General features: G+C 38.9%; 1 protein-coding gene across 2 annotated transcripts; it reads right to left on the bottom strand.

The window, feature by feature from the left end:
* Positions 1–86,109: 86,109 nt before the first annotated feature.
* Positions 86,110–128,117, bottom strand: ppargc1a (peroxisome proliferator-activated receptor gamma, coactivator 1 alpha). 2 transcript variants are annotated; one of them, XM_053628985.1, is made up of 13 exons: positions 127,738–128,117; positions 124,810–124,989; positions 107,291–107,485; positions 106,280–106,402; positions 104,382–105,570; positions 103,482–103,527; positions 103,221–103,294; positions 96,365–97,388; positions 95,477–95,566; positions 94,946–95,066; positions 93,020–93,141; positions 92,182–92,333; positions 86,110–89,935 (listed from the first exon to the last, which is right to left on the bottom strand). In XM_053628985.1, the coding sequence occupies exons 1-13, from the start codon at positions 127,783–127,785 to the stop codon at positions 89,832–89,834; spliced, it is 3,468 nt and encodes a 1,155-aa protein (XP_053484960.1). In that variant the 5' UTR covers positions 127,786–128,117; the 3' UTR covers positions 86,110–89,831. The 2 variants fall into 2 exon arrangements, with proteins under 2 accessions (XP_053484960.1, XP_053484961.1); XM_053628986.1 differs by having other exon boundaries at positions 105,219–105,570.
* Positions 128,118–144,179: the final 16,062 nt, after the last annotated feature.

Here is a 144,179-nt window from a genome sequence, read left to right as displayed (position 1 = left end):
CCAATTCACCTATGTGAATGCATGTTTTGGTGAGCTTGAAAGAACCCAGAGTAAATCCACACAGGCAGTAACCAAAGTTCAAGATTGAACTAGGGACCCTGAATCTGCAAGATGGCAACTCTACCCACTAATCCTGGTTAAGGTCGTGGTGATTCCAGGGTCTATCCCAGGAACACTGGGCAGTAGGCTGGAGAATTCCCCCCAAAAATAACACCAGTCCATCTCAATGCACCATGCATGTTCATACACCATTAACAACTAGGGGCAATTTAGCACAAGCAATCTGTCTATTTGCATGTTTTTGGACAATGGGAGGAACTAGAGAACCAGGAGGAAACCCAGACAAACATGGGGAGATAATCTGAGCTCAGGACTGAACCAGGGACCTTGGAGCTGTGAGGTGGTAACACTATATTTAGGAAGTTCAGGGATTTTAAAATCATGGTCAACTGAACTAATTCTACCAGCTTTACCTACATCATAACATGTGTGTACGAAAGTTACCATGTAAAAAAGACTAGAATTTATTACACCTGCCTTTACAGAACATCTAACAGCTGAGATGAAAATGGGTTTAATGCAAAACAATACATAACAGAGAATATGTTTCAATGTATAATACTTGATTTATATTTACAATACCTCACAGAACCCTCAGTCTTTTCCACACGCCTGCATTCACACAGTCGGTCAGGCATGCGGAAAATGGGCTTAGGGAATCCATTCGTGTGTCGCCTGCTTCCTCAGCCTGTTCAGACAGAGCCTGTCGATAACTAATCCTAACCTTTTCCCATCCGCAAAATTGAAAATAAGAATAAAATAAAATAGATGGCGGGTGTTATCAAGGGCAATGCGGATAGGGTGGAGGAAATTGTGTCACTAATGGATTTAGCGCTGGAAAGGTGGAAATAAATATGATAGTCCTTCCTGGGGTAGCCCTTTCAGTCTTGGGAGAAATTCTTCCACCCACAAGGTGTCATTCTTTCTGCTGGCATCACACACACATACACACACACACACACACACACCCACACCCACACCCACACATGAGGGATAACATACCAGGAGCATTCTTGTGAGCCTTGGAGGAAGGTGTAGATGAGAAGATGCAATAGTATGTATGCTGGAAAGGACGACCTAAGCTGAAGCTAATGTTTATCTACCCAGGACTACTCTTCCAACTCACTGGTTCGTTCAGGGTTTGCAGGAACTGAGTTGATATCGGAGTGCTGGTTTACCTGTGGCCTTTCCTCTCTCCGCTTCACAGCAGTCATACCTGTTAGAGCTGTAAATTACCTTCTCCCAGGATCTCCACGCATCAGAAACATGCTGCATATATTTGGATACCATTAGGCACCAGGTTTCACTGGATAAAATCCTGCATCGGCATCAAACAAAACTGGCTCAGGAGTCAGATTCTATGTAGGTTAATAAAGAGATGATAAAACTAAACTGATTTTTTTTTTTTAAATCCAAACAGCCTGAGTTAATTTATTCAATCTGAAATTTTCTCCTACCTCAGGCTAGAGAGAGCTGCTCTTCTGGTAAACACACCACTCTCCATTCCTGCACAATTCCCTTGAAGTTTATTTATGCACCACAACAGCACACCAATATTATAATCATGCCAGCTGATAGGAAAATATTTGCATTTCCTAGAAAAAGCAAGACTTTCTCTGAAATGAATGTGAAAAGAATACATTTTAAAAATGCTCTAGATTATATTTTAACAAGAGTTACAGTGCCTGATGATACAAAACTGTCAATCGAAAATCTAATTAAATGATCAATGACCAGTGACAGTTAGAAATAGAAACAATATATCTGAAATTCCACTGAATTGAAATAAAACTGTTTAGAGTATGCAAGAACTGTGAGATCTTTCAAGGGCCCAACTTTCAAGTGCCCTCAGTTCAATATTGAGCTTGGGTTACTGTCTGTATGGAGTTTCGCAAGTTCTCCCCGTATCTGTGTAGGTTTCCTCTGGGTTCTCTGGCTTGATCCACCTCACAAAAACATGCAGCTAGATGAACTGGCTAGGCTATATTGCTCCTAGTTGTGAATGATTATGTGAATGTGTGAGCCCATCTAGGGTGTATTCCTTCCTCATGCCTAGTATTTGCAGGATGGGCTTTGGCTGACCCTAACCAGAAAAGCAGTTACTGAAGATAAACGCATGAATGAATGAGTTATATACTTGATATTCCATTGTATTATAGTAAAACCATGTGATTATTATATATTCCAGGCAATAGAATTGCTTTAAAAATGTAATTATAGACATAATGTCCCAATACTGCTATACAGTCCCTACGGGATTTTGTGACTGAAGAAAAAATCAGTCAAGGAAACTCCGCAATATTTGGAGGAGCTTGCGATTTTTCAAAATTACCACAGATTTTGGTTAAGACTTCATCACAACGTGTATTCAGCCAAAGCCTTCTTCAATTCACATTCGTCAAACAAGAGTACAGCTAAAAGGTCTTGTTTACCAACAAACATCAACGCGAAAGACAATTCAAGTAGTTTTCCACAAAAAACTCAGTAAGTTGCATAGCGAGCATTTATGGGCGCAACAATCACAAAAAAACTCTGCAAAATCTAAGGCCAATTTGCCCTGGCCTATATATAGAGGTACTAATGCTACAGTATATCAGACGGGAATGAATATGAAGGGGAACCATCCGTAGTGCAAGCTACAGATGAAATGCTCAAAAAATGATCTGTTAAATGCAGAGTTCATAGATAGTGAATCAGCTTGTAGATATGAAGTGTGACAGGGTCATCTGATCTCTCTCAGCAGCAAAAGACTCAGAGCAGCTTCCTAGATCAATCATCTCACAGATCATATGAAGCTGTATTTCCACCCATCTAAAAAAAAAAAATACTTCCATCTAAAATGAGTCTTATTTAAAATGGCAGGCAGTTGTTCATTGTTGTCCTCCTATGTTTTAACAAATAAATGAAAAATAAAATAGAGTCTGAACTGAGACATGAGAATGGTCAGGGAATTTAGGGCGGATGTAGTGGATGTCCTGCCAGATGCCACTAGAGGGGGTTTTTGTATACAGCTGGTAAGGCTGAGTCCAGCTCTAATCCTTTAGAAGAGTGTTTTTGGGGGTGTGACTGTAAGCTCAGAACTATAATCATCCTCCCCTGCTCAATTCTTGATTTGATTACACTGCAGGCTCTTAGTGGTGTATGTGGGAGAAAGATAGAAAGACAGTTGGTAAAGCCCAGTTTTTAAATCTATCTATCTATCTATCTATCTATCTATCTATACACACACACACACACACACACACACATATATATATATATCTATATATATATATATATATATATATATATATATATATATATATATATATATATATATATATAATGTATATGTTTCTCATACACTGTTTTCAATTCTCTCAACAATGCCTCTTCAGTGTGGAGTGTGCACACACACACACGCACACAGCCACACATATGCATGCACATATTTTGCAAACACACATTGTCACAAGCCATTAGTTACTCAGTGTGTGATGAGACTACACCAGCTTAGAAAACCAACAAGCCAGCATGCTAGGCTTTTAAAAGATGCATTCAGGCTCCATGCTGCAAACTCTGAAACCAACCATCCTACTCCAAAGCACACTGGCAGTTCTCACAGGACCTGACAATCTTTATTTTCTCCACTCTGGGTCATTTGGCATTGCCCTCTAGTGGTTATCTGTCCTTTATGCAGCCACTTTCCAACGTCAGACAGAAATTGTGCCTCCAGGCATCCACAGCTTGCTTAATTAATTTGAGTAATTATTTGCTTATGCAGACAGAGTAGACGTTTTGTCCACAATCGGCACTTTTAAAAGGAACAGCTTGTCCCAATGGATGGCAAGGAAAGTAAAAAAAAAAAAAAAAAAAAGATGTAGAGAAGGGTGGGGGGTGAGACTCTGAACAAAATATTTTCAAATATCAAGTATGCATGTCACAAACATAGACCATAAAATCATAAGTGGAGAGTGACCTGATTTAATTGAGTATATGGTTCTGACCCTCTAGTTTACAGCCTACATGATCTTTGCCCCACCTTTGGTTATCTTATCATAAATGTAATTCAGTTAATTGACTGTTGTTAGTGTATAGCAATAAATTTACACATACAGGAAATTGGCAAGGACCGCAGAAAACAGGTTGGTGTATGTAAGGAAGAAAGCACAATATGGTGTGCTGATATAGGAAAATAATCAATGATAGGGTGATATGACACCATAGTTATGTTGATTTTAATGTTGTGGAATGTTCACATAACAGACTACTTCCTTTTATCACTTTATAGCAGCTATTAAGTCTTTAAAACAGCAGCCTCTCTTATATATATATATATATATATATATATATCTCTTTAAGTTAGTAAGATCTAAAAGCTTGTCATGATACAAATAACTACAAGGCCCCCCTTCCTGAACTTAAAGTATAATTGAAATGGCTTTACCTCCAGCTTTACTCCACTGACCCTAGAGACTCCTTCCAAAAAAATGCTAAATAAACATCTTATCACAGAATAAAGTCACCATATGAACAATATCAACAATTTGGTTATTTCTGACCTGATCAGAATCAGGAAATAAATTGCACTGTGGTATAAATTAAAATAACAGTTTATATATTATATCGATATACTAATTAATTATTGTTACTGTCATATTTTTACAATTATTTTTATTCAAATGAGCTGCTTTTGTGGTAGAAGAATTTGTGTGTTTGTATCCACATGTTTTATTAAAATAGCAGTAGGCATCTCATGTGTGCACACACAGCACAATACAGGAGTGTGTGATGGAATACAGCACTTAAGATATTTAAATGAGAAAGCAGGGGTAAATATTCTGAGGAGTGTATATGTCTAAATCTTATAAAGGTAGGCATAGATCACTGCTCTAACAATATTTAAATATATTTCCTATAAAAGAGCTTTATGTCTTATGTACTTGACAGTGTAGTCAAGATGTGCCTCCCTCCCACACACACCCATAGCAACTCTGCCACAAATACAATGAAAAATGTTTTCCATTTTGCCACCTGCATCAAGGATGAAGTCTCCAAAATACCTCAAATCTGTCCATCTGTCAAAGTGTCACTGCCTATGAATCATCAGTTGTCTTTAGAGCAGTGGAGTAAGACAACTAACCCTCTCGAAAATGCAAAAGCAGACCTCAAAAAATGGAATTTGATAGAAGGCACACTGAGAACAGCACACAGCAAGGCATCCTGGCAGAACTGCTTGGGTGAATATACAGACTAAAGTTATCTTCAGAGGCGCAGACTATCAACACTGAGAGGAAGATTTACCACAGTTGTGATTCTTAACCCCTTAAAGTCCAAGCATTTTATGCACTAACCACAGTATGTCCCAAAAGTCTCCATACATAAGGGCAATTAACACTTTTTCACAAAATGTCTTCCAAAATGTGTCATACTTAGTTTATATATATATTTTATTATTATTTTTTTTTTCCAGATAACCTTTAAGAATACTTTTGACGAAAGAAGAACCTATTGAAATCATTCTCATGGCTGGATCAGGAAGCCGTCGCAAGGTTGCGATGGTCTTTAACAGGAAACATAGCAAGCACATCACATGACAAATTTATTAACAAATTTAAAAACACTGGAAGTGTTGCAGACCAACAAAGAAGTGGACGTCAACGAACATCCACCAACGAAGGCACAACTGATATAGTGCTGGCAAACAGGGTCCCATATGTATGGAGACTTTTCGGATGCCTTGTACTATGAATTATTCAGTACTTTACAGTAAAACGTATGTAGTCAAGAGAATGAGAATATATACTTAACAGTCACTTCAGTAGGAACAACTGTACTCCTGCTCATTCATGCAATTATCCAATCAGCCAATCCAATCAGCAGTGCAGTGTATAAAATCAGTAGATCAAGGTCAAGAACTTCAGTTAATGTTCACATCAAACATCAGAATGGGGGAAAATATTATCACAGTGACTTTGTTGGTGCCAGATGGGCTAATTTGATAATTTCGGAAACTGCTAAACTCCGAGAATTTTCCATGCACAACCGTTCAGAGTTTTCACAGAATAATGCAAAATAAAACAAACAAACAAACAAAAAACTCCAGTGAGCAGCAGTTATATGGGCAGAAATGCCTTGTTGATGAGAGAGGAGATCAGAGGAGAAATGGTTCGCGCTAACAGGGAGGCTATGGTACATCAAATAACCACCCAATAACCATCCTATACCACTGTGTTGAGCAGAAAAGCATTTCAGAATGCACAGCAGCATTCTGGGCAGATGAGCTACAATAGCGAAAGACCATATGGGGTTACACACTTGTAAGCTAACAGGTGTTCCTCATAAAGTGATCAGTTAGTGTATGTCTGGATCTTCAAGAGTCTTGGGAGTGTTTTCACTCCCATTTTCAAAAATCTTAAAAATTATTTAATATTTTCTACGTTATGCTTTCTAGTATTTCTCAAATTTGTAGGTAACGAAATCCTCTATGAAAATCTTGCATTTATGCATTTCACTATCTGTAGATCTCTGCTATGCTCTCTCAGCATGCTGCTAAGCTAAAGTGTCAAAGTTGTTTACACTGAGTTCTTTGCTGTGAACAGTTTGAACTATGCAAAGTAAGAATGATAATGTACCCAAATTCCCAGTAGGCCGTTACCTACTGGTGACTGACTCACCCGCTGAACTGAAGTTGGAACAGCTCTTATAGGCTTGGTTGTTTGAAATTGTTCCATTGTGAAATAATGATGTCAAAACAGAATTTTGGGCTTATAGATCCAAATATGAACAATATTTTCACCTAATTCTTGTCAACGTTTTTCCCATTATTATGTGCATAAATTCATATTTTATCTAATCTATATGGCACCCATGTTTTTTTCTACTGCTTTTGTATCTTGTCTGTATGTAAACTCAGTCTTGTCACGTTGCAAGACGTAAGGGAGATTAGGACGGATGCAAGTGCAGTTAACAGTTTTATTAAAGGAGACAACGGCAGACAAATCCAAATCGTAATCCAAAAACGTAGTCCAAAAACATGCAAAAGGTCAGGCGATCGTCAAACAGGCATAAATAGGGCGAAGCAATAATCAGAGTCGAGAAACTATAAACGAGGTCAGAGATCATGAAACAAAATGAGAACAAAGGACAACCACTTGGTAAGTGAGTTAAACTCATCTGTCACACTTCAAGGTTGATGAGGAAACAATCACAGATTTTCAAACAGTTTAATAAACGAACAAACAACAAAACAAATCCACTAAGACAACTTGGCAAAATACTGTGGCAAAAACTAAACATGGAAGCGTAGACAAAAGCATAGAAGACAATTACGTGAGACCAGGAAGCAGTACAAACAATGGCTATATATAGGAGAGCTCGTTAACAGAAACGTGATTCAGGTGCAGGTGGTCATGTGACATATTGTAGTACAGTGCAGTGGCTGATGGGAACTGAAGTCCAGAGTTACCTCCTTGATATATGACAAGTTTGCATATTATCATACTCCACTTACACTTCTGTCTGTACTGTCCTCACTTCCTGCTGATACTAGCTCTAATAGCTCTAATAATGCAGTTGTTAATGCATTATAATGTTGTAACCATCTTTATTTGGTGTGAAATCTATGCTGGAATTTATTATTGACTTCAACACAACTCCTTTTTCTCTTTTTGAACATTTTTTCTTTCTTTTAAAATGCGAAATAAAGAGAAGATTCTTAGAATTTTTAGCTATTTAAAACAAAGAAAGTAAATGTTCATTATCTTGAATTTGAATGTAAGCAAATTTGTGATATTGACCATGTTAACTGCTAACCATGTTAAACCTGTTAAATCTAACCATGTTAAATGTCAAATTTTCCTCACGGCTAATCTCTTCTATTGAAGCATATGTGCTCAATGGATTTGAACCATTGAAAATTAATCATAATGTTTTTCACAAACTTGTGGAGCCCATGCCTGCTTGAGTCATTAAACACACTGCAAATACTAAGAAACCCTTAGTATGAAGTTCACTGAAGTAGTATCAGACTTTTGGACCTCACTTTAAAAAAATAATAAATAAATAAATAAAACCCCTAAATTTCACTGTTGTCTGATCAGTGTGACAGTAATTATATATGGCAAACTCATTGGTTCTGTAGACTTTGAACACATGAGCAGAGAATATTTAAGTCTCCTCTATATACTGTAATCTGGATAGGATCACTATCCTGCTACTCTCTCTCTCTCTCTGTATCTCTCTCTTACACGCACATACACACACAGACACACACACACACACACATTATATTGACCCTCACCAAACCTGCTATAAATGGCAGCATAAATGGCCCCTGGGTAAGACTGCAAACAAGTTTTTATTGATATTCATGTCCACTGGCACAGTCAGCAGGCAGGAACGTAAAACTTAAACAAACAAAAGAAGTGAAACTTTTCAGCACAATTGTAGTTTAACCTGCTCAGCTACAGCTATGCTCTGCTCATAGAAACACAAGCTAACTCACTGCTTAGAGCGAGCGAGAGAGAGAGAGAGAGAGAGAGAGAGAGAGAGAGAGAAATATCAATCCCACATTTTTGACTTGTTAAAGTTAATTTATCAAGCTAAATGAAGACCATGATTGGTTTTGATATATCACAGAATCTTGGCTACATGCATAAATAAAGTAGAGCTATGAGGAACTTGAACAGTTGGATGAATTCATTACATTTCTTATGATTATATACATAAAAACTTCTTAGTCAGTATATTTTTATATTGGAAATGCACACTGGATATTCTTTCTAACTTCTCACAAAACATGTCTCCTCCAATTTTCCATAAGCTCATAAGGTCCTGTTAACACAACTGCACTTTTTTGTCTATAGTATTCAGTTATAGAAGGGAATTATTTATAATCTCACTATCCGGTGTCACCCAGATGAGGATGGGTTCCCTTTTGAGTTTGGTTCCTCTGAAGGTTTTCTTCCTCATGTTGTCTCAGGGAGTTTTGTTTTTTGTCATTAGGGATAAATTTTTAATTCAGAATGTATATCCAGAATTTATATATTTCTGTAAAGCTGCTTTGTGACAATATCCATTGCTAAAAGCACTATACAAATAAAATTGAATTGAATAAAACATTAGTACGAAGTGCAAAAGCAAACAGCTGGTTTGAAAGCTAAAAGACATTCCAGCAGTTATGGTTTTGTGACTTGTAAGGTGAACTACTGAAAGTCACCTTTCCTCAGATTGGCTCACTTGAATTAGTGTATGACAGCAATATAATGAGCCAAAAGATTTACATGTACAGACCTTTCAAAAAGGGGAGGACCCAGGTCTTGCAAATGCAGTTTCATTCAAAAACCTTTGAGCACTTTAATTAATGTATGACACTGACAATTATGTCACAAAGCTGAAATAATTGTTGCGGGGAAAAAAATGTGTGCACATTGACCTTGAGCTAAAATGTACTTTTTTTAAGATCAAAAGCCATATTCTTTCCTATCACTAAACTATAAAGGTAAAATTACTTTATTCTTTCATATAGCAACTTGAAGGGGAAAGTATATCTTTTTTATGTAACTGTATATTTACAAATGAGTGCTTTTAATTCAAACAAATGACCCAATTCGACAGCAGTGTCAAAGACATGATGACTAATGCTTTGCCTGGCGTTGTGCCGCAAGTGATTGCTTTTCTATTGCATCAAAATCATAGATTCATAGATCATGATAAAACTCAGTAGCCTGAACACCTTTTCATTAATGACTGTGAGAAGGGAGCTGAGAATTGGCTCTAGAGAAGACTGATTTGTTGAATGTTAAGCCTACAATGCTCTTGTTAATCTTAACTGTTTTAAGCTAGACACAGTTTTGGTATGTTTGGCATCTATGATGCTTGTTTTCATATTAATATTCATGCAGAATGAATATTAGACTTCAGATCATGATACATGATGCTTGTTTTTGTTGGGTTCTCTGCAGCAATAGCCATATAATGGTAAGGAAACATAAATTTTGATCCTATCATTTTACTGCAACAGAAAGCAAACCCTGTCTTTAAATCAGTCACTAAAATATTATGAGAATGTATCTCACATTCGTAAGCTCTGAAAAGTCATTTTATTGTAGAGAAAACTAGCAGTGAATACAAAACCATATATATTTAATATTATTTAATATATATTTGATTATGGCTTACAGCTCAAAATCCAGTATCTCAAAATAATAGAATAAAGAATTTATAATACAAAAGTATGTTAATTTATGCACTCAATACTTGGTCCTTTTGCACGAATTACTGCACGAATGTGGTGTGGCATGGAGGAAATCACCCTGTGGCACTGTTGAGGTGTTCTGGAAGCCCAGGTTGCTTTGATAGCAGCCTTCAGCTCGTCTGTATTGTTGGGCCTGGTGTCTTTCACAGGTTTTCTGTGGGGTTCAGGTCGAGTTGGCTGTCGAGTCAAGCACAGTAATACCATGGTCAGCATGAAGTTCACTTAAAAGTAAACTAGAAGTTTTGGCACTGTGGGCAGGTGCCAAGTCCTGCTGGAAAAAGAAATCAGCATCTCCATAAAGCTTATCAGGAGATGGAAACATGAAGTGATCTAAAATCTCTTGGTAGATGCTGCATTGACTCTCAACTTGAGAAAACATAGTAGACCAACACCAGCAGATGACATGGCCCCCCAAATCATCACTGACTGTGGAAACTTCACACTGAACTTCAAGCAACTTGGATTCTGTGCCTCTCTACGCTTCCTCCAGACTCTGGGACCTTGATTTCCAAATGAAATGCAACATTTACTTTCATCTGAAAACTGATTGTGGTTGTGTGTACTGAATCAGACTGAAAGTTTAAAGGCTCAGGAACCTTTCACTTTATTTGTAATTAATCTAGAATATATGAAAGTTCCACTTTTTTAATTAAATTACTGGAATAAAATAACTATTCAAAGTTTTTGAAATGCACCTGTATATACACTACTAGTGAAAAGTTTAGACACACTCATTCTTTATTATTATTTTTTTCTCTCCACATTTTATAATAATAATAAAGTCATGAAATCTCTGGAATAATTCAAATGGTACTATGGGAATTATGTTGTGATAAAAAAAAATCAAAATAATGTAATATATTAGCATCATCAAAGTAGACACCCTTTTTGCCCTTTTCAGAAATGTATTCTTGACATTTTCTCAACCAATTTCTTGAGGAATCTCCCTGAGATGCTTTTTAAACAGTATTAAAGGAGTTCCCACCTACACTGAACACTTACTGGCTGCTTTTCAGAATATTTCACTCCAAGTCATCCATTTAAAAAAAATATTTTTTTCTTAAATAAAATATTAGTTTTCTAATTAAAGAAATTAAAATGTAGTGTGTAACATAGCATTAATTAGCTCCATTAGGTCCATAAGTATTTGCACAATTTTGTCTCTGTACGCCACCACAATGGAATTTAAATGAACCAATCAAGAAGTGATTGATTGTAGACTTTCCGCTGTAATTCAAAAGGCTTAAGATAAATATAGCATTAACTGGAGTCCTTCCATTTTCACAGGCTCTAAAGTAATTTTACAAACTAACAATCATAAATGTTAGGATTATTTTTAATACTTGGACGCAAATCCTTTGCAGTCAATGACTGCCTGAAGTCTGGAACCAATGGACATCATCAAATGCTGAGTTTCCTGCCTTGAGATGCTTTGCCTGGGCTTTACTGCAGTCGCTGCTTGTTTGTGGGTCTTTCTGCCTTCAGTTTTGTCTTCAGTACATGAAAAGCATGCTCAATTGGTTTGAGGTCATCAGACCTTTAAGAACATTTAATTTCTTTGCCTTAAGAAGCTCTTGGGTTGTTTTTATGGTACGTTTTGGGTCATTATCCATCTGTACTGTGAAGTGCTGTCTTATCAGTTTTGCAGCATTTGACAGAATCTGAGCAGAAAGTACAGATCTTCACTTCAGAATGCATCCTGTTACTTCTATTAGCAGTCCCATCATCAATAAACACCAGTGACCCGTACATGCCCATGCCATAACACTTCCTCCATATGTTTTACAAATAGTGTGGTATGCTTTGGATCATGAGCCCTTCCTTTCCTTCTCCATTCTCTTCTCTTCCCGTCATTCTGCTACAAGTTAAACTTGCATCAGAATTGGTCAAGATTTTTTTTTTTTAGTTTTTTTTTCTTTAGCAAAATCTAATCTGCTCTTTCTGTTCTTGAGTGTTAATGGTGGTTTGCATCTTGATGTAAGTTATTTACATTCATGAAGGTGTCTTTTGATTGTAGACTTTTAAAATGATACACCTACCTCCTCCAGAGGGTTCTTGACTTGGCGAGATGTTGTGAAGGGGTTTTTCTTCAGCAAGGAAAGTATTTTACGATCATCCACTTTAGTTGTCTTCCATGGCCTTCTAGGCCTTTTGGTGTTGCTGAACTCGCCAATACATTTCTTCTTTTTAAGAATGTGCCAAATTGTTGGTCACTCCTAAAGTTTTTGCTATCTCTCAGAGAGGTCTGTTTTGTTTTTTCAGCTTAATGATGGTCTCCTTCACTTCGAATCAACACCTCTTTGGACCACATATTGAGACTTCCCATGAAGAGCTACCAGATGCAAATTCAATGCTTGGAATCAACTCCAGACCTTTTATCTCCTTCATTTGTCATGAAATAATGAGGAAACAGGCCCCATCTGGCCATGAAACTGCGTATCAATCGATTGTCCAATTACTTTTGAGCCTGTGAAAATGGAGGGACTGGAGGGTCTTTTTTGTCAAACCCCTTGAATTAAAGCTGAAATTCTACACTTCAATCACATCTTGATTGCAAATCCACTGTGGTGATGTACAGAGGCAAAATGACCAAAATTTTGTCAATGTCCAAATACTTATGGACCTGATTTTATTTCCGTGGAAGGACCTCACAAGGTTAGTAAAACAAATGTACGTGTGTGTGTGTGTGTGTGTGTGTGTGTGTGTGTTGGAAAAATAATGCACAAGGATCCTCCATTTTATGCCCCCGCTTAAGGAGGGAGCCATTACCCTCAAGGGCTGCTGAGTTTATAGTCTCCATTTTGGTGTTCATACAAGCGGTTAGGCTAAAGCTTTGCCTTGATGGTTTTACCTAAAAGACTGTAAAGGCCAGATAAAATAGGGAATGACAGAGTGCTCCACTGCACTGGAAGAGCAATGAAAGAAGATCTTCAGTAATAAAAGTATTACTAGCAGATTCTACAGCTTAGAAAATGTTTTTCTACAATTCTGGAATGGAAGCAGTGTCAGTGTCAATGAACTTACTACCACACCGTACTTTGAAGTCGAATGAAATGTCAGTATTCATTTACCATATAAGATATGAGATTGAAGCCTCGTTTTTTGAATTCCAGAACATGCATTCAACATAGCACGACCACAAAAATTATCAAAGAGCCAAAAACAAGACTTATCTATAAATCTTTAAAATAAAAATGTCATGGTGTCTTGGGCCAGGTCCAAAACCACATTAAGCTTTTGAAATGTTTAGTTTCTGATTAACACTCTGAAGCTAGTGTGTCCTTTACTTCATAAACTGGCATGCTATGTAATGGAACAGGCCAAAGTCAACAGCACAGCAGTTATAGATAAACTCTGTGATAACTAAAGCTAATGTGGACCAACATGCCAGTGGTCACACGATCACCAGATTCAATCTGGTGAAAAGGAGTAAGCCAAGATCTGGGCTGACTCATGTATTGGTTGTCTTCTAAGTTATACTAAAAGGAATATAAAAACTGTTGGTTTAAAATAATAAATAATTGACTCCAGTATGCAATCTGAAACAAACTCACCAGGACTAATAAGCAGAATGTTTGTGTGTAGTGTATTTATTTACAAAAAAAAAAAAAGAGCAAGCAAGAGTGAAATCAAAATGCATAGTAAATAGGTGTATAAAGTCAAGTCAAGAACCATAGTCAGAAAAGAACTCCCCTGTCACACCAATAATCTGACATGGAGAGCATGTTATCATACACTGTGTGTTATAGAATTCAGCTAAGATTTTATTGGGATCATCTCATACAGTGTGAATCATCAAAAAAAACAAACAAACTGTCATACAACTGACAGAAGCCTCGAACAAATAGAAGTAAAGCTGTGATAGGCCAGTGTAGAAGCAGCTGGGGATATAACAACTAGCAGAAGTTAGAACCTGAGGAGCAGGAAAGAAGATAGAGAGAATAGTCTCGTCTGTGGACCTGGTCTGGCAGATGGTGAAGGTCTCCGTTGACTAGACTTGATTTGAGAACACTTTACCAGACTTATCAAAGTCTATGAACACAAATGTGCAAACACACACACTAATTCTACTTGACTCCACCAGGTGTCAAAATGACAGCAGGGTGATTCTTCAGCCCATGCTAACACCTTCACCAAACTTAATTAGTTTGCTCGTACTGTGCACATATGCTCTTCCATGTAGACCAAGTATGATGCTTATAACTGATCTAGGATTGTCTCCTTTGAAAACAAACCAAATTACATCATCATGTAGATGCAATGTAAGGGTGGGTGCAATCTTGCACATCTGGAACTGATGTTTATGCACCTTTTGTGGTGATAATGCTTATGCAGTTACATATGCTTCTTTTTTGTTGCTGCATGTACTTTGAATTACAATGTAGAAATACCGCAAATAATGTAAACTCAACATCAAAAAAAATGGATGCTGTATTGGAGAAAAAATACTATGACTTAAAAAATATTAGCAGCAAATTTTCCCTTGATCACAATAAAAATAAAATGCATCATGAATATATGATATACTGTATAAATATCTTAATATAAACTGCACATCATACTAGACTAATATACATTAACAACAAAATGTATTATTATTATTATTATTATTATTATTATTATAAACATTGAGCCTCATTTACCAATTTTTTAGTACAGTTGTATGTAAATATTTTCCTAAGTCAACCCTAACTACAAATGACAAGAAAACACATTCATGGCACAGTTGATCTGCATGTAGTGACGTCCACAAAATTCCATGAGAGCTTCACCAAGAGCTAAAAACAACATAATGACAACTAATGGATGAGCAAGAACCTCTTACATGCATCATGTTTAAATCTTCCAGTAATGCAGCTCAGTCGTTGCAGCGTGTCAGCTATCAAAGGTGCACACTAGTTCTTCTTCTGTTTATAAGGCACCATTTCTTTTGTCCTAATTGAATTGCTAGACTTATTTGTCCTAATTTTTGGATTTCTTTTGGACTGCTTTCTTTCAAGTCATTAATGTGACTAAGTTTCACATAATTTTCAGTAAATGTGTGCCTGCAATTGAAATAAATAAGTGATTTAAACTTGAGAAAATAAAGTGTTTATAAATTTGCAGTATTTCAGGCAAAATAGGATTTGAAGCGTTTACATTAGTGAGCCTCCTTACAGTATATGCAAATTTAGACAAACTTAGTAGCTCTCTTAGTATACAGACATTTTTTTCCAAACTTACTAGATTTTGATGAACACTACATAGCTTGTGTAAATGCTCCTGTGAAATGAATTACGAATAAATTTGTTCATTTCAGACTGATAAATGAGGCCCAGTGTTTGCAAACTTTTAAATGGTGGTGTACATGATAACAGGTGTGACATCCCTCCAGTGCAGTGACATTGAGTGATTATAAAGCATGGGCCACAGTTCTGCAATAGGATGTGTTGACTGGATTTACGTTGCTACTTTAGTAGAAATGTCTGAATCTTTAAAGAATGGAAGGCAACGTGCTTATCATACTGCATGTATTTACTGCAAATTAGATATACAACAAACATTTATTCCAAAAATCAAGACAGCAGTCATTGACAACACAAACATTCACTGAAAACAGGTATATGTGTGTCTGTGTGTCTGTGTGTGTGGGTGTGTGTGTGTGTGTGTGTGTGTGTGGTGTCAGGAGGGATAAGAGAATGTACTCCAGGACATAACAATACATTAGTAAATGCCTCAGACTGTATTAGGGTTGGCAAGACTTCACAAAGTCACAAGAGAAATACAAGGACTACAGAGCCATGTTGACTGAGTAACAAACAAGAGCGCATGTGTCGAATGACAAGTACTAGTTGATTGGATTAGAGATCCAATCAGGTGATGCAGATGTAAGAGCAGCAAGGGGCATGATGGTTACACTACTAAATAATGAGATTCACCAGCTTTTCATATCCAAATTATTAGCAAGAATTAAATATTAGTAAATATCACATATTATATCATATCATATTACACATAGAGGGAAGATGAGGAGATATAAGGTGCTTTTATATGAGTCTATATATCAGTCAAGGCTTCTTTTCTCAGTGAGAGAGACTCAAAGGGTACCACAGCTGTCAATCTCAAGGTAAATTGCTCCCATTTCCAGGGATGTGTCAGGCTTGACTTTTAGCATCAGGCTAGAGTTTATCTGCCTCTTTTATCCAATTAGAATGAGGGTTCACTTTAGAAAGTCCACACAGTACTGAGGAATACCAACACACACAGACGGCCCAATCACTAGTACTGAGTCCCCATTTAGATCCCAGCTGGGATAGCACATGAACACACTCTCCATGTTCACTTATCTGCTTCTATTCCACATCTACCCTTCATTGCAAGATGGCGCACACACACACACACACACACACAGAGCACTTGCAGTGGTGTGGGCCCAGCGTGTGAGATAAGCAGCAAACATGGGGTGACAGGCTCGGTTGGGCCATTATTGAATTGCAGTGAGGACTATATTACTTTAGAGGGAGATAAAAGACTACATACAAGACAGATGGGAGGGGGACATCAAACAAGACTGTGTCCGTATTGTGCCAAGACCAATCCTGCTGAAGGCAGCTTTGATTTCCCCTTAGGCCAGGTGCCATTTCTCCTTGAATAATTCTTATTAGCAGTCCAGCTTGTTCTGCTTTAGCCTTTATTCTTCTTCCCTTTACTGGCCTCCCTTGCTTTTCTCTCTGTCTGCTTTTACCCATCACCAGTGAACAAATGCTCTACTCTGATGTAATGATTGGAATTCTTCAAAACCATTTAATTTCACCATGTGTGCTGAGGCTCTTGGGGGAGCACCTTGGCATAGGAAGCAGGACGGCCTATGGGAAATCCACAATGCGCTTGCCAGGAATCGCCTCCGAAAGCAACAAGCACCATCGTCAAAGCAGTCTACCGCCAACACACTATTCACTAGCCGAGGTGTTTACTGAGTATGTTCCACTCCGTTGAGCTTCACACTCTCCCTTCAATGAGAAATACACCGTGTTGTGCATAGATAAAACGAGCTCATTGTTGTTGGTCACCATTAAAGTAGGGTTTGTACAACTGAATGATTCTTAAAATTTGAATTGTTACACACTGATTGTTTCAATTATAGACTTCATACATCCATTTCATTTTTTATTATATCATAGTAAAACCCTAACCATAATTAACCATAATTCTAAGATTAAAACAACAACTTTATAGTCTAGATGGGCTGTGCATCAATTGCAATTGATGCACAGCCCATCTAGTGTGCATGGGCACGCAAAACTAGTCTGTGTGTCTTTTCTGTCTCAGTGCTGCCTCCTTTCTCTACTCTTAACAGTCTGAGAGCCTCTGAAGGAAAATTCAATATGATTATAAGAGGTGGTAAAAGTACCACAGGCCACACCTGTGATTTCTTAGAATTTTACAAACAGAAGCAGCCTGCACAAACTCATGCCAACAGTCAAATGTAGAGATAGGTGGACACAAATGTACAGATTTCCGTATTTTTTTCTAGAAGAAATAATGTATAATGTTAGATAAATACTACTGGTTTCATTGATTTTCATTACATGGCACAAAAGGGGGTTATCACAAATATTTCCTGTTGTTTTTTTGTTTTTTTCAAACAAACATGGAGAAGTTACTATACAGAATATACCATCTATTTTAATCAGATTCCTGTACACCTGCTAATTTAAGCAGTTATTCAATGTCAATCATGTAGCAGCAACACAAGAGGTCAATTAATTTTCACATCAGATATCAGAATGGGGTAAAAATGTGATCTCCGTAACTTTAACCATGGTATGGTCTCCTAAGCCTTTCACTTCCTTGTTTTGATTAATAATAACTTGGTTCACATTAAGGAACTGAATTAAAATGAGAAAGGAAAGGACAGAGATTCAGCAGGTAGCTTTAATCCATACATTTCTGATGGTTCCAAATGTTGCTTACTTAAACCATGCGAATAGGCATTAACTAATATCAGCAGTCTGAGACTGTGTATGTACGGATGGCTTTTTCAGCTTACAGTGCACATGCTGTTGGCCAGTATCACCTAGCAGGAGTGAGTGATGATGACCTGCTTCTGAACCAGCAGACAGGAACTTCATAAATGTGCAATATTTGCTCAGGTATCAGGTAGGAAAATGTTAAACACTATAGTATTCTGCAGGAAGGTACGGGTGTGCTGTATTTGTTGTGTAAATTACAATTCAGATGTACTGTAAGGTTATGCAACTAATGAAAGTGAATATGATTCACTTTCTGATCAAATAGCATGACATATTTATTGATGAAGAAATGGCATTGACGATGAAAACGGGTATTTTAATTGAGAGTAGTTCAATTGGATTTCCAATATTTAAAGATATTTCTTAATATTGTTGTTAGCATGCTAACGGTATTTTAACATCCTATACAGTATAAACAAGGACTGGGAGTATCTGGAGTTTCTCTTGATTGCTGTGTTTAGATATGATAGTCACCAGTGTTGCCAACTCCTTTTAGGAGAAAGTAGTTAATGCATGCTCAAAAGGTCACTAGACGTCACCAGATGATGCCATAGACTAATCTGCATAGTCGTTGAATCAACATTGGTCATTTGCATAACATGTTACATGAAGAAGGAAGATTTTCTCAGACACATAGAGAGATTATGTCCTGATTTTACCAAGATGCTGCTGCCTTGTAGTTGGGAAACAGAAATATAACAGTGAAGAGTTTTTTGTTTTTTTTAAAAAAAGAACAAAGAATTCCATAGGTGCGCCAAATAGCGGAGATGATTCCCTGATGTTCGACAAACAGTGGAGATAATGAGATAATGTCACAGGAGCATGGCCCTAAGCACGTCGTGTTCCCCCGAGAACGCTGCAGGAATGTTCCCATGAGCATTTCTGTGTGGGGAATATTCCCACAAAGTTCTCAAGAAAACTATGGGAACGTTCCCCCAAGAACGTTAATTTGTAGTTTTGTGTCAAAAACATTAGTTTGTAGTTACAAAAAAATACCCAGAAGCAACCTTTGGCAAAAGTTCGTTGTCAAATGTCATATAACCAAAAGAGATTTCCCAAAACATTTTGATAACGGCACTTCGATAGACCAAAACCAAAATAGAACTCACCCTGAACACTAAAGATTGTATATTTATTTATTTATTTATTTATTTTTTAATCGAATTCCCCTTTGGGTTTGTTGGGTTTATATGTCTTATTTGCTATTAGACTAAATAAAATGGATGAAACATTATGTTTACAGGAACTTACTCAATGCCAAAAAGTTTTTTTTTAATGAACTATTAACATATGAATGATTAGACAGTAAACATTTGCAACAAACCATAGTTATCAGAGGCTACACTAGAAGTTCATTTTGGCTGTTGATCTTTAATCAAGCCAGGCTGTAGAGAAAATGTGTCCATCATACTGATAATACCAGAGCCATTGAAAACATCTTTATTTGAACTTGGATTTTTGTTCAGAGCAGATCTTTATTGTTACTTCTCACTTTTATATGGAATGCATAACAAAAAATATCTTCCTGAATGATGGAGATAATTTGTTGATCAGGGCTAGTATCTGTTAAAGACTCAGCAGTTGGTTTGATTTGAAAATAGCCACCACACCATACCAAGCTAAAGTAGTTTGCATGAGCTTGTATTTTATTGGATAATCCATGGTGAGGACGTGTGCAACTGTGTGCCAACTGCATTAACTGTCTGGATTAAGAAGTGCAGGGAAAATCCTACATTTGTAGAATTCATACTTTAAAAGACTTTGGGAAAGGTATATGACGTTGTATGCTATAAGGTGATAGGTTTCCACAAGATAATAGGTTTTGGTTAATAAGAATGGTCTGTTATTTGGTTATCGTAGCACTATATCTTTTTTCGCTCCATATCCACTTGCTGCTTCTCACTGCATTAGCTGACCATGCCACGTTTTCTTCTGAGCTTTGTACCTCCTTCTGGGGTTAGCAAGAGGTCAAGGACGTTATAGCAATCCTTGTTCAAACTGTCTGATGAATGACCAAAGAAAGCACTTTAGATTAGGTCTCAAATACACAGAATATACGTATATAGTTCTGAAAGTTGTTTGTTTCTCTTTTGAATGTGCCTTGACCATAAGTAAAGTATGAATGAAAGAGACTGAAAAGAGAGAAAATTGCATTTAAAGATTTCTCTACAACTCCTGTGGCACAGGAGCATTGTGGGTTCTTTGGCAGCATCTGATTACAAACTGAATTGATAGGCCTATGTCCATTTCTCTATGGCACACAGCTATCCAATGGTTTGATCAATTTCACATTGTGAGCTAGCAAGGTTTTAGACATCTTGACTATTTTATCACCACAATGACTGTTTTTGCCAATGTGTTTGTTAAACTGACTTCTTAATCAATACATTCTTAGCAGGAAGCTAAAAAGTAAAAAAAAAAAAAAAATTCCACATTGTATTGTTTTGGTGAAATACTGTATATACTATGATATCTTAAAGTAATCGTATCAAAGTATAAGCGGAAAAAATATTTAATAATATATTTTGGCCCAAATCTGATTTTTAGTTTGTCTTTTTTGGTTGACCTTAGCAAGTTTTCCCAGAATGCTGTATAATATAATAATGTATATACAGCTAGATCTATAAGCAATCTTTGAGATTACATTTGAAACAAGCTCTTTAGAGAGAGGTTTGCAAAAGAGCAAGAATGGTATAAAATAAGGTCCGATGTCTCAGTATAAGAAACTTTTCTCTGATGGTTCAAAAACAAAGGACCATTGTGTTAATGTTTGGAATATCATCTGACATATGGAGTTTGTGTGTTTGTGGTATGAGGACTGTACTAGGAAGTGTGCTGATGGAGTTTTCAGATTAATTAGTTTGTGGAATGTTTACCTTGAAGGTACCAGGAATACTTACTCAGCAAAAGGAATTTACTGGATCTGAAAAAAAAAAGAAAAAAAAAAAAAAGATCCGAACCCATATTTATTAAACAGTAAAGCATAAGACCAGATTGCTATAATAACTGGTGGACTGTGGTGCAGATGTGGATCCAACAAAGTATTACACCAGACTGAGCCAAAAACATGAAAAATACTGTAGCAGAGCTGATAAATGAAAAGAAAAACCCACCTGCAGTTTAGTGACATTAGTTTTCTAAACATTTTTTTTAAACATAAATCAGTGCAGCATCTATTCAGCTGAAGGAAGCTCACTGAACCACATATTAACTACAGGACTAGAGACATTAGGTCAGAGAAGCCAGTTTTTTCGACAACTTTTCAACCTTCTCTGCTCTGACGACATGGCTTGTTTAAAGTAGATGAAGACACATTGTTTACAGACAAATGGAAACTGTGTTTGTTCTCTCTTTGTCAGATTCAGAACAGATGTCTTTCAGCTTTTAACAGTTTATGTTAAAAACTAACGTTTGTCACCACTCAGTCACATTAGTTGCTAATCTGGACATTTGAATGCAAGGAATTTTTTCACCTGATCCTTAAATATTTTAATTGCATACACCTACTACAGTGGTGCTTGAAAGTTAGAATTTTCTATATTTCTTCATCAGATTTTCCTAAAAGTCCTAAAAGTAGATGAAGAGAACCCAATTAAACAAATGAGGCAAAAATATTATATTTGTTCATTTATTTTTTTTTTAAGGAAAAATGATCCCACTATTACATATCTGTGAGTGGTATATGAAGTAGATGAACTTTTGCTTTCAGTATCTGGTGTGACCCACTTGTGCAGCAATAACTACATCTAAACATTTCTGGTAACTGTTGATTAGTCCTGCACATCAGCTTGGAGGAATTTTAGAATACAGAATAGCTTCAACTCTTCGATGTTGGTGGGTTTCCTCACATGAACTGCTTGCTTCAGGTCCTTCCACAACATTTCTACTGGATTAAGGTCAGGACTTTCACTTGGCCAGTCCAAAACATTAACTTTATTCTTCTTTAACCATTCCATTGTAGAAGACTTGTGTACTTACAGTCATTGTCTTGCTACATGACCCACTTTCTTCTTGGGATTCAGTTCACAGACAGATGTCCTGACATTTTCCTTTACAATTCACTGGTATAATTCAGAATTCATTGTTCCATCAATAATGGCAAGTCGTCCTGGCCCAGATTGAGCAAAACAGGCCCAAACCATGATACTACCACCACCATGTTTCACAGATGGGAAAAGGTTCTTATGCTGGAATGTAGTGTTTTCATTTCTCCAAACATAATGCAAACAAGCATAATTTAAACCAAAACATTTTCCATTAGCCATCTGGCTTGTCCACATGATCTTTAGCAAACTGCAGAGAGACAGTTCTTTTTGGAGAGAAGTGACCCTGCCATGCACACCATTGTTGTTCAATGTTCTGCTGATAGTCTTTCTGTCACCAATCTGTCTGGCTGTGAATTGGTGGAGTCTAAACTCTGTAGAGATGGTTTTGTAACCTTCTCCAGCTTGATGAGCATCAACAACTCTTTTTCGAGGTCCTCAAAAATCTCCTGTGTTCATGCCATGATACACTTCCACAAACATGCGTTGTGAAGCTCAGACTTTGATTGATCCCTGTTCTTTAAATAAAACAGGATCACACCTGATCAGCATCCCACTGATTCAAATCACCTGACTTTAATTTCACCTTCACATTAACTGCTACATACTTTTGCCACTCATAGATATGTAATATTGGATCATTTTCCTCAATGAATAAATAACCAAGTATAATATTTTTGTCTCATTTGTTTGACTGGGTTCTCTTTGTTTACTTTTAGGACTAATGTGAAAATCTTATTATGTTTTAGATCATATTTACGCAGAAATAGAGAAAATTCTAAAGGGTTCACAAACATTCAGCCACCACTGGACCTTGATTTTGAATGTTTTACCTGTAAATCATAAATATTACATACATTATCAGTCTCTCTTTAATTGTAGGAGAATAATGTGAACACACTAGCTAGTATAATGCTGCCAAATGAAGTCATGCCTCACAAACTGAGTGTCTCATGAGTGGCACCAAATTAGAAACACTCAACACTAGGTGAGTTACTACATATGCTAATGCACACCGCCAATTGCATGTCTTTCTAATCATGACATGCATTGACAGCATAGCACAATCTGATTGTGACTCACAGGCAATTTGCAAAGTGTCCCGACATCTTTAAGAGGTTGGCTCAATCGCCGGTTCACATGTGAGGCTTTGAAAGGGACTAATTAAGCTAATGAGAGGGTGGAAACCAGATACCCAGGTCTCTAGTTAGATTTCATTCCACACATAACACACAAACCTGCCAGTATCATAATGCTAGTACTAAAGACATTATGTCTACTAAAGAAATGCTGTGTGCTAGCAACGTAAACCATCACTAGTGCTGTTCTAGCACTGAAATACCCCACTAGTACTGTGCTAGCACCTGGAAGAGGCAATGAAAAGTAGCATTTAGCGCTCTCCATTTCATAGCCAGACACACGCAGGTGTCAAATTAACCTCGGTAGAGAACTGAAAATGTAGCAGATGGAGTGCTGAAGTTCTTTTCCTGCTGTCCTTTGGGTGTGTTTATGGTGGAAAAATAGAAAGAACACATCAAGGTAAAGAGCTACATAAATATCTCGTTTATTTTCTCACCCCCTAAGATTAGCCTAATGATTCACAGCAGTGCTGTTTGGTAGCATGCCAAGATGTGGAGTGATAAGGCTCAGTATAGTATTCAAAAGACTAATGGGTATATTTGTAAAAGGCATGAATGTAAAAGGCACACTCCACACCCTAAAAATAAGTTTCATTTTGTCCTGGAATACAGTGTGAGGTAACCGGTGAGGTATTAAAATTTAGAAGTAGTAAGAAAAATTAAATTAATCTGCTCCAGAAGGATGCTGATATTGAATGGTAAACAAAATTAAACGGAGTTTATATTGTGCACAAAGGGCTTTCTAAATCCACTTCCTTTCACTTCCCTTTTCACTGCTCAAATATACGGATAACAACAAAAAGTAATTATACATACTAATGCTCACTGCCAATTTATTTTCCAAAAACACAGTTCTCAAAAACGTCTTTTGTTTAAAAATAAAAAAAAGTCCCTGTTTAGAATTTGAATTAATTTGGAATTGCTATGCCTGGTGCTTTGGAGACGAGCTATAATTCTGTACAAAACGTCGGCTATCTGTATAAATGATTAAAGAAAGCTTCCCGACTCATAAATTGTTTTCATTAAAAGAGATATCTGTGACGAGTACCAGTCAGTTATTTCACATTCTGCATTTTATATATATATAATATATATATATATATATATATATATATATATATATATATATATATATATATATATATATATATATGTACGTACGTACGTACGTACGTGTGTGTGTGTATGTATGTATGTATGTATGTGTGTGTGTGTGTGTGTGTGTGTGTGTGTGTGTGTGTACATCAAGGCCTTCTATACTAAAAAAGCCTAAGAACTGTGTGAGCATGCTGCTGTGACCTACATTCCTTCAGCCCCGTTCCCTGTGCACTTCAGAAATCCTTTTGTTATGTCAGGTAGTTGCTGGACGTCTCCCAAAGCCCCTCAGGCTTATTGGTACTGCATGTCTGCAGAACTAATAGAGGACGACCAAAGGTAACAAGGCATTTTGGAACAATGCTGAGCATTAAAATCACAGCAGCAGGGCTAGAGGGTACTGAGCAAGCTTAAAGTGAAATACTACACCTTCAGAAGGCTAGGAGATCTCTCTGTTACCACCAAATGGACATTTGTACTGTACTTCTCCTCTTGACATTGCTAATGTATTGTGATGAATATTGCCTATAAGAAGGACCTTGCTTAATCAGTAAAAAGGTACACAGTGTTCTACAGAGTCCTGATTAGGCATTAATTAGCCATAGTTTGGACATACAATAATGTACAATAACATTATTGTTGTACTAGCAAATTTATAAGTATCTGTATATGTACAGTTTTTTGTTTAGTCAAGCTTTTGACTTTTATTCACTATATTAAAAAAAGTTTTTGAGAGTTTTTGAAGAGAGTCTGGCAGCAGACACGCACTGTCAGCCACAGTGATGTCTCATACACGCTCTGCCCGACAATTTGTGTAAGGAATGTGTGTACTACTTCTGGTTTCTTTTTCCAAACTTTGGCATTGTTGTGCAATTCCTAGAACTTCTGAATATTTTTTTCCATGAGTATAACCACTGCGACTGCCAATAAGTTTGCAGCACACTACTCTACAAATTACAGCACACTACAGATTACAATGAGCAGTTTGCAAAACAAACACGTGGCACTGCTGTAGGTTCTGCAGCTTTATGAGCTACACTCAACCTTCAAAAACTGTAAAAGCACCATTACAACCCAGCAATGTTCATTTCACATGCATCAGCTGAGATTCCTCCTCTGCCCTTCCATCTCTCCATCTCTCTCTCTCTCTCTCTCTCTCTCTCTCTCTCTCTCTTTTACACATACATGCATATACACACAGAAATCATTCTGAGAGAAAATCTATTATGCACTTCATCAATCTTTTGGGGTTTTTGGCATTTGTACCAGCCGAACAAATTGTCAGTTATCAAAATTCAATTTCAGGAATGACGTGGCTAAATTTGAGCGGCAGAGTTTGCTATATGTGCCGTATGCCATCCTGCATTATCAAAGGAGTTCATGTCATTCAATTCTCTCCATGGCTGCTACTAAAGCAGCTCAGTGAGTGCAGTTACATTTTTATTTTGCTTAATCATCCCAGAGAAGTATGTTCCTTTCTGATGACAGCATTACTGGTAAAACGACTGGGCATGAATCTTTGACAGGAGCAGACAAAAGTACCTCTTTAGCACAGCACCTTAGTATGGGAGGAGAGATTGGAGCCATGTTAATGTGTAAACAGGCGAAAAAAAAGTTTGCTAATAAACAATTAGAAATAATGCAAGTTTAATTCATATTCTTTCTTATAGAGCACATTTGATTTAGTTTACCCCTAAGCGTTAATTAATACATTAACAAACAAACATGAACTAACATGAATTCATAAGACTCGCATCATAGTTAAGGTTAGCCCTTCATGTTAGTTTGTGATTATTACATGCCTTAACTCATAATTACTTCATATTTAAGTAATTATTAATTCAGATATTAGTTCAGGATTATTTATGTACTGGTATTGTACAGCGTTACCGTTAATTCCAACAAAAAAGTATATTAGTTGTTTTGTCTTTTTACAATATTCTCAAATGTATTGACTAATACCCATTATTTGCATGCATGTGATATACCCAGCAACGCCTTTAAGGGAGCATCAAGCCAGAGGGGTGAACTTTACACTCAGTGGCTCTCAAACGCCCATGACGCAGCCCTGGTATCAAATTCAATTTACATTGCCATATAACCTTGACTGAAGTTTTGAATCACTTGATTAGTTTTCCACTAAACCTGCTCGATCAGTTTAATAGGATTGTGCTGCTTCTAAAATATGCCTCCTCCTCACAGTAGGAAGCTGTCTCGCTGCCTGGCTATACGTCGTGGCATATTTCACCCTGTCTTGTTTGGTCCTAGAATTAGTGTTGATGTTTAATAAGGCAGCTTTAGCCAATGTTGTGCCTTTTCTTGTTCTTGTTCACCTTAGTATTTGTTCTGTTCGTGTATGCTCTGATAGGACATAATGTTGTTATTCATAGAAATACAGTTATGTTGAGAAAGTAAGTCTACTCCTGCAATGAGCAACATGCTTATCACTATCAGTGCAATGAAAGCAGCACGCAGGCTTTGTGATATATGAAGTCATGAGACATGTAAGTCTGTTGGTGTGCCTTGGGGACTCTATGTTAAAGCCCAGAGGTGCTAAAGAAGATGGAGTGAGGTGGGAGAAACACCAAAACATTGACTAAGCAGAAAGAAAAGCCTCAATTATCATAAACATCCGGGCCCACACTCTCCGCCTCAGTAAATCCCTGCGGTCTGCTCATCAACATTCCAGGGGACCTGCCAGATTACTCAAGGCACTCTGTAATTTGCAGTAAAGAATAAAGATGACGCCAAAACAAAAACAAATCCGAGATGCTACAAATTAGGAGTGTGCTCAGTTAGTCTGTCGACGCTGTAAATTTCCAGCGTATAAAAATGTCGTTCCGGGTGCGGGAGTGTGAAGGAATTAATGAGCTGTCCATTTGCGTTACTTTATTCCCTCATGTGGCTGGCATTTCCGAAACGACGGTGAATGAATCTGCCTTTATGGTAATGAAGCTTCAATGCTGGAAATTATTACATTAAATGGATTGCACTGGTTTGGAGTGCAGGAAGGCCTGCACCAGCTTGTCTCTCTCACTTCTGAACCTCATCCACACAAGACAAGGTTTCAGATGGCCTTGTCTTTCCGGCACTTCACACCACATCTGTCTCCCTTTGAAATACTACTCTGGAGTAAATATGCTTTAAAGATGACATAATGTAAAACATCTTATGATGAAGCAAGTGAGCACTGAAAGCATCGTATGGTTATCCTGAATAACTTGTAAGAACACTTCTAAGATGGCAGTCTCAGGTGTAGTATGTCATGACTCATGGGCTTACATTCAACTCCAGAATGGGGAAAAATTATAAACAAAATTATTAATAGAACAAATTATTTAATGCAATGATTAACATTTTCTAATCAGCAATTGAAGAAAATGCTTACATTCAGTCCATTGCAGGGCACCATGCATGCACACACACACACACACACACACACACACACCTAGGGGCAATTTGTCTTAGACAGTCTACATTACTGGGATGTTTTTGGAAGGTGGGAGAAAACCAGAGAACCCAGAGGTAACTCACATGGACATCGACAGAACATGCACAACTCCACACAGACAGTAACCCTGGATCAAACTTTAGACCTTGGAGCTGTGAGGTACCAATGCTACCCTCATCACCATATTGCTCCACCCTTCCATTCATCTTCTAGAAATAATAGAATTTATTTCCAATAAATAATAAATAACACCCATAAAAAGTATTTTAAATAGTTGTAAAAGAAAATAAAACGGTCAATTCTTGCAACAAAAAAAAACAAATATTTGTTCTCAGTATCCAGTATGGATTTACTGAATACAAATAAATTATTATTATTATTATTATTATTATTATTATTATTATTGTTGTTGTTCTTGTTGTTAATCAATCAATCAATCTATCTATTTATTTATTTATTTTTAGAAAACTTACCACAAAGGTCACAGGACATCTGGTTGAAACTAGAGGTGTGTATTATGATTGGGATCCCACAACATGAAATGAAAAAGTTTTTTTTACTTCCACACTCAAGTGATTAGGTTGAGAAAGAGCATCACAGAGGAGCAAGCACCAAATACCCAGTCTAACATACAGTGATGGATCATTCATACTTTAAAGTTGTTTTGCGGCTAGTGGTCCAGGGGCTCTTGTGAAGATTTATGCCATCATAAATTCTAGTAGCAGGACATTCAGCCCAAAATCAGCAAGATAATGACCCAAAACATACATCAATATTAACACAGACATGGTTGTAGGAACACAAAATCAATGTTTTGCAATGGTTGATAATGTTGAAATCAGAAAAACTGCATAACATAAGAAAACCTTTTATGAAAATAAAACTGTACAGTGTACCCTATATTTAAGTTTGAAACATCAATCACTGCGTTATTATACTCATTGCCATGAAGGGTGTCATATGTATGAAATTGACTGTGCTATCAGTCTGCTTGAATCTGTATCTGATGGTTGAAGAACAGATCTTCTGAATGCTCAGTCATCAGGAAATCATGCACAACTTGTGCATGCAAATGCTTCCAGATTGCAACAAAGAAGCTGAGTTTTACGTTGTGGAATTTTTTTTTTTTTGCTTTGCTTTTTCTAATACTCATTCATAATACATTATTGCATCAATAGTGTTTTTTAGTTTGTAGATATTCTCTACTTAATAACACGTAACAGAAAAGGATTCTTGATAACCATTAGATATACCACATCACCAGGCTGTGGCACAAAGTTTACAAACAAAAAGTACTGCTTAGGGATGGGATGAAGAGCTGCAGTAATACAAAAGTTTTATCTTTTTTTTTTTGCCATAATTTGCTCTCTGAGTCATTATAATCAATATAAAAAGCTCATTCACTAAATCATTTCAGTAAGGGTCGCAGTGGATCCAGAGCCTATCCCTGCAACGGCAGACCAATGCATGGCACCGTGTACACACATTCACACCTAGGAGCAATTTATCTTAGCCAATCCACCTACAGCCATGTTTTTAGGAAGTGGGAGGAAACTACAGAACCCAGAAGAAACCCACACAGACAGAAGGAGAACCCAGAGAAAACCCACACAGACAGAAGGAGAACCCAGAGAAAACCCACACAGACAGAAGGAGAACATAGAAACTCCACACAGACAGAAGGAGAACATAGAAACTCCACATAGACAGAAGGAGAACATAGAAACTCCACACAGACAGAAGGAGAACATAGAAACTACACACTCCAAATTCCACACACTATCCTGAGCTCAGGCTCTAACCCTACACAATGGAGCTGTGTGACGGTAGCTCTACCCACTGTGATACTGTGCTGCTGCCCCACCACCACCACCACCACCACTGTGATACTGCACCCCCGGTTAAAACAAATCACTGATATTCTTTTTAGTTTACAGGTATGATTCATTCACTCATTTCACAAAGAAATGCTGAAAACACTTAAAATTATTCAAACTTGAAATAGCAAAGCACCAGGTGTCACCTTGACAAAAAGACCATGCCAGAGCTCTCTTCAGATAAAGCGCTGATTCAAGAGGGGAAAAAAACTGCTGAAATAAACCAAATCTGTATTTATAACTCAGGTGCTAAATATAAATATATACATTTGTGTTTTCCAATTCACCATGGGTGAGATGCATGGCTGGAGACAGTAGGCCCAAATAATTCATCATGTCACCATGAGCAGCGGCAGCAGCAGCAGAAATGCTAGCTGTCCCCTCAGTGGACCTTAGCGCTGATGTTAGAGGTGATTTGGGCAGCACTTCCACTTGTCCCAGGGGCCCTCACTTGTTGAAGAGGGGGCTTACGAGAAGCAGAACATAAAAATATCCCATCCCTTGCCTATACCCAGGGGTTCCCTCAGCCGTTGTGTATCCATTACGATTGCTTTTTGCAGCTCATACATCGATACAGTCCAGCACAAGCAGGCCAGAGGGAGTGTGTGCAGCAGAGCGCGTTGCTACAAAAACCTGTCTCCATGGATCAATAGCTTATTAATACAGGACAATGGGGCATGAGCGCTAGCAGAGACCAGGGTGGATGGGGCAAGTTTTTCACTGACAGACAGACAGTCTGGCAGTGGCGACGAGTGTTTGGTTGGACCTTTGGGATTATGACCTTTCAGGTTCAACCACAACAAGGTTGTTAGTCACCAGAGCTGGCATATCAACCAATGTCTAGTGCTAGAGACTGTGAGTGAGTGGATAATTTATCAAACAATAGTTTCTTAAACACATTGAAAAATGTCAAATGTCCTTTTTATTGGGATGATGTTATTAATTTGAAAAACACCACAATTTCTTAGTTTATAAAAAGAACCAAACTTTATACCTATAAGCCATGTACCCACAGAACCATGTGAAATATATCCTATACTGATGCTTGTTAAAAAACATGTGATATCTCTTAGACCAGGGTTTTTCCTATACTCATAGTCCTACACCGTTTTACATTTTCCCTACTCCAAACACACCAACACAATAGGCTTAATAGTTCTGTATTAGCATATGAGCTAACCCTGCACTAGATATTTATATGAAGATTTATATTAAGTGTATATAAACAGCTTTCATATGCTTCACATGTTCTTCCTGTGTTTGTATGGGTTTCCACTGGGTTGTCTAGTTCCTCACAGCTTCCACAAACATGCTGGTAGATGGATTCGCTACACTAGGTATGGAGACTTTTATCTGCAGTGCTTGAGAAAATATTACACAGATTTATCTCTCAATTGTCACCATTTACAGTGCTGTGAAAAAGTATCCTGATTTCTTCTGGTTCTGTGTAAATCTCATACTAAGTTGTTTCAGAAATTAAAACAAAATCTAAAATAAAACAAAGGCAACCTGAGTAAACACAAAATACAGTTTTTAAATGATAATGCTGTTTATTGAAACAAAAAAAAGTTATCCAATACCAACTGGGCATGTGTGAAAATGTATTTGCCCCCATAGTTACTAATTCCCCACATCTATGAAACTGCATTCATAATGGGGTTCAGCTGGACTAGACACAACCAGGCCTGATTACTGCAAACCCTGTTCAATCAAATCAACACTTAAATAGAACTTTTTCAACAGCAAGTTGAAAGTAATTCCAGAAATGAGGAGGAAGAAGGTGATTGAAATACATCAGTCTGGGAAGGGTTACAAAACTGTTTCAATGGCTCAGGGACCCTAATGGACCACAGCGAGAGCCATTATCTCCAAATGTAAAAACTCGGCACAGTAGTGAACCTTCCCAGAAGTGGCCGATCTTCCAAAATCCCTCCAAGAGCACTGTAACTACTCATTCAGCAAGTCACAAAAGAGCCAAGGACAACATCTACAGGCCTCTCTTGCATCAATAAAGGTTTATGACTACACTATCAAAAAGACACTGGGCAGAAACAGCATCCATGGTATGATGAGGCGAAAACCACTGCTAACCCAGAACAACATTAAGGCTCGTCTGAATTTTGCCAAAACACACCTTGATGATCCTCAAACCTTTTGGGAGAATGTTCTGTGGATTGATGAGTTGAAAGTGGAACTGTTTGAAAGACAGGGGTCCTGTTACATCTGGCATAAACCAAACACAGAATTCCACAAAAAGAACATCATACCTACAGTCAAGCATGGTGGTGGAAGTGTGATGGTGTGGGGATGCTTTGCTGCTTCAGGGCCTGGGCAACGCAATAATTGAGTGAAACATGAATTCTGCTCTCTACCAGAAAATCCTAAAGGAGAATGTCTGGTCTTCAGTGTGTAAGTTGAAACTCAAGCGCAACTGGATTATGCAGCAAGACAATGATCCAAAGCATAGGAGTAAGTCCTAGTCCTAGAAGTAAGTGAAAGACTGATCTTCAGTTATCAGACATGTTTGGTTGCAGTTATTGCTGATAACAGTGACACAACCAGATTTTATGTTTAAGGGGCAATTTGCATTTCACAATGGTAATGCGTGTTGGATTTTTTTTTTTTTTTTTTGCTTCAACAAAAAAAAAAAAAAAAAGAAACCGTATGGTGTGTTTACTCCAGGTGCCTTTGTTTTATATTGTATTTTGTTTGATGATCTAAAACTATTTAGTATGAGGTATACACAAAAACAGAAGAAATCAGAAAATACTTTTTTACATCACTGTGTCTTGTAATTACTGCATAATATCAAGCAACTGAGTTAATATCACTCAGTTGCAACTTTTTTTAAAACCTTGTTCTAAATTCGAATTATTTCACAATGTTGCAATTATTATCACTCAGTTGCAACTTTTTTTTAAACCTTGTACTAAATTCGAATTATTTTCCCCCAAACAGCAGCTTTTTTTTTTTTTTAAATATATATCTAAATTATGAGTTAATATCATACAGTTGTGACTTCACATCTCACAACTTCACATTAGTTTTTCACAATTTCAACTTTTTGTCTCACCATTATTTATCAGTATCAAACAATTATGACTTCTGTATCCAGCAATCATATACCACAACAAACCCAGCAGTGTGTAAACAAGCAATATAACCAAGTATTCATTTCAGTGGGAACTGGCCATTCTGGGAGAAAGTCTTAGGCTGAACAGGATAGCATGCCTGGGGTGTTGGTGTGGCTTATTAGCCTCGAAATAGCCTAATAAGCAGAAGCATGAAGTCGCACTAAATCACAATTAAGAAATAAAAAAGTTGCAATTGCAAGAGAAAGCTGTGTAATATCTTCTCATACATGGTGGAAACCAGTTTCCATACCTAGGTGTGAATGAGTGTGCGCATGTACAGTATGTGTGCCTGGTGTCCTATAATAGACTGGCATCCCATCCAGGATGTACTCCTGGAATAGGCTCCAGATCCACTACAGCCGCCTTACAGATATATTAATGACAAGAAAAAAGGCACAATCAAAATCTTACTAAACAAACTTACATTTATGATCCAGTTTATGTGCTACTTATTTACAATTATCAGTGTGCATCTTCAAGTGCTTGTTACCTAAATATCTATTCAAATTTTTAATAATAACAAAAATTAACAAATATGCACATTTAGGTCTTTTACCTTCATCTGTGTGGGATTTATTTATGACCGGCATATATTAACAGGCATATATTAACTATGCCTGAACCAGAAGGTCCGATAACAACAGTAATCAATCAACTGCCAAGGGCTTTGTTTTGTCTACACACACAACAACATGGCCACTGTTTTGTAGTGATGCACCGAAAGGAAACATCTGGGCCAAAATTGAATTCAGGATGCACTTGGTGGAAACCAAAACCGAAATAATTTTTTTTAAACCCATTTTAATTTTTTTTTTATAACTGTGTTAATATTTGACTTTTTAATTCATTACATGAATTGAATGAATCTGAATTGAAAAACTATTGAAAAATGATCACACTTTTATTGAAATGAACACACCAAAACAAAAACAATATTAAATATATTATTCTTCATTCAGTTCTGTAACAATCAAATTTAACAGAATTTTTATCCAATTATCCAAATAATGTAACGTTAACCATTATGATCTGCAAAACAGCAGTCAAGTAATGAACTTAGCAGCTCTAGGCTAGCATCTTGCAAATACAAAAAGTTTAAATATGCTACACAATTATTTTAATAAAAACAACAGGCAGAATGGCAGAGGGCCTCTGTTCTGTTGTTGTTTTGCTGTACTCTGCATTTTGAACTGGATGTCGTGTTTACACGTGGTGTATCAAACCTCTTGAGGAAAAGTGCTTCATCACCGGACCCCCTCTTGAAATTTCTGCTAAACAAACACTGCAGATGGCAAATTTGATGTCGTTATCAGAAACTTTTAAGTATTTCCAAACTGCTGACATGATTGCCCTTTGCCGGGTAGCGCCGTGATAACCGTAGGTTAGATTGAGAGTGAAATCTGAGCACTGAGGGGCAGGGCAGAATATGTTTCCGGCTCATGTTTTCAGCCTTTTTTCTCTTTCAGCGGACGAAATTTCCCTACTTTTGAGATGTCATGTCAGTTGGGCACATGTTCATTTTGCTAAAAAGTAACAGATAAATCAATTCTTTGTCTGACACACAGCTAGGACACAGGTTCTGCAAGTGTGTATTGCACAAGGCAAGTAATATCTCATTTTGTCAGAGTAAAGGAGGGTAGAGTCCTACTGTATACCCACACATGCACAGACACACACACACAGACAGAGGGATGTGTGCCAGTTCTTGGAGGAGGTGTTTTCCATTCAGCAGCCCTGCAGGGAACCTGTTTACAGTTTTTATTACAGCGGCATGGAGGTCCACGGCACACACTGCACTCCTCAATGAATAAATCACTCCCCTGCTGTGCTTGGGGTAGAGGGATCATGCCACAGGATGGAGAAAAGAACTTGCAGCTTCAGTCTGTCTTCAACCATTTATTACATGTGAAAGGAAGTGGCTCATCTATGGCCTGGTGGCCAGGGATTGTTTATCACTCTAGCTCCTTTGGTTGGATGTAGCATTCCTCCACTAAAAAGATTGTTAGTGCATTTCTCCTGCATTTCCTAAAAGATTAAACATTTTTACCCAATAAAAGCACAAAGATCACATAATGCTTTATATCCATCCAAATTTGATCCAATTAGATTTACATACAGTTTCATTTAGAGCTCTACTTCACACAGATTCTTATATAATAGAATAATTTCTCATAGATTGGTAAATCAAATATCCATTCAGTGATGAAACAGTATCTACATTCCCATGCAGTCATAACAAGGTGATAGGGATTGTTCTGTGTCCTGTATGAATGATCACCTTCTTTAACAAAATCACTACTCCTAAATTATTAACATAACCACTGTAATAATTTTACTTATTTTACTATTTACCAAATGTGCAGCATTGTGTTGTTGTCTGCAGTGGGATGTGTGTGTGTGTGTGTGTGTGTGTGTGTGTGTGTGTGTGTGTGTGTGTGTGTGTGTGTGTGTGAAACAGTGATGTGAGTGATTTGGAGAACTGAAGTGATTCAGGAGGCTAGGGACCTAGCTGCCAGTTCATTATCAAAGTTCATGCATCGTATTTACCCCAGTGTGATTACCTTAACAAGGGACATAAATCATATCATTAATTCAGACGATTACCATCAAAAATCTATAAAACTGTAGCATGTTTCTCTGCCCAGTCACCATTCATTTTGTATCCCTGATTAAAAAAAAGTGAGAGGAATGAGAGAGAAAGAGTTATATATCCAATTATGTTGCCATCTACTCTATGCAGAGTTTAGTGTAGGGGTTTATAGCATTTCACTGCTAGTGCTCCAGCTTGCATATTGAAGATTTGGTTACTAAATAGAATACAAACACGGTCATGGACTAGATATTATCTATAACCATATATGTCAGTAAATGTTCCTAACCCCATAAACTATTAGGTTATTTCTGGGGTGTTCATTTGGATGCATATTATTCAGTAACTACACTGAAACTAGGTGGCCCATTGGCACAGCGAGTGCCTCACCATTCCAGAACCTGGAGTTCGATCCTGAGCTCAGATTACTGTCTGTACAGAATTGTACATGTTTGCCCTGTGTCTGTTTGGGTTTCCTCTGGTACCCTAAGGTGTATTCTTTATTGTACCCAGGGGAGGCTCAGGTTCCAAAACCAGGATAAGGTGCTAACTGAAATCAGGACAAGCAGGATAATGCAGTTACTGTAAATGAATGAATGAATAAATAAATACACTATAACTAATAGGAAAGGTATGCAGTTATGAGCTTGATTAATGTCTTGACCCGGATACAAGGGGTTAACTCTTGAGTGAGGTAACCATTTGGAACAGACTAAACACCCTGGGACAGATATCTTCCTTAATTCATACTCTGAAAAGTTACATTCCAGGAACTGGTTAGTGAGATAAACTGTTTTCAGAATAGGAACCAGTGCAGAACAACTGACATCATGGTGCCCACAGCCTGGCATGACTGAATGAGCCAGCTCTCTCGGTTTCTCCCCCTGCTGAATTCAGATAGATGTGGTGCAGTCCAGATGAGTTAGGCTAACGCGGACCCCACCTGCTCCTCTCACCAATGGTACACCCCCTCCCCTCCTCAACCCCTCCGCAGATCCATTTAATTTAACCTTCCTTCTCCATCCTCCAAGTGGCCACCTTTCAAACAGTGCCCACAACCCTGCCAGCCCTGGTAAGAGGGGGACAGGGAAAAACATAAGAAGAAGGGGCTTAAGTGATTGTCAGTGTTTACTCACTGTTCTCTGGACAGGGCCCCCTGACAAACATCTATCAGTGGAGACAGACTGTTTTCACCAGGGCCTCGGCCCCCAGGAGCGTGTGGAGTCTGGCCATCTTATCGGCCCATCTGGCCCACAGTGCTCTGTCCCAGACTGCTGTCCCTCTGCTACAATCTCATCTCCTCACATCAATCAAAGCTGCTTTTGGGGGGTCTGTGCTTTTTTCCAGGACACATTCTCCCTCAGCTGTTGTCTTCCCCCTCATCCTATTGCTTTTTTTTGCCTTCCATTTTCTCGGTGGTGTATGCCTTCCTCTTCTTGCCTTCACATTCATGGATAGCTGTGAATATATACTCTGATACTCTTCACCACTTCCTATATGATACATATAATATAATATACTGTACTTCATAACAAAGTAGCTGTGGTCAATAAACATTATGTACACATATTCTAGTTCAGGTAATCAATAACATAATGTACAAAAATAAAATGTAAAACCGTAATATGGATACATAAGCAATTCCTGCTTGGAATAATTTGCTTCAATATTTCTGACATATTTTCTGTTTCTTTTAATGAGCTTTACTGTACCCTCTTATGCTACCTATCATACCTTAATACAAAAGTGCTGTTGGATTCTCAAATCTTATTGGTTGTAAGGTAATGATTAATTTTCTAGAACAGCACAGCTCTAACAATGCCATTTGTAATTCAAATGACAGATTTAATATTAATGCATTCATTCTAATGTTATTGTTTCTGTAGTAACAACTCATTCACAGGGACTTATATGGTGAATGGTCTACATAATCTTAGGCTAATAATAAATGGATTAAAATGTGTTGTAATTTAATAAAGAAGAACATACACCGGCCACTTTATTAGGCACACCTATGCACATGATCAATTATCCAAAATCAGGTAATCATGTGGGAGTAGCACAATGCACTTAAATAAAGCAGATACAGGTACAGAGCTTCAGTTAAACATCAAACATCAAGATGGGGGAAAATGTGACTGTGGCATGGTTGTCGGTGCCAGACAGGCTTGTGTGATTATTTCAGAAACTGCTGATCTCCTGAGATTTTCACACATAGCACTGTCTCTAGAGTTTACACAGAATAATGTGAAAAACCACAAAAAAAATTCCAATAAGAGGCAATTCTATGGGCAGAAACACCCTTTTGATGACAGATGTCAGATGAGAATGGACAGATGGGTTTGAGCTGACAGAAAGGCTACACTGATTAAAATTATCACTCTTTACAACTGATGTTAGCAGAAAAGTAACTCAGAACACACAACATGGCAAACCTTAAGTTGGATGGGCTACAACAGCAGAAGACCACTTCAGATTCCAGTTCAGTCAGCCAAGGACAGGAATCTGAAGCTACAGTGGTCACAGGCTCACCAAAACTGGGCAGATAAGATTTGAAAAACATCACCTGGTCAGACGAATCATGATTTCTGCTGGGACATGCAAATGGAAGATCAGAATTTGGCATCAACAGCATGAATCCGTAGAGCCAGCCTGCCTTGTGTCAACAGTTCAGGGTGCTGGTGGTGGTCTACTGGTGTGTATATAAATCTAATGGTGTGGTGTTATGGCCAGAAATTTCCATTTTATAATGGATACTTTCTGGCATGGTATTGTGCCATGTCACAAAACGCAAGTTATCTTAAACTTGTTCCATGAACATGACAATAAGTTCAGTGTACTTCAATAGATCCAATAGAGCACCTTTACAATGTGGTAGAACAAGAGACTTGAAGCATGAACGTGTAGCTGACAAATCTGCAGAAAATTAATGTGATGGAATAATCTCAACATGGACCAGAATCTCAAAGGAATGTTTCCAACATCTTGTGGAATCCATGAAAAACTGAAGATGTTATGAAAGCAAATGGGAGTCCTACCCTGTTTTAGTATGTTGTTCCTAATAAAGCGGCTGGTGAGTGCATAATGATTGTTATGGTGAAGTTTCCATTAACAAGACATTTATTTAAGATTATTTAACGCATCACACCACCCCATTGTTGATTGTGTTCCACCCCTTTGTGTTTTATTCCTTTCATATACACTAGTGCCCAGCTGTCCTGATATTTTTCTAACATCATGCATTCAGCTTGTGAATAAACCATTCACCCCCTCATGCATATTGCATCTTACTATGTTGCCACATAGTCCATGCATTATGATATGGATCGTATCATATACTTTCTGAAAGTACAGAATGGATACAGGTGGAATGGGGTTGAAAAAACTAGGAATATCTACTGCAGTATATGTGTCATTTTCAGGGCAGCTTCCGACCTTCTTTGAAAATTATGCTTTTACCTTTAGAACAATTTGTACTGGAAAATCTGGGCCATTCTACAAGACAACAAACCTGCTGTCACACTCTACCATGCGGGCGATGTGGGTTGAAGGCTTTCTTGGATTTGTTCTTATTTGGTTATGGTTCTGTAATATTAGCTTTAGGTGCATGAGTTGCATAGAGGCACGCTACTCAAATATTAGCTAAGTCATAGTTAGATTTGGTGTGGACTGTAAAAAAAAATTTGGGACTTTTTTGTATTTGACATTTTTAAAAATGTTTTTATATCTCGATGAATTGTGAACTGGTATGTAATATGAATCAGGCAGACCACTGTCTGTTTGCAGCATCTCCCAAATGGCTGTTGTCCTATGCTTTTCACACACAGTGAATCTGTGGACAAAAGCATCATAGGGGTTAAAGAAAAGTGGCACAAACCATGCAAACAAACAGACAGGCCACAACCAGGAAAATCCCATCTGAATTCATGACTGGTGTGCAGACAATGCCACATATCAGATATAATCTTATAGACACTAGCCAAAGACTATGTTGTAAGAAGGAGAAGTTGAGTTTTCATTGTGCACAGGCGCATCAAAACTAGACTAATTCAACTTCTAATTCAAATCCATTCACCGTACAAATAGCAAACCCTAGGTCAGGTCAGACTATAGGATGGAACTTGGGGTTGCTACTCATATTAGAGGACCCATTTACCAAACCCCACATGAATACCATTTTATTAATCAACACCCTATGTACCTGTGATTTGTAGCATAAAAATGCCATTGTCCCTCAAAAAGAAAAGATAATTCCACTGTGTTGGTTCTGTGTACCCTAGAGTAGTTTGAGGTTAATGTTTTACAACAGCATCGTATCTACACCATGGGAAAATAAGGAGCTGATTAGTATTTACAGGAGCACTTAGAGTCTGTTTGCTCTGCATGTTCCTCACATTTAATGACTATTTACATGTTACACAAACAAATAAGCTGGCCTGTTTGCGTATGCAAAAGAACAATGGTAGGTTATGAAGGCATAAATGAAAAAAAACTAAGGATGTGGATACTGGAAAGAACTCCCATTGCTCAAAAAGAGACAGAAGCCAGCCAAAACATCATAGGGTTCCCACTTCATGTGTCACAGCTAAGATGATGGGGTATGGATGGCATTTTGAGAACAGACACTCTGCTCATCATCTGGCATCAGAAATTATTTTTAATACATGTAAAAGCTTTGTGTCTGGAAAATCAAACCATCTTGACACTTCACTTTGCATTGACAAACTACTGCATGTAATGGGGGCACAGTTTATTCCCCATCTCTGCAACACCAGACTGAACTGATTTGAAATTTTGATATGAAATATAAAGGCTAACAATATGTTTGATATGAAATTTCAATAGATTGAGTGACTAGCCAGTTCCATCAGCATTTCTAATCAGTTAGGTTTTATAAAGGTGATAACTGGATCCATGACTGGAAAGTGCTTTTATGCTCACATTTATAGCTTATAGTGGAAGGCGCCATTTTTTGCAGTTTCTATAACTCACTCTGCTAGCATTGTTTGCTACCTTAGATAAAAGGTAGACTCCATACATCAGTATTCAATCTTATCCTAATGCAAATGTAGATGTTTATGAGGGAAGAAACCATATTGTAAAGCTAACATGTTATATAGCACAGGTGAGGCTTTTAGCGTGGAAAAGATCAGTTTAAAACTGGAAATCGAATAAGCGATTCTAGAGGTCATCAGTGTTTGGTAAGTTACTCAAAAAAAGTAATCCACTACAGATGACTAATTACTACCTTAAAATTGTAATTTGATTACATTACTGATTACTGCATGTAAAAAGTAATCAGATTACTAATTACTTTACTTTGATGTTACTTTCAAAACCTATGAAACCAAAAACTACACTACAAAGTGAAACTCAGTTCTTTACTAATTTTAGCGTGCGTCAATGTATAATATGTTCAGAAAAAGTTGGATTTATCATAAAACTTGTCTCAGGTGTTGTTAGTGTTTGTAGGACTACCAGACCGATAAAATATAAAACTTTTCTAACCAGGCTAGTTTGGTGTCGCTAGCCAATCATGTTCACATAAACTGGAACTCATATAGACATTTACACACATTGTTTTCCTGCTCAACATCAGAGGATGTTACTGTTTCAGTTTCAACCACTTCACTGGCTTAAAAGAAAAATCAGCGTATATCCATTTTTCTTCACACTGACTCTATGAGCTAGCGTTTGGCAGAATTGAGAGCTGTCTGCCAATAAGACACAAGTATTTCCATGTATTTTCTTGTAAACCTTGTCTGATTGGTTTGCCTCCGTTCACTGAAGATATAAAATTACAACACCGGCGTCTTCTTTTACTGGCATTCAGTTACGTAGTGACAAACCACTCCAAGTGGAGAATTTTTCAGGGCTAAAAAAAAATGTTGGGGGTTTATTTTTAAAATGCATTTTACTTAATATTGTTTTCTTAACAATAAATTTGTAATGCAACTAATGTAATTTTATTGACATCAGTTATTGTAATCAAATTACATAAATTTAAATGTAATGCGTTACATTATTGTGTTATCAGAAAAAGTCATTAGATTACAGTAACACATTACGTTGTACTTTGTAACGCGTCTCACCCAACTCTGGAGGTCATTAAATAGGCCGAGTGATTAGTATTCACGTGGCAAGGATTAACAGATTATATGAGTGCTTCGGAGAGGCTGCAGCAGCATCAAACTCAATCAGTTTTCATTTTCCAATGTGAGGACACTGTTTCTCCTCCTCTCTGTCCAGGCCTGGCATTAATATTAATGGGTTATGGATCAGCTTGAGAAGCAAACATCATTAAAAAAAAACACTCAGTGGCTCAAGTGTTCTGGTCACAATGAAAGGTTTTCATAATAATGATATAATTTCTGTGATCTGTAGTTTTGTCTTGACTAAAATGTCAGGGTCAATGTATATGGGTCAAATATGAAAAAGCTTTTCAAAGTAGTAATAAAAATAATGATTTTAAATAAATAAAAAATTATTATTTCTGGGAGAAATTTGTTTACTTTTAATTGTGAATTTAATGTTAGAAATGTAACGCAGGCCGTTATTCTAAATGTTATTGTCATTTAATCCTGTAAGTAAGTTTGTCCATTCATATACTAAATGATATCCATCTCAAAGGCTTATATGTTCAGAAGATATCAATAATTTATTTTATTCAAGTGCAAATCACTAAGTACTAGAGATCTAATATACATAATATATATACATATACATATATATATATATATATATATATATATATATATATATATATATATATATATATATATATATATATATAAAATATTATACCTCCTATCTGTGCAAATTAATATCAACTGGGTTAGTACATTGATGGTCTATAAAAAGGCTTTTCGTTACCAAGGTGTCACACAAGAAACATCTCATGATGGGTAAAGTGTGATAATTTCCCCTATCTATAGAGTCTTTTGGGATGCCCTGTAGTTAACATAGTAACGCAGGTACAAGAGAGCACACACACACACACACACACACACACACACACACACGAACCCGAACATGCACACACGTGTATACAGTAATATGATTTAAAGATGACACAGTACAGAGCCTCTGGGCGCTATATCAATGCTACATTTCCTCAAGCAGAGAGAAGGAAGGATGAATTTCTGTCCTTGGAGAGAGAAGTGCAATTAAGGAAGGACCAGGAGAGCAGATCGTCCAGACATCACTCGTTTTTCAAGCTCCTCATTTACTCAGTATCACTCTCTTTCCTTTCTCTCACTCTCTAAAGGATGACCATTTGATGACAACACATCACTCTTAACACCTAGGACCATCTGCTTGATCTGAGATAGTGTCATATCATGGCCCACTTTCCTAAGACTCATGAAAGCTGTAGTCGCATTAAATCAACGCATGTAGCAGAGTTTAAAAATATAATTTAGGAACATCATGATCATATGCATCAGAAATACCATGGGAGGTTCAAGATGAGAGCAAAACCATGGCGTATAATGTATTATAATACATTCCTGTTAACTTCATCCAAATATTATGTTTTATCATTATTGTTACAACCCGCTATATTCGGGATGGGAAGTTTTTTTTTTGTGTGCAGGTCTGAACTCCCTCCCAGAGTTTCCAGCCTGCCCTAGCCTGCCTTGCTCCCGCCTACTAGGATGACATCACTGATTGGTGGCCATATTTAAAGAGGAAGAGGAGCGATAATGGTGTGATTTGTTGTTAGGAGATTGTTTGGGTTGTGTTGCTTGCCCTTGTGGCGATCAAATTCTGTATCCTGACTGCTGTTCTGGTTTTGACTCTTGCCTGGTTTTTGACATTGAGTTTGGTTGTCCCTGTATCTGTTTATGTATTCTCTTCACCATTGTATATATGTTCACTTGGTTCACTGGCAGTAGGGGTGTGGCTGCCATTTCTTTTGGGAGAGGGTCCTTTTGTCTCTGTTTTTGGCCTAGGTAGTTAGGGAAGTATTTGTATTTTCTTTGTTATTTTCCTTTTAGGTAAGCTAGCTACCTAACAAAAGAATCCTTTTGTTTATTATTTTGGCCTTGGCCCACCCTGAATTTACGTCTGGAGTTTGGTTCTTTGTATATATATATATATAATTGTGTGTTACAATATACCACCATTTTTTAACACAAACCTGTCTGTGTTGTTATTCCTGGCTTCCCTTATTTAAAGGTCAAATTCCATTGAATCCCGAGCTGGATACTCTGTGTGGCCTAACCTAGACTGGGCCGTAACATTATATACTGAGCAAAAAAAGAATCCTCTTCTAACATTCAACTGCTTTTATTTCCATCAAATTTCTTATTATGTAAGTATTTGTATTAACATAAAAACATTCAACAACTGAGACATAAATTGAACAAGTTTCACAGACATGTGATGAACAGAAATGGAATAATGAGTCCCTGAACAAATGGAGGGGGGGGGTCAATATCAAAAGTAACTATCAGAATCTGATGTGTTCACCAGCTGTTTTAAGTATTACAGTGCATCTCATCCTCATGAACTGCACCAGATTTGTCAGTTCTTGCTGTGAGATGTTATTCCACTCTTCCACCAAGGCATTTGCAAGTTCTTGATCACGTCTGGGGGGACACATGGTTACATGTAATTTTCCACTGTAAGGACGATCAGCTGTCCTTCCTGTCTCCCTGTAGCACTGTCTTAGGCGTCTTACATTACAGACATTGCAGTTTATTTCTCTGGCCACATCTGCAGTCCTCATACCTCCCTACAGCAAGCCTATGACATGTTCACACAGGTGAGCAGGAACCCTAGGCATCTTTCTTCTGGTATTTTTCAGAGTCAGTAGAAAGGTCTCTTTAGTGTCCTAAGTTATTGTAACTGACCTTTATTGCCTGTAAACTGATTGTGTCTTAAGCACTGTTCGACAGGTGCATGTGCAATAATTGTTTACGGTTCATTGAACAAGCATGAAAAACATTGTTTCTCAAGGGATGTTTCTTTTTTTCCCCCTGAGTATATATATTCATTAATGTTTGTGAAAATATAAATGAATTGTACAAAGCTCAATTTACTCAATCAATTCAGTATCTTGGCTGTGGTTTTCTATATTCTCTCTTCCCCAACCTTGGCTAGAAAAAAAGAAAATTAGACAGTATTACTCATAAGTGAATAATTGATACCCATTTAAAAAATTAAATGAACCGGTGATAGGTTCTCAAACTGTGCCTCATTTGTCGGAGCATAAGAGAAAGCCTGTCGTGTGAAAATGTATGTTTCAGTAGCAACATGAGCAATGTTCCACTTCTGTGTGACCTCATCAATTCACATATACCCTTCTCAACCACATTAGAGCTGTTTGTGAATTTTCTTAACTTCAGTTTTCTGAGAAACACATAATGCTTAGTAAGGAGAATTCCATCCTGAAGCACATTAAATATATTTATATTGAAATATTTGATTTGATTCCGTGCTATTTTGATTGTCGGTGGTGTATTTTTGTTATTCCCATGAGAAACAGTTGTGTCCTGCTGGGATGTCACAGGGATACATTGCTAGTGCAGTTACAAATTTTTCATTGATCTCAAACATAAGTGATAATGCTCTAATTTTGACAGAACTCCTAAAAATGAAAGCGCGATAGCATATTTTTTCCACTCACCATATTCCAGTGTCATTCAAATTCATGCTAATGAGAATTTCAACATAGACGTAGTGGAGGAAACAAAGGATGGACTCAAAGTTGCAATGCTACAATATGATGCAGTATTGACTGAGCTAGTTAGGGATCTATGAGATGACAGACACAATGGCATTGACGGCAACATTAGCATGAACTTTGGATGGAATATTTGGAATCTGATCTGGTTGAGCAGAGTGTACAGATGTGGAGGTAAGGGAGCTGAACAGACTAAACAACTACAGCACTGTTGCATTGCTCTAATGTAATTGCAACATGTAACAGTCTCCTGTATAATATTCCTTAAATTGTTCATTGCACTTTTGAGGTCCCAAAATGAACTTAAGTCTGACAGCTCTAACACTGTAACACTGTAAGCACCATCATCCTCCTTAAAAAGTGGCCTGGTGGAGATAAGACTGTCCCTGAAATATACTGGCTCAAGCAGCATTCTCAGCTAAGGCAAGCAATTATGGTGACTTCAACTTGTCAGTTTCGATATGGAGCTATGCAACTAAGCGAATGCATTTCACAAGTTTGACAGGATACTTTAAGAAAAAATATCTGTTGAAGTAACCTTTTGGGGTTGCGCCATTGAACTGTTCTGATACTTGTCCAAAAGTAAAAATAAAGAGAAGGGGGATATGAATCAGATAAAGCCTAATATTTATTTCTTTTTAGCAGCTTGCAAGTATGTGTGTGTTATATTTCCCATTTATGACTGCTCATAATTTAATCATTACTTCCATTCTTAAAGTTAAAATGGCACAGTTGTCATCCAACTTCTTGCTCTGATGATGGACAAAATCTCTTTACCCCCTCCTTTTCAGACACCCTCATCATCATCATCAAACTGTACCACAGAAACAGAATGAGTTCTTTCAGACTACAGTACATGATATGCCTTAGCTGCAGCTAAATGCACCATACTTCACCACTGATTAATATTCATTTGGTCAATTTTAGTTCCAGTTGACCTTTTGGAGCGACAAGGAAGCACAAAGTTGTCTGCTTGCCTTACTGCTTCTCTGCTATGGAGCAAGTTGTGCTGTAATGTTATATAATACCACAGCTTGTCCCATGTCAGGTCATGATCTGCCTTTTCTTTTAGATTATTTCAGATTGGTCATTATACTTTAATGCCTTAAATCTTTAATTTTGTTAATTGTTTTGTTTTTTTATATTATTCTGTAGAGTTCAAGGGTCATATACAGTTAATATACAGAGGAAATAGTAAGGAAGCACACACTCTTCAAATGCAAACTATATTCTATTATTAAATGTGTTCAAACAACCTTTTATGAACAAAAAACATGGTATGAGAGAGGAAAGGCAAGATTATGGGGGCACGGTGGCTTACAGGTAAGCCCGTTTGCCTCGCACCTCCGTGGTTGGGGGTTAAATTTCTGCCTCTGCCTTGTGTGTGCAAAGTTTTCATGTTCCCCCAGTGCTTTGGGGGTTTCCTCTGGCTACTCCGGTTTCCTTCCCCAGTCCAAAGACATGTGTTATAGGCTGACTGGAGTCTTTAAATTGTCTGCAGTGTGTGAGTGGGTATGTGATTGTGCTCTGCGATGGGTTGGCACCCCAACCAGGGTGTCCCCCGCCTTGTGCCCCGAGTTCCCTGGAATAGGCCCCAGGCTCCCAGCGACCCTGTGTAGGATAAGCAGTACAGAAAATGGATGGATGAATGTCTGTATTAGTATTTATTTCATATTCCCCATATACAAAAGATCCTTTGTTTTATCTTTAAAGGGCTCTGTGTAGAACTCTGTATCAGAGGGTTACCCTTTTGTGAGTGGGTTCCAAGTAAAACACATTTAGTAAGCTAATAAGCTCATTAAGATGCATTGATACTTATAGTGTTATCAGTATTTGCCAGACACCATACTCACTCACTTCATAAAAATCATAAGAAATGCTCTGATAACAGTATTCAATACCATGAAATACTATGTGATATATAAGCCTAGTGTACGTTGCAGTGCTAATGAACAGATAACAAAATCGCAACAATTTGGATGTATTTTATGATTAATGATGCCAGTAAAAAACAGACTGCAAAAAAGTGATCTGATTCAAATAAACTAGCTAATGTTATAAAGAGCTTAGTAGCACATGGACATGCAATCGTGCATTTTTCATGGGCACTACGTAAACCAGGGAAACATAAATATCCCTGATTGATTAACACTAAATGGTCTAGTTACTAATCTTAGTATCAGTATTGGTACTAAAAAACATGTATTCATATTCGTTCTGGGGAAAAAGGCATAGATGCATCCCTACTCCTAACTATCCAAAAAACGTTTGAGATACACCTTTAAAAGGTTTGTAAGAAAGGTTCATGACAGTCACCTGAGATAACACTAAACATTGGAATTCTGTTCTACTTTTCTACTTCCAATCACATGCAGTGTAATTGCACCCCAAGACTCAATCCAATACTATAGCATCCATCATCAATCAATATTTTCATTCTCCCCAAAGGCTGAGATCATTAATAACATATGACATGTCTGTGCTGATAATAAGCTGAAGAATCTGGGCTCTTATAGTGCAGTAGTGACACAGAAAAACTTTGTTTTAAACACGTGTAGGAACATGCAGCTTGTCTGTGTGTAACAAGTACAATCAAAGGGATGAAGTAGGATTTTGCAGAGTTGTAATGTTCACAATGTAGCAGTAAATGATTGGTAAGTAGGTGCTATAGCATTGTGGTACTTTAAGTCCCCATGAAGTGCCTTATAATATGCAGCATTATTCGATGTTTTGATGTCATTTACACTGAAACAGGAAGTCATGGCAGGACATAGAGTAGCTCCTCCCCATTTTTAAATAGCCAATAGCATTTCTCTTACCTCACAGCCTGGTCTAAGCCATACTTGACAGTTAGCACCATTTATTTTTATAATGTTGGTTGTGGGACACATCAAATTCTAGAGAGCATTTGATTGGACAGCTGATGTGAAGTGCAGAATGGTGCCATTGAAATTGTTGCTCTGTATTGGTGGTAGAGAGAATGTAAATTCTGAATGCATATATCTTCTAAATGCGACTTTTTGTTGTAATTTTGGAGCACACTAGCTTACAGATAACCTTAAGGCTAACATATTCATATTAAAAGCCACAAAACCTCAATTTTGATTTCTCCGGGACTTTAACACATTAATTATCCAGTCTCAGTCAAGTCTACTTATTTCAGAATGTTTAACATGAACTTGACTCACACTATACAGTATGTTTTTGTTTGTACAGAGCCTGGGATGCCATGGTGATAAAAATGTAAAAATGAAAAGAAAAAAAAATTCTGTAGGATCTGTGGCTCTTTTACTGGTCGAACAGCCAAATTTATAAGATTGATTTGGGCAGGTGATGAGTTGCCACACACTCATGGGGATGAAGCTGAGGCTGGGATGAGAGATTTCTCAACTACCCTCTCTGACAAGCCTGAAATATGGTCTATCCTGGTTAACCAAAAGGAACACATACATTTTCTACATTAGAAGAGTTCCCATTATTTTTCCTTCAGCCATGAAAATCAATTCTGAAATGATTGTGTTCAGGGGTGAGGAAAAATAATTGATGGTTCTTTGACTGGTCAAAAGGATAGAAATTGTTTTCTTTTCCATTTTTTCCATTCCATTTTTCCAATACTACTCAGACTGACCTTTTGTAATAGGACTAGTTTTATACATTTCTCTTTATTCCATATATTGGGACTTTTGTTTATCTGAGATGTACCTACAGTTTTTCCCCTTTAATTCATGGCCCTCATTTCTTACTGGATTAACACAACTTCAAGTTCTCTCAGTAATATCAGAATTATAAGGTGAACATACTTGAACACCACCACAACGTCAAAATTACAACCGGGAACACATATTTTTCGATGAGTCCTGACGTTCAGTAACAAAACTATGGCGACCTGGAGTATGAACATGATGTCTACCATTCTGCTATTTTTTGGGATTTTTATTTATTTTTATTTTTTGCTGACACAATTGCACCTTTGTTTTTCTACCATACTATATTTCATTTTATCAGTTAGCTAGATATCCAAAACTTCTTAGCGAACATTAATTAGCTAGCTAGATACCTAGCTAGCTAACAATCTAAAGCAATTACGAGTTTGTGACATATGCATTATGGCGCTAAATAGCTTCCTTAGCATTACTAACAGAAAACAAACATTCATTTATTGCTAAAACCCCATTATTAAGTATCAGCATATTTAGACTATCAGCAAGTCACATTTACCAAAAAATGGATAGCTAAGCTAGTTGTTTGCTAGCTATTAAAAGAGTTTGTGGTTAATATGCCTTATTGAACTAGATAGTATTCTTAGCATAGCTAATTTAAGAATTAATTAGCATCACTTTTTGCTAACATTATATAAAAACTTACTCCTCTAAGTGTGCATCAAAGTTAAAAACAGTTTACGTCTAAGTACAAAGTTAGCCATGCAGACAAGCTATCAAAACAAACAAACAAAAACCCTCAGGATAGTCACTAACTGATGATAATCATGACTCAGGAGCAGATTTGCACATGAGTAGTAACTTGTGCTGAAGGTGTGTGGTTTTGCCACTTAATTATTTGCATTCAAAGGCTGTGAAGATGATGCTGGGTTGTTGAATATTAATTGCTGCTAGGATTAAGCTAAGCTGTATAGCCATCTCGTATGAGTGGCATGTCCAATGTCACATATTGCAAAAGCCTGCAGTGTCTCCTGCTGAATAAGGGATTTTAATTAGTGAAGGAGACTGCAGCCTAAAATGACCAATCCCTAGGCCTATGTCCTTAAATCAGCAAGCTTCTACTTGAGACCTAAGAACATTTTTATACAAATCATATAGCTTAGATGTGAATAATATGGAAGGGGAGAGGCAGTGAATAAAAATGAAATCTGTTATGGCTTCAAGCAAGTTCATGTCAGGTTGCGTATGAAATATGTTTATCAGACACAGCATTCTAAAACTCAGTTTCACATGGCTGAACCACATAGAAGGATGATCACTATAATGTCTCTCGGGCAAATGATAGACATTGATTTGTTTAATTATTTTTTAAACAATAATTCCATCCATCCATTTTCCATACTGCTTATCCTAAGCAGAGTTGTAGGGGAGCCTGGAGCTTATCCCAGGAAACAAGACAGGGGACACCATGGATGGGGTCCCAAACGATCGTAGGGCACATTCGCACATACTACAGACAATTTAGGGATGCCAATCAGCCTACAACACATGTCTTTGGACTGGGGAGGAAACCGGCATACCCAGAGGAAACCCCTGAAGCATGGGGGGAACATGCAAACTCCACAGGGCAAAGATGGGATTTGAACCATCATCCGCGAAGGTGCAAGGTAAATGTGCTAATCACTAAGCCACTGTGACATCCAAACAATAATTATTTTTGAATGTTTTTATGGATGGTCCCCCATGGCTACCTTTAAGATTTGCATTTCTCAAAAACAGTTTATGCCCAACACTCACCCTTACATCAATCTTACCTGGTTATTGTAGACTTGTACCTAAGAATCATAAAAAATGTCCTGTGCTCATCCAGGACTCTTCTCATACTTCTTCAAGCATGCTGTATTGTTGGACACATCTACACCTGTATACGGTAATGTAATAATCATGCTATCTGGCAGCATCACCCAAAAGAGGATGGATTCCCTTTGGAATCTGGTCCTTCTCAAGATTTTATTCCTCATGTTGTCTCAGGGAGTTTTTCCTTGATAATGTTTCCTCTGGCTTGCTGTAAAGCTGCTTTATGACAATGTTTCTTGTCTATTGAACTGAAGTGATAACAAATGCAAGAATGTTATGATACCCTATTACAGGGCATCTGATAAAGAAACAAACCTGTACATAAATATGTTTGGAGCAACAGTTATATGCTAGTGGTGTGCATGTGTCACTGCATGTCCTCACATGATGTATCTGAAGAGTCTCCTTATTCAAGCTGCAAGGTGTGTGTGTGTGTGTGTGTGTGTGTGTGTGTGTGTGTGTGTGTGTGTGTGTGTTTGTGTGTGTGTGAGGAAATTAAAATGCCAACTCCACATCTGTTTGAGTGCTTCGGCACCATAGCTCATTCTAGATATGTTCATCTGTTAAAGTGGCACGGAGTGACATCCTCAAGGAGCCGTTACGTCCTGTGGAGAAGCATGAATATAAACGAGGAGCTGCCTGAGGAGAAGAAGGAGGAGCAGGAGGGAGGGAAAGAGGGAAAGAAAGAGAGAGACCCCTGTTCTTCAGTGGGACTCCAACCTCCTAAAAATGGCTCCTCTTAGATCGATTGGCACGTTTCCTTAAATTACCCACAATCACAAGAGAGGGGCAATTTGCAAATTTGAGGAGCTAAAATTTGCATGTCACACAAGGGGAGGGATAGACATCTTTTCTCCTTTTTGATCTACAGATACTGGAGAGGTAAAGAAATACAGACGGCTTTGGCTCCAGTGCTTTGTATTGTCTCTGTGTGTTTGTGTACATGTGTGTGTGTGAAAATGAAAGGTTTGAGACAAAGCAAGAGAGAGAAAACACCTGAGAGAGCTGGATGGTCTAGATTTACCTTGCAAGTAATAATAAGATTCACTCAGTAGTGCTCATGAATCTATGAATATGAAGTGTGTTCAGTGTAAACGCAATGTCATGGTAGTCATATACTGCACTTTCTTAAAGGATTTACCAAAGTGTTTTCCAACGGTAATAAGTATTAAGATCAAAAACTTTTCCTTTTTGCGAATGCTACATTGAATGCACATACATATGAAAATACCTGGCAGCTGTATTAAATTCTAATACATCTTACAAAGATGTTTCTAGAGAAACTATTTAAACAGAGGATGTCAATCTCTTAGATTGATATATTGCATGCCCTCAAAAGAGCCATAAACTGTCGAATCCATTTCTTTAACTTATTATCAGTGCATCTTCTTAATATTCTTACATTAGTGCAGGTTACATCAATAGGCTCTTAATCAGAATATAGTGCATTTCTAGGAAGGTTAATACTATGCTATAAACATTTTATGATGAGTTAGTATGCCAAAATACTAAATATTGAAAATATAAAACATTAAAATAAGATAGGCAGCATGGTGGAACAGCGGGTAGTTTTGCTGTCTCAGTTGCTGTAACAGAGGGTATTGTTGCTGTCCAGGGTCCGAGTGGTGCAAGGGATGGCTCCAGGATTCGATCCTGAGTCAGGTTACTGTCTGTGCAGAGTTTCTCATCTTCTCCTTTTTTATGTTTCCTCACACTTCCCAAAAACATGCTGGGAGGTGTACTGGCTACACTTAATTGCCCTTGGTGTGTATCAACTGGTTACATCAGTAAGTGCTTACTAAAGATGAATAAATGATTCAAATATACCACTTTATATCCCTTCAGAAGGAAAAAAAAAGAGTTGCTCACACTACTGTCTATTTCTGTGCTGCTATAAACACACCATGCTTTGTGTAAAGGCCATTTTTAATTCTCCTACATTAAGCTGTGTCTGGTCGTGAATCAGGTAACCACACTTTAATTTGTGTCATAATGGTCGTGTACATTGTACTGTATTGTTTCACAACTGACATGGAAATCACACCAATTTATCTTCATTAATACCATGCACTCAGTCTCTTACCAGTCTTCAAACTCTCTTTTCTCTCCATTAACTTTTTTTTCTATAGACAGATAAACTAGTGGGTGGCACAGTGGGTAGCATTGGCACCTCACAGCTTAAGGGTCCCCTATTCGCTCATGAGCTCTGGTTAATGTCTATCTCTGGTTTTTCCTGTTCTCCGGTTTCCTCCTATCACCCAAACACAAGCCAGTTGGTGGATTGACTAAGATAAATTGTGTGAATGGACTGGTGACCCATCCTGGGTATCTGGATGAGGCTCCTGATCTGATGTGACCCTGACCAGTATAATGTAGTTACTAAAAGTGAGAGATTGTGTGAGATACACTGGTGTGAGACCTGTTGCCCATGTATACAACACCGGGAATGCATTTTGGAAAATGAGTGAAGGCATATACATGTAAAGGTAGCACTCATTTAGCATGTTTGCCTCGCACCTCAAGGGTTGGGGGTTCAAATCCCGCCTCCACCCTGTGTGCACAGATTTTGCATGTTTTCCCCATACTTCGAGGGTTTCCTTTGGGTACTTTAGTTTCCTCCCCTGTCCAAAAAACTCTTGCGGTCCATGGGCCAATGATTCAGACACCTATGGTTTAAACTGTCCAGTTTTCCCTCTATCCCACAATATAAATCTCAGCCATGCACTCTGACAGTCACAAGTTTGGTGTTGTAAGGATGGCAGGAGAGAAGTGAGGCGAGGTCAAGAGAGAATAGAGCCTGGCTGCAGCTGTTTGTTGATTGGGTGCGAGTCATACATCATTGCTCTCTATTTTAGCAAAGAACATTCCCTTCTCTGCCATCTCATTTCTCTGCATCCACTCTCAGCACTTCTGTGTCAAAAAGGTGGTTCACCCTGTTGGCAGATGCTTCAACATGTCAGCAGATCTAAAGCAGGCAATGACAGTGATGGTATGTGGGCCACATGCCTGACACCAAAGAATAATTGATGACATTGCTGATCAGTATAAACATATGCTCTTATTTTAAAAAGGTGTATACCGTACATATGCATAACCCTGAATGCCAAGCAGAATTTCAAAGCTCTGTAGTATTATTGGACTGAAATGTGTTGTCAGTTTCTCATGTGGCATGTTGCTCTGTAAGTTGGTCACCTGTAAAGTAATGCATGTTGACAGAGACATGTGGCCAAGCACAGATGATGCTATAAGCTGTGTATAAACACTGAGTATGGGGAGACAATAGAGCCAAGTTAATCATATCTAGAGAGTCTGTCCAATCACTGGCAGGTGGTTTAATCAAATTCTGACCTTGTAAAGCGTGTACTTGTCATATGAGACCTAAGAGTCCTCTCTAATGACTAATTAAGCTTATCACCTGCTTCTTAAGTTACTGCACTTAATGTAATGAAATAAACACCAAAACACAGCACCACTGAAATCCTTAGAGAAGACATCAATCACAGAATCAGTAAATTGTAATGGTTTTCTTCCTTTTCTGTTTGAAAACACATAAAACATATGCATTAATTACTAATTAGCCTGTGGCTACTTTTATCTTGTAGAGCAAAAAGTTATAGCCTCACTGTCATTAGCATTGAACCATTTACATGTCAGTAATTAGCAGGTAAGGAAAAGGACAAAAAATAGATTTTTGTCCAAATTAATCAGTATACTATACAGGGTGTCCCAAAAGTCTCTATACATAGGGGAAATTAACACTTTTTAGCAAAATGTCTACAGAAAAGCACATCCAATTAACAAACAACAATGGCATTATTAATTCAGCAACTTGATGCCATGTCTTGTGACTACATTAAGTAGTGCACCCAAATAACTGTAACTGCACAATATTTAAATAAATGAAATGACAAATAATAGTATGTACTGGATCAAGTGCTATTTTATAGACTGCTGAATAACATTGGTGGAATTTATATTATCAAATTAAACCAAATTTGCAGTGATTAATGTGAACCAAGATTATTCATGCAGCACAATACAGGCAATATGCTAGATGCCAATTATATTTGTAATTGTTATATGTATTACATTTTATAACAAAGATTTTAAAAATGCAATCTGTTCTAGTCCAACATTTTCTATCCCCCTATTGAGCAAATATGAGCAAAGAAGGCTGTGAAAATTTGTCTTTATTGGTTAATCTTTTGTTGTATAGTTGTGTCTTGAGGTCAGAAAGTCTCCAAAACTACAATCCGAAGTCACGTACATCACAAGTTGTTTGGAAGGGTTTCAAGAAAAAAGCCTCCACTATCATCCAAAAACAAACTCAAGTGTCTTCAGTTTACCAGAAACTACTGGAACTTCAAATGTGATCGGGTTCTATGGTCAGATGAAACCAAAATAGAGCTTTTTGGCAATAAGCACCAGAGGTGGTTTTGGCGCACACAGAGAGGTAGCCATATGGAAAAGTACCGCATGGCCACGGTTAAATATGGTGGTGGCTCTTTAATGTTTGAGGCTGTTTTTCTGCCAGAGGACCTGGACATTTTGTTAGGATACATGACATAATGGACTCTATCAAATATCAACAGATATTACAAAACCTGTGAGTGGAACTGAAGAGGAGAGTCCACCCGCATGGACATTGAAATGTGAAGGATCTGGAGAGAGTCTGTATGGAGGAATGGTCTCAGAACCCTTGCCATGTATTCTCCAACCTCATCAGGCATTATAGGAGAAGACTCAGAGTTGTTATCTTGGCAAAGGGAAGTAGCACAAAGTATTGAATAAAAGAGTGCCAATAATTGTTGCACACCTATTTTTAACAAATATATTCTTTTTTGATAAAACTGTGCTTTGTTTGCAATTGTTTGATATCCGTGAAAGCAGAGTATTTTTGTTATTTTTTTTAACAAAAGAACAAAATTTTATATTTTGAATGAATATGAATGTATAATTCATATTCACCAAGGATGCCAATATTAGTGGAGGGCACTGTAAATTATCAACCAACTCTGAATATAGCCCTTTGGGATGAAGACTGAGTTTGGGCCACTAAGAGACATGCAGATGTGCCACTTGGCTCTGAACACCTAAACAGTTGTGGTGATTCATTAAGGTTTTTATTTTATAGACACTCTCTCTCTCTCTCTCTCTCTCTCTCTCTCTGGGATATTCACACATCTGCCTTCAGTATCAGATAGAAAAGATAAGGGCAATGTAGAGAGGTTTAATTGGAGAGGATGACAACAAGGAAAAGAAAAGAACAAGAGTGAAGTGGGTTTAGTTCAAGCCTGAATGCCTATAATGAGAGGAAGAAAGAATAAAGGAAAGATAAAGGAAGAGCAACAAAAGAAAAAGAGAGAAAAAGAGAGATGACTGAAGACTACGAATAAAAATATAGTGAGAGATGGGCTTTGAGTCCCTGAGCTGGCATCACAGGCACATCTGGCTCAGGAACAAAATGGCGCCTTTTTGAGGGACACATGTGGTCAGACCAAATGCTTCATCCAGCTCTTCTGCAGTTTCGGTCTCAAAGCAACAGAGCTCAACTGAGCTTAGTTTAATTGAAGCAGTGTGCAAATCTGTGAAATGTTATTGTTCAGATTTCACATGTGGATTGTAACTTTATTCCTCTCAGCAACAAAACACCAATCGCATTCTAATTAACGAGAACCTCGTCAATCCCTGCATCTGCTTAAGACTTACTTTACACTGTATATGTTTTGCCAGGGTGTCACTGTTTGCTTTGAAGTCCATATGCTCCAAATATTTAAGTGGCAAATAGGGAGCAAAATATTAGTGGGGCAGTTGTATTTTAAAAGCATGGCATAAATCATACAATTCCATAGGTATTGTAATGCGAAACACTGTGTACTTTTATTCACATCTCACTTTTTCCTGTACATAATCTATTAAAAGGTTTCTTTTTAGACATCACTACACATGGCCCATTGAGTCCAAACATGTTATCTGATTTAGCCCTGTTGTTAGTTTGGCTAATGTAATGAAGACCCAGGGTGAGGCGTTGCGTTCATGCTCGCCGCTGTGGCTCCTGTTTGTTGTGGCGTTTTCTCTGGTTCTTTATCTAACATGATGAATGAGGGCATGCAGCATCCCAAATGAAGATATCCAGCCCCCACTGCCACTGTAATGAAGCACTTCAAAATAATGTGGCCAGCCCCAATGGAGGTTGCACTAAATTTGATCTCATTCAATTTTGTTAAACTATCTGCCAAGCATGCAAGGACAATGGCTTTCTTATATAAATCACAGTCTTAAAGGGCACCTAGGGGTTGTCCCTGGGGGGAAATAAATAAGTCTAAATAAATAAAAAGTGAGTTAAAACAGCGCATGTTGCAATATTCAATTTAAGTTGTGTAAAGGAGGTCAGGCATATACTAATTGATTGATAATTACTTAATTAAATATATGTACATTAAAGGTATTTAAACAATAATAGTAATTATGCTAATTAAAAAAAAAAAACCCAGGGAGTCAAATAGCTACAGTAAATGTAGAATCATATGGCTATCTTGAAGTGGTTGTTAGCACAAAAAGAACAGAAAAATCACTCAGTATTCCCCACCTGTCCCACACAGTGCGCTCTATTGTGATAATTCACCTCAGACTAATACCATGAGGTATGCGTGCAGAATGATAAATGGAGATTAACAAACCCGGCTGCCGAATGCAGGCTGTATGTAGAAGCAGTGTGCATGGATACTTTGGGTGCTTCATTACTTTGGCAAGTGGACAAGATTGACTTGTACAATTAACCTTTATTCATCATGGATACAGCACCTCCAGCCAGGTCAAATGGCCCATTTAAGATGATTGTCTCAAAGGACTTTTTAGGAGACATAAGAGAGCCGCATGATACTTTACCATGACGAGAATAAATGAACTTACTAGCTTTAATCAAAGAAAGTCACAAGAATTTGGTGTCTCCTAATGTATCTGTTTGAAATATACAAGCTTTTTTTTTAAGAAAAAAAAGCCACATGGTGTTGAAAAGCAGGCTTGAGCTAAATATGAAAACAAAACGATTACACATTTTGGAACAATCTGCAGGTCCTGCAGCCCTAATCATTCTGTCAATAGACCCTTTAGTGTGCAGGTGCACAGTTACAGATGGTTTTATGAAGATCCATTAAAAATAATTTAGCTCATCGCTAGGCACAGGAGGGGCTCATAGGCTAAGACTAGTGCTTCCAACACTAGCTGTTCTCCCCCCCACAGTGCCAAGAGCCATCACTATGGGAACTCAAGAGCTAGGTTGGCTCAGGCAAGGTAGACAGTTTCATATGTATGGGTTTGGAGACAGCAGGGGTACTTGATAATCACTGCTGCAGCAGTTGCTCCCAAAATCATGCCAGTCATGTGATGTACACTGTAATGGTTACAGGCATCCTCACCCAGCCCATCTCTCGTTGAACTTGCAAAAAAGGACTATAAAAAAATCGCAGCATATACACCAATCATTAAAACCATTGGCAAGTGAAGTGAATAGCATTGATTATCTTGTTACAACTGTACCTGTCAAGAGGTGGGATATATTAGGCAGCAAGTGAACAGTTAGTTCTCAAGGTTGATGTGTTGGAAGCAGGAAAAATGGGCAAGCATAAGGATCTGAGTGACTTTGACAAGGGCCAAATCTGCTAGCCAAATTAGCATCTCCAAAACTGCAGATCTTGTGGGGTGTTCCCGGTATGCAGTGGTTAGTTCCTAACAAAAGTGGTCCAAGGAAGGACAACTGGTGAACCGGAGACAGGGTCATGGGCACCCAAGTCTCATTGATGCGTGTGGGGAGTGAAGGCTAGCCTGTCTGGTCCGATCCAACAGAGGAGCTACTGTGGCACAAATTGCTGAAAATGTTGATGATGGCTGTGATACGATGGGGTCAGAACACACAGTGCATCACAGCTTGCTGTGTATGGAGCTGCATAGCCACAGACCATTCAGAGTGCCCATGCTGACCATTGTCCATTGAAGAAAAACCCTTCAATGGGCACGTGAGCATCAGAGCTGGACCATGGAGCAATGGAAGAAGGTGGCCTGGTCTGATAAATTACATTTTCTTTTACATCATGTAGATGGTTGGGTGCGTGTGCATCACTTACTTGTGGAAAGGATGGCACCAGGATGCACTATGGGAAGAAGGCAAGGAGGTGGAGGAAATGCTCTGCTGGGAACATTATAGTACCATTATTACCTTATACCTTATAACTATAATACCTGATCTGCACTGATCCTATAGAGTAGTTTCTGATTAAAAACTTATAATAATATAACTATTGTATAATCCATCAGATACAATCAAAAGGTGAATTATTCAATAAGAAATGTTTTGCATCCATCAGAAATCTAAAGATAACATCGGGTGTGTTTAAGTCATGAAAATATAAGTGCCAACAGTATGGAAAGGCTAAAGCTGACAAAATATGTAGGTCACAAGTGTATCAGCATTTAAGCACATGATTAAGAAGTTGTATCCACAGAAGTACATTAAAATAAGTAAATGTTTGCATTTGCGTCAAAGACCTAGGGGTCTAAGGGTGACTAGGGGAGTGTTAATATAGCCAAAGGAATCAGGGTAATGTGGAGGTCAATCAGCAATTGGACATGTGATGATGTTGAAAGAATAAACTTTTTAAGTTGACTGAGTTTGTGGCACAATTAAAATCAACACATGAACAGAATGAGTGAATTGTAGCAAAAGCTCGTGGTAAAGGGGCTAAACCCCGGCTGAATGAGATCATTATTTCAGGAGAGTATAAAAGCTTGTGAAATGATTGTGTACATTCAGACTATCTGCAGAGGTCTCAGCTTTATTTTGACTTAAGTAAAGCTTGATCTTTTGACATCTAGAACCCCTTGTCTCCGTAAGTTTTTAACACAGATTGGAGAGATTTTCTACAGCAATGTTGTCTTGGCAATCATGTGGATGTTACTTTGACACATACCACCTAGTGTACATATATATAGTCAGCAAAAAAAAAAAAAGCAAAGAAAAGAAAAAGAAACATGAGTGTATTTTAAAGATGATTTTGTAAAATCCAAATAAGCTTTACAAATCTTAATTGGAAAGGGTTTAAACAATGTTTTTCATGCTTGTTCAATGAATCATAAATAATTATTGCACATGCACCTGTGGAAAAGTCCTTAAGACACTAACAGTTTAATAGCAGATTTTAGCAATTAATGTCACAGTTACAATAACGTAGGACGCTAAAGAGACCTTTCTACTGACTCTGAAAAACACCAGAAGAAAGATGCCTTAGGCCATAGTAACATCTCACAGCAAGAACTGACAAATCTGGTGCAGTCCACAAGGATGAGATGAACTGTAATACTTAAAGCAGCTGGAGGACACACCAGATACTGACTGTTACTTTTGATATTGACCCCCCCCCCCCCTTTGTTCAGGGACTCATTATTCCATTTCTGTTCGACAAATGTCTGTGAAACCTGTTCAGTTTATATCTCAGTTGTTGACTGTTTTTTATGTTAATACAAATATTTACATGATAAGAAACTTGCTGGAAATGAAAGCAGTTGAATGTTAGAGGAGGATTCTTTTTTTAATGAGTATACACACACACACACACACACACAGTACTGTGCAATAGTCTTAGGCACGTGCAAACAAATGCTGTAGAGAAAAGATGCCTTCAAAAATAATTAAATAAAATGTTTCTCCATTAAAAAAAAAATACTATAAAGAGCAGTAAAGAGTAATAAATTAAACAAAGGCAATATTTGGTGTGATGAACTTTTGCTTTAAAAAAGAAGAAAAAAAAATAGAAATGAGCTGTAAGTTTTATTGAGCATCTTGCAGAACCAGCCACAGTTCTTCTGGAGACTTTGACTGTCGCACTTGCTTCTTATTTTTATTTTTGCAGCAAAATCCAGCAGCCTTTATTATGTTTTTTGCCTGAAAAGTGTTTCTTACTACTTAATATGCTGCTGTCTTCACTGACATACAAACATTTTTCTGTAACATTTAATTTTGTGCTGGAAATCTAATGTTTGGAAAAGGTTTTGTACTGACGCGATAATGTAGATATCATAAAATAAAAATCTATAAAGTTTGTACTAAATAAAATAGGGTGCCTAAGACTTTTGCACAGTACTATATGTGTGTGTGTGTGTGTGTGTGTGTGTGTGTGTGTGTGTGTGTGTGGATAAATGCTAATCCCCTGTACTGTGAAAAGCACACTCACAGTACCGCTGATATACATTTTGTAGTGGCCAGAAAAACACCATAAAAAGCAAAGTTAACTGACACCTGAAAACAGCAACATGAAACTAAATGGTGAAAGTGCACTTCCTAAGAACTGAATGCGCTAGATCAAATAAACTAGCAATGCTGATCAGTCATTATAGCAGGTCTGCTACCACAGGCACAGGCTAACTCTTCCTCCTTTTATAGGGTGCCAAAACTTCTGCCCACATTGGGTTTGTCCTGGCTTTGCTTAGTTTCATGTCATTAATATGAAATGACTAAGTTTCATTAAACTCCCCTGTGCAGTTGAAATCAATAAGCTACACGTGAGCATATTCTCTATATAGATTTGTAGTAACTCGCGCCAATTATACATTTTTGAAGCCTATCATTCAAGGTTTAGAATAGTGAGACTTCTGCATACATTTATACAAAATCAGGAGCATGCGATAAGAATAAATTTTTTGTGTAAAAGCTCCTGCAAATGATTTAAGAGTACTGTACATTTGTACAGTGTTGTCAGATGTTAGCGCAATGATGGCCTTTCTATATAGCAGTAACGTTATAACTCACATACTGTACAATTGAAATCAATAAGTGTTCACATGTGCGCTCTTAGGAAGGATCTGCCTCAGGCTCTGTTTACACTAGTGTGTTTTCATTTTAAAACAGCGTTGTAAAATGAAAACGATCCTCGTCCACACTGGCGTTTCTGCTGTGTTTCAGAAACAATCTCCGTCCACACTACACGACTGAATACGCATGTCACATGACCATTCATGCACACTTGGCATGCGAATACAAGTGTAAACAGGAAGTTGGTTGCTAGTCCAAACCAGCATTCCATGTAGGGCTTATGCTGCTTTAAATTAGATTTGTTGCGATTGCTCTAATCATAGCTCACCTCTTGTACATGTAGGGAGCTGCAGTATTATAAAATACAGAATTTAACTGCACAATGGCTGCTACGAATGACAACAAAGCCAGTAGAAGTGTAGTAGTAGTGTAGACGGCAGGCGTAACCATAGCAAAAGTTATGCATTTTAAAACAAAAACGCACTACTGTAAACAGGGCCTTGGAAGCCTTCAAAATGTTCCGGGCTGCTCCTCAACTCCCAATTGAATTACTCTTCCTATAGAGGATTACTCCTGCTCCATCTCCCACTTTCATTGTTTTCTCCAGACTCCAGACATAGCACATAGTCTCAGAATAGGCCTAGTTAATCATTGACAATCCAGAGCCAAGGCCAATGAGCAGACAAGCAGACTAAACCGACTGTCTTCTAGCTGCACTGAGTCATCACCTAGGTTCCACAGTATAGAAATTTTCAGAAAATTTGTTTTAGTGTTGGGGTGGCTGTGGCTCAGGTGATAGAGCGGGTTGTCCACTAATCGTAGGGGTTGTGACTCCACATTCCGAAGTGTCCTTGGCCAAGACACTGAACCCCAAGTTGCTCCCGATGGCAAGTTAGCACCTTGCATGGCAGCTCTGCTACCACTGGTGTGAGAGTGTGTGTGTGAATGGGTGAATGAGAACCAGTGTAAAGTGCTTTGGAAAAAGGTGCTGTATAAGTGCAGACCATTTACCATTTAGTAACCTAATTAACATAAAATTAGATTACCGAATGCACAGCCTCACCTCATCTGAAGCTTGAACTGTTAAACATTAGAACTCTTACATCTAAAGCATTTATTGTTAATGAAACTTTTACTGATCAGGAGTTTATTATATTGTGTTGTGTTTAGCAGAAATATGGATTAAACCAAATGAGTACATAGCACTAAATGAAGCCAGTACTCCTGGGTACAGTTATATACATCAGCCCCGTCTAACTGGTAGAGGAGGAGGTGTCACACTCATTTATAATCTAGGCATCACACAAAAACCTAGTCATAAATGCAACTCTTTTGATGTTCTTTATACTAGTGAACATATGTAGCAACAAAAAATAAGTCTAACGAGTCGATTTCCCAACTTATTAATTACAGATCCCCAGGGCCATATTCTGAATTCCTTGTTGAATTAGCAGATTTCATCTCGAACCTGTTTGTTTCTCTAGACAAAGCATTAGTTGTTGGTGACTAATATTTATTTTGATAACCTGGCAGACCTTCTGAGAACAGTGGTTGTGTCTATTCTAGATTCAGTAGGGGTCAATCAGAACGTTATAGGACTCACTCATAGTGGTGGTCACACTCTTGACCTGATACTAACATACAAATTAAATATAGAAAATATAGTAAGACTTCCGCAGTCTGAAGTTGTCTCAGATCATTATCTCATCTCGTTTAAATTGCATATTGATCATAATATTTGCACCTCGCAGACAGTTTTATAACAATCCCTGTAGATGATAATAAAGCAATATCAGATCAGCGATTAGAATGTTTTACTCCCCTTAGATAGACCAAACCAATATCATTAATCTCTTCAGCAAAATCATCAACTTGTATACTAGATCCCTTACCTACATGTTTCTTCAAACAGATTATTAAAGAAGAAATCAAACCACTTCTTAAAATAATCAATTCTTCCCTTAGTACTGGCTATGTACCTAAACCATTGAAACTAGCAGTTATTAAAGCCCTGATTAAAAAACCTGACCTCGACCCCTCTCAACTATCCAGCTATAGACTAATATCAAATCTGCCCTTCATCTCCATGATCTTAGAAAACGTTGAAGCACAGCAGCTATGCTCGAACCTACATAGGAATAACATTCACGAAATGTATCAGTCAGGATTGAGACCTCATCATAGCACAGAGCCAGCACTGGTTAAAGTGGTAAATGACCTACTACTGGCCTCTGATCAGGGTTGTGTCTCCTTGCTTGTGTTGCTTGACCTTAGTGCAGGTTTTTTAATACCATTGATCATAGTATTTTCCTTGATAGTCTAGAAAACGTTGTTGGTGTTAAGTGAACGGCCCTCTCCTGGCTCAGGTCTTATTTGTGCGATCGTTATCAGTTTGTAGATATACATGGTGACTTCTCTATGCATACTGAGGTAAAGTTTGGTGTTCTGCAAGGTTCTGTTTTATTCCCACTGCTTTTTAGTTTATATATGATACCTCTGGGTCAAATAATTCATAAACTTGGAATTAGTTTCGACTGTTATGCTGATGATACACAGCTGTATGTTACAGTGAAGCCAGATAACAGATGGCAGCTTAATAAAGTTGAGGAAGGTGTAAAAGACGTTAGACACTGGATGCTTATTAACTTCCTTTTACGTAGTTATGACAAGACAGAAATACTTCTACTAAGACCACATGCAGCATGTAGCTGTGGTCCTAGTAGAAGCTTTCTTATTACACAGCAACTCTGGATGGCCTTTCGGTTTCATCATGTGCAACCATAAATAACCTTGGTATGATTATTGACTCCAGTCTTTCATTTGACACTCATGTAGATAATATTACTAGGATAGTCTTCTTTCATCTCAGAAACATAATGTCACTACATGATGCAGAAAAAATAGTTCATGCTTTCGTCACCTCTAGGTTGGATTATTGTAATGCCTTACTGTCTGGATGTTCTAGTAGGAGCATAAACAAGTTCCAGTTGGTCCAGAATGCAGCTGCAAGAGTCCTTACTAGAACCAGAAAATACGACCACATCACACCTATCTTATCCACACTGCATTGGCTCCCAGTAAAATTTCACATTGATTATAAAATACTACTACTGACCTATAAAGCACTGAATGGTCTCGCACCACAGTACCTGAGTGAACTTTTGGTCTTTTACGATCTACCACACCCATTCCGATCAAAAGGCGCAGGCTATTTGTTGGTACCTCAAATAGTGAAGGCTACAGCAGAGGGAAGAGCTTTCTCTTACAAAGCCCCACAGTTATGGAACAGCATTCCAATTAGTGTCCGGGACTCAGGTACAGTCTCAGTGTTTAAGTCCAGGCTGAAAACATATTTGTTTAGTCAAGCTTTTTGTGAATAGTTTTTCTTTAGGTAAAGGAGCAGATCTAAAGTGCTCACAGGCATAGAGTGTTCACCCAGGTTTGTTGATGGTGGAGTGGCTGGCCGCCTTATGTCCCAGGGAGCCCTCATGTCTGTGTTACCTTTTGTCTCCCCCTTTAGTTATGCTGTCATAGCTAGTCTTGCCAGAGTCCCTGTTTGCTCTCATGCAAAGTACATTGTCCTTAACCATTACGGGGCAATAATCATACCTAATAATCTCTCCATCTCTTTCTCTCTCCCTCTTTTCTTTCTGTCGAGCTACACATGATACTCTTGAGATACCAGTGATCCTGACCCCTTCTGCTTTCCCAGCCCTGCCTGATCCATCCTGATGCCCTACTTCTGGTTGGAGTCCTCATCAGTTGGAAGCCAAATGCTGCTGCTGAGGATGGCCCCATGTGGTGCATCCTAAAGATCATTGAGATTGCTGAGGATGATACCACTTAAAAACCATGAAGATGGTTTTGGACCTCAATTCACATGAACAGTTGTGCTATGATGGCTAGGACTACAATTGCTATTATAGCTTTAGGATTGCAGTTACCACAAACAATTTTGCACTCAGGTCTCCATCAGTGAACAGTGGATAAGATCAACAAAACAGACTTCATGAAAAAACTGTAATGAATTTTTGCCCTATATTTTGACTAATGACAATTGCACTATTTGACCATGTAGTATTAGCACATTTGTAGAAGGGATTTATTTATTTATTTATAATTACACTGTCCGTTGTCACCCAGATGAGGATGGGTTCCCTTTTGAGTCTGGTTCCTCTCCAGGTTTCTGGTTCCTCATATCGTCTCAGGGAATTTTTCCTTGCCACCATCGCCTCTGGCTTGCTCATTAGGGATAAACTCATACATTTAAAATCTATATCCTGAATTGATATAGTTCTGTAAAGCTGCTTTGGGACAATGTCCATTGTTAAAAGCACTATACAAATAAAACTGAATTCAACTGAATTGAACTATAGCTTGTTGTGATCATTAGACGTCATCTAGCCCTCATCTACCTTTATTTGGTTGCAAAGTCTTGTTTCTAGTTTTGCAGCACTAAGCCATGCTTCCTTGCTTTTTCTTCCCTAGCGTGCACTGTTTTTGTGCGTTGACCTTCTGAGTGTGTTTGTGTGATTACAAGAATTAATTTTCCTGGTATTGCTTTGTGTATTGGATTTATGAGCGTGTCTGGCTGCAACACTGATGCTTTGTGAAAAAGCTAGAATAAGACTAATTAGCATTTGTGCCCTATAGCCTCTGGTGCCCCATTGTTGGATGACCTCACTTCTCTTTGCTGACTTCAATATTTTTATTCTTATATCAAATTTTAAGTGATGTTTTCAACTGTAGCAGAGAACTAATGTCTTTATTGGTGGTTTGAATTGCTACAGGGCAAATACAGTTCTGTTAAACTGAAATACACCATTTTAGATTTTATTATACATGGGAGTCTAAGCTTTATCCATTTCTAACACTAGCACTAATCTTAACAGGGCAAGTATTTTTGGTGTAATTGTGTTCCATATAGCATGTAAGCAGGTGAAATGGGGTACTGACACCTGCGAGTTCATCCTTCCCACAAATCCATATTCATCCAGATTAGCACACTGCAACAACATATGCTGCTGCACACACTAAACCAGCCATGCTGAATTCCAATAATTAATCTCCCATTACTTTCCATCCTGTCAGTTATCACACTAAAATATCAGCCTCCAACGACTAGGTGTAGGCTGGGATGTACTTAAGCTCCTAAATGGAAATATAGCTATAATGCTAACAGCTTGGGATTGCTTTCAAATATTATGGCATATTTCCTTATGGGAAGTGGATGAATGCAGGTTATATGTTAGGAAATCCTGAATAAGGTCAGAGTAAGGGGCATGTTATGATTTATACTACTGTGTATGCTCTGAATATAAATTCACAGTTACATCTTACACACTGTTTATGCACTGTGGCATAGATAAAGCCAGTGCCACATATAGCGGCAGCTCGTCCATAGGGACATACATATGAGCCATTAAACAAATATTAATCTTCATAAAGTCCTCATTCACAACTCCATACATTTTAAATTGGTTATTAAGCCACATACTAAGGGTTTATTAGGTGTATTGCATACATCTGGCAAGCAATATAAGGTAATATGAATGTTACATGCAGACACAGACACACCACTCAGTCCTCCATCACCCCCAGAAAAGCCAAAAGCCCTTGAATTAAGTCAATCATTTAGTCATAACAAATTAATTAAAAGAATAATTAAATCATTAACACATTAAATATAGCAATTAGAACTCATGTCTTACATGAGTGAATCTGAGTGGATTTGATGAGGGAGAGCGGAGAGCAAGCAATGGAGTGTACCACAAAGAGTTTACTTTTTTTTTTCCAGAGACAACAGTAGAGGACTTGTGGTGCAAGGACCCTCTCTCACTCTCTCTGCAGACTGAAACAGAGCCAATGTATGCTGTGATGAATTATCTATAATTATCTCAAGCCTTACATGTGTTGAATATCAAATGATAATGAACCTTTCCCCTTCTGAAGGTCCGGTTATGGAGCCTCTTTAATTGAACAATAAACGGTCTGCCTTCATCTAGAGTACGGCACTGATTTCTGGATTAGGTGCAATTTCACTGTGGGTTTGAGCAGAGTAAGTATGATTGGCTGCATGAACCGTGACCAATTGTGAAGCAGAAGCTATGACTCACAGCAATAAATTTCACCTTGTTGTGTCTCAGCAATATGTGAATCGCTACAAGAAAATAACTGATCTGCATGGTAAACATGTTCCCACTTTGCTCAAAACTGGAACGCTGATTTTGTGCTGTTGCTAAGAGGACACATGATGCTGTCCGTTCATCCTGAAACAATCTATAATCGAAACTGGGGCTGTGTTTCTCTGACTCTACTTCTTATGTAAAGTATTTTGTTGAGAATTTCCTACAGCGTATTTATGCAACCCCCTTTCATTACCCTGTAGTTTTAGTTATAGCTAAAAACAACATGATATCCTTGACGTAAGAAGAACAAGCTGTGCTTTAGGTCAAATTACAATTAGACTGCCTGAGGGAGCCTGAATAGCAGAACACTTTTATGTGGTTAGATCAGCAACAGTGAAAATAGAAATATGGCTTCATGCAGTGAATTGTTTTAGCTTAGCTTAAAAGAAAGAGTTAGACATAATGCCTGATGCCAGTAAAATTCTGTTTCTGATTAAAAAAAAATCTGATAAAATATAAAAAATTTTGGGCAACAAACATGAGACTAGGTTAGCTTGGTGTCACTAGTCAAGAGGAGGCACAACCAAGCTATCACTGCATGGGTTTAGCTGCTACAGCACCATGCAAAGTACGTTATCTCTCATTATTCTCTGCTCATACAGTATCATGTTCACCTATCTTGGAACTCATATAGACATTTACAAAGCTTGTTTTCCTACTCAGCATGAGAGGCTGTTAGTGTTTCAGTTTCAACCCATTTACTGGTAATAAATAAATAAATAAATAAATCGGTGTATATCATTTTTTCCCCTCACACTGACTGTGTGAGCTAGCGTTTGGCAGAATTGAGACCAGTCAGCCAATACGACATGAGTATTTCCACATATTGTCCTGTAAACCCTGTCTGATTGGTCTCACCTCCATTCACTGAAGGTAAAATACAACACTCTGTTCACTGAAGATACAAAATTACAGCTCTGCAGACTTCTTTTTATTGAAATTCAGTTATGTAGTGACAATCTGCTCCAAGTGGAGAGTCATAAAGTGCTAAAGAAAAAATCTTGCCAAAGCCAGGTTACACCCCTGTCCCTGGCTACAAAAAAAGTTTGAGAACCCTTGTTGTGAAGCAGTGATAAAAAATTGCAAGTTGCTCAAAAGCACTTGATCTCATTTATTCATTAGTCTAATCCCCCAGCGACGCTGTGAATAAGCAGGGCTGAACAATTTATCAACTGCTGAGGAGGCACCTTTCACTAATGGCTCCCAGCAGGACCAGTGTCAGGTTCCTGGCCTTGAACTGGGACTCACCATCAACTAATATCTTTATATACAGCATTCATGAAGGTCTTTAGACATCATCCTCTGAATTGTGATTTAGTTCCCATTCATAATTTCTAAACACTAGGGGTTCTAGTCTATCTCAGCTGTGCTGTGCAGATTAGGAACACTTTGAGATTGACCACCCAAGCTTCTTTTTTGAACCGTTACCATAGTGAGTAGTGTTGCAAGGTCCCTCATCAGCTAATGAGCTCAGGTTACTGTCCACACTGAGTTTTGTATGATCTCATTGTGTCTGTGTGAGTTGCCTCACGGTTCTCTGGTTTCCTCCCACCTCCCAAAAGCATGCTCTAAATTGTCCTTAGATATGGGTGCATGGTGCCCAGCAATGGACTGGCATACCATCCAGGATGTATTAGTTACTGAAGATGAATGAATGAGCAGTTACCATGCTTTATAAGAAAGGTTAGCATTCCTTTTTCCATACTTTGCGCTCTTAAATTACAGCTAAGAACATGTACGTTGATGACATAAAATGGTGCATAGGTCAGAAATATGTGGCAGGTGTCACTTAAGCATTTTTTTATAGACAAGAACGATTTGGATTTGTTGGAAGAATGGTTTGGGTTTTTATGTGTGCACAGCAGCACAAAATATATTTGATATTTGAACAGCAGCACAGTGCTTTGTTTTTCCTGTAAAAATATTGTTTTGACAATCACACACTAAATCTTAAACTGGGTTGAGATTAACAGTGCAAGTAGCTGGTATTTATAGTGTATATTTAGCTGTTGGACAGCATTAAGTAAACATTATTACACCATTAGACAATATTGCTGAAGGAAACAACATTAAAGCTGTAGAGAGCAATACTTCTTCATCATTCAACAAAATCTCTCGATATAAGCTTGAAACATTTGTGTGTTTGATGTGATCTGTTATACAATAATGAGAACAGTTCACCTTAAATGAGCACTAGAATACAGTAGATGCTTTTGGGGCAGTATTCATCTAAATAGCTGAACAATTACAGTATAATGGTCATTGTTCACGCTTTAGAACATTCTCCCTGTGTCAGTGTGGGTTTCTTCTAGTTTCTCCAGTTCCCTCCCTCTGCCCAAAACATGCCATAAGTAAACATAAGTAAACTGACTTTCTTAAATTGCCCCTAGGTGTGAATGTGTACATTGTACCTTGTGATGGACTCACACCTCGTCTCTTGCCCAGTATTCCGGGGATAGTCTCCGGATCGTTCACCACCCTGACCAGGATATAGCAGATATTGAAGATAAATGAATGAATTAATTCATTATCAAAATGTCTAGAATAGCAAACATTTTGTAATTTCTTTCTGTTGGTTTTAATAGCTCTTGGACTGCTGGCCCAGAGGACTTGTGCAAGTTAGTCATGCATTGAGCATACTTGTGACTGACACGACTTCAGGCATCTTTACCACCCACTGAAGGAACACATATCACATAAGATATACACCGATCAGCCATAACATTAAAACCACTGACAGGTGACATGAATAACAATGATTATCTCATTACAATGGAACCTGTCATAGGTTGGGATATATGAGGCAGCAAGTGAACAGTCAGTTCTTGAAGTTGATGTGTTGGAAGCAGGAAAAATGGGCAAGCATAAACTTGGAAGCAGGAACTGAGCGACTTTGATTAGGACCAAATTGTGATGTCTAGTTGACTGGGCCTCCATATCGGCAGTCTTGTGGGGTGTTCTTAGTATGCAGAAGTTCATGCTGGCTAGGATAGAAAGATGTCAAAACACACAGTGCATCATAGTTTGCTGCATATGGGGCTACGTAGCTGCAGACTGGGTCAGAGTGCCCATGGTGACTCCTGTCTGCTTCCGAAAGTATCTAAACGTGAGCATCAGAACTGGACCATGGAGCAATGGAAGAGGTGGCCTGGTCTGATGAAGCCCATTTTCTTTTACATCATGTGGACGGCCGGGTGCGTGTGTGTCAGCAAAGGAGCACAGGATGCACTGTGGGAAGAAGGCAAGCCGGCTGAGTCAGTTTGATGTTTTGGGCAATGCTTTGCTGGGAAACCTTGGGTCCTGGCATTCATGTGAATGTTACTTTGACATGTACCACCTATCTAAACATTGTTGCAGACCAAGTACACCCCTTCATGGCAACAGTATTCCCTAATGGCAATGGCCTCTTTCAGCAGGATAATGTGCAGATACCTAGCTAGCAATGGAGACACACTGCAAATAAATTGCTAGCTAGCTTCATAATTCCAACAGTGTTGGAAAACTAAACCAGAAAGCTGGGATTTAATGCTATAAAACATCATCTTTGTTTTCTTTTAGTGGTGCAAGACGTGTTTTTGCAAGCAACCTTTTTAGCCCCCAAAGTAAACATGCCAAAGCAAAAAGCATCCATTTACAGAATGCATTGGGTTTTGTGTACCATTATGTTGTACAACTGCAAAAAAAAAAAAAAAAAAAAAAAAAAAAGTGATTTGGCTATTTCAGATTCCTCATATCAAACAGTGTGCATTACAGCTTTTTGATTTAAGACACATCATCCCCATGTGCTTTTGTTTCCATGATGTCAGATCAACTCACAAGCTTTACTCTTTTCTCAAAATACGTAAAATTCACCAAATCACACGCTGCTTATGTGTTCAGTAGGTGAGTCAGTCAGTTTTAGTGGCTTGTCACCTCTCCATGTAAGCAGACTGCCAACAAGCTGGCTTATTTAAAAGGCTTTTAATAATGTAGGATGCCAAGATGCAGTCACGCATTGACTATAGAATGGGGCCTGGGAGAGAGTTAAGCACGGTGTGTGATCTGAATGACCTCAGATGGCTCACTCGCTTTGGCCACATGTACATGAGTTGAACTGACCAGCTAATTTTCTATTTATCATATTTGGAGGATCAGAGAAGGGCATGACCTGCATGCTTCTGTCTATTTTCTATCTCTGCCTCCTCTATTAGCCTTTTTACTGTATATTTTTTGCTCATGTTGTGCAGCTTATTAGAAACGACATTGAATAACTTCATATTAATGGTTTTGTCTGGTTTTGCAATCTTGTAATTGTGCTTATCTTAAAGTAACCCAACCACACACACACAGGATCTGGAATATAGGGTTGTGTTTTTCAGCTGTCACACCACGTGACCTTTAGGTGCAATACACTGAAGTCCACACAGCAGGCCCCAGAGTAAATCCCTGCTCCCAGAAATGGTCAACTCTCCATGTGCTAATCCCTACAGCATTGCATCCACATTCCCTATCGCTCACACCGGATTGGTGCCCTTTGAAGCTAAATTGCTGTGTTATGCAGTTGTGAAACCTGAGGTGATAAAAACAGGTCCAAACACCAAGTACCACATAGTGACCACCTCAAAATAACCATGCTAAGCATCATGCTTTCTACAGGACTTCAAAGATCACAAATAAGTACAAAAGGTGGCAGAAGTAACAAATTATTACAATATACTTACTTGAATATGACATTTTAAAAGTGGCCTATTAATATCATTACACTTTTAGTAAAAATGACATATACATGAACATGGAACTTCGCACCACATGTCCTCCCAACATCCCATACAGCATAATTTGATGAAGTTCACATATCAGCTAGCCATCTAGTTCTCTGCTGGTAAATTCTCAAAGTCACCATAGGTACATACAAATGAGATTTCGAATGAGGATTAGACAAAGCTTCATGAAGTTTATTAACTATTTCATAAAAAAAAGAATCATTTTAATTCTGTGTACCATGTAAAGCTATTTTTACAGTTCAGCTGAGGTTAGGTCAAGAAAGAATAAACAGCCAGAGCAAGTGTATTGCTGGAAGTGTATTAAGTTTGTATCATAGCCTAGACATGAACTAAATAATAAATATGTTTGGAGAGATATTTTTGAACATTGTTTATAATGCTATTAGCAGCACTTAAGTAGTGTTGCTTTTATAGGTCACTGAAATAATCATGTGTAGGATTGAAATCTACAAAAGAAGCATTTCAACAGGATAACCATGGGAATTTAAGTTTATGCTCATATGATCAGAGCACAGAGTAAATACAATGATAAAATTGGACCCATTCACAAAGCAATCAATAAATCCAAACTCTACACACCTTTCAAAGCTTTCTGTATTTCACTTTACATTCTGAGTCCTATTGTCAGAGATTGCCACAAAAATGCATCAAAAACCAAATCAAGAGCCCAGTGTCAAAAAGCAAAGACTAGCATGTATAACTAGACCCCCACAGCACAAATATACCACATACAAAGCACATAATGGAGGATTTAAATTAATTAAGCAAATTAGTTAAGAAATAACAAGGAACAGGTCTAAGTAATTAACTACCAAGACAACAAATAATAAGAACAGGAAATACAGCCCATGTTAGGAAAGTGGAAGGCCAAAAGGGACAAATGGACAGGAAGGCACACAATGAGTGGAACACAATAGGGACAGAACCAACAAAGATGGGACAATCCATCCATCCATCCATCTTCTATACCACTTATCTTTCCTTCAGGGTCACGGGGAAATCTGGAGCCTATCCCAGGGAGCATCAGGCACAAGGCGGGGTACACCCTGGACAGGGTGTCACTCCATCGCAGGGCTCAATCACATACACATTCACACACCCATTCATACACTATGGACACTTTAGACACGCCAATCAGCTTACCATGCATGTCTTTGGACTGGGGGAGGAAACCGGAGTACCCGGAGGAAACCCCGCAGCACGGGGAGAACATGCAAACTCCGCACACACAGGGTCATGGTGGGAATCAAACCCCCGACCCTGGAGTTGTGAGGCGAACGTGCTAACCACTAAGTGCGCCCTAGATGGGATAATAATTGATTTAATTTATTTAACAAACACCGGTTGCCAATCACCCCCATGTGATTAAATTTCCCCATTTATTTGGGACAATGTTGTAAAAAATTATGTCATTCTATGCAACATGGCCAACTTTTAACAAAAGTGCTAGACAGACCATGTAAAAACAGTCATATAGTAACTTAAACGTAATATAAAAATGATCTTATGTTTGTTTTTATTGTGAAACAGGCAGGGGACAATCATGAGGCAGCAATGCTATTGTAAGTTAAAAAGTATTATCAGGTTATATTGGCTAGGTTGTGCTGGAAAAAAAACAAAACAAAACAAAAAAAATACCCACAGTGTTACAGTTCAGAGACAAACTTGTGAAAAAATATTATGCTAATCATTAACATTAGTTTAGTTACCTTGTAGGTTTTGTGGATAAAGTTTGGTGTATCACATCATTCTTTAATCTCAGTGTGATTGGTCCAAAGCAGTGGAGCCTGTTCTGTACATTACTAACTGAGCTCCTCTAATCTCCCCACATCATTTCTATTTTCTACAGAAGTACTGAGAAAGCCTTTATTTGCAGTACAATCTACAATCCTGATCCAAAATTGTAATCAGCCATCAGGAATACTATGGTAATCTGCAAGCAGCTGACTATTTTCCGTCTTCTTATTTTTGTTGTTGTTGTATCGAAGAACTGCATTAAAAAGATATGGATCAAGAATCATAAACAAAGTCCTGGATGAAAACTGCTGCCTTTGTAAAGGTTATCATATGATTTGCCGGATCAGGGTTTCTGGGTTTCTGCCGGATCAGGGTTTCTGAATTTAAACTGTCAAAGGCAGAAATGCTAAACACCAGCACAATGCAGTGGAGTCAATCACATGGCTATTTTTTGAATGCAGAACACAAAGGCAAGTGAGTGATCTCTCTCATTGATCCAAAGTGTCCACATATTTTTAGAGAATTGATTTTATGGTGCACTGTATTCCGAGAAGAGCTAAAACAGGAGTGTGTGTGTGTGTGTGTGTGTGTGTGTGTGTGTGTGTTTGCGCACATGTGAATGTTTGCTGAAGTGAAAGAAAGAAGCTCTGCTCAGATGTGCTGGATGTTCAAAAATTCATGACAAGGTAGCAGCCAAAAAACCTCTCTGTTGGAGTCGTGTGGCATTTCAGAAAAGGATTTTTTTCTTTGTCTCTGATTCCAAGGCATTACTTAAAAATTAGTATAATTTGACAATTGCACTGTCATTCACTAAGATCAGAGAAGTGCTGTCTGTATGCTGTATTGTAGAACCACAGACACATGCTGTGAGATTAACCATGAACATATTTCCTACAGTTCATGGGATATGAAGGAATAAAACATGAAAGAGTGTGCTGTTTTAAAAAAAAAAAAACAATGATGGAGTACTGAGATGAGGCCTGACATGAAGCCATGTTGAGTATTTTCCTACAACAACACATGCTGTAGTGTTTTATTCCGCTTGTACCAAAGCTATTATGTTATCACTTACATTATATCAGCTATAAACACTAACCAAGCCATTTGGTTGGTTAGTATACAACACAGTGGTATAATGCTTTTTTCTTCAATATGAAGCTATTGGCATCTGGGAATCAACTGTATTTTAGGCCATTAGGCCTACATAGGTCACTATTTGGATGATACTAAACTGATAGTGTTCTAACTGTGGCATTCTGCCCCGAAGTCATTTTTAAATGAATACTGATTTGAAGTCAGATAAGCAGTTTAGAGATTAATTTATCAGACAAAAATATCCAATTTTATCTGACTAAACAATCTCTGAGCTGAATTAGAATGGAAGCCACAAGTAGCATACCCACAAAGGTACTTATTAAAATGGTGCAGATTAATGTTTCAAGAAATTGATTTTTTTGCAACCGTTCAATAAATCTTTGATGAATTAGAATTAGCCAGCATTAAAATGCATAAATAAGGGATTATCGTCCTGAATTCATTCTGTGTTTATAGTAAAGCTGAAGCCCAATTAAAGTGTTTAGTCTCTGTGATAATCCTTGTCCAAATAATTGATGCCGATATAGTTGATAACACTTTGCTGATATGCATATGCTCAGATATTAATGCCGCCAGCTGGCGATGTGCTGAAAATTAATTTTTCTGAAGTCTGTCTGTGAGCAATGGCTATGATGACATAATGATTTTGAAGAACAAATTGTATGTTACATTAGCAGTGATACAGCATGATAAGCTTTAAATCCAAACTAAATACAATCTACACATTGATTTATAGCTCTCATCTGCCATATAAGAGCAATGACATTTTCAGAAGTACTAGATTATATGAAATAATAGTATACAGTATATATTTAAGAGATTACCCATACTTGATAATTATAATTACAGTATACATCCAAATAAAGCAAACCTAAATCACTATCACATATTAAAATATGAGGGTAATTCCTCGGTGAATGCATGGTCACAGACAGTCACCTCCAGAATGATTAATATACTTCAAGGAAATGAATGTATAAAATTATTTAAAACAACACAATATTACACAACATTTTTCCAACAATAATAGGTTTCCCTTATGTTTTCCAATAGCACATTTTTCTTTCTCTAATTCACTAGCTTCAAAATGATCAGCAGCTCCACAGTTAATATTGGGTCAACTTTTCCCCCAACTTTTATTAACAACAGATAACACTCTTCTTGTGTCAAGTTTAGAGTCATATATGAATCTTGAAGCACTAGTCCATTCAGGACATTTAAAGATCCTTTAAATGAATGATGTTTAATGTCAAATTTTTATTAAAATTATGCTCATGATTATGCTTAATGGTATTCATAATGCATGTCATTTTTATGTCCATTTTTATGTCCATTACCTGACAGTCATGATGTCAACAACCTTCTGTCTCTTTTGTAGTGAAAACATTTTTGTTTTGTTTTTATAATTCTGTTGTTTAGTACTGTACTGTATACAGCCTCTTATTTCCAGAAAAAAATTGCACCTACACTTTAAGATAAAATTACTAGTACTATTAATTTGTTCGAGGAAAGGTAGGCAGTTTCTTCTTCTTTACGTAAAGATTTTGAATGATTTTATGCAGTGTTCATTTTATAGCCAACAAGAATTTTTGTCCATTTTATTAAAGAATGCCATTCTGGAGTTCACTGTATATGCTATATGTTGCTGTGAGATTCATAGGAAAATACAAAGCTAACTGAGTAACCAGTCCTTGAAAACCGATCAATTTCACTTTTAAATTTTGTCCTTAAATGAAAAATCCACTTTGATTGATGTGCATGTCAATATATATAATCAGTATGTAAGCCACAATGGTGCAAATGATTAATGTATGACTGCTCACTGATAGTGGTGTCAGTGGGAATTTATCTCTACCTAAAGAGGCTGATGCAGCAGCGCTTTAGTCCTTTAGTCTGTCCAACTCTCTCACTTCCTAATGACATTAGACATTGCTAGTGCAGTTAAAATGGTGTTTAATAAGAGAAAAGATTTCAAACATGATTTTTCAAATCATTTTTTAGCCCCTGTGACATAAAATTGCTAACTTCTCATAAACTAAATTACAGCACCAACCAACAAACTAGCACCATAACTAAGCACATTACAAATATTTTAATCTAAATGTATTTCATGTGATTCAGGGTGGGGGTTTCCTTTAAGGAAAGTCATCAAGGATAAACTCTTCAAAAACACATCTCAAATCAGCTTAAAAGGGTAAATTTACCAGCATGGAAGAGCAACCAATCACTGTCTACGCCTAGCTGAATAGACGTCTGAGATGTGTTCTTTCTGCTTTTTCCATCCACAAACACAAAGCTTCAAATGGGTATGTGAGTAGAGAGACTAGCAGCTCATGGAGTATAAAAGATCTGAACTGTTCAAATGGTTTGTATGACTGGAACCCAGAAGGAGTGTTTGCTGTCAAAGTCATCAAACTGCATCTGGAGACAAATTGAAAACCTCCTGTTTAGTCATTCAAGTAGAAAACGAACAAAAAATGAGACTTTCATGAAGAAATGTTTCTTTTGGAGAAAAAAAAACCAAACAAACAAACAAGAGTTTTGCTACGATTAAAACTACTGGTTATGGAAAGGTGCTTAGAAATCAATGTAGTAATTCAGCTGTGACCTGAAGCTGTTCTCCAGGAGAACCCATCACCCACACCTGATCCATACACTCCTAAGTGTATAGATTATAGATAGCCTGTGTGTTTAGAACAGATCTCTCACCCTTGGCTGCCATGATTAAGACATGAGCTCATCAGAGATAAAGCAGGTGATAACACACTCTTAACTCACTGAGAGTCTCATTAGGATGCCAGTCATACTCTATCTTCTGCGCTAAAGGAACATTCCCTATTTATCAGACAAATGATCTTCTCAGTAAGGAATCAGAAAGAGCAACTTAGAATCAGATATAAAGGCAAAAGTTAATGTCACATAATGATATTCCCGCGCCTTAAATCCCCTCTGGAATCACTGTGTTCAGGCAATCGCTAGTTGTAAAATGACGGGTTGTAATGTTTTAGGACCTTAGGGACTCATTAGGAAGCATAAAAGCCACATAACACCGTCATTCCTGCTCCTCATGAGCTGATACAGACTTTTCTCAGTTCTCCGGTCTATAAGTTTGATGATGGCAAATTGCTGTTAACATGAAAGCAACACAAAAATATGACATGCATTCATAATAGTGAGGTGTTTTGTTAGTATAATACATTAGGTGAATGTAAAGGACATTTTTTTTTTTTTAAATTAAAAAAAAAAAACCAACTCGCCAGAAAAAGAGCATCGACACAGGAAATGCTCTGAACTCTGAAGAATGTAATTTTACTGACTGTGCTACGGCAGCATAAAATGCTCACATTCCTGACATTTCTTAGCCCCTGAATAAAGAAGTATCTCTGCATTCCTTTGAGTTGGAGAATTATTCATTTCTCACCATGTGCAAAGTTCAATACCTGAATTTGAGTGCAGGGCTGCAGCGGAGACAATCACAGGGCTCCGTGCTCCTTTACTGAATCTGCTTGCAGAGTCTATTATCTGAGTCCCAAAACAAATCTTCCAACATGATCATACCTTTCCTCATCCTTTCTGTAAGAGCAGAGCACTACGGTTAAATCACATCTGCACGTATACCTTCCTCCGGCGTAAATGAAAACCCTCAGACGCACATATACCGAAAGAAGAAATTGAACTGTGTTTATGACTGAGACTGAGATGTAGATGAAAAGGAACGAGTGTGATTGATTGACTAACATCAACATATCCGGAATGGTTAACTCACAAGACACAAGCAGCACCGAAAACAGCTTGTAAGTCATTTTTTGTTTCAGATGAATTTCAAGTGCAGGATGTTCTACCAAACCCTCTCGCAAAGCCACTGAGAAACAAGATGATGAGCTGAAAAAGACACCCCCAAGGTGAAGCTATGACAGGTGAGACATCCATCACGAAGCGTTCGCTTATGTTACACGTGCCATCAGCCTGACAGCTACCTGCCAGCACCATAAAGCTCTGCTAATACACTGAATAAAATGCAACAGACATGCACTTATTTCAGGCATTTGGTTTTTGGATGCCAAATTTGACTCAAGATGTTTAAGTAAATTAACTTTATTGAGCAGTACAGAGTCTACTTTGTATGCTGAAGCACTTCCGGAGCTGCAGCACTGCTGTTAGAAACACCACAGTACTCACCCATGCACATGTCCTCTGCTTTCCAGCTTTCCATGTAGGTCATGGAAATTCAGTGATGCTGAAAATACTTACAAAAAGTTATTACCCAGCTCTCTCCAGCTATAATTAGGCCCTCGATTAACACAGCAATTGAAAAAAGTCATTTGTCTTGCTTTTACAAATATACCCATCAACAGCCATATTTCCACCAAACACAAATATATAGAAAGCACATGTGCGGGATATCTGGAAATGCTGCTTGGGGATATTTTTAGAAAGAGGCCAAACAGTTTTATGGAGAAAACTAGAAAAGTTTATGTGCTCCTTCAATGCACTGTGAAGATATTTTCTTTCTACATCACAGAAGCAAAAGTGGCTGAGTGGCTTTGCTGTGAGCTACAGTAGCACTCAGTCTAGCAGCAGCAGTGTGTGAATCCCAGTGATACTGCCCCGGCTTCCCCTCTATATCAGGAGTGTACATTGCGGTGGGATGTCCAGAGACTTCGCTTCATGCACAGTTAATGTCTCTGCTGTCCAGATGATTAACGCAGGCCGTTTCACGCTCCAGAACGGCCCCCAAAATTCCCTCCTCTTTCCTCCTGCATGAAACACTCTTGGGTCGCAATAAAAATAGCTCAGTGCTAACCTATGTGCTTGCTTTTGTTCTCCTCTGATGTGGGCACAGAGACACATTATTTCTTCTCTTATGTTAGATCATGATTGATTTTTACCGAGCAAAGAAAGGAACCAAGTGATTTAGGAGATTGATGTTTTTCGCAGTGTGCAATTTCAGGGAATTTAACAGAAAAGTGACTTGTGTGTCACCAATTGGAGCTGTTTCATTCATTCATTCATTCATTCATTCATTCATTATTTATTTATTTATTTTTAGCAAAAGGCAACAATAATGATTAAGTAAATCATGATTAAGTAAATGGCAAATGATTAAGTAAATGACAATAAGTACAAAAATCAAAAATAAACAGCTTCTGTGACGACATCTTGGTGTTAATTTTCCCTTCTGCAAGTCCCCGATCTTTATTTTGCATAGCAACAGCAAAGTTCCTAAGCCTCAGCGCCGGCAAGACGTTTTAATAAAGCTTGGCGCGGGAGCGTGCGTGTGATAAAACTGGTGTGAGGGCTATTAATTTCAATGATAAAGTGTGGAACTGCAAGGCCTAGCAGTGTGCCTGTGACAGTGGGGGAGTGTTGTGCTTGAACAGGAGACAGCTCTGTCCTTCACACTGTCTGATCTGCTTGGGAACGGCATTCACGTCCGCTAATTTGAACGGCACCAGTGAAACACTTGGCTTGCTTTCAGGTGGATAGATTTGGACTGCCACGACGACCTTCTCTGAAAGAACACGCAAAACTTCACTCAATATGTCACGAATTATTGTAATAGAGGAAGACAAGATGCTAAGATAATTTCAATATCGTACTCTCACAAGAAATTATGTGACAGCATTAGTCAATGCAAGTGGTACTCTGGCTCTATTTATTTATGTTGGATATTTCCATTAGTTTGTGTTGAAGCCACTAGCTTCAGAGCATGGTAGTTATGCTATAGGATGAAACCCAAAAGAAATGTGTGTTGAGGCGATAAACAAACCCTGTTGATATCTACTCAATTAGTTTCAAGTCCAAGTTGCATTCCTTGCATTTAAACCTAAAGTAAATGGGCCTCTATAAGATAAAGTGGTTAATTGGGTTAATTGAATTGTATCGTAGAAGATTACCACGTGAATGTAACACCATTTTAATTATGTTATTAGCATGTGGATTAAGGCATAAAGTATTTTTATTGAGTAATTAAGGCTGTCTGTACATTGTAATAGAAATATGAGGACATTGGCTTCATTCTACAGTTGTAGTATTATTGCAGGGATAATAGAGCTGTAGAAAGCTTTAAAGACATCCAGTCACTGTGCCAGATCAATGGGCTTTGAGGTATGAGACAAAGTTCACTTCTAACTAGAATATTTTATAGATTTATAGTGAACTTTATAGTTTTAATCATTTTGAAAAAGGCTTTTCACAATGGCAAGGCAGCCAGAGACCTTCCTGGGTAACCATTTGTAAGAACATGAAATAGCAAAGGATTAAATCCCAGTGTTCATCCAACTGCAGCCTAAAGTGAAGCATGTTGCCAGCAAAAAAAAAAAATTGAAAGAAACATCAATACCTGTGGTCAAGTTAAAGTTGGTTTTTTTTTTCTGTTTTTCAGTTTTCCCACACTGAAAGGAAGATCGTGGCTATGTCTCGATCAGCTCCCTAGCTCCATAGGTACTATATCGTGTACACGAGGTGGGGCACTGGTAAGAACCCTGGCTCATGGAACACTGATAACTCAATTTCCGGTGACACGATTACTTACTCGTGTTGTAAAACGTCACCAAAAATGAAAAACTTTAAAATATTTACTTTTATATGTCATATAAATTTGTTAGCTTAAGCACACGTGTTTCTGTCACGGACTACGTTTACATGGACAACAATAACATAATTATTGACCTTATTCTGAATAAGACAATATTGTGATTAAGGTGTTTACATGAGTCGCTTTTAGAATACTCCTTTCATGTTCAGGTTTCACATGTTATAGATCATAGATCGATTAACGGCACACGTCATTACGTCCCCACGCCACGCCGTCCCTCCAGAATTTCACGCATCAACATACAGTTCGTCTTCGTTATGGTACCGTATACATTTTTGAGTATTTCATTTTTAACTTTACGAATGCTTCAAGTGCAATTAATTATTTGTCACGCTATACGTGCTAATAGACGACTGCTTGAAGCCGTGGGCTGCGTCTGAATCCGCATACTTACCTACAATATAGCAGCTGAGATACATGTATTTCTCCTACTATATAGCTGGTAAGTATGTGGTTTCAGACACAGCTGCTCTCTTGTTTGTGGTTAAACGGTTGAGCACTGCCGTGTGTGATCGTGTCCTGTCGCAAAATGCGGTGAAAATTTCCACACAACGTTAATTCTGTGATTAAGGTGTGTACATGTCTGTAATGCATGTCTATAATGTGACTAAAATAGGAATACTCCACATATCGTAATTCCATTTGTGTTTACTTCGAGTATGACCTTAATCGAATTAAGAGAATCAATAATCACTGTTTATATGGTAGTTTCTTAATCAGGGTATTGTCTTAATCGGGTTAATATCGGATTATTGTTGTCCATGTAAACGTACTGATGGTACTTCAAGCAGGATCATAGGCTAGCTAGTGGATTTTTTTTTTTTAATCATTAACTCAAACAAACCGTATACAGAACATCAAATAAAGTTAAAAGTTGCTAACGTAAGTAATCATTTGAGAGCTACAACAACAATACCAAGCTACTTACATTTGTAGACGAAGTTGGCTGAGATTTCATTCGCCATTAGTTTTGAGCTGAGATGCTTCAAAAAACATGATATCATTTCCAGTAAGAGAACATACTGAGCATCAATGCTCCCTGGTTTTTGTGGTGCATTGTGGAATTTTTTTTACAGAGTGAATGTTCCAGACCACTGGAAGGATTTTACGACAGAGACAGCCCTTTAAATGGCCGATTTCCTGATCAGTGCCCTGACTACTGAACTAGCGAGTGGACTAAGAAGCACCCTTGTCAAACAAGTCATCTTCCAAACTGTTTGACAGGCCTTTTCTTTCTTTCTTTCTTTCTTTTACTCTGTAAATAATCCTGGAAGTTTCAGTGTTGACATGTAGTTTATGTGGTTCATGAGAACATGCCGGCACGTTAGGGTGGAACTTCGACGTAAATTTATAAGTGAAGTCATTTGCCTTGTCAGTGCTGTCATTACAGACATTGCAAATGTCTGTTAAGGCTTACTGATGACAGTTGATGATTACCAAATTACTGATGATATGGATATGCTTTTGCTTTAGTACATTTGCATATTTTATTTAATGTGAGTGCAACAAGCTTCCACTAATTATGCCATTAAAATGCTACATTGCTCCACTGATTAACCACTGAGCCCTGATGTCAGCTCAAGTTAATATTTAACCTCCACCCTTCTGTCAATCCCTCACCCCCTCTGCACATCTTCCTTCTCTTTCTTTCCATCAGTTCCCTCTCTCCCACTCAGGAAAGGCACTGACAAAAGAGCATCACATCCACTTCTTTCTGTCTTAACTATCTCTGTCAGCTGGACGTCCCCATGGTCACCTGACTTTCTGCTGACATCCCCCGGGGCGCAGGGAAAGTTGCCCAGCACAGCACTCTGAAAGGCCTGTACCGGCCTGAGGACACAAAGTGCATCTATTTTCTCTCAAAGCTCTCCCAATCCTCCAACACCACCACCTCCCATCCACACCGTCTCAATACCACTCCTGCTCACAGCTGACCGCACTTTTTTTTATCCTCTCCAAAAGCTTTTTTTCTGTCTAATTAATAAACTTATCTTTGGTGCACTTGAGGTAATTAGCGATGTGTTTTGCCGGAGGACCAGATGGTGAATTAGAATGAAAGTGAGTTGCTCAATCAGCTGCTATTTGTCTGATGTCATTAATTATCAAGCGAAGTATACATTCTGCTCCCAAAAGCTGATACTTTGGGAAAAGAATAATATTGTGCCTTCTGTTACTCATTACTCCTTAAAGCCTAAAATGGCAGAGCAGAGTAGGGATGAAGGAAATGCTATTGTTGTGGTTCAAGCACTAACAGCTGCCAGGAGCTGGGCTAGAAATGATATATCCTCTTGAATTGCTGATTTCAAGCACAATTGTTTCTTTTCACACCTTGGAAACTGAGAGGATAGTTTGCAATTTAAATAAAGGATTATTTGAAATTGACATTCGAAAATGTCAAGATTGGGTTAAATTATGCAGTTATATTAATTGGCAGTCTCTAAGTATGACAGTAAAACACAGAAATATTGAAATTCAATACATGAACATAGCAGAAGGTGGTATATTATCCAGATGAGTTGCTTGATGACAGTTGCTTTGCTGATCTAATTTGTACTCAATCCTTTTTTTATATATACTCCAGCCCAAACCAAGTTGCTGGAGATGGTCGAAACATCAAGTTGACAATATTTATGTCCTTGTAGCCACTCAATAAAACCATTATTGTAAAGCTTTAATTGATATTGTCTGGAACTTACCAATGGAGAATGATAACCTGCAGTTTCTGATTAGGGCAGTCAAATTAATACCCAGTACAGAAGAGAACAGTGTAGAGCTTCTTGTCTTAAATTTGGGTGTTTTTGACAGGAACATTTGAAGAATATGCAATTGACACATACAGTACAGGATGTACATGTGCATCATCTCAGCAACAGAGCAAAGCCAGTATTCAATACATTTGACAATAAATCTGCCATCTAGTGTAATTTAAACCTCTTTTGTCAAAATTGATGAATATAAGAAAACTCTGCCGGAACACCATTTACTATTCAATGCTATTATAAAAGACACATTTTGGCATTTCTTTCTTTGATATAACAGTAAAGGTCCATCTATCCATCCATCTTCTATACCGCTTTATCCTTTTCAGGGTCAAGGGGAACCTGGAGCCTATCCCAGGGAGCATCGGGCACAAGGCAGGGTACACCCTGGACAGGTTGCCAGTCCATCACAGGGCACAATCACATACACACTCACACACCCATTCATACACTGTGGACACTTTGGACTCACCAATCAACCTACCATGCGTGTCTTTGGATTGGGGGAGGAAACCGGAGTACCCAGAGGAAACCCCCGCAGCACGGGGAGAACATGCAAACTCCGCACACACAGGGCCCCGGTGGGAACAGTAAAGGTTAATTTAGAAAATTTTTGCAGGCCTACAAGCTTCCAAGATGCCAAGAGAACTTTCAGTAACTGCTTTATCCTGGTCAGGGTCAAGGTGGATCCAAAGCCTATCCCAGGGACACTAGATGAAAGGCAGGAATACACCATGGATGGGACTCTAGTACATCACAGTGCACACCTATGTGGGAAACCCTCATGGACAAAGATAGAATGCAGGACCTCTACATAGACAGTAACCTGGGCTCAGGATCAAACCCTAGAACTGGGAGGTGACGCTGCCTGATTCACCACTTCTCTAACTTAGGATCAGCTATGAAAACTGATCATTTTATCCTAAATAAATACCTGCTAAGATCTCAGATTTATCAGCAAATGAAGAGCAGCTCGTTGGTATAGAACAAATAAAATTCCTTTGTCCTTTGCAGCTTGAAAGGCAACACCTTAACACAATGTGTGACCATGTACACTTTTAGGAAAGGTTCAATCCCATAAGGGTTCTTCAGTTCCCTCAGGCAGAACACTACAACACGGTACCCCTTTGATAAAATGTTCATAGTAGAACCCTGATAGTAACCTAGATCCATTAAATATAACATTAAAAAAACTTTTGAGGAACCTTTTTAGGCCCATTTATCTGATATCATGCACATGGAACTGGAACAGACCTTATCCAGAGATGCTGGAGCAGCATGGAGCATCCTGAAATAGCACACTGGAATCCTGGAAAAATGTAGTGCAGCTCATGAGTATTGCTCGAACACTGAGCAGAATTTAATGCCGCCTTCATGTTTTCATGTTGTAATAGATATTATACCGACAACTGTTTGTGTCATAGTGTTTATATCCATTTTCAGTCTATCACTGCTCTGGTGTTTTCTGTATTTCTGTCAAATATGGACCCTTTTTTTTGCGTTCAAGTGACCAAAAGCTGTTAAGACTGATACGCAGCCTGAGGTGCATGAGGTGGACCCTCAGATGCTGTAGGTCCCTTTATCATCCAGTGTGATTGCTGGGATGTGGGGTTCTTCCATTATGAGCAAAAGGGCATGCTGAGGGAGACCTCCTGCCTGTGCATGGCTGCCCAGCCAAAATGAAAGAAACAGCTCTTTTCTCTGGGGCTCAACTGTAGCATTAATGAAAAAAAAATACAATTGGATTCCTTTGCTTTAAAATTTAATGCCTACTCCTGCCATATTTTTAAAGAGGAAAAAAAGGTTATTCACTGTCACTGTGAGATTTGCTTACAGGTTGAATAATAGAATGACTGATTACATTTCAATCTGATGTGCTGCTTAGGTTGTGCAGTTTTAAAAAATTAAAAGAAAAACAGGGGATCCTCGTTTTATTTTAATTCATATGTGGGGTCCTGACAGAACAATTTATGTATGTTAGGAAACAGACACTGCAAGATTACCATTATTCATATCCCATGTTCTTGCAGAGTTGGCGAAAGCATAAACATCAGACAAAAATAACAGACACTGTGCACAGTTAATATGGGAAATTGAACAATGTTGAAGTTCAATATGAAATAAACTTACACATTGCTGCTTCTGCTTCATTTGATGAATGTCCTTAAGGAACAAAACCCTCTAGTAAAGCTATTGAAAAAAGACTTTTAAAAAAAAAAAAAAAGAAAAGAATCCAGTTAGATTACTCAAACATGGCTCATGATTGTGAGTTTTGTTTTCCCATCAAATAAGAAGACAAATGGAAGGAGGGGGAAAAACGAGTAGAACAACTTAGAGGTGTCCAGTGCATTTCTTTGAAACACATTTCCCTTTATTGGCATGGTTGGACTGATGAGAATTGCACATAAAAAATAAAGTTCACAAGAAAATTGTACAATAGGTAAAACCACAAAGGCATTGGTAAGGACTCAGCAGAAGGCAACATGGATAGGGGACAAAAAAGAAAGGTAACAACCAACACCCTTCTCCTCTACCCCTGCCCAACCACACCCCACCCCACCCCACCCCGAGAATATAATCGATATAACCACACACATACACTTGCATTCGTATACACACACAAACACATCTTGTCCTTCCAAAATCAGCATGTTAATCAATAAACAGATTTGTACAGCAGTGGGAAATCCCTCAGTAGTTCACACTGGTAAAAAGCCACACAGTCAAAAAAAAAAACCCATTGGGGATTGCAATATATTGCTACTTAACGATTTACAAAGCATTTTTTTTTTCTCAAATATCACAATGATTAAAGCCACATATCAAATGAGACATGACACCATTACCCAAGCTCTGCACAGAAAGAACATACTAGACAGGACAAGGAAGGTCTCTCTCTCTCTCCCTCTCTCTCTCTCCCTCTCTCTCTTTTTTTTTTTTTTACATTTTATTTCATCCCTTGTGATATTGCCCCTTTTTGTACACTCATCTATGCAGTCATATTTCACAAAAGGTGTAATGTGATCTGTTGATATTAATACAAAGATGTTGGGCTCTGTTGAAAAGAAACTAGATATTACTTGAACTAGGAACCGCAAGGTAACCTTGAGGTTCACTAGGACGGTAGTGCGATATTCAGACAGGCCCACGCTTTTTAATCAATTCTCTGATGTTATTCTGGAGTCTTAAAAAGACTGGTATTAAAATCCTTTTCTCATTCAGAGTAATGTTCAAAGAGAAGCTGTAATCTCCAACACACATTCAGCCAGAAGCAGACATGTGGTACTGTACTTGTAAGAGTTACCCATCTGTCAGTAGTAATGTAATATTGTTCTCTCTCTAGTTTTTTTTTTCTTCTTCTTCTTCACATCTTTTAATTTCCCCTGTACAGTGCATATGATTCTTAGGTTTAATGGGATAATGGAATGAGTTCCCCAGTTTGGGACAGAGTCTGGGTACCAGGTCAGGTCAAACTACACAACAGCTTCAGCTAAAAGACAACTGTGAAAAATAATTTATTGCTTTTTTAAAATCTTTTTATACACATTTTGTCTTTTATTATTATTATTCTCTTTATAATTATTACTGTGAATAACATGAAGATTAGTGTTATAGATTTTTTTTACATCAAGTAAAGTTTTTTTTTTAAAAAATTCTGGAAAGAAAACTGTAAACTTTATTTTGGCATTCACATAACCAAGTGTATGAGGAGCAATGAGACAGATTTATTGTGGTGTGATGAAATACCTGCAAAATTAGTTTTATTGCTTTATGTGCTTTAGAAAAAGAACATGATTTTAAAATATAATTTAAAATGGCTGCAATCTGTGGAGAAGAAAACCATGTACCTTTTCATCACAACTGTTTATAAAAGGAGGAGAAAGCAATATTTCTGTAGAACTTGAATGTTAAATAAGTCAAATAACAATATAAATAGCAAAATTTGTAAGGCGCATCATAGTAGATGTCAACCATAAATATTTTGATCAAAATACTGAAATAAATACATTTCTTCCTCATGAACATGAGTACGTGAATTTATCTTTGAAAAAAAGCAATCACATATTAGTAACAGTGAATTATTAAAAAAAAAATTAATAATAAAAATTATTAGTGTGCACAAAATAATCAATTAAAAAGTTAGTCGTTCCGTCAGAGAAAAAAAATCTTATGGTTGTGCAGTTATGGAAATAAAAATATTAAAATGTTTCATACATATGTCATGTAAGGAAAACACTGAGGAAGCTAAAAGATGAAACTATACATGATTAATGACATTTTTAAAACAAAAGTCTTTAAAAATCTGTTCACATGCTCCCCCTGAAGAGCACCCAATCTCCAAAGACATTTTATTTTTATTTATTTTTTACAATCATATCACTCCACATAACCACCATGTTGGTTATGCGTCACTGTAATGACTACAGATTAACATTCTCGATTAGGAAAAACTCCATCTTATAAAGGCTGCGTTTTACAGTGCATAGCTGTAACAAATAAAGAACTTTGCCTTGATATGTACACAAAATAAAAATATTCCATTTAATATCTGTAAATATTTGTTTATATCATTTCCCCCCACCCCCCCACCCCAAAATGTAGACAATATTACCTTGTAGAAGATACTAATCCCATACTCACTTAACAACATTGTAACACCACAACCAAATACCAGGTTAAATAAAAAAAGTCAAAAAATCAATCAAATAAAAACTGACTGAACAGGCTGCATGTTTTCACCCCTCAAAGCGCTGAGATTGGAGCAGTGCATGAAGAAAACAATCCCATGGAGATCACTGTCTCATACAGCAGCACAGTACAGGCACATATCTGTGCACTCCTCTAAAGGTTTATTGTCTAATCCCCAAAGGTAAAGTCTTTGCAGCAGCTATGTTCATGTAAACTTTGCTTTTAGATATACATATATGTTCTTTCTATATATACACACGTGTAAAACTTGTAGTAGTCTCATATTCAGAGGAGCGAAACAGCAGTGAGGTATCACAAATCCCTCGCTTTGCAACCAGCAGGTGTGGTGGAGCTCGTTACCTTCTCAGGCTACACTGGGCCTCACGCAACAAGCTGTCGAAATCCATCGAGTCATATTTGCTTTTAGTTGAAGTCGGATCAAAGTCTTCAGAATGAGAGTCTGAAAAGAAGCAGGAGGTATTGACAGAATCAGACATGGATGCTGAACAAGGAAACCAGCCTTACAGTCTGGTGTGGAATCTTACAAACAAGTTATTAAATCTGGTTAAGACTGCCAATTTTATGCAAATTTTAGTTTTGTTTTGGATTGAAATGCCATAAACTCAAAACCCATGACTTTTTCTTGGCTTTGCTCCCCTTGGAGCAAATGGATGTAATCTTACAACCCTTTTCTTATCTGCAGCTCACAAACTTAACCACCATTAAAAAGTAATTCAACTTACAAAAAATATCAAATAAGGCTACAAATGAAAAAAAACACACCATAATATCAAAGCCAGTGGGGTAAAAATGAAAAGCATATATTATGATTTGTAGCTGTGACAATAAATATGGCAGCCAGCTTCACAAATACACTCTCTAAATGGACAGCAGCGTAGTTGGGGTGTGTGAGAAATGGGAATGACCATGACAAGCAGGGAACGCCAGTTGTGATCTAATACTATGGCTAAACGGAGGATTGTGTCATGTCATGCACCTTGAAGGATGACAAATGCCCCTGTGCTCTACTTAGAATTAATGGACAGTTTCTTAAAAAAGGGTGAAAGGAGGTATTGCTTAGGTGTTATATTATTCATGTTACCGAACCCCGTTCCTGTATGTCTGAAGGTATGGCTGCTATTGTAAGTAAAAACCTGTGCAAAACAATGGAGGTCTCACATCCATGTGCTCCAGCATAAACACAGTCACCTAAACACAAGGTAACAAATGCCACCCAGCTCGCTCCTGGAGGATGCATTACAACCACCATCTAAATACCTTTGGCCTTACTCTCAGCCTCTGAAATACACTTTAATGTTCCCATTATTTGAAGGTAAGTGCACTTGTTCTCTTCCATTGACCTGCGTGGCCATCAGTGACATCAAGACAAATGCCTCCCAAATGCGTCCTCCAGCATCGTGCGTATCTGAACTCACATTTTGCAGAAAATAAATGTGAAGTGGAAAATCGACTAACTATTAAATCCGCCACCACCAGAGCCACCGGCACCCCCCCCCCCACACACAAACACAATTCTTTCCACTTTAACAGGAGCAAATGATCTTCCATTTGTCTTTAATGACCAGCATTCTGCATTGTCCTTAGGATTCGTCGCTTTATCACGTCCTTCTTTCCATCCCATGAAAAAAGCAAACTTACTCTTTCATCGTGGAGAGAAATATTACTTCACACTCCCCCTTTCTAGGCATTATGATCAGATGTGAGTTTAAAATGATTTCTGAAGAACGCACATTATGTGCTGTTCTGGACAGATGGACGAGATGTCCAAGATGTCTAATGTCCAAGATGACTGAGAGTCACAGACAGGAGACATTTTGTAATACATGCTCTTCAATCTAGGGCCTTAACATTGTATAGGTTTCTAAAAGCATTACATTAGAAAGAAACAGGAAGGGATGTGGGGCAGAAGGTAGACAAGAAATGCTTCTACTATATAAAAGGTAGAATAAAAGACCAGATAGAAAAACAAAATGGAGAAAGAGAATCAAGAAAATATGAAGAGATGGGGATAAAATAAATTAAATCAGACATCCTAAGTCATACTCAATCACATTCTCTAACCCACCCCCCACCCCCCCCCGCCCCCAAGCACACACACCTGCCACACATCCCTACATGTAACTTAGTGTCATCCTGATCTTGCCTCGGTTGAACATCCCAGCAGCTGGCAGAAGAGAGACATCCGCTGGGGAAATGAGCGGATCAGACTTGACCTTGCCTTCCTCAACTTTCCCTCCATTTTTACACCCCTTCCTTCCTCAACCACACAGGGAGCCAAAGCATGAAATATACATGCTCAATGTATGGCATCAAAATACCACAGGGAGCTTTAAAGCCACCGAACCGCTACTATGTTGATTTTCTACTACGCTGAGTACTTTATCGCACTCTATCACTATTTTCCATCACCAATACTATTGGTAACTGTTGACTGTTTAAATTCGTCCAGACACCACTATAGTGAAACGACATGTACAGCATCAGTTCAGTCCCTGGTTCAAAACGAGAGTGCCTGCTGAACTTAATATATCCATTTCAGTGGATATGGCAAAAACATTCTCTGATGTTAAAACATCACTCAACTTATTTGCTTCCCGGCTTTTCTTTTGTGCAGTGAAAGACAGCCCTTTGTCAATTGTGAGTTCAGGTACTAATGGATGGCTGAAGCCAAGCAGGCATACTTACCCAAGTCTGTGTAATTGGATTTGCAGAACTGCTTTTGTCCACCGAAGCAGAGCTCGAACTCAGGTTCGTTCAGCCTGCGCAAGGTGTGTCCATTCTCAAGGGCAGCGAAGGCATCACAAGTGTAGCGGTAGGTGATAAAGCCAAAATTGTCCCTGGATCGGGAACAAAAAAAAATGAAGCATGAAGTACACCAAAGACATCAGCCAGAAGCACTATGACAAACTATATAAATTCACAAATGTGATCAATACAATTGAGACATTGCTATTTTTTTCTGGTTTATGATGTCCAAGGAGTATTGTCCTATTTCTATTCAAGCCAGTCTATTTTTGCCTAATATAGCTCATTTTTTAATTCAGCAGTGGGATTTATGCATGTCCTCTAATTCAACTGCCAGTGGGAACAAATATATAATTAAAATATTTTTTTAGACTAAAATAGTCTTAATTGACCCCTTGTGTCACAAGACAAACAGTGTGCACTAGAAGTGGGTGATATGACAAAAGTATCACATATCACGATTCACATATCATAAATCATATACGATATGTATCCTGATATATAGGTTTGCTAGTGAACTGCTAGCAAAACAGTAGTGTTACATTTTTACCATTTTAATTGTTAAACATTTATTATAGTATTGTAACAACAAATCAGCAGTTTTCAGCAACTGTTATTACAAAAGTGTTATAAAAAGACATCATGAAACCTGATATGTCAGAAAAGTGCATAGTGACATAACATAACATGATATTGATATTATATCATGATTTTGCCTGGCCCTAGTTGCGTACAGACACACACACACACACACACACAAACTTGCTGAAACTCTTACCCGTTATATTTCAAGTTGATGGCACACTCCTCGATCTCGCCGAAAACTTCAAAGCGCCGCTTGAGTTCGGAGCGTGTGCTGTCAGCCCGGAGACGTCCAACGTACAAAACCCGCCTCTCCTCCTGGTCATTAAAGGCAAAACAGAGACGGGGATTAAAGAAGTATAGGGACTCAGTCTTTTCTCTCTTTCTGCCCTTAACTTTTTCTCCATGACTGCAATTAACATTAAACACTGTGGGAAAGCCAAGAACAGTACAGGGAGAGTGACTGAATAACTCTGCATTGCCTTTTCCTCACTCTTTCATCTTATGTGTGTATGCAGTACTGCTAAATCCTTTTTCTTATCCATTGTGTGAGTTAGTTCGAGCTTTCAACAGCCCACTTATGGAGAATGGTCCAGTTGGTGGCAATTAAGGATTGACCACAGACACACCATTAAAAGATTATAGCCTTTCAGTCCAAATGTACAGTGCTGCCGTGAATCTTTTAAGGAATAACAATGACTGGTTCATTTAAGTCAGATGCTGCTTTAGAACTTTATTCATCAGGGAACGAAACATTTAACTGGCCTCATGTTAAATCTGGTCTCCGTCATACCAAAAACACAGGTGAATCTTCTGTGCTTTGATACAGGCTATAGTTCTTCTGTTTTTATCACGGCATATTGTAACTAGGTTACAGTGAAATTAGCTGAAGAAATAAACAGAATACTCTTCTAGAGTTGTGTAGACTTTAAACAATATTAATGCCACAATGCAGAAAATACTAGCTAAGAACATATACGTACATAATTCTATTATAAGAACGTGCAGGCCTTGGGACATTTTTTTTTACTGAAATAATATTTATGCACTGGATATACGAGCACCTCCATTTTTGTTTCATATTCACAGACCTGCTGTAACTTGCACATGTAAATGAATTGCCTGACCGTAAAGTAATAGTAGACCCTGGCACTTTGATTAGACAAAGACATTACAAATTAACCAGATTTGTTTTCAGTTCCATTTCCAGCCCCTCCTCCACCCCAGCACATTAGTGTAGCAGACAAACGTGTTTGCTGAATTGGTGGTTTAGTTGCTGACAGCTGATAAATGCAGCAAGGTTTTAAAGATGACACCTTGAGGCTGATGATTCGTATAAATCTCTCACATCCCCTGGCCCCCCCAAATCTTTCCTGACAGCTCGGTTCATGCTACCCATAATTGTCTTTCTGCCACTAAAGCAGGAGAAAAGGCAAACCGTGAGACCAACCCACACGTGCATCAGTTGATGTGTGAATTTTTCAGTAAAGGGCAGAATCAAGCTGGAAACCTGTCTCGTTTCACAAACCGATCAGGCAGAAAAATCGAAAGAATTGTGCTTAGGGGAATTATATTTAAAACCGATAACTTCCCTAAATCTAAATTTGTTGACTCGTATTTCCAAAGCGTTGATTTCTTTCTCTTTTTTTTAAACAAGATTATCTCCCCCCCCCCCCCCCCCCACTGCCTAGTCGATAACATTTAGCCTGTGGTGTGATTAATAGCATCTGACACCATTCAGAGACTTCAGAAAGATGTTAAAAATACACAACTGGGGGATAAAGAGGAAATGTGTGTAGCCTGTATGATTCAGAATTCTAGCTTTGCATGAACTCCCTTACTGGGAGACAGAAGGGAGAAGGATGTGAGCTTGGAGCAGACTGTAGTCAGAGCAGGGAGGGAGAAACAAATTTCTTCAAGTATGCACGAATGTGAGAATGTAGAAGAAGGACAAAAAAGAAATACATTAATGCTATTGCTAATACTACTATTAATACTGCTACTACTACTACTACTAATAATAATAGTAATAATAATAATAATAATAATAATAATAACAATAACAATAATAATAAAGCGCATACATTGCTAAAATAAAATATTGTGTGTTGTGTTCACTTACTATTGCTCTCTTTCGTTGTTTCTCCCTCTGTTCAGCCCTCTCTACCTCCCGTTTCTCATAGTCCTGCTGGTACTCCTCCCTCTGCAGCTGTTCATGCTGGTATTCCTCATAGCTGTCATACCTGTGTGGAAAAAAAAAAAAAAAAACACCAATTTTGTCACAAATGCAATCATGCTCTTATATATTATAGCATTAGATCCCTTGAGTAGTGTCACGAAATGGCTAGCTCACAAAGGACTGAGTTCCATTTTTTTTCCTGAGAGAAGAAGACAAACAAATGCATTAATAAGATGTCTTTTCACATCGCAAAAGGTTATGGCTCTCATAGGAGGGACTCTTGAGGGAACATGTCAGGAATCGAGCAGCTGCTTCTGTCAGCACAACTTCACATGCCATTACTTTCTGCTTAGTTTGAGCTTTGTGTCAAAAAGTAGAACTTTTTTGATCTGCAAATGGCTGACTCCCTTTGCAAAAAAGGAATCAAAATCTTCAAACAAGGTAGCAATACAAAAAAAAAAAGTAGATATTTACCTAGGCCTCTGACTGAGACCAGAGTGAGAGTTAGACTGAGGACTTCTAATAGTCCTGGATTTGAAAGTGCTCTCAACAGTATGATGAGACCTGCAATCAGAAGAGCAAGAAACATTTGTTTTTTTTAAACGTAGGTAATTAAATGGAAAAAATTTTAAAATATACTGGCATGTACTGAAAATTGCTTCCATGTCATAGGTTATAATAGTTAAATCAATCCTTTGCAGAAGTGGGCCTGAAATGCAGATGATCCATTTAAAGATACCTTTCATCAAATGTAAACTGGCATATCACTAAGGCTTGTGATGATGTGACTGTTCACTAGGAATTTGGAAGTGTCATTGAACCATCTTGGGAATGTGTGGAAGACGTGCCATTTTGGAGAGTTGTTTTATTTTTGACTTATTCTTTTAACAAGTCAAAACAAGAACAATCATAAAATAACAACTCATATATTTGCATAGAATAAGACTCTCATGCAAGCTTTTTCTTCACACAAACTCACACCCACTTGTAATGCATTGCAATATATTGGTATGTTTAAGACTACGTGAGAAAGTCCCCATTTAGAAGGTACACACGAGTTTTTAATGATATATAGATGGATGAATTCAGTAAGGTTACTTAATACCAATTTCTGAGCCATATAATAAATCAGCACAAAGTATAAATAATTTTGTCTATTTTGTAATGAATCACAGTGCCTTCCTAATGTACAAGATCAGGTCTGCACTAAAGCCATGCCACTGAATAACATACTGAGAGGCTCAAGCTCTCCCCCTGACATCCTAGAGAGGAGGTTCTCCCTAAATGCTCTTTTCTGAGCTATGTACAACTGCAAAAAATCAGAGCACTGTAGAGATCATGATAATCCTAGCTGGTACTTACCAAGAGGGGGAGCAGTTATCTGGGGACTGGGAACAGGAGTAAGGAGACCTGGAGAGGGATCTGTATCTGTGGCGGGAGGAAGACCTGGAACGGGATCGAGAGCGGGAGTTGTAGAAGTGCCGTGGAGAGAGCAGAGTTGAGGGTGGCGAGACCGGGCTCTGGGAAGGCAAGCTGTTGGATGGGGAACAGGGTGGTGAGCCTTCAAAGAGCATCTCCAATGGAGTCCCTTCCCAAGAGCAAAGAAGATGCTCACGGCCCACTTCTAGGTCCTCAAAGTCAGGCAAGCCTGTGTCCATGTAGGCCTCAAAAGGGTAATAGTTCTCATCCCCAGAGTCACTTTCATCTAGTGGCTGGAACCCACTCTGCTCAGTCTCACTAAAAAAGGCTTGTTGGGGATTACCAAAGTGCTTATTGAGCTCTTCCCGTATCTCCTGGTCTTGCAGCAGCTTCCTGCCAGCAGAGATGCACTCTTTAGAAGTTTTGGCACCCAGTGCAGGTCTGTGGTCCTGCCCCTGAGCTTCCTTGTCTGGACAAGCCTCCGGAACTATGGGGCAAAGACCCTGCAGCTGCCTTGCCAGAGAGGAAGATAAGGGACTGGTGGAAGACAAAGAGGATGTGAGATTACAGAAGGCTGGCATGGTTGAGTCTTTAGGTTCTACATGCCGGCCCTCTACAGGCCCAGTGATCGTGGCAACCAATGTGCCATTGTCTCGTTTTGTGCTTGAGGCCTGGCAATAATCATGATCACCAAACACACGGGGCGTGGGCCGCTTGCCCCGGCACTCTTCAAAGTTTCCCAGAGGCAGGGCAGAGGATGCCTTGCTCAGCTGGGCATACAGCTCAGACTTCTCATGGGCCTTCCTGCTGGAGGTACTGAATGGAAGAGAGCTAGGGCTTCCATTGCTCAGCTTGGCCTTCTTGCTTGTCAGGGCTGAAGAAGCTGATGACAGCTTGGTTTTGAGTGATACTTTGAAAAGGTTCTCTTGACTGACTTTATGAGGAGGTGTGGTAGGTGGTGTCAGACCTGTGCAGAAGAAAAGATATAGAGTATTTAAATTTATAACATGGGCATATGGTGTAATACAGTTCTACCAATTCAGTTCAACCATATTCATATTGTACATATTGTAATAGCGAGAGCAATGGAATGTGTATATGAAAAGTTTCTGTTTAATAGAAACTGATTGTGCAAGTTCATAGAGAGAATCTTCTTAAAATATCTACATTTTCAAGGAACCTGGATGTTGATGGTTCACTCTGGTAACTATATGAACTGCATGCCTTTGAATTTGGAATCAGAGTTTGGTGGCTGCTGGGGAATGTATTATCATTCTCCTTGGCTGTGCTACCTTATCCTCCCATGGCAGTCCCAACAGATTTATGTGGCACCAGATGGCATTTATATGAGAAATCCTGAGATGTGCCATTTTACGACATTGTTAATGCACTCGCACAAACAACTGAACCCTCTCTACACTCCCTCTTTTTTCTACTCTCTGTCTTGCCTGTCCGCAAATGATCTAGATGTGTGTTTGATATTTGTTCAGTCGTCTGTATTTGACACTACTTGCATCTCTTTTTTCATGGGATGGCTTTCTGGATTAGCAATAATCTAGGTATGATCATTATGTAGTCGAGGCAAGTTTGAGACTTAACTATGACTTGAGGATAGCCAGTCTTTCCATTCCAAAATACCTTTTCATGTGTGAGTGAAACACCATCATCAAAAGAATGTGCAAATAATTGTAAGATAAGATTCCTTATTGCATTTGGAATAAGTTAGAAATAAATATATCAGACTCAGTAAGTGATGGATGTACCATTAAGAATCACACATCTGTGGGTTTTGGGTTTGTTTTTTCATCTGTTTCTACAACATGCACATGGATCTCTGGATAATAATTACCTACACCTTACATAGCTGGCCCTCATGGTAATCTAAGGTCCTGTTTACACTAGTGCGTTTTCGACTTAAAACGCATAACTTTTTCTACGGTTAGGCCTGTCGTCTACACTACTCTGACGTTTTTGACCCTCGAAAACGGAGACTTTTGGAAATGCTTAAGACCTTAAGACCCCGTTTTAGTTTTAAAACTCCGGGTTTGTGTTTCAGTGTAAACAGACCAAAACACAGACTTTTAAAAACGAAGGCATGGCTGCCCATATTTGCCACCTGATTGGGTCTTCTGGATCATTGCGTATCCTTCCCTGATTCGTCAAGCCCCTATCATATGACCATTACAGTACCTTGACGACAGTATAAACAATAACATGGAGACTGAACTGCAAGCTTTGCTGGCTTTGTTGTCATTTTTAGCTTTTTGTGCAGTTAAATTCTGTATTTTATAATACTTCAGCTGCCTGCTGAGGCAAGTTATGATTAGGACAATACTGAGGGCACCCATGAACGTACTCACAAAGGTAGCGTGTACCTTGTACTACCTGAGTGACGAGGGAAGGCTCTGAAAAACTGCGAATGCATTTGGACTATCCAGATTAATAGCTTCGGTCATTATGCGACAAGTGTTTAAAGCCATCGCCATCATTCTGGGTACAGACTACATCAAGATACCGAAAACAGAGCTGAAGTTAATGAACTTGTCGCCAACTTCTATCAGACACACGGTATGCCGCAGTGCTTGGGGGCACTGACTGTACACATGTCAAGGTCAAAAAAACTTTGTCTAATTCCACAAACTTTATTAACAAGAAGGGTAAATATTATTTGAATGTACAAGCTTTGCGTAACCGCAAGTACTATTTCATGGATGTTGTTGGTAAATGGCCGGGCAGTGTACATGACACGCACATATTTGCTAATTCACAACTGAATGGCAACCTAAAAGATGGGAATATTCCCTCCTGCCCTAAACAACTGCTGGAGGATGAGGATGCTGTCCCTTCTGGGTGTTTCTTCTGGGTGATCCAGCTTATCCCCTGATGCTATATCTCATGAAAGAATACCCCAATGACGGCGTTACCCCACAGGAGCAGTACTATGGACTATCAATTTGCAAGGCACGTATGGTGATCGAGTGCGCATTTGGACGTTCGAAGGCATGGTTTCTGGCTCTGAGGAGGGCCATGGACATAAACATGAAGGACCTTCCTTTTGTTATGTATGCTTATTTTGTACTTCACAACTATTGTGAAGCGCTCCACGAACCTATAAACGAACAATGCTTAAATACTGCTCTCCAGTACGAAAGGGACTTTCAGCCACCCACCAGAGTGGCTGAGAGAGCGGACAACGAAACAGAGGGGAAATGCCATAAGCCCATAAGCCATTTGAGCAGCCTACATTTAGAGCAGCATACAGCAGCCTACATTTTAAAAAAGCATATCCCTTGTTTTATTACATAACGAGTGTATGACTACCTGTGTGAGCTATGCATCTGTTTTTACCATGATCTATCTTTTATGTTTTTACTGCAATGTGGCAGTGTACTAATGGTACAAATAAATTCAACTATTTGAATTTGCATAGTTTGATTAAATACACACTAGCATACATGATAGCCTCGATTATCCATATTTATAAAGAAAAATGATTAGAAAGTAATAAACATGATGTTTTTTTTTTTTAAATAATAGCATATGCTCAAACACAAAAATATCAAGGTAAATATCAAAATTGTAAACATTAAATATCACAACACAAAAGTCATAAATGATGTTTTAATTAAATTAGCATAAATACAAATACAAAAAATTTAGACACATATCAAATTTGTATGTATACATTAAGTATGACTACACAAACAGATCACACCTGGAGCTATTTTAATGTGCAGATATAAATATAAGTAGCGCAACACAAATGGAACCAACATTACAAATGCTCTTTTGTAGTTTAGGCTACAAATGCGTGTGGTCACCATACAGTGAAGGTGAGGTGCTGTGCTGGCTATGTGCAGGTGGATTGTACTCCCCAAGTGGTCTTCTTGTGGGTGTGTGTGCATAGGAATACTAGTTTTGGTGAGGGGTGTGTGGTGATGGTGGAGGAATGTAACCACGGTTCCCTGAACCCATAATATGCTGCACCAGCATTTCAGCGTTTGAGTTCAGACGGTCCATTGTGGACGACCACCGGCCCATTGTCTGAACAAACTCATTGTCAGATGTTTCAAGCTGTTGCAAGTCGTCTTTTAATCTCCAGGTACTCCTGTGCGATAGCATCAGGGGAGAGTTTCCTCTTTAGCTTCTGTCTTCTGTGATTAGTCAGGGTAGCATCGAGTCTCTGGCGTCGATTTTCCATATCTGCAGACACAGAAACCTCTTCGACTCTTTCTCCACTGGAAATGGACAACTCTGCACCTGTCTGTTCCGAGACCAGGGCCTCTGGTCCTACGTCGCTGGTCTCTATGCCATCTGATAATGTGAGTGTGGCTGGAGATCCTCCCCAAATTGACTCACAGAGTTCAAAGAACAGCAAGACCATACGTCCGTGGCCACTTTTCCGACCAGAGTCAACCACTTGCCAATAACGGATTCTTATGGCCTTTAGTTTGGTGGTAATGTGACCTGTGAACACAAAACACAGCCTAGTTATATAAAGGCACATAGACACACACACACACACACACACATAAACGCATGCACTCACACGCACACATATACATACATACATATATATATATATATATATATATATATATATATATATATATATATATATATATATATATATATATATATATATATACACACAGGGCTCCAGACTAACATTTGAGAGCAGTAGCACCGGCATTCGTTTATTTCTGCCACAATACCACGGTTACAGTTAGCGTTGCTACATTAAATCTATGGTTAATGCTGGTGATTAATGGTTATTGGTGATTATGGTTAAGGGTGATTATGGTTAATGTTGGTGATTACGCAGGTGTGACTGCATAAGAAAATGTTTTCTGTTTAAATTTACTGATATTAGCCAGCGTTTCAACTTTCTAAAGTCAAAACATTATAGCAACGATAAGACCTACATACCTTTGGTGATCTCCTCCGTTTTGTGCAGATAATCCTTTCCCGTTGCCATGGCTTCCTCCGGTGGTGGATAGTGTTCCCTAAATCTGTCAAGTATGTCGCCGTATTTGTTTTGATATGTCTCCCAATCGACATTTTCGACTGCCATGGCCACCTTGTAGTCATTAGTTATTTTTGAGTAACAATTCCACTCCATTATCTGTCCACACGAAGACGTCCTTGCTTTTCCTCGCCATCATGTTCACTGTTGTGCCAGTGACTGGTAACCAACTTCCTGTTTACACTTGTACGCACATGCCCAGTGTGCATGAATGGTCACGTGACATGCGTTTTTGGTCATGTAGTGTGGCTGGAGATCGTTTCTGAAACGCAGTGGAAGCGCCGGTATGGACGAGGATCGTTTTCGTTTTAAAATGCCGTTTGAAAACGAAAACGCACTAGTGTAAACCGGGCCTAAAAAGCCATGCAAGGAGTAACACACTGACTGTACTGTGTGCCAGAGATTCTATACTGTAATTAAAGCACCAGCAGCCCACAGTAAATCTATTAGAGAAGAGGGGATTAGGGAGCAGTATTAAAACACCTACACTCTACATACTCTGCAGGTGCTTGGCTCAATCTCTGGCAGAAACTGTCACTGCTACAGAACTTCAAGAAGTCAATGTTCTGATTTTTGCTGGCTAGATGAACATTTAGTTTGACTAAAATATTTCTGCAAGACATGCATATAACTTATTAAATATTATCCAGCTGATATAGCAATTATTCTCCACATTTTTCTGCATTATCTCAGCATGGAGAGCTCAAGGTAGGCTTTGGGAATGTGCAACAGGACAGAACTAATCTTTAAGTGGAAAGAAATTGAAGTTCTTGCCTTGGTGACTGCTTTAATTTAATATCTAATCACAAATCTGGGTTGTGCAAGATGGAGATGAGTATGAGAATGTATGCAGTATATCTCTATTTAGTACTAAATGGAGCTGAAGAATGCCTCAGGCTAGTAGAAACACCCATGTGCAATAAACAGATTAAAAACTTAACAGTTCGTGATGACTTCTAAACCTACATTCAGGAGACCAAAATCTAACCTATCATTTTATTATGTTAAAACCAGACAAGAGTCTGATTTCTACACATGGTCAAATAAAAAGAAGCTGAGACAACTATAGCTTCCGTAAAACCTTCTAGAAATCTGTGAGGTCATCTCAGTCTGTGACAACTACCAAACACAAAAGTGTTACCTTGAATCTCATTGGGTAGGTCAAATCTGTGCACATTACTGAGCGACCATTACTCAGTGGTACATGGTAAATGAATATCAAATGGCCCATTCATTCTGACACACTGGGAGAAGAAAAGGGCAGCCATTTTGTTTTTATTGACCAGCAATGATTAATCTCTGCATGGGGGCTACTGGAATAATTACCTGCATGATTTACACTGAGATGGAAAAAGAGCGAGAAAAGGAAGAGAATTGCTGAAGACTTGTGTTTTAGCCTCAACTGACATTCACTTCATTTGGCTTTAAACGCTTTTTGCCTATAGCGTTCACCAACACTCTTTATTAATAAAGATATAATGGACAGAATTATGCCAGTAGGAACACTAAAATCCCTATCCATTGACCCCATTTGGCAAATGACACCAGTCCCATAAATACTGGACATAACACTGAAAATTGTGGCAGTGTCCCTAATGTAATTACATACTTACATAGGTGCAACAATATACCTAATGTCAGCAAATCAAATTGAATCATAAAACTAATGAAAACATGTTTTGCTACAAGTTGGCGGATTATGAGCAAGAGGCACTGTCTATTGATTGCTGTAGGATGCTATAGGCTATTATGAGAAAAATTTCCTTTGCCTACCTGGGGTTCCAGAGATCTCCACACTCAATGTGCGTTCAATGGTCTTGTTCTCAAATGGAGATCCCTTGTGGTCACTGCAACACATAAAAAGGAACTGATATAATGCCAGTGAAAGATGCACTTTTAAATGATTGTGTGGTCTTACAAATGAAAATGAAATTGAAAAAATTGCCTCATTGATGTTTTAGATCGCTTTTTTGTTTGGTGCTTTAGTTCAGATTTTGTCTGCTCTATAAGAATGGTGGAAAAACTCTCACTTACTTTGGAGACTCTGGGGTCAAAGGAAGTGGCAAGGTGGTTGGTTTGGCTGTAGAACACAAAGGAGCATGGGTAATTAATTAACTAGGTCACACTGCGCCTAAAAGATATCAGGTCCACATCTACAAATAAATTTGAGATTTTAATCATTAACAGTGATGATGTGGCTTTCCCAACCCAATAGAAAGCGGCTAGAGTTTTTATCCAGCCAACTATTTAAAAGGAAGCTAATGTTTTCTAACTTGACCCCGTCATTTGTTTGTTTTTAGAATGTTTTGGTTTGACTGTTCAGTTTTTTTTGAGGCAAGATGAAATGATGGCATGTGTCCAGACATCCAACCAATATGAAAGTTCCCCCACAACACAGAAAGACAGAAAGCAAAAAAATAAATGAGTAATTTAAATGAGTTGAAAAGGAAAATAAAAAGCACACGCATATTACAAATGGCAATGATGGCAACCCAACTGAGGAGTAAAATATTTGGCATGCATTTTAAACCAAAGCAGGAGAAGAAAGAAGAGTCGAGGAAGCATGTGCAGTTGCCTGAGGCTGCGACTGTCTTCGACTGCAGCTAGGGGAATGTCTCGCAATTAGATAACTATGTGAAGGCAGCCATGTTTGTCCAAGACTGCACGGAAATTGAGCATATTTTCTTGTTCAATGCTAAATCATGGTCAACTCCAATTGCGTTTGTGAGAAAAAATGTTTCTAGCTCACTTATTTTGTCTGTAACCCATTTACAATGATGCCCTTTGGACTGAATTATGCAACTGGCTGCATATTTTGTACTTCAGGGTAAAACTAGTTTGTTAGCATCAGGGTTAGTCTGTAGTCAAACTGGGAAGCGGTTAGAGGAGGAGAGGCAGAAGAGAGACAGAGGGCAGGGATGCAGCAATGATTACCTAACGGTGGTGGAAAGTGGTCATCGGGGTGCCTGCAGTCTGCCTGTCTGTGTGGGTTCTGCTCTTGTATGGTGGAGGGGGTGTGCTCTGGAACTAAAGAGTCTTGGAAGAGTGGACTTGGCAAGCCCCCTGGGAATGACAGGGGGCTGCCTAAGACATCATCATGAATATCCACCCCATTTTGCCCCACTTTAATTTTAGACCCTTCAATATCCTGCTCAAATTTCACTAACAAACTTTCTAAGTCAAAGTCAACCAGAGTTGAAAGCTCAAGATCTGATGAATTAGCTTGGCTAGGTTCCTGGAAGTCCAGAATTGGGTATACAATCTGATGTTCCTGACTAACTTTCACTACATGCCCATCCAACCCTTTGTCTCTAGGTGTTTTGGGTGGATCTTGCTTGTCTGGCTGGGACACACTGGGCATTTGCAGGTGGGCACGATAACGGGCTGGCCTGGGTCTGGAGGTCAGCAGCTGGCTGAGCATGGGATGCTCTTGCTCTTGCCTCCTCTTCCTAATAGTTATTGTGATGTGCCTGTCAGCACGGCTGGCCCCAGCCCAGCCGCCCGCCTCAAGACAACGGCCACAGCTGCCTGCGCGACCCATCTCTCTAGGCGGGAGAGAGTAAGAGTGCATGTACCTAATGAAGCGGGCGGCAGCCAGGCTGCCTGTGTCAGCACCCTGCAGTGGCCTCCCCTCTTCACTGGAGCAGGCGTGGCTACAGCCACTTCCACAGGATGGCACAACAGGGGTGGACTGCTCCCCATGTGTACACCGCCGCCACTGCCCTGCCCCCTCACCAGCCACACTATACGCCCCAGCTGCCTGGCTCTCACCTCTCTGGCCCTGCACTGCCAGCTGCTGCTGCTGCTGCTGCTGCTGCTGCGTTGACAGGGAGGCAGAGGAGGGCTTCTTCTTTGAGGCGGTAGAGGAGGAACAGGAGGACAAGGAGGAGAAGGAGGAAGTGGATGAAGAAGATGGAGAGGAAGACGATGAACAGGAGGAGGTACCAGGCCCACCCCTGTCCTTGTCGCAGCCTGACCAGGTGCTCTTGGCTTCACTGGCTCTTGTCTGGAAGGCATCATCGCTGGCAGTGAGGTACTTGAGCAATTCAGTGCACGGGCGTCTCACCAGTCGGTTTGGCTGGGGGCAGACCCCTCTTTGTTTGCTGTTCCAGGGGTTGTCTGTCTAAAGAATATAAGTACGAGAGAGATACACACAGAAAGCATGAGGGGGAAAGAGGGGGAGAAAAAGAGAGAAAAAAAACAGGAAGTCAATGCAGTTGTGATGCTGTCTCTGCTCACAGCAATGTGAGCATATATTGCCCATAATCTTAATTACGAGGTCTTGGAATAGCTCCTGTGAGTTTTGCATGCTAAGGGTAGGAGGAAAACAGCTCAGTGTCCTCTGAGAGTCTGCCATGTGCAGGGCTCCGGGAACAGAGGACTCATTAAAGAAAATTAACTCCCTCAAAGAGAGCCGTGTGAATGTATGTGGGAGGGCAGTGTGTAATATATGCCGATGACTGAGATAAAACAAGTACAGGTCACTAATCAAATTTTACAGACAATATACCTGATACGTACATGTATGAAGTTTTTAGTTTTAATATGAAGCACATACCTACAGATGATGAGTCAAAATTTAAGGACAAATGTTCAAATCATATATCACTGATGCAGATGGGATATTGTGAAAACCATTTGCTAAGATTTGCTCCTATTCAGAGTTTCTTCAAAATTTATTTCCAAAAGTGGTCCATTTACACAGTTTGAGAGTAAAATAAACAGAAGGAAATATGGGCCTATTAGGAAGAGGAGGCAAGAGAAATATGGAAATGGGAACACATTCAGGATTATAGAACAGGACTTTGATGACGAATGTGGCATGTAGATACCTTGGTAACAGCGGGTGTTGGTCGTATCCTGTGGTTGCTGGCTGCATGGTTCTGTGCTTTACCGCCTGGGTATTGATTATAGCTGAGCTGAGAGTTAGGTGGAGCCAAAAGGAGTTTCTTTAGCTACAAAAAAGCAAAGAAACAGATAAAAATATGCATTAACAGAAATAAACTGGATTGAAAAAATATGCCCAAATAATTACAGATATAGTTATGTGATTGAAATAATTTACGATGCAAAAAGAATTATGATTTAGATTTGTTGTTCTATACATTTGGTAATCTTCAGATATGTGTGTACAGTTATTTCATGTTTGACCATAATACAATGTATCATAATAAACTGATCCCAAGAAGTACTTTCAATAGTGAAACTACTACTGCAATGAATGCAGATTTGACATGGTGGACAATGGTAGTGAGCAACCATGAGGGATGGAGTAACATATGACTAATTACAAATAAGTAAATTTCTAAGAATTTCTACATTACAAGCATGGGAATGGCGGTATCAAGTATGCTAATGTGGTACTGGAAGATTCCTAGTAACAAACAAATAACTTCTCCACTGCCTCAAACCTCTTTCAGCTTATTACTTGAACTCTTAAATTATTTTTTTTAAAAATACAAACAAACATTTTCTCTTTTCATAATGTTTAGTATGGTCTGTTTGTCCATAACACCAGGCTTTCTGAAATAATATACAATGAGATTAACAACAGAACATAGATACACTTTAATTTGCTCTTTCATTTGTGCTGCATGGCTTAGTTCTGAACACAGCCATGGCGTTCGGCCTGCCAGAGGGGCTGCCTGCAGAGCTCGTACCCGTTTTTGGTCACAGGCCTGCAGCATCTCCTTATCTGGTGTATGCGAGGGCCAGGCAGGGGAGAGCGAGAGAAACACTGAGTATGCCAAATGAAAGGAAGAAAGAATGAGAGGGATGGACATGGTTTGTGGTAGGAGGGGATTATGAAGCAGGCAGAAGCAGACGGAAAGAGGGAGCCTTACCAAGGAGGGCTCCTCTGGCTCTGGGGTGCGTGGCGAGCCATCAGGGGTGGAGGGACAGCTCTGATCGCTGGCGTTGGTCACGTCCCCATCTGCCAGGGCTTCAAACGAAGGCAATCCGTCCTCGTCCACAGGGATACTGTCCAGGGTTTCTGTGAGCACTGCCAGCAAGTTGGCCTCATTTTCTTCATCTATCTTCTTAGAAAGTGGCAAAGGAAAAGGTTGAGAAAAAAAGAACAGAGGGAGAAAATAGAACAGTTTAGTTCGGAAAAGTCGATTTCTGCCTTGCTTTGTGCTCGCATGACCACAGTAGGGAGGGGCGCTACTCTGCTGTTGTTAGTAGAATATGGAGGGTTTTTTTTTTTTTCTTTTTGCTGCAGTGTTGTATGGAAAAGTGTGCACCGAAATTTCTTTCAACTACAAATTGCCTTAGCCACATGAGTCAGTGCTGTCAGTCATACATTAAGCATGCAGCTTACTGGACCAAAATAATATCTCCCAAAAGAAACCTATTAACTGGGCTGACACACAGCAACTACCAAGGGAAAGAGAAGGAGAGGGAGGGGGAACAATGGATGGAAACTTGAAGTTGCTTTAGTCTTTAACTCTGTCTCCACAGAAGGGAGCTGACTCAAGCTGAACAATCCATAGAATTTTAGATAATCCACTAATGCTAAATGAATGTGATATTTTTAAGCACTGCTAGAAAAGTGACAATACAGATGTGCCAAAAACTCCAAAATGAAAATGCCCAATTACCTCAAATATAGCAAATCTGTGCTGCTGAGGCAATTTCCTTGGGTAGTGGTCATGGCAACATGGGAGGGGTAGTAACTGAGGGATAGCACCAGGGGAGGAGGAGGCGTTGTGACAGGCACTGAAAGTTCCACTGCCAAAACCCATGGGACTTAACAACCATGGAAGATAAACACCCCAACTGCCATGGGTCATGGTGCATGCATCCCAACAAGAACAAATCTTTTTATGTACACCACAGGATTATCATCGCTTGCCGATAGCGGGTGTCCCATGTGCAACCATCACCCTATTTGACTCTCTTTTTATTCATAGCTGAATAGATTACAATGCCAGCATGACACTATCCTCATGGGAACAGCTTCTGAGAAATCAAAACAGAGGCAATTTTACTTATCTCCCCCTATTTAGATGACCCCAGGAGTTGATAGCAGTAGAATTTGATGAACCACTGACAGGCATGTCTTCAATACAAAGTGCAGCTTCACTGAGAAGCACCATTATGGCCTTATCCTTATTCAATATAGAAAATGATGACAATTTCCAGTGATAACCAAACACACAATGAAGCCTCCAAGGTCTGGAGATAAAACTGCTTTGGGTAGAATTGTTGCCTGTGAATTAGCCGGGTCTTTGTTGGCTTTCTATCAGTTCTACAAATTTGCCATATTTGATACAATGTAATCTCTAAAACCGTCTTTACTGAAACAATCAAGTAATCATGACTAAACCTTACTGTTTTGGACCCATAAATAAAAAAAATCTAAGTTTGTTATCTAAGTGTTATGAACTCAAAATTATGATTTATTAAAATAATTCACTCTGGTCTTTCTTTGAAGTGATTGGCCATTCAAGGAGTTCCGCCTGGCAACAAGTGAACTAATGCACTGATTGGTGGTCTTAGTCTTGTCTGTTACTGGTGTAATGAAATTAAAGAGTTCATCATAAATAGGAGAGACAACTTCATGTGTGTTTATAAAGAAATGGCGATCATGTAGCGTATGTTCTGTAAATAAAGTTATATTTTGCTGAAAAAAAAGAAAAGAAAAAGAAAAAGAGGTTAATTTCCCCTGTGTATGGAGACTTTTGCGACACCAATTCACTGGTGGATTAGTGGCCAGTATGCAGCGCTCTCACTGGCACGACCCAAGTTCGATTTCCGGTCAGTAAATGATAAAGTACACTATATGAGAACACCAAGTTAGGTGGACGTAATTATTTAAGTACATTAAATGACCAACAAGTTAAGGTTCTTTATAGGTTCAAAGTTTCCAAGCTGTTATCTAGTCAAGCTATAAAAAGAGATGAGGTTCTCGTGTTAAGACAAGGAACTTGATCATGGAGATCTAGGCCATATTTTGACCCATTCTTCTTCAGCTATCACAAATCCAGACACCTTGAGGCCTAGGAATAACACTAAAAGTGTCTGGTTTCACAGACAGAAAGCAAGGATCATAATTGAATGCTGACAGAGGTGTCTGGACTGCTGAAAACTATCTGTCATAATCAGCATGACAACACAGCTAGCACAAAGTTACATCCATTGCTTTTAATATTGTGTCCAAGAAGTCACAGCAGGGGACACAGAGTAATCAACAATCAAAAGCACAAAACTGTTGAATCATGCCACAAGTTGCAAAAATGGAACTGAACTGGTCTCAACATCTTTCATTCAGAGAGTTGTACATCACAGGAAAATGAAATAGAGATCTAATCCCAGGGGCAGATCTTTTAAATAAAGAATTGATCACAGTAACCATATATACTGATCACCCAATGAGGATGCTGTAAGGCAAAGTGGGTGGAAAAATTAAAGAAAACATTGCTTTCCTATCCTTTTTAATAACCTTCACTGAATTAAAAAGATCTTAGCAATTCTGTGCTAAATGTAGGATCACAATATATTAACCTGCTTCAATTCTAAAGGGTGCGACTCATGGCAGTTTTACTCCAAATGCTTCAATTAGCCATAAAAGATGCTGGCAAGCGGCAGGCACTTTCGCTCTATCTCCACTTCCTCCCTGCGCCTTTGCCTCAGAGGCGAGGCAGCGCTTATGAGACGTTCATTATCAGGTGAGCCCTTTTGTTATCAGACAAGCTGTCTTTGAAATCGTCCTTGCTTTAACTCTTTTATTGAGTTCCACCCAAGCCATTGTGTGTGCCAAGATACAATTCATGCCGCTGATAATACGCAATGTTTTTGGCTCTCCTAAATAAGCTCAAATAAGACAAACAGAAAATTGAAGCAAGCTGTTGTGGTAAAGCCGTGCTCTCATTTGTATTACAGCCATTACAGACACATTACATGTCTACAGCCACACACATGGTGGATTCAAAAGATAATAGAATTTAGATGAATGACTCAAGAGTTTTACAACTAAACCTTTGCTGTGGCTTTATAAAATACTATGAATGATTATAGGTTTTCCACAGGAGATATGTCTTATCTATAACAGACTTTCTCTCTCTCTCTCTCTCTCTCTCTCTCTCACACACACACACACACACACATACACACAAATATCAAAAGCACAGATGAGGTTAACAAAGTTGACACACCAGCTAATCATGAGCAGAAATATTCATATGTGAATGGGATTGAGTCACAGTGTTTCAGACCCCCTGAAAAAGTACATTACATCTGATAAACAAATAATTTCATTGTGTGATATTAACCTGCCCCCTGATTTCACAGCAAATAAATCAAAGTCACAGAAAGCAATATGGGGACTGCTCTCAGAACAACGCTTGGTCATAGCAGCGTCACTTAAGCAGTGTTTGTGTGGGAGACTAGGACAGATTAGGAGAGAAGAAAATCTGATCTAAAAAGCATCTCAGGCTAGATAAGTACAAAAGCAAGAAATGTGATTCCTAGTCACTGTACAAAAACAGAGACTAACTGCAAGTGGAACACAATCTAGATCTAGAATGAAGAGCGAATCCTGATCATTTGATATAATCTGTCACATCCGAATGCGTCTAGCAGATAATGTCACAGCGCATACAACAAAATGGCATAGCATTCATCTGTCAACTGCAAAAATAGGATTCGGCCAGTGGAATCGCTAGCACTATTTCAGACCTCATTTCCCCTGCAAATGATCCTGCAAGCCGGCCACTGATGCATGCAAGCTCCAGAGGCAATGATCACGACAGGCTATCTCATGGATTAACTTTTCATAACACTCACAGCATTAAAAGCCCAACCCCTCCACTCCTTTTGCTGGACATAAACTCTAATGTGATTCTCTTTTAGCCCGAAAACACACGTTGACCAAAACCTGCACGGCACAGATTCCTCGTTCTAATAAACTTAAAAGCACACAAAACGGCCCAGCAGTGAGCTGAGGAGTAATTCTCGCCAGTCAAACATATTGACGAGAAGCCTGATTGCTTATTGGACCACTCCATTAGTGTCAATAGCGCTTTAAAGAAGCACGTTTACAAGACACTCACTGTCAATATGAGTGGCACATCTGAGTGATGCGATACTATAAACACTAACAGAGACTGAAAAACATAATTTCACACATGCAGAATTAGTGTGTGAGTGTGTGTGTGTGTGTGTGTGTGCGTGTGTGTGTGTGTAAGACAGACAGCCCTCAAGCCTCGAGGGCAGCTACAGTCTTCCACCTACTCTGACGACAACTAGTGATCTCCTGTGACAAGAAGAGTCGAGAGATTTAGTCTCACACACACACACACACACACATACACTAGCCCGGTGTCCTCAGTTACAAACATAAAAAAAAAAAGGAGAGAGGGACAGGATAGAAATAGCGAGAGAGAGCGAGAGCAAAAAGAAAAAAATATGGCAACAAAATTAAAAATACACACAAAAAACACACAGACACAGGGCAAAAAGGAAAGAGAAATAAAACCTATGCAGCATCGTATTCCTCTGTGTACCTTTAATGTTCTAATAACGTGTTATGTTTGAAAATAACACTTATTTTTTTGTGTGATTTTTTTTTTTTTTTGGTCTGCCACAGCATCCCTGACACAGAGCAAAAGAAAGGCTTTTGTTGGAATAAGACACTTTAATTGATGCAGTGAAAGAAAACGAATGCCAGCAGTTTTGGTAGATGAAATAAGCCCTGTACTACATCTTGAGTAGAGAATCTGCAATTCAAAGCAGCCAATGGAGAAACAAAGAAGTTTGTGTTGCTGTCTATCTAAACAAATTTTTGTCTTAGACATTTATTTTATGTCTTTTGAAAAGCACAAATTCGACATTTACAAATACTGACCAAAAAAAAAAAAGAAACACATTTAAATATTATAAAGAAATATTTATAGCCTATATGCCATATTAAGCAATACATGCATACAGCCCTGACTACACCAGCAGATTGTATGGATACAACATGTTTGCATGTGTCCTTGTTATGATCACTTTGTTACCCTCTGGTTCTTCCTCTGACCTTTCACGCTGTTGGCAGCCTTTCACACGAGCTCCGTCTTTAGCTATTTTTACATCTCCTCTTAAAACTTATTTTTATTCTTTGTCTGATGATGTTATTTAATATGATGGTACATGGTCTGCACTTATATAGCGCTTTTTTTAAACTTAGCGGCTCCACAAAGCACTTTACACTGTTTCTCATTCACCCATTCACACACACACTCATACACCAATGGTAGCAGAGCTGCCATGCAAGGCGCTAGCTTGCCATTGGGAGCAACCCAAGGACACTTCGGTATGTGGAGTCATGTGGGCCAGGAATCGAACCGCCAACGCTACGATTAGTGGACAACCCGCTCTACCACCTGAGCCACAGCCACCTGATGATTGATGTTTTGTACAGCACTTTGGATCAACTACTGTTGTCTTTAAACATGCTTTATAAATAAAATTGGACTTGACTTGAGTTGACTTGAAAGCCCTCTTCCATTCACGTACATCAAACATGAGTACAGCTAAAAGGTCTCATTTACCAACAAACATGACTGCGAAATACCATGCAAAACAACTTCTAATTTTGAAAAAAAGCCGCAGAAAAATCAAGTATGGACTGGTATATGGTATCTAGCATTAACAACAACAGGCTAAGAATGTGGGTTTGAAAAGGTAAATGTTAACTGTCTATTATTTGTTTGTCAACCATACCCTGACGAATATCCCTTAATTTGGTTTCTCTAGAAATATTAATTTGCTTCACACATTGGATGATTTTGCTCACTTCTGAAATTATTCTGGAATTCCACGTGAACTGTTCAACTAACACTGCTCTAGTGTCACATACCTGACATTAATCCTTGGAATTTATCACCGTTAAAAAAAAAAAGAAAAGAAAAGAAAACAGAAAAAGAGTCCCTGGCTCCAAAAGGTTTCATAATCACTGAGTGGGAATGTTCCCTAGCTGGATTAATCAACTAGTTGGTATCTGTCTAGTCAAATACTCTGGTATGTTTAAAAACTGACCAAATGAACTAATAGGTAGGATCAGAAGGCGACCAGTAAAAGCAACTTGTTTATTCTCCTATACAGTCTATACATGCATACAGTCCTGACTACACCATGACTACAACGTGTTTGTGCATGTGTCCTTGTTATGATCGCTCTGTTACCCTCTGGCTCTTCCTCTGACCTTTCGGGCTGCCTCATCAGCAGCATTGAAGCATGGCAGCCTGTCATTTATCGCTGATATCAGCAGGAGAGGACACACCATCAGAACCGGCACGCTAAGCAGGCTAAAGGAGTAAACCTCTCCATGGTATGCCTTCTTCCCCTCTGCTTGAGTCCATGTGTGTATGTGTGTGTGTGTGTGTGTGTTGGGGGGGGGGGGGGTTACAATCCCCATATCACAAGCCTATGGTAATTGAAACCACAGAATCTTTGTGGAAATGCAGTCAATTTGATTCAGCCACAGAAGGTCACGCTATTCAATTTACACTCTATGCTGAGTACAGTAGCCAGCAAAACACCTGAAAGCAAATGATTTTATCAGAGCTGGCTGCTAGTCCCCTCACCCACCACACAAAAGTGAAATAAATTACAAAATAAATGTGTTATCTTGATCTCGCTTTCTGTCTCTCTCTCTCTCTGTCTCTCTCTGTGTTTCTCTCTCTCTCTCTCTCTCTCTCTCTCTCTGTCTCTCATTCTCTCTGTCTCTCTGTCTCTCGGTCTGTCTCTCTGTCTCGCTCTCTCTCATTTTGATCCCCAGGTGTTGCTGAAGGTAGTTATGTCAGATTTTGTCATTGGATTATTCTTATGTTTTATCCTCTAAGCATACTGCAGATATGTGTGTGTGTGTGTGTGTGTGTGTGTGTCCTGCTCATTAGTTTGTTATTCATCTTTAACACATATTATTCAGTAACTATTATGAATTATTCAGTAACTACAGTGAAATGAATAGGAAAGATGTAGTTAAGAGCATCTGTGAGTTTATGAAATTAAACATAGCAAGCTTCAGAGGAATTCTCAGGTCGATTTAACCGAGAGGAAATCAGAGCTTTCAGCTTCAGAGAACAGAAAAATCGGAAAATCGGATTTGACTACTATGTTGTTATAGGAATACAGAATCCCCTCCTAAACTTTAGTATTCCAGTGACAAGGATAAACCACTCTAACAGATGTGCACACTTCATTAGCCAATCTATCAACAGTGACTCCATTAGGACTAGATGATGGTTTACTACATATGGACAATTAATCTTATATTAAGATAGTTTTGGGGCTATACGCTTTCACAGCCAGACCCTGCATACATTAAAGAACACATTTTATAGCATTCGTGTGGATTTAAGCCCTAAAGTGTCTTCTAAGCCTCCATGAAATGCTTCATGTTCGTGGCACATACAATCCGGCAAACTAAAATGACCATGTTTTCATGTCCTATGCCATTCTGCTCAAAAGGACTATCATTTAAAATGTCATTCCTGGAATCCAGAAGTCCAAACTCTCCCTCAGTGGAGGGTGAACTGTTAAATAATCCAGGAAGCATTTGGGTTGCATCTCTCCTCCTTTCCCTGTGTCTGTCAGGAAAGCCAGACGCCCAAAGCTTATTGGCTTAGCATTTCCGGCCATGTTTGAGAGAGACAGGGCCCGAAGGGCTCTTAGAAGAGATTACCCACGCTGTCTAAAAATAGCCTAGCTGGATTGCCCCTACTACTTTCAGTGCAGCTAATACACCAACGTAACCCCCAGGAATCAGGAAGTCATTGTAAAAGTGACTGCATGAAGCCAGTGCAGAATTGAGGAACATCGAATGGTAACAGAAATACATAAATAAGAATTAACAGGCATGTTTAGTCTAATCTGGCTTCCAGGTTTGAAGGTTTTATTTATCCACTCTGATCCTGTAGTTTTCTGATTTTACTCAGTATGGCTAAGGTTAGAGGTGAATAAAAAGGGGCATGTGAAATCTGTGCAATAGATTAAGAACTGTAAAAATGTACATTGTAAAATTAAAATGTAAACCTGACGAGCAGCTTTATGGTTACCCCATAAAACGATGTAAAGCTGTAAAGCTCTGTACTTGAACAGACGTGCCAGGGACACAAGGTCATGTATGTGGCTCCACTTTGCTTCAGTCCTGACCCCAAATAGTATACCAGTCAGCTGATACTTTCACCATTCAGCGAGCACGGTACAGTTTGTCCCTGGGTGACAGAAGCTTTTTATAAGCAGAAATGCCAAGACAGCAAAGGTATGTGCTGCATCACGAGCATAATAGTGAAGGATTTCATACACACACTTTAACACCATAACCTGCTCAGAACAGTTCCTACTGGGAGAACATTCTCACCAGCAAATACCTCCTTGTGGTTATCGAAATGTACAAGTCTCTCCTTCTTCCTACACACACACACACACACACACACACACACACACACAAATCTGTTATCCCTCCTGCTCTCTCCATCCTCTCCAGCAGTGTTAAACAAGCTCTAAGAGAGCATCGGGTACCTGGGCGCAGGGCTCAGCTGGGGCTCCTGAGTCTAAAGTGAAACCTGAAACTGAAACCTGAATCAGGCTTCAGTTTCATTCCCAATCACCAGCTCTGCACTTTACACTTCATGGCTTAGAGGCGCGAAATGGGACAGAGGCAGTAAAGGAAAGGACAAGATTGAGAAATACAGTGGAAGACAGAACAGATGAGACAATGTAGGGAGAAACCTACGAAGAGAAAAAAATCTGGTGTTGAAATAGAAATGTCGAGAGACAGGAGAAGGAGGGGGAGGCAGGAGGTGGGTACAGAGTACAGAGAGCCAAGCAACTACCACAAGATGTTAACTTGCTCTTATCCAAACATGCCCTACAGGGACAATTTTCCAACTGCAAGTGATGCACGCTGCTCTCTCTCTCTCTCTCTCTCTCTCTCTCTCTCTCTCCTTCCACTTCTCTCCTTCTCCTCCACAAGCTTTTCATCCCTCTTCCATACTGAAGTGGCCATGGCTGAGTATATTTGCATGTGCCTGCTGGAGGCACACGTATGCCAGTGTCTACCCCAGCTGTTCAGATAGCCACAGAGGCTCCAGCACAGACACTGAGACACACTCAAAATGTGGACTAACACACTAAAACATACTGAACCTGGACTAATTTGGGACATTTTAAATACATGAGCTTTAATGTCCATTAGTATAATGAAGTCTGTCTTTGGCATTACACTATATTCCTACAATTGTTTATTAGTTTAAACAAATAGTAAACATGAGTAGCACTCTATCTCAATCTGCTTACTTACACTATGTACTAAAAGTATGTACTCTTTTTGTGTAGAAAAAAAGTACATCATTTGACTGTGTAGCTAAAGAGCATGCACTACTGGGACATACTAACGGCTTAGTTACACAAACTGTTGTCTTAAACAAACACCTCCTTGTATTCATTATTCCTTATATAATTCATACTATATAATTTAATTGACCATTCCTTTGATTTATTTTTCCACAATTCATTTACACCTTTCTGAAATGCGTCCTTGAATTCGATGACGCAAACCGTCACAAAACTCCTCCTCCATGGGCGTGTCCACGGGTCCACGCTTCGAAAAATCTACCAGAAATAGCAGACCATCCAGATACCACTGGGATATTCATTTCAACGTAGTAAGATTTGGGACACGCTAATTCTAATCTCGGATGCTATTTAGGACGGATAGTAGGCGAATTGGGATGCAACATACTGGGAAGTCTGGGAACTTCAGTGGTACAATGCTGGAGAGGTGGTGGATTCAGAGAGAACATAATTAGCCCTGCTGTTTGGGGGGGAAGGAGGATGTTCCTCTTCAATCTGGTCTTCTCTTTGCTCAGGTATACAGAAGAGGGCAGTTAACACTTTCCTCCCTGTGCATTCAGCTGTCTGGGGACATTACAAGAGCAGCAGTTTGAAAAGATGCCTCAAATGCCTCCATGTGTCTCAAAGGAAGCCTCCATAGTCAGTACCTGTTGTGTTAGGAGCAACTGGTATAAATGCGCTAGCAAGGCTAAGCCGCATGTCTTTGAAAGATTAAAAGACATGAATATAAGGTTCCATTTTTGGCATCCATATCAGATTATTTGCTCTTTATAAATGTTTTTAAGCAGATTGTTTTGAACTTTCGAGGAACCAGGTACAACAGCACCACCAGTGGTCATAAACAATACGCATAATGGTATGAAAAAGTGAGGCTGGGGCTGATTCGTTTCTAGCCCAGGTTGTATTTTCATGCATCCTCATCAGTGAGAGTAGTGTCAGGTGATTACACAGCAGGAGTCCCCAGCTTACATCTGATCTCCATCTGATCTCCATCCCCACTTGGCTGACACATCAGTAATGGGCAGGCACATGGGAAATACAATTGTGTAATGCAGACAAACAAGGTGGATTATTTACTCTTTCATCCCTTTTCCCTCCCCAAAGTGTTTGGAGGAGAATATAATAGAAGATAGACTAAACCCACATTGTCCAATCAAAGTACAAATGACACAAAAGGACAAATTACAGACACATTTCTGTTGACTATGCTTAATCGGAGGAAACATGGCATGAATCCAGTAAAGAATTATTGACTTGAAACACTTTCGAAAATTTGAAATCACAAATACAGCTGCGTATTTCCTGCTCAAGTGAGCGCTTTCATTCTTATTATGCCAGTGATGAGATGAGATATACTGCGTTACGCAGTAAGTAATAGATTCGTTGTCAGGTTCTTGACTGATTAATATTAGATTTCCGCTTTCCACGTCTAATATCACAACGAGCCAACATTGTGAGAACTAGCTAAAGGGGGGGAATTTGCAATGATTAAACTGAGAGAAAATTAGGTTTAAAAAAAAAAATAAATAAAAATCTCAGCAAATGTGCCACTGCATCTGGCAGAAAATGTTTTCTCAGAGAAAAACAATTATGTCACAAATAGTGTGCTTAAATTGCACATTCATTACAAATTCATTACAACACAAATGATCAAAGTAGACCTCCTGGCAACAGTGGCTTGGTTGTGGGATGTCACAGATAAAACAACAACAACAAACAAACAACCAAAAAAAAGAAGATGGTTACTACAGACACTGCTAAAGAGCGACAACATATCCAGACATTTTACTGTTGTTAGAAAAGTGTTTGAGTCGGCTGACACTGAGCCACTTACAAATGCATTTGCTTAGAAAAGGAGAGCAAGGACGCTAGCTTGCATGTGTGTGTGTGTGTGTGTGTCATAAGTGTTCACTTGAGGAAATCATATTATACAGCACAATATGATAATGTGCTCTGCCCGGCTGAACTGCTACAGCTCAAGTTGTGTTGTGCCTTCAAATGTCAGCATAAATTTGCAAATTAAACATGCAAAGCCATCAGCAGTCACTGTTAAAGTGTGTGTGTGTGTGTGTGTGTGTATACGTACAGCAGAAATATGCTGTAATCAATCATCCTCTCTTCCATTATTTGATATATGATTGAGCAGAAGAGTCGATATGATAGATCAACAATGGACAAAACAAGCAGGAAGTAAATGTGCCACCGTCTGGGTGATTCGGTTTCTTTGTGCGTGATCTGATATTCTGCCGGCTCTACCACTTTAATGACTAATCTGGAGCAGTGCCTAGGCACACAAACATGCACACACATTCTCCTTGACAGCAACGTCCTATGAACAGCTGAGTAACAAGTCAAAATGCAGCGTCTTTACATTGTGAACAAGTCACGATGCCACACATTCGCTGTCAACACATTTGTGTCTGTTTATACACCACCTGTGAAAAGGTCGGGGGCACCTAGTTTTGCAAAGCCTTTTTATTTATTTATTTTTTTTTTTTATTCCTCAGCAAATAGTGCACACATTTCTTCAGCCAGTCAGTATGTCTGCTTTAACCAGATCACTTTCTGGACTTCCCAAAGTCTTGAAAGGGTCAGGGATTGGTTGGACATGGACGCAAGTGCAGAGAATTTTATTTAAAGTGAAACAAAGACTAGGACTGTGTAACATAAACACAAACGTAAACTAAAGAAGCATGAACTACACATGAGCATGGCATATAATGATGCTACTCACAACAGACACTAGACAAACGGTGCGTCTCAATCGGCTCACTAGTTCAGTACTCAGGGCACTGATCAGTAAGTCGGCCATTTTAAGGGCTGTCTCAATCGCAAAATCCTTCCAGTGCTCTGGAATGTTTGCTCCATGAAAAAAACCCACAATGCACCGCAAAAACCAGGGAGCATTGATGCTCACTACGTTCCCTTACTAGAATGACATCATGTTTTTCGGAAGCCTCTCAGCACAAAAAAAAAAAGAGGGACGAACTCTCAGCCAACTTCGTCTACAATTGTAATTGTAATGGCTTGTTAACATTGTTGTGGCTCTCAAATGATTACTTATGTTAACAATTTTTAACTTTATTTGATGTCCTATATACGGTTTGTTTGAGTCTTTTAAGTGTTTAATAATTTTTTTTTAATCCACTAGCTAGCCTACCATCCTGCATGATGTACCATGACAGAAACACGTGTAACTGTATAGCTAACAAATTTATACAACAATAAAATGTACATTTTTACAGTTCTTAATTTTTGGCAAAGTTTTACAACGCGAGTAAGTAGTCATGTCGCCGGAAATCAAGTCATCAGTGTCCCAGTGTGTAGTGAGCCAGGGTCCAAACTCACATGCATGATATACTGATTCATGACCTAGGGAGCTGACTGAGACACACCCAAAGAGTGCTATACAAGCATGAATTAAATACTAGGGCTCATTAAACCAAAACGTTAATCAGGTGCAAACAGTCATGTGACATGAATGTTGTGATTAGGTAAGATGCAGTGGATGATGGGAATCATAGTCCTGCGCCATATTCGGCACAACCGTGACAGAAAGGCTTGTGAACCTTTCGATCAGACTCCTCTTGTCAATCAAGCTCTTGATTGGATTTAAGGTCAGTGACGGAACTTTTCAATTACAGACATTGCTATATTTTTTTTGTTTGTTAGTTTTATTTTCTTTTAAATGAAGGTGTTCCAAAACTTGACAGGCAGTGTAAATCTAAGCAATAAGTGCTGATTGGATGACCTAATACAATAGTAGGGCAGTTACTGGACAGTTATTTTGATAAGGTGTCAAATGCCCTCAGTATAAAAGGTTGCTGCAATATCGTGGAGCCCGGCATTGTTTCATTCTCTGCGCACAATGAACAGACTTCAGCTTGGCTACAGTAGCAGGGGCCACCCAGGAGCCAACACATCAGTCATAAAGTACACCAGGGCACATGCTGGGGTAATAATTCACCTCCTCTATAACAATATACAGAGAGAAGGACTTCTCAGCCTTGACTTAAATGTCACCACTGCTTTTGGGTTAGATAGAATGCTTTACTAACTGTATGGAAATCTGGAGCTGCACCTAAACTCTAAATAGCCTCCATCCTGATGCCCTACCTCTGGATGGAGCTCTCATCACCTGGAGGCTACAGCCTGGAGATTGCTTAGGATGGTACCGCTTGAAGTACCATGGAAATGGTTTTGAACCTCAACTCCACATGGACATTCTCGCTGTAGTTGCTGGGACTACGGTTGCTGCTATGGCCTTGGGACTGCAATTACCACATACAATTTTGCACTCAAGTCTCCTTTAGTGAACAGTGGACTAGTTCAACAAACAAACTTCATATAAAAACCATAATGAACTTTCCTTTACTTTCACACTATCCGTTGTTACTCAGATGAGGACGGGTTCCTTTCTGAGACTGGTTCCTCTCAAGGTTTCTTCCTCATATCATCTTAGGGAGTTTTTCCTCACCATCGTCGCCATCGGCTTGCTCGTTAGGGATAAATTCACACACTTAAAATCTGTATCCTGTGTTTATATGTTTCTGTAAATCTGCTTTGAGACGATGTCCATTGCTAAAAGCGCTATACAAATCAAATAAATAAAAGTGAAATTAAATGGATTCGAATACAAATACGTTATGATCTCCATTTTGTCCACACTGAAACAGCTTTTTGAAAATCTGTCGTTTTTACGTTTGTTCACGATGTCCGGATTGTCACATGATCCTAAAACAAAGGCTAATTTGACTGTTGTTGGTGCTGTTTTGATTGCCCTGAACAGAGCTATTTACTATATCTAGCCAGCATGAAAGACCTAGTATTGTTGTAGTCAATTCCCTATGACAGACATTTGCAAGCTCAGTGCTGTTACGGACTATACAAAGAGTCTTTTTTTTGTCACTTAGCTTAGTTATCTTTGCTGGGGTTTTGGTGTGGAAAGTTCTGAAAATTATGTCAAGAGAAAAAAATAGACAAACCCATAAATAAATAGAGTAGTAAAGATGGAAAGAAGAAAGGAACAGTGTTAGGTGTTGTAGACATCGATTATACGCCATCTTTCAGCATGGTCAGATTGCAGTTTCGTCCTTTGTGCTATTGACTTATAGCAACACTGACGTTCCACACACGTCAAAGTGCCTCGTCAAACGACTCAAACATAAACAACTTCGCCATCCCTCAGTTAATCATCAAGCTGCCACTACGCTCAACTCCACATGTTTTTCTTGCTGTGAAAATTTAAAACTTAGTCACCATTCTTTTATAGATTAGCTTTTTTTTAAGTTGCTTATCTAGATATGTTTGAACCAATATAGAAAAAAAGCGGATAGGCTCTTTGTGTGAACGAATAGGAGACATGGATTCAAAAACTGCAAAATAATTTCAAAATGCAAGATTCTCAGAAAAGCAGCCATAAAACTTAAAACATGAACCTGTTCCCCTTGTCCATAGCATATCTATCCATATTCTGGGGGGGGGAAAAAACAAAAAAAGGCATAACCATGTATATATGTGATTGACAAAGATATCTAAAAGTCTTGAGATTATGCTATAAATTACCGGTCATCAACCCTGTTCCTGAAGACTTTAACTCCAAACATAATCGTGTCCACCTGACCATCTAATCACTGCCTTAAGAAGTTCTTGATCAACTAAAACGGGTGTGTTAGATTTTGGTTGATGAAACCTGTAGGAAGGTAGATCTCAAGTAAGAGGGTTGGTGACCACTGATATAACCCATCATGTGTATCCTAGCAATACATATGCAACAAAACAATAGTGCAGAAAGTAACCAAATTGAAGTGGTGTAAACCCCATCCAGTGCTTTCCCAGGAGAGGGGCTGCTGTTAGAACACCCTCGCTGCCACACATTTGCTCAAAGAAAGAAGGCGTCTATCCATCTCTGCAACATTTTAGCTGCAGAGATGGACCTGATAATCAAGGGCTGAACCAACAGTGAAGGCCGTCGGTCGACACATTGCTCTCACACTCACTAGCCAGCATTGGCCTGCTATCTCTCTCACTCATCTGCCTGCGCAAAGCCCTGCAATAACGAGGCACGGTGTAAAAATGTCAGAAAAGATCAAGACACGAAATAAATTATTTCACATGCATACGGCCCACAGAGGAATGTGAGGAGGCCGAGCGTGTGTGTTGTGTTTCTGAGAGAGAGAGAGAGAGAGAGAGATTGTGTGAGATCAGAAGACTGGGCAGGCCACCCATTAACTACACTGCAGTCACGCGGGTTAAGAAAACATTGCCCGGGGTTTGAATGGGAGCAGGGGGAAGGATGAAAAAGTTCTGCCAAGTCGCTTTACTCAAGAGCTGGCCATTTATTAACCTGTCTTGATGTTGCTATTGAGTGCTGTAGTGACCCACACAGGCCAATCTCGGCAGTGCACATGCATCAGTGCTGGCAGTAATGCCCTAAAGCACTGCTGCAGGGCCTGTTCATCACTGTTACTCAATATCAGGCCCGAGTTGGGCAACCCTACAGCACTATTAAACGTGTAAGAGTCGCACGGGACATCAAAAACAAGCTGTGAATACTCACAATTTCAATGACATCTAATCTTGCACTGATACTGTTATTCTTTGTGATAAAGTGTATACATACAAGCACACACGATCAGTAGCGCTCCAGCGCTCACACGCATTTCTTAGTCCCTTCATGACCCCTAGACTGATACTGCATATCTCGACACAGCACACACGCAGATATTATTCACTCCTCTACCCGCCTGATCTTTCTGCTTTTCACTTGGGACTTTGGAGTAACCAAAACACACAATCTATCCCCCCCCCCCCCCATCCCCACCCCCATAAAAGATTCTCTCACAACTGATTATCAATGAGTCTGAGCACAATGACGAAGTGCATGGCAGCATTATCATTTTCTCCTGTCTATCTCCACAGATAACAGTGTAATGAACTAGCCTGTTAGCCCGCGCCTCGGCCGCTTTGTTTTAGCTGCCACGTTTCTTTGCCTCTGGACTTTGCTTTCTGTGTGAGTGATGGAAACGCTAGAGAATAACAAGCGTAAAGCTTTAACCACCTCCTCCTCTGAAATGACATGACAGCACTGAAATGGGCCAGCCTGGTTTAGATGCTGTCACGTGTGATTTAGCAGCTGGGGCTTCTGGAAATGTGATTTCTAACAGTGTAGAAAAACAGAGGGCGAGAGAACCGTTAAAGTCTGTAAGGCTTCAGAGTGGCAGTTAATGTGTGGGTCACTCGAGGTGTAGATGATGTTGCAATCAATTTCTCTGTACATAATCGGTAGCAAAAAGTAACGTCCTGATTACTCCCCCCCAGCAAAGAACATAATCCATATTATTTTGGCTATTTATTGCAGTCATAGAGCTTTGGATTCCAGGACTATCCACTGACAGACCAGATTTATTTATATACTAGTTACTGAGTTACTGAGGTTTGAGTTAAACCCTATTAAATTCTATTCAATTGGGCAATCAAACAGGCTAATAAATCTATGAACTCAATGGTAAATATAATCATTTTTATAATGGTGACTTGCGTTTGTAACAAATTCTGAATAAATGGCAGATACCCTGGCTATACTTCATAAACTCCTGGACCTCAGTTCAAGAACCATGCTCCATACATGAGAATTTCATACTTCAATGTGACATCCATATGGGAAAACCAAGGCAACCATCCGCAAATCCAAGACAAAGTTTAGCGGCTTATCACAATACTCCCATCAATTTCTCATCGGTATCACTTTGCGACCACCTGATATCCCATACACAGCCATTCAACTGATGTTAATCAATTATCAAAGCTTTCAAAGAATGCAGCATTCACTATAATCTAGTAGTCTAGCACCATACACTCCTGTGTCCTGTTAGATCAAGTTTCCACTGTCTCAATCCAGACCCTAAGTCTGATGCACTAATGGGACAGGCACATCCAATATCCATTTGCCAATATCTACTCACATCCCTAGCTTCAAAAAATGTCAAGTGCATTGACTACCAAGCAAGGCCTTCCTTACCTCGAACAGATTGGACGACTCGTTGCCATATTGGCTGGAAATGATTTCTGATTGGTCGCTGTACCACTTGAGTCCACCCAGAAAGCTATCTGCATCCAGATCACTGACGTCCAGCTCGGAGAGGTCCAGTTCAGGTAAGTCAGGGCAGAGGGGCTGGTCTTCCCCAACTAAGGCAGCACACTGCAAAAGGACAGCAAGGTGTTAGCATCATTCCTTCCCATATAAATGTTGTATGTCTCTCTACAGCATGCTAAAGAAGGTTAAAAAAAAAAGATGAATGCTGCATCATCCCTTCTCTTTATATAGTGACAACTCTACTTTTATGTTCTAGTCCTCACTGCAGTTCTTAATGCACTATCAGGATCTGAACTGCCTCAATTCCACAATTAATCTGCTGCTCTTATCCTACACATTACTATACAAGAGTAACTTGTGCAAAGATGTCTTCTCTCGTTTCCTGTCATTTGTGTTGTGCAGAGATTTGTATTAATATTTTGACTGTTCACCGCCTGCCTCACACCAGCAACACAACGACAGCTGCTCGGTGGCTCCTCACACACAAATTATAGGCTTCACCGAACTGCTAACACCGAGATCGATAGACTTTAAATCTGCCAACCTTCAATTTTAGTCAAAGCTTTAAAACACTAAAGGCCTGGAAATGCCCAGAGATATCTCTCTTAACAAATTCCTGCAATGATTTTATCCAACGACATGTCACACATGTATTTGGTTTTCATTATTATTTCAGCATCTATATTTATATTAGGATACACATAAAACATCACAGCATCATGTGATGAGGAAAACAGTGAAGAAGGCAGTCTGATAAGAAAAAAAAAATAGGTGTCTGTAAAAAAGGAAGAGTTCCAATTGCTTCCTAATTTAAATGGCGCCTCTTGAGATTAGCTTGAAGTGTTTTAAAAGAAAAGTTTTGTACATAGTGTGTGTGTGTGTGTGTGTGTGTGTGTGTGTGTGTGTTTGTGATAGAGAGAGAGAGAGTGTGAGTGAGTGAGATAGAGAGAGCGAGAGAGAGAGAGAGAGAGAGGACAGGAGTACAGAGAGCTGAAATAGAGAACTGGCTGCTGTGCAGTCCCTCTGTTAGAGCACCTTGTTCCCGGAGATACGTTTCGCTCCCTAGGAGAGCTGTGTGAGAGCATGATGCATGATGTTTGATTCAGGACATTTCCAAGATCCACATCCACCAGGACAAAGTATTAACTCAGAAAGAACGTGTCACACTTGATCATCACTACAACTTAGTGCATAACATGACACTTTTTATTCATCATGCAAATCCCTTCACCCTTTTGCAGTAGGCAGGAGCGTGCAGATTCATCTCATCACACACACACACACACACACACACAGAGCGAGGTGCTGCCTCATATTAACAAGGAATCAGATTTAAATAATGATGAGGAGCAAGATCTAAACATGAGCCCTTCAAGCTAAATTATCCTTCAGTGTTTGTGTAGCCTATACACACACACACACACACACACACACACACACACACACACACAGAAAGACAGAGAGAGAAGAATGGACACAGAGCATGCACTACTGCGGTCTGGATTTCTGAGCAGTGAACTAGAAAGCTTGAGTGAAGCTGGCTTTTTAGGTGATGTTTACGTGATGTAGTCTTATTCTTTGTTTTAGGTTGGATTTCTGCTCCTGTGGCCTGGCTGTTAACCAAGAACCTTCTGCAATTGTTAATACACACACACACACAAAACAATCCAGTAATGCACGATGAACAGGACATACATAGGGGAAAAGTCAATATCCATCCTCAGTCTTGAGGCATCTCTAACATGAATTATTGAGGTCTCACAGACTGTTTCCGTGGTGAACAATTTTCCGGTCCAGTGAGGAAATGAAGCCAACACAGGTTAGACAGACAGATAGATAAATAAATAGAGCATTCCTGGTCAGTGCAGTGCATGTTGTGGATTATCTCTGGAGTCGTATGTGACGCTCCAACCACTAACCCCGCCCCCTAACCCTAACCTCAACCACTGGGCACTTTTCATACGAGACGTGAGAGCATCATGTTGCCTGAACAGCACAGTATCACTGATCGCCATACGACACAGATGAAGAGACGCAATCACATTGCACTCTCAAGGAAAGAAAGGCGATTAAACAGCTAAAACACACACACACACACACACACACACACACACACACACACACACACATAATCCACACACTGAAAAATTTTAACATTTCTTTCTTGGGTCAATCTGAACAGCTCTGCTTTATGGTCTGATCCATTTTTTATTCTCCTGTCCTCATACCAGAGCAAACCCTCCTCTTTCCTAAACCGATTTTACACCAAGTGGCGGGTCTGAAAGCTTCTCTCTCTGCAATCACACTCACGAGCTGTGAAGTGACAGCACATCTAAAGGGTGCTCACAAAGAAAATCCAAGAACTCTGCATGCACCATCATACTGGTTCCGTTTCCAAATCTAAATATGCGAGAGAGAGAGAGAGAGAGAGAGAGAGAGAAAGTAAGTTTCCATGCACAGTACCTGGCGCAGATACATAGCAGCAACCCGGAGGCGGCTCTGAGCTCGGACCCGGACCCGGACAGATAGTCTGTCTCCTCAGCGCTACCCCGAGCCAGAGCCGCACACACTCCCAGCCTGGCACAGAAACACGCTTTCAGAGCACGTCAACGTTTTTGTTTTAGGTTGGGTTTGTTTTTTGTTTGTTTTTAAATCAGCCTTTCTGCCCATACAAACAGCATTTCCCTCTTGTAACCAGCCACATTCCCGTGCATTCCGGTGCTCCGTGTCCTCACGCAGCTTACCGGATAGCGGCATTAAACACAGCGCGCGCAGAGCATTACACCGCGGCGCTTCCCTCACAACATTTCAGTTTCCGACGCCGGTAAATCAAGTTGCGCGTTTAATTCTCACCTCAAGTTCCGTCCACACCGACTCCTGGTTGCACCTGTCCCACGCCATCCAGCCACTGAATGACGGTACGGGGGGAAAAATCTAATAATAATAATAATAATAATAATAATAATAATAATGCTTTTGTTTTTTAAAAAAAATCAATAAGAAACGTGACAATCCAAGCGTTCCTGGTTGTGCGGTCGTGCAGGGAAGTGCCCCCTCACTGAGAATGAACCGAGGGGCACCTGCCTTACAACTGCTCCCAGTCACATGACGCAGCTATTAAAAGTAGGCAGGGAGGAGTGACTGGCGCGCGCTCGCCGCTCCGCCGATGACGCGCCGCTCCAGCAGGCGGGCTCCTACTTCCGCTTATAGGCACAAGCTCTGCTCGCCTTCTAGTGCAGATCCCAGCCAACGGCACGACTCCGACAGTGCAGGGTTTAAACTTAGATTATCGGGTGGAATTGCAGTGGAAGTGTGAGTGGGGGTGGGGGAGGAGGGGGAGGAGGAGGGGGAGGGGAATCAGGTCACTAGGCTATTACCGGAAAATTAGGTAGACTAGTTCAGCGCGAGCCGTGGATCTGCTCTGTAGTGTGTAGGCTTTCTTCAGCGCGCGTATTTTCGCGGATGTTCTCCGTGTTTTCAGCTTTGCGTGTCGATCTTTAATTGCTATTTTGGTGCTGCTTAAGGAGAGAGAAAAAAAAATCCGCTTAATCCTTAATTAGTTTCGCGCAGCAAAGTAAACAGACACCGAGCGCTCTATTAAGCGAATCTTTATCACAAATCTCCAGACACGGTCTGCGAAAAAAATTAACAGGTTTTGTCGGATATTTTGGTTTAATGTTTATGCAGCAGCTTTGAGACGGGGTTCATCGGTGTGTTTTGCTCCGAATGAGATGCGCTAGCTATTAGGCTACGTGTGCACATCTGGCCAGGTGTTGGTGTAGTTAGTGCTCGAGCTCTCTGGAGTTCTCTGTAGTGCTCGTGAGGCGCGCGAGCCGCGATGCAGCTTGTCAGTGCGAGTACAGAGGTCTCACTCCAGCCTCAGTCTCCACACTGAGCCGGCCGCAATGGAAAATCATCACATGCTTCTGCTCATGACAGGGTTTTTCCTCTCGCCAGACGTCCAGCAGCAGCAGGTGACATGGTGTACAGTGTCAACATTTCGTGTATATGAAACACTGCCGCGGAAAACAAAAACAAAAGCTCTGTAGACAGTCCAAACAAAGCAAAAGACAAAAAAAGCACAGACTAACGGCTGCCTCTCCAGCTCAGTGCTCTCTGTTCCTAAAAACAGTTCTATAAGGACTGGCTGGGCACATATGACAAATAAAGCTGTGCATCTTTAATAGCATGATATAACATACAGATTCACTAGCTATATGGCTAAAAGTATGTAGACACCTGGCATGGGAAAAATTGTCACAATACCATAAACTGAAGTATCAAGATACCACAGTATTGTGTTCATTCACCATTCAAATCTACAAAATGAACCAAATTTACAGAAATACACAGATATAAATAAAAACAGACAAACCAGATTTTCTTCTCAATACGTTATTAATGAGAATGAATAAGTGGCTAGTGGAAAAACTCAAGACCAATCATACAAGCAACTATTTAAATGTGCCATATATTACATCTATTGTTCCCTAGAGCAGTGAAATCATGCAGATGGAAATTTGTCCTCAGAATACTAAGAATGAATAAATAACTGAATTTGGAAACGAACACCAATATATATATTAACACCAATATATATATCAAAAAGGTGTTCAGTGGGGTTGAGGTCACGGCTCTGTGTAGACCACTCCATTTCGTCCACACCAACCTTGGCAGACCATGTCTGTATGGACCTAGCTTTGTGCACAGGGGCATTGTCATGCTGGAACAGGTTTGGGTGCCTTTACTTCCAGTAAAGCCAAATCTTTAATGCTGAAGCATGCAAACACAATTGTGCGCTTCTGCCTTTGTGGCAACAGTTTGGGGAAGGCTCATATATGGGTGTCATGGCCAGGTGTCCACAAACGTTTGGCCATATAGTGATTCTACAGTAGTAGAAGACTTTGCATGCCATGTGACAATGAGCACAATAATATTTGCCAGCACAGTGAGTATTTCAAAATATTCTACACAATCATAATGACAGTACATCAATATACAGTGCGCAAACACTTTGACAGAATAGCTGGGGCAAAACCACAATATACTTAAAATCTGTATCTTGTGTTTATATATTTCTGTAAAGCTGCTTTGAGACAATGACCGTTGTAAAAAGCACTATACAAATAAAATTGAATTGAATTGAATTGAATTTATGTCCTCAGAAATGAATGCTAAGCATCCAAGTGGGGCAATATCTATGTAAACAGTATGGCACCTATAACTACACATTTACAAGATGTATATCCTGCATATCAACTACGGTATGTACAACCGGGGGGAAAAATGAACACGTATGCATGTGGTTTAATATCAAGAAAAATATTGAGGGCAGTATAACATGTTACAATATCCACCATGTCCATTTAGTCAGGAGTCAAGTATAAACATTAGCCTGATTGTATAAGCAATTTAAAATCCAAACATTCATTAAATTTTTTTTATAGTCCATATAATATGACGTTGTGTGAAATTGTGAAATGGTACGAATACTAACCCTACCCCTAGCCCTAACCTACGCTTTCATATGAATCAAGTACTTTGAATTGTTTTTAAGTATGAAACCATTTCAGGAAAAGTAATGCAATTTATGCAAGAGTTACTGTTATGAAATGATAATTAACATTTTAATATACATCAGGATAAGTCGTTCCAGATTCATAATGGCTCATCAGCTATGCAGTGCTCATGACATGTCGATGATGATGTGTTTTTTATGGACATCAGTATAGGATACAGTGTCAAAAATTACAAATGCAAGTGTATTACAAATTACTTGGCGCGGTTTGCAGAAAGTGTGTGATTATCCTGACATGCATTTTGCATGATGATAATTGGTGGCCATATGCTTCCAAATACTTGGCAGCTTCATAGCTATAGTACAAAATGAGATAAGGAAGAAAATACACCAAACTTGTCTTGGCTGATCGACATGTTTTACAGCCTAGTGGGAACGTTTTCACTAAACCATTCCTTTAACTCTGCACCTTTAACTAATGCTTTGATGATTAACCATACACATACACATTAAACCAAAATAAAACTTAAATTAATGCTAAATTGTGTCTTTTCCCACAAACACAAGAACCACTGACAACCACACTTCCCACTTAAAGATATTATATAGAATATCAATGTAAAAGAAATTAATCTGCAACCCAACAATGCAGTGATTCCAGGAAGGAGCATACGGAATGGAAATGGATGGTTGCATATTGCATAGCAGAGGCATTTGGCACACACACACACACACGCACACACACACACACAAAACCTTATCTGATTGTACTCACCATGCCAATTAAGAAAATGTAGGCTAAAAATAGACTTGTCTCTGTTGTAATTTTCTTTCAAATGCCTTTTAATTTGGTTCACTGTGGTGCACTGGCAAGATGAAGTCGTTAAGGAAAGCAGATAGTACGTTCTAAAGAAAACTGGTCTACAGGCATGTAATGCACAGTGGTACTCCATATATATATATATATATATATATATATATATATATATATATATATATATATATATATATATATATATTACGGTGCAATCTCAGTAGTGCAGGAAACCAGATGAATGTTCTTTAAAGCTAAGGTAAGATGTCTGTCAGCAGATTGTATATCTATGTGTATCTTATTTTAGGTATCCATCCATTTTCTGTACCACTTATCATACACAGGGTTGCGGGGAGTCAGTCACAGGGAACTCAGGGCACAAGGTGGGGGACATCCTGGACGGAGTGCCAACCCACCACAGCGCACAATCGTGCAGACACTCACACACTACGGACAATTTGGAAATGCCAATTAAGCTTACAACACATGTCTGTGGAAGGGAGAGGAAAGTGGAGTACTCGGCAGAAACCCCTGATGCATGTTTGAACCCCTAACCACTTAGCCACCATGCCCATAATGGGGTATAACATAAGGAATAAAACACAACAGTGTATGCTGTTGTATGAAAACAATCAATGACTGGGTGTTGTGATACTGCTGGGAGTTGATTATTTTCCTATAACAGTTATAATCTTATAACACAGCAATTTGCCAACAATTACACACACACACACACACACACACACACACACACACACACATATATATATATATATATATATATATATATATATATATATATATATATATATATATATATATATATTTAAAAATTTACTAATTAAAGAACGAAATGTAGTATTTCGTATACATTTATAGTTGCATTTAATGTTGTGGAACTTACACAAAACAAGTCAGTTACTGTTATTGCTTACGTTACAACAGCTATAAACCGTCATTCCCTCACCAGCCTCTCTTTTTTCCCTATTGAAATTAACAAGGCAAAAACAATGCAGCTTGACATTTTACCAATAAACTGCTAAACCCTCCAAGCTGAAGACTTTCCCATATCAGAACATTTATTGCTACAGCTATAGCACTATCTGTTACAAAGTGCTGACACTGGAGACTCCTTCCAATAATAATCTCCTAATGAGAAAACTTCACCATATCAACAATTACATGCTTTTTTTAAAATTCCGTTTAGGTGGAGCATCTGCCATGTAAATCTCTGTGTCAGTTGTTACTATAGAAACAATAACATATTAGAACAAGCCCGTTAATATAAACCTTGTAGTTAGAACTGTCAGAGTTGCTGTAATAGGAAATTAATATATTTTTCTATTCCTGTTGCTATTAAACAACCCCTACCTAAGAGTCTTTAGTGGGTTGCCTGACTATCTAGCACAAAGCATAAGACCAGAAGTCCAGCCCAAGTTCACTCCATTATTATTATTTATTTATTTTTTTTACATTTCCACAATCATTCTTCATGTCATGTAGTAGAGGGCATGATCTGCCTCACAAACATGTATTTAACATTCACTGGTCTGTAAATTCACTGTATGTTTAAGGTTACTTGCCCATAGAAATGCTCTGATATGCCATGACTACTGAAGACTTGGACATGCAGCCCCACTAAAACATTTATTAATGTGGGCTTGGAAGCAGATTTGGGGCAAAGCCCAAGGAGCTTACTTTGCAGTTTGAAAGCATCTGTGTTCATGTTTGCTTAAGCTGACTCTTTTCTTTTCTGGGCTATATTTCATCATTTGTGGTGGGAAAACCATAGCACTAAGAAACAGGCAAAGACCACGTGCAAAAATGTTCAGCGTGGACAGCTGACAGGAGAAAACAAGTGGATGGTGGTTTTTTATATATTTGGTAAGACATACAATGTGCAGAGTAAGAAAGACAAGATGATATCAGATTTTATCATAGTGAGTACTGGCATTGTGTGAGGATCATGCTGGAACTATGGCATGGCGATCCAAGTGAATATATATATAGCTAACATACTGTAAAGGACATATGTCCTTCAGTATGGGTCTACTGCCAGTCTGCTCCTAATAAAAATGCCAGGCAGAAAAATGATACATAAACATGCATGTATATGTAAAATTTAACTCATATGATTCACTGTTCAATTAAAATCTTCATTATTGTTAAGCCAACATGGAATTTACTATGAAATATGTTCAAATTGAAATGCAACATCAAGAAGCTTTGGATGTTTGGAAAGATCTCTCATCATTAAATATGCCTTGCAACCAAAACCAAAAGGAAAAATAGATGAAAGGTACTTTTAAAATATAATGAGAGGGACCCCAAATATACTTCACATAAAATGCATTTCCACCTCAGTACACAGGATACAATCTTAAGTCTACAAATAACGCTAAGGATAATTACAGCAAATGAAAGCCCATACTTCTGAAAGGAAGTCATCTCCAGAGAAGAATGAAAGGAAGGCATTCAGCCCCACTCTAGCAGAACAATAGGCTTTCTACTGACAAAGTCGGCCATTTCACAAGAGGGTTAAGAGTGTGGCTGATTGCCGCCTTACAGAGTCCAGCGTGTATTACTGCAGTGAATGCCGTAGCTGGGGCACGCTAGCCAGGGCACAACTATGAAATTGGAAATAACAATAGTGCGAAACAGCCACATGTCAACAACGGGAGACTATTCAAGAGAGAAGCATGGGGCTTGGTGGGGAAGCCCTGGGTTATTTTGTGGTGAGGCCTCGCAATGCCGAAGTGACACTTCCTCCGGATGATAATATCACGTTCACGTAAGAGAGTGGGGTGTCATTCACGATGCAGCAGTACATACAAAAAGCTCCCCTATCGCCAGGCATTCATTAAACATGCTCAGAATACAATGAGAATATGGCACAAAAACAGTCAATGTTTACGAGTCTGCACTATCAGCATAATCCCGCCCAAAGGCAGGCACGAAAAAAGAAGGCGGGGCTTCAGTGAATTCAGGCGCCATGTCGCGGATACGCTATGTGTTTTGGTGCAAAAGCAAAAACCTATTTCTTTAGCCTTCCGAAAACGGATGAAATCAGTGGTTACTGTTTATTTATGACGTTGTTCCTGAGCAGTACAACGCAAACGTTTGTTTGTGCACAGCGCATTTTACAGAGGACATCTTCCTGAACCTGGCCAAGTACAACGCAGGCTATACATGAAGGCTACTCCTGAAACGTTTGCCGATTCCCACTTTGCTCTGACAATCGTGTGCTTCTGAATCAGAACCTGTAAGTGTGTTTGATTATTATATGAAGTATCGGCTATTGACTGTTCAAATGCGGAGTTTTGTGTTGTGGCTCAGTTGTAGACCTCTGCTAACATGCTAGCTAAATCTAGCTAAGTTGCCCCAGGTTTTTTAAGTGTTTGTTTGTGTGTTGGTGATATGGCAGAGATGTTGATTGTAGCTGCTGTTGATTGTATCATGAAAATGTTTATATCAATCGAATCACAAGAATCCTGGCTTTCCAAAGATATAATGCATGAGTACCTATGTACAGACGCTGTGTACAGCATAGTTAGTCCCGTGGCGGGCCGTCAGAATTTACATCGTATGTGAAAGGTAAGAGAGTTACAAAATAAAAACTTACCACTGTGAAACGTTCTGCTCAAGTCGTGTTTGCAAACTTGCTTCCGCTTGATCATCCGCATTTTCTGAATCGGGCTCGAACTGATACGGTAAAACCGACGACATGCTGCTTAGGAGCTTAAAATTGCTTTAGAAGTTTCTGAGGCTAAAGCTAACACTATGGGGCATTACTTTTCCGACACATGCAAGGCTTTTGGTCAATCACAACGCAACGGATCAGCTGGCCAATTAGAGCACTCTGGGCTTTTCAGAAGGAGGGGCTTGAAATCGGAGCGTTTCAGGCAGCCTGCGAATAGAGGTACTTCAGTAATGTACAGTATTTGACAAATAATGCGTTTTTTGAACATTAAAGCATGATAGCCTATTTTATTACATCTAATAAACAACATAATTAACATTTAAAAACATTTTTAAATCATATGACCCCTTTAAACAGTGATAAGATCAAAACAACTTGACATGTTAGCTACGCTAAACTGAGAAAAGTGAAAAGTACATTAGAAACTGCTCTTCTGAAGAACTGGTATGATTAGAAGTCGCTTTGTGTGTGGAGCTGAGCTTGCCTTTCTTACTGCTTTAGCAGTGTGTGCATGTCAGAGAAGAATTAGGTCACTATCTGAATGGCGAGCTAGCTGCAAGTCTATGTTAAAATCACATCATGAGGTAGTGAGGGAAGAGGAGGGGGGCTCAGTTGGTGGAACATTCAAGAAACATTATCGAAAAAGGTGTGCACTGCCCATGACCAGCCTAATTATTTTCAGAAAATGCAAGGAGCTGGGGGGAAAAAATACATGTGAGATGCATTTCTGACTAGCCTGCATACAGGGTGAAACTGTGAGGCTGAAAATCCTTACGGCATCATAAAAATCAGTGTATCATCATCTTTTTTTTCCCCTTACAGAAGGACTTTCTCCTCCCACCCCATCATACTGAATTCTGTAGGGCTGTACCATGAGGCAAGGAATAACATTCACTACCTCCTCTTATTTTAAGTTACAAACAAACCATAGACTGAGACCAACGTGAAGATTGCATCGCATGAAAAGGGTTATCAGATTATTTTTGTTTAATTAATGTAGGGAAGGTTGGGTGGTTCTGAGATGCTACTGGAAGTAGCTTTAGGAAGTTCACAGTGCATGATAATAATCTCTGACTGTTTCACTGGAATATAGCTCATTCCAGTAATCTTAAAATGGTATAACAGATCATAACATTGTTTGTATTATTCTACTAATGGTCCATGAGGACAATAAAGCACATGGCTGTTCCATGAAGGTATAACAACAGAAATATTCAAATGTCATCTTGTGACATTATTTAGGATATTCACTCTCTGTGAATGAACACAAACACTATATCTAAAAAAATCACTATGCTCCTGAGTGGAGCAACAGAAAAGCATTTGCACTGTGGGGAAATCACACATTTATATCCTGACGATGCCACAACCATCTGTGGCCGGGAGCCAAGGGAGAACGACTGGCCTTGCTCTCTGGATGGGAGGGGTGGCACACTTTCTTTCCCATGTCAATTAAAGTGACAGTAGCCAATCATGGGCATCTGTGGAATGTGGAATGTATGTGGAAGAGGGCAGATAGTGTTTCCACAGAATGGGTTATGATGCTGCAAGAGCAGCAGTTCAAAAAGATGCAGTTGTCTGGCTTTACATGTCTCAGAGGAAGCACGCATTAGCCTTCACCCTTCATGGCTGGTAGTTGTCATGTAATAGTGGAGCGCTGGATGGTGGGTGGGAATTGGCGGCAGGTAACCAAACTGAGGGGAAAATGGAGGGGAAAAACACATAAACCCAAGTTACTGTATGTGTGGATTTTGATGGATATTTTCCCAGTGTTCATGTGGGTTTCCTCTGGGATCTCTGGTTTCCTCCCACGCCCAAAAAACATGCGTGTAGGTGGACTGGCTATGATAAATTGCCACTACGTATGAATGACTGTGTGTATGGTGCCCAAGCATTCCATCTAGAGTGTGTCCCCGCTACACACCCAATGGTTAAGATATGAGCCGAGGATAGGATAAGATATCAACCGTCACCATGACCAAGCTGTTACTGAAGATGAATGAATGAATGAACGAATAAATGAATGAAATAAAGTAAATAAAAAAAGGCAAACCAACTAGTCCTTACAAGCATAAAGCATATATTTCATAAGCCGTCATTACTATCACCCTCTCTTCTCCACATTCAGGTCTATTACTCTGTCACAGTCTCAGGACGCTAGCAGTTCCCCACCAGGAGATTTGCCAGTGCGGTGAACAGGATTTATCAGGCTGCAGTCAGCCCCTTTCATCCAAATGACACATGTAATTAAGGAGTAATTGCCACATTATCTAGACATGAGGGAAGATGATCCACGTAAGACAGAGATATGCAGACACAGAGAGTGCTTGCTCAAAGCAAAAATAAAAACGTGAGCTGAACTGCAAACAGGGTTAGTGCTTTGCCTGTAGATAAAATAGTTTTTTAAAAAAATAATTAATAATGACTGCTATGCCTTTTATCAAAAGATAAATATGAGGCGAAAGATCAGATTTTCAGATTTTATTTCCTCATCTCGATGTGTTGCACAACTTAGAACATGGCACCTTTGGTGGCAAACTACCCAATTTGTAGGTGAGCAAAAGTACAGGAACAGATCGTATTAAAGTAAATAAAAGTGAATAACACTTAATATTTGGTTGTATATCCCTTGCTTGCAATAACTGCATCAAGTCAGTGACCCAATGACATCACTAAAATGTTGCATTCTTCTTTTGTTTTACTTTTTCAGTCTTTTATTGCAGCCTCTTTCAGTTGTTGTTTGTTTCAGGGTTTTCTCCCTTCAGTCTCCTCTTCAGGAGGTGAAATGCTGCTCAGTTGGGTTAAGGTCTGGTGATTGACTTGGCCAGTCTAAAACCTTCCACTTTTTTACCCTGATGAAGTCCTTTATTGTGTTAGCATTGTGTTTTGGGTCATTGCCATGCTGCATGATGAAGTTCTTCCCAATTAAATTGGATGCATTTCTCTGTAAATTGGCAGACAATGTTTTTCTAAGCCACTGAATTCATTCTCATGAATGCTGTTACCATCATGAGTTGCATCATCAATAAAGGCACCATTGTAGATAGATAGATAGACAGACAGATAGATAGATAGAGACAGCAGTCTATATGCTACCTCAGGAATTGTGAACAGAGTTACATTTTGCCTTCTCTCTCAAATATTATACCCAGTTGTTTTAAGTCATGTATTTATTCATTTATTTACATACTAAGCCATTTATTGACTTCCCCCTCACTCTCTTATCCACCAATTTACATACAAACTCACTTACATAACATTCTTATTCATTTACCTCTTCATCTATTTCCATTCTAATTCACTTATGCTCCTGGTCACTTACTTATGCACTCATTTACATACTAAATGACACTGTAGCTTGTAGTAACTCATTGGGCGTTCTTAATTCCTGGCTTACTTATTTCCCCACATTTCTAGTTAAGTCAAACTACAATATTACATTAGCTGGGCTCTCAGATGGCTTAGATTGAGGGCAGGGGGTGGGTTTGTGAATATGCATACAACAATAAGAGTATTAGGTTTTCAGAATATGTAAACACAGCACTACTGGGAAATGATGGCGATGTTAGGGCAAAGGTTTGAGTTGGGTTTCTTTTTATGTTTAATACTTGAGTACAGTGTGGGGTGTGTTTGCTTTGTCCTAATAGACCCCTTTCGGTGTTTAAAAAAAAAGAAAAAAAAAAGAGATGTACAGGCAACTTGGTTGCAAAAAAGACCTGATAAGCCTAGAAACGTGATGCTACTAGGTTAGAATCTGAAGACTGTATTCAGAATTGTATTTAGGAATCAGATTGAAATGAGCTCAAATGTTATCCACTTATTGTTATGGATTACCTCTAAAAGACAGGAAGTGGTATTCAGCTAAACTAACAGTTTCAAATGGTGTAACTCTAGAAGATTATTATGGTTTGGTGTCCTGGTGGAAGTTTGCAAACTTGCAAGCTAAATCTGTTAAATTGTTAGCCAACTTCACTGATGTAATAATGAATTATTTACCTACGAAGACTGCAAAGACGGAGCTCCTCAGACTAATTATCCCTCCTGGTTACCTGTAAACTCAACCATCTCCTGGATCGGAAGAGTGTCAGATCAGATAGTATGCGGTTAAAAACAAATGTGTTTATGAACACTTTTCCAATTCTGATACCCAACAGCACAACACAAGGTTTTAGAAAATAAATTCTCACCTGCTCTTAAATAGCACTACAGTCTCCTGCATTGTTTTTGTAATCAGGGGGTGTGGCTGATGTCAGAGTGACATGTCTCACTCAGGGGTTTATTGATTCAAGAAAAGGAGGGGGGCGGGGGATGCTGACACACTAAATAGATACCATATTCCTTGCAATTGATTTGTTACCTTGGGTTAAAAACACAATTTTCACAGATGCTCATAGAATACAATGCACCATTCTGCCTGTTCTCTACTTAAATAATACTATATTGTTAATTCATTTCAAGATACAAAACCAAAAGGTAACAGAAAATCTGAGCTTTGCGAGGGGATTGAGAGGAGATATTTCAGAGAGGGGGTCATCTATGCCATGAGCTGGTAACCTGTGATAGTAGCTGAGTAATTTGCCACACGCTCCCCCTATCGCACCAGCAGCATGAGGGCATGCTGTGATACAGGGCGGGGAATTTTATAGAGCAGCCAATGGTTCATAGCGATAGCCCAGTTGTTTTTCATCGCATCAATTTCATGCTCCCGTCACTGGTCCTCCGCCCATGAGATACGACAGAGGCGGAGAAGCAGAGAATGGGAGCGTAACACTGCCATAACAATTATTGACAACTGACAGGAATGAATAGAAAAGAGGCTTCTTACTTAATTAACGCTAGAATCATAACAGTGTTTAAATTTTTTGTTCATGTTTTTTTTTTTTTTGCTCACAACAGCATATATGAGGAAGGACTAACTAGGTCATAGGTTTTAATACTATCAGGAGTATAAAAAAAATCTTTTGTGTGTGTACATAAATTAGGTATCAACATGAAACTAGAATGCTGAATAAATTCCAGTCCATTACTGATTCTAGCCAAGTCACCTGGATTTAAAGATGAAATTAAAGGAAGAGCACAAATACTCTGAGAGGCTGTCACAATCTTTTGTGTGTGTGTGTGTGTGTGTGTGTGTGTGTACAAAATAAGATGCCATCCTTCCTTAACAGCATGGAAAAACAAATTACATCAATGAATCCTGGTCATCTATAAATGGCCAGAAATTATTATCTTGCATAGTATCTGAAATGCCAGGCTGCTGTACAGTAAAGTCTCATGTGACTGTAAGATTCTTAAAGCCTAGATTTTTCCTTACCTAATGTCCCTGACACGAGATCATCATTTAAACTCGGCCTATTTAAACCTACTGCCACTTTGAAAATCCGAGGAATCCAATTTGAGCATGGCTGATGGGCTGTTAATGTGTAACCTCATGTGATTTTTATGGTTTTAACTCTTGGTTAACATGCATAGGCATTTCAACAGACAATAAGCGCAGGCATTTCTATAAACACAGATTTTTTTTTTTTAACAAATGAACAGGTTGATTGGTTTGTGGAGATTTGCTGCTGATTTATGTGTCTCTGGCCCTCTTTAAGCAGCCTGAGGCAGAGTTATAGCCTGCACTTATGGACCGTAGAACAAAAGTACAAAAGCCAACTACAATTTCACTGCCTTCAGAGTTACAGCCAATGGTCATAAAATTCGTACCTCGTAGATTCTTTGTTTACCTAAATGATAAACTGTGTTTGTTTAAGCAGGCTCAAAATGTATACACCAACTCAATAACTCACGAAGAATAGATATCTGACATTTCTTCAAACAATGATATACTCCAGCATAGACACACTGAAGAATGTTCAGCTAATTAAAAGAATTATAAAAAAATTTCTGCCTATAAGAACTGATACCCTCTTTTAACAAAAATGGTTTACGTAATTAATGACGGCACATTTTAAATTGGCCCTGCATGGAGCAGGAACCACTGCTTTTGTTTATTAAACCCTGCTGATTCCTATATTAACTCAGTTAGGTTAATGACAGGTATTTTACTTAATAGCATTTTTATTACTCTCTGTAAGTATGCAGCAATTAGCTAGCACTAGATGTATGAAGCGTCTTCTACATAGGAGCTTACCGTCAAAGAACACAGATGGTTTTTCAAATGATTCATAATGCAAAGGCCTGAAAAGAATGAAGAAAGAAAAATGAAATAGATTATGTTCTTATTTGCAGAGATTATTATGCTTCTGCAGCGTTACCATATCTATATTCAAAAATCCAAATTAAAAATGATTGCAATGAACAGGAACATCGCTAAAACAGCATCAGACACTAAGTTGATCTTCTATGTGGTCATTTTGATCTAAAATAAAACAGTAGATCAGCAGAAACGCTACAGAGGACATTTCTAAAGCTGTGGATGGTGATGTGACAGAAAAAGGTGAAAATCTGCTTTACTCCTCGCTGAGCTGTCGCACTGTTAGCACATGTTAATGTTGACTAATTCACACAGGAATAAGCAGCCGACACTTAGCCAGTGCTGCATTGTAGTCTTTCTCTGCTGTAGCGGCGAAACACAATGCCACTATTTGTATCTGAAGCTGTTTAGTGCTCTAATTATTCATATCTGTATCAGTGCAATGGCCTAAACTGGAAGGCTGTTTTAGGGTTGTTGTTGTTTTGGGGGGTTTTCATTATTAAATATGAACTATACCACTTCTGGAAACATTGGTGGGAAAAAAACAGGTTTTTAGAAATGGCAACTCTGTCAGGATCTCATAAATAGATGCTGTTAATACATCGCACAATGTGGCCTTTGTTTATCTCGTGAGCTTTATATCTGAGCACTCATGCCCACAAGTAAGTAAAAACCTTCCACTCATGCAACTTTTTTTGTTGCATTCTATCTCTAGTCTCATCTATATTCCCTTTGAACAATTCTGACAAGCTTTCTGAAAAAATGAAAAAATTGTGTGCCTCCTGTTTTGAATCTGTTCAGTACGGAAAATATATTCGTATTCAGTTACAATGCTGCTGACACCCACACATGCATATCCATACATGTGACTGTATATGTGTGTACAAGCATGAGGGGCAGCAAAAATCCTTTGCTAGTACACCAGTTACTTGGCCTCACACAGCAGCCAGCTGGCATCTCATTCTTTGCCTGCTTCTCATCCTATATAAATGTAGCCTGCCAGCTTTGAACCCTATTAAAATTATGTTATAGCGTTGAGTGCCTGTATTGGTGACCTTGGCATAGCATACAGTCTATAAACGGATGCAATTATATCAGGCCTTTGGGCTCTCACGGTGGAGATATATATATATATATATATATATATATATATATATATATATATATATATATATATATATATATATCAGAATCTGCTCAATCTTAATACTGTTAAAATGAGAAGGATCATAAGAATCCTATGTTGTTTTTTATTTAGCACTGACCTGAATAATCTATTTCACATAACATATGTTTACATATAGTCCACAAGACAAGATAATAGCTGAATTTATAAAAATTACCCCGTTCAAAAGTTTACACTTTTGATTCTAAATTGAATGACTGATTCAAACACTCACTGATGCTCAAGAAGGTAACACGATACATTAAGAGCCAGGGGGGTGTAAACTTTTGAGACATGTAACTATCTTATTTAGTGTCTGGAGGGCAGTACTAAATGAAAAAAAGATCTTTAAACAAAATAATAACTATATATATATATATATATATATATATATATATATATATATATATATATATATAGTTAGATAGATAGATAGATAGATAGATAGATAGATAGATATATAGATATGGTTTGGCAAATGTGTTGGGAAAGTGAATAAGGAGTGGAGTTTTACATTTACATTTGCAGATTGGCCAGTAGTTGTATATGACTTCGCAAATCAGCCGACTGTGAAACATAGTGTCAGTCATTACTGAAATGATTGTAGAGCGTTAGGAAAATATTAGAATGCTACTTTCTTAGTCCGTAGGAACGGAGCATGCAAAAACAACTACCTAAGAGACCCAGTGCCAAAAGTACATTTGCATTGGCCCTCCGGGGATGGGGGGTTTGAATTGTGCCTCCGCCCTGTGTGTGCGGAGTTTGCATGCTCTCCCTGAGTATCGGGGGTTTCCTCCGGGTACTCTGGTTTCCTCCCCCAGTCCAAAGACACGAGTCGTAGGCTGATTGGCATCTCCAAATTGTCAGTAGTATGTGAGTGTGTGTGCGATTGTGCCCTGTTTCCCTTTTATGGAAAATGGATGGATGGATGAAACACACTGCCAAAGGTGATATACAGTACCAACCCACTAGCACATAGCTCAAATGAATTTATTTTTCTTTGTGACCAATTACAACCAGCAACTATTTCGAAGAAAGCAGTCAGCCCTAAAAGTGGGGCATTAACTTTCTCAAAATGTCCATGTGTACATTAACCTATTCATGCAACTTCTATATCTTTTTTCGATATAGCCACCTGTTAGAACCATAACCTGATGTTATCAGGATGGCTCCAAACATCTATCAGGTTCCTGGCACACAACACCATGCACTGTGAATCAAAAGTCTCCTGGTGTCAGATGCACATGGTATAGTTGTATTGATGCCAGTAATGAGAAGAGGACAGTGCTATGTAGGAGCAGAATTGGCAAGCATTATTTTAGTATGTTTGTGATAAACGGCAAGCATGCGCCATCAAGCAGTTGGTGTTTTGCAGTCGTATCAATCAGAATAGATAACAATATGAAAACATAACGACTGCATAATGAGGCTTAAACAGGTTGAAGGGCATTAGAACTGTGTTCCGATAAGACGTCTAAGTACAAATAGTCAAATAAATGCTTGTTTGTGTGTGTGTGTGTGTGTGAGAGAGAGAGAGGGCTGACTGATATAAATGTGTTAGCAGGGCTGAATACTAATCATAAATGCTGCTGCCTATATATCTTTCAGTGAGTGTGTTCTATGTGTATACGTAATAGCTTTATGGCTATGATTAGACCCCGCGCTATAAGGCACAACCATAATGGTTTCATAATAGTAATGCTGATGTACTCATAGGTTGTAGAATATTTTTAGCCCTCCCATTCAATATTATCACCAGCCGTGTGTGTGCATGTGTGTGTGTGTGTGTGTGTGTGTGTGTGTGTGGGTTTGTCTGAGAGAGAGAGACAGAGAAACAGAAAGTGCAAGATGTCTATATACTGTACACCACAGTTTAACATGCACGTGTCCACCCCCCCC

The sequence above is a fragment of the Ictalurus furcatus genome, chromosome 7 (genome assembly GCF_023375685.1).
Source record: "Ictalurus furcatus strain D&B chromosome 7, Billie_1.0, whole genome shotgun sequence".
NCBI lineage: Eukaryota > Metazoa > Chordata > Actinopteri > Siluriformes > Ictaluridae > Ictalurus > Ictalurus furcatus.
This window is presented reverse-complemented; position numbering and strand designations above follow the sequence as displayed.

Coding starts and splice junctions, on each gene's coding strand:
- ppargc1a (XM_053628985.1), bottom strand. CDS start 127,785: ATGGCGTGGGACAGGTGCAACCAGGAGTCGGTGTGGACGGAACTTGAG. Junction 107,486..124,809: donor AGTCGTCCAATCTGTTCGAG/GTAAGGAAGGCC, acceptor CCACTTTCTAAG/AAGATAGATGAAGAAAATGA. Junction 92,334..93,019: donor ATCAACTTGAAATATAACGG/GTAAGAGTTTCA, acceptor TTCCCGATCCAG/GGACAATTTTGGCTTTATCA.